This window comes from Cibotium barometz, chromosome 30 (assembly GCF_041138505.1).
Source record: "Cibotium barometz isolate CiBa-2024 chromosome 30, ASM4113850v1, whole genome shotgun sequence".
Classification (NCBI taxonomy): Eukaryota; Viridiplantae; Streptophyta; class Polypodiopsida; order Cyatheales; family Cibotiaceae; genus Cibotium; species Cibotium barometz.
The window spans coordinates 22,744,864-22,889,042 of NC_141075.1; the positions used below are offsets into that span (position 1 = coordinate 22,744,864).

Consider the following 144,179-nt stretch of genomic DNA (forward strand, 5'->3'; position numbering starts at 1 on the left):
GGTACGTTAATGCAGGTTCTTCGAACCACATGACAAGTCATGGGGAGTGGTTCAAGGAGATGAAAAACCTTGAAAGACCAGGTTTTGTGGAAACATGGAATAACACTGCTCATCCAATTGCCCATGTTAGAGATGTGCCATTGTCTATGCAAGATGGCAAAGTGAAGTACCTTGCAGATGTACTTCATGTTCCGAACATAACAAAGAATTTGGTTTCAGTTGGCCAGATGATTGAGCAGGGTTTGCAGGTTTGGTTTAACCCTGATGGTTGTTATGTTGAAGACTTTAAGACAAGTGCAAGTTGGTTGCAAAAGGCAACAGAGTGAGCAGAATGTTCATATTGAATGTAAACATGCCGGAATTGAGTGCTGCGATGTTTGCAAATGGTTTAGGAATTGTTGCAGACACAGACATTTGGCATAAAAGAATTGGACATGTGAATGTGCAGAGAATGAAGTCTATGCAGACTAAAGGAATTGTGATGACAGGCCTGCCAAAGTTTAAAGTTGAAGGTATGGAGAAAATATGTGAAGCATGCCAATTTGGAAAGCAAACAAAGCATGTACTTCCACGTGACAGAAATGTGAGCAGAAATGCACTAGATGTTGTGCATGGGGTCCTACGAAGACCATGTCTATGGGAGGCTGCAGGTATTATGTGACATTTATTGATGACCACACAAGCAAATTGTGGGTATACTTCATGAAGGAGAAGAGTGAGGTGTTCACTCATTTTCAGAATTTCAGAGTTATGGTTGAAAAGCAAACAAGGAAACATGTAAAGTGCCAAAGGTCAGATGGAGGGGGAGAGTACTTCTCCAATGAGTTTTCTAAAATTTTAAAGAAGAATGGTATTCACACCAACAGTTTACATGCAGATACTCTCCGCAACAAAATGGAGTTGCTGAGCGAAAAAACAGGCACATTGCTGAGATTGCGCGAGCATTGATGGGAGAGAAGAATATGCCGCATAGCTATTGGACTGAGGCTATTTCTACAGCATTGATGGGAGAGAAGAATATGCCGCATAGCTATTGGGCTGAGGCTGTTTCTACAACAGTTTACATCATGAACAGAACTCCAACTGCAACCATACATGATGTAACTCGAGAGGAGAGGTTTACTAGGCAGAAAACCTGATTCGTCTCATCTGAAAGTCTTTGGATGCATTACATATGTGCATGTGCCAGATGAGCTGAGGACTAAGCTGGATCCAAAAGCTGAAAAATGTGTGTTTATTGGGTATTGTTTAGTTGGATAGACCATGGAGTGGTAGGCTGCGTCATAATACCAATCCTGCAAATGTGATTAGTACATTACATAAAGGCAAAGAGAAAGTGGTTGAGCCCCTTAGTATGCCTGACATTTCTGCAGGGCATTCTCCTGTTGATGGAGAGTCTAGTGGCTCAGAGATGAGCCTTGATGAGGATCTTTGGATACCAGCTATGAGAACACCTGGTGTAAAGAAGGCTATGCAAGCCATGAATGCAAAGCTGCGAAGATCTAGGAGAGTGAAGAATCCTGTGCAGAGGTTTACCTATGATGGTTATGTGGCACATCACTATGCATACATGGCAAAAGTTGTACAGGTTGTAGAGCCCACATGCATTGATGAGGCTGTTAAAAATGTGTGTTGGGAGAAAGCTATGGATGAGGAGATGGATGCACTATATGGAAATGAGACTTGGGATTTAGTGCAATTGCCTGAAGGCAAGAAAGCCATTGGATGCAAGTGGGTGTACAAAGTAAAACATAACAGTGATGGAAGCATAAGCAGGTACAAGGCTAGATTGGTAGCCAAAGGATATGCGCAGACATATGGCATTGATTATGAGGAAACTTTGAGCCCAGTTGCCAAGATGGCAACAGTGAGAGTTGTGATAACAGTGGGTGCGCCAAAGCAATGGTCTTTACATCATCAGATGGATGTAAAGAATGCATTCTTGCATGGGGATTTGCAAGAAGAGGTGTATATGTTGCAGCCACCTAGTAATGAGGATGTGAGTCACCCCGAGCATGTTTGTAGGTTGAAGAAAACATTGTATGGCTTAAAACAAGCACCAAGAGCATGGTCTGACAAGATTTCTGAATATCTTGTCACTATTGGCTTTCATGTAGCCAATGCAAATTTCTCACTGTATGTGAGACATAGTGATAGAGGGGTTATGCTTATGGTCATCTATGTAGATGACCTGATCATTACGGGGGGACCATGATGCAAAGATCTTTGATGTAAAGATCTTGCTTAGATAGAAGTTCGAGATGAAGGATATGGGGGAGCTTAGATATTTCTTGGGCATTGAGGTGATTAGGTCACCACATGGTATTGGATTACTACAGAGACAGTATGGCTTGGACATGTTGTCCAAGTATGGTATGACAGGCTGTAAGCCTATCTCAGTGCCATTGGATCAGAATGGTAAGTTGAGGGCAGATTCAGGAGAGATTTTGGAGGATCCTACTATGTATAGGCGCATAGTAGGAAGCTTGATCTACATGACGATCACCATGCCAGATTTGAGCTATGCTGTTAGGTTGGTGAGTCAGTTTATGCAGGTTCCTCGAAAGTCGCATTTGGATGCATTGAGACGCATACTGAGGTATGTGAGGTCTACTTTGCATTGTGGACTATTTTATGAAACTGGGACAGAGATATGTGTACATGGGTACACAAATGCTGATTGGGCTGGTAGTATCTGAGATAGAAGATCTACTAGTGGCTTCATGTTTTCTTTGGGGAGTGCTGCTAAGATTTGGAGCAGCAAGAAGCAGCCTACGGTTGCTCTATCCAGTATAGAGGCCGAGTACAAAGGTGCTGCTATGGCAGCATGTGAGGTAGCTTGGTTGAGAAAGCTACTTGCAAATTTGGGTCTATCAGTGGTAGACAAGTTGTCATTTTCTGTGACAACATTAGCAGTATACCAGGAACCCAGTTTTTCATGCTCGCACAAAGCATATAGAGGTCCACTACCATTTTGTCTGAGAGAGGGTTTTGGCAGGAGACGTTAATCACACAGGATCAGGTCGCTGACATCTTCACCAAAGCATTGGGTACAGAGAAGCTTCGCACATTCAAGGCTTCGCTTTGTGTACATGAGATGGAGTTGAGCTCGAGGGGGAGTGAGGCGGTGGACACTGATGACCCGCCTGGGAGATAGGCCCCACACTTACACCACTGGCATGGTTGTTGAGATCATGGGTGATATGCGGCCAGTGGGATGACAGGCTATGTGTGACAGCCATTCTAGAGACTAGCATAGTTATAGCACCAGCTCATTTAGTTGGGCTCACACTATAGAGAACCCTAGTATGTATTTGGTTGAGTACCTTTTCATATGGTGTGTACTCTTATCTTTGTATATGGTGTGTTGAGTGTTGTGTAAAGAAGAAGATTTTTAGCCTCTCATTGTGTGTTCTCTTTTAGGATTTTGTGAGTGTGTGTGTGCTTGCAAGAGCTCGAGCTCTCTTCTCCCCTACATCTTTTCAGAAAGTACGTGGGTTAGTCATTTCTCAAGTTTTTGGAGCTCTTAAAAGAAAATGTACAAATAGAGTATTCTTGGGTCATTGCAACTCTCTCATGATCTCTTATTCAAGAAAATGTACAAATAGAGTATTCTTGGGTCATTGCAACTCTCTCATGATCTCTTTATATACAATGGATTCTCATTTAGTATAAGCTCCTCATAGCTTACCAAATCTTGGAACTCCTGATGATTCAAAGGAAGAGGGATAAGGAGTTATTATCTTGGTGTGTCTATGCCCTTATCTTATTATTTCCGCCCTTTGGAGATACCAATGGTTTTAGCGATAGTGAGCATGTGGAAAGCTTTGGGAGAACCATGGGTAAACCTTTGGTTATCCACTTAGAAATATTAACCCTTAGTTTGGATCATCAACGAGATGAAGGGCAAGAGGTATTGTTAAATTTAAAGTCTCATACAAAGAGGGATGAGTGCAATTTTAGCAATTCAACCCCCTACTTTGAATTGGTAATTTGGGTACAAGTGTTTATATAGCCAAGAAGCTCTTTGAATTCTTTTTCCATTCATGTTATTAAGTTTTCAATCCCAAGTCTCAAGGCATTTTTTATAATTTTATATCCCTGTGGTAAAATGCTCATAACTTTTTCCTCAATTATTCATTTTGAAAAGTTTTTAAATAGACACGAAGCTCCCTTCTAGATCTTCGTATCTATATAGTTAATTTTTAGTGCAACCATGTATATAAATAATAGTTTTGCTCTCTTTACCTCCATTTTTCTACAGCTTTGATCGGCTTTAAGATACTCTTAATATTTTGCTCGATTATCCATTTTACAAAGTTTTTACATAGGTGTGAAGCTCTCTTCAAGCTATAAACACCTATATAGTTTAATTTTAGTACATGAATATGTATAATAAATTATCATACTCTATGTTATCTATATTTTCAGCCATTATTTCCTTTAATGATTATTTTCTCTTAATCTCTTTATAAAATTGCAAGCCCCATGCATCTTATCTATTTGTGAGTCCATTTTACCTTGGTTTATTTTAAAATATTTTGTCCAATAGCCCAATTTGCACTGGATGGGCCATACCAACACTCCACATATATTTTCGTTTAAATAATCTTGAGTCGGAATATTTTCTTCCAACAAAGGATCTCCCTCTTCTTTGGAGTGATGAGAATAGCATAAAATCATTGCTTCTCTTGAGTCTTTGGTCTTTCCTTCCATGAACTATGGCCTCACATTTGATGTTTATAACTTTACTTTAATTTAGGGAGAGGAGGAGAGGTGAGGAGATTGTTAGGTTTCATGTAAGTGTGTTTTTTATTCCAAGAAGTTACCAAAGTGAAACTCCAAACTTTGCGTCACATCTTTTGGTGGAGTTGACAGGCATGTTTTTCTCATAATCATTCTATCATAACTTCAAGGTCTTATGCCATTAAATAAAGGAGGGTTATTCTTGAAAGAGAAATTTCTCTTGTTTCTAATTATCTTTTGGTACAAGATGTTTAACATTTTGAAGTTCCATGGATTGGAAGGAGAAGGTCCAGGGAGTTCACGGCTCGTCTATGAAGGAGCGAGCTAAAATACTTATAGATTTCTTGGAGGGTTTGGTCTTAACTTGGCATGAGGCTTTGCAAGAGAGGAAGCCAAGAATGATTAGAAAAAGTTGATCGGCAATGATGGAGAGGTTTGGGATAGTGGAGTCACTAAATTCTTTACTATTGCAATTAAATCAGATTTTTTGGTCTTAACTTGGCATGAGGCTTTGCCAGAGAGGAAGCCAAGAATGATTAGAAAAAGTTGATCGGCAATGAAGGAGAGGTTTGGGATAGTGGAGTCGCTAAATTCTTTACTATTGCAATTAAATCAGATTTTCCAAAAGGAAGGAGATTAATTTTGTACTTCAAATCATTAAATTCTTCCATACAAATTTTCCAAAAGAAAGGAGATTAATTTTCTACTTCAAATCATTAAATTCTTCCATAAGCTGTGCAATATTGTGATTAAATCAATGCAAGGACACCTAGGGTTCCATGGGTTGAGGATAAACCTAGGGTAGGGGACATAAGCATGTCACATGCTATGAATGTCAAGAAAAGGGACACTATCACATCAAGTGTCCAAAATTGACAAAAAGAGAAGATATAAGTGTATCACTTGTAGAAAAAATATATTCATAATAAGAAGAGGAAAACTTGATGCCATTGATGGAAAAAAGAGGGTCATAGAACTACGAGTCAGGGAGAAGAAGAAGAAGAAGCAGAAGACAAATAAGGAAGAAATGTTTGAAAATATGGAGACACCACCAACTGCTTCCATCCTTCATTTTTATAGAGCCTTTAGCCCCTCTAAGCGATGGAACTGGTAGAATGGTTTTGTTTGATGCACAAAGAAATGAGGCATGGACCAAGGGTAAGGAGTTTCCATCAACTAATGTGGCTGAGTATAATGCATTGGTTTGTGGATTAGAGGATCGTTTAACAATTAAATGAAAGATAGAGATGAGAGGGGATTCCCAACTCGTCATTAACACAAGAAAGGGGAATACAAGGCAAGGAGTCCCAACTTGCAAGAACTTCTCGCAGGGGCAATGGAGTTAAAAGGGCAAGAACTTCATTCGCAGGGCAATGGAGTTAAAAGAATCTTTGATCTTTTGATAATTTGTCCATGTTAGTAGGAAAAATAATCGAAGGCTTATGAATTAGCAACTCTAACTTTGGCTTCTTTCAAAGTAGCTCCGCTTGTCTAGATCGACACGAGACGACTAGAGCTCCACAATTTTTAGTGTTACATTGATGAAGGATACTTTTCCCATAGATTGAATGCTCAACAAAAGAAAAGGCTTGCAAAGATTCCGTACACAATTCTAGGTGGCATTCTCTACATACAAGGTAAGGATACAGTTCTTAGGAGGGTGGGAGGGTGGTGAGCCTGGAAGAATCTAAAAGGTTATGGAATTATGTTGAGGGAGGATTCTAGACGGGTGGCCTCTAACACTCTCCTAGATCCCCAACTCACAAAACACGAGGAGGAGGCAGGCAAGGTGATGGAAAAGGCTCCATAGGGGAAAACTCTCTTGAACCTCACACCAAAACACTCAAGGCCCTAGACCGCACTCTTAGGGGAGCTCCTCCTCAACCCTCTTAGTGACACACCAAGCCTAGTGGAGAAGAGAGTAGGGGTAAGCCCACACCTTTCCTTGCTCCTCCTTACTTCACATGCACGGGGCACATTAAGACTCTACCCAAGAGAAACTTCAAGCATAGATATTGAAATGAGAGAGAGAGAGAGAGAGAGAGAGAGAGAGAGAGAGAGAGAGAGAGAGAGAGAGAGAGAGAGAGAGAGAGAGAGAGAGAATATGCACTTGATGATAGGAAAATCCCACAATACAATCTTATTGATATGACAAGTAGGGATACAAGCATAAGGATTACAAGGCTTGAGGATGGAGAGGATGACTAGAGTGATAGCCGAAGGATGATGGATAGAGATGAAGGGTAATGGCTCCTATGGATAGATCTCTATTCTCTCTTATGTTGGTGCCAAGACTATGACCCTTTTTATAGGCCTCCAAGAGTACAAAGATATTTCATATCATGAGATATTACAAGGTTTGGTGTCCTCTTAGCCTGCCATGTGGTGGCGGGATATTTGGATACATGAGGATATTTTGATAGATGGAGATACTTTGGATATCCAAGGTGAGTTGGGGTTACATGAGCTAAGATATCTCCAAGTAATTCTCCAAAATGAGCCTCTCCAAGGATATGTAGATGGTGTGTAAAGGCTTAGTGAATCCTGATGGATGTTTCTAGAAGTGGTGGGTTTCTCCACAAAAGAAAATCTTGAGATAATACCAAGCTTTGATATTTTGTTTCTTTATTACAAAAAAGGGAAGGTAGACTTTGCATGCCTTATTCCATAAATGAAAGGTTGGAAATTGTTGGATGAACTGGAGACCACCTTTGAATATCTCTTTTAGAGCCTTATATCCTTGTAGCAAAGTGCGCATCCTCATTTATTTCTTTTTTTTTTTGAGTTGGAGAACTTTATTGGCTTACATATTCTTTTTCAAAAGGTAGGCCTAATGTGAGCCTAAGACTAGTGAGGCTACTTTTAAGAATATATATATATATATATATATATATATATATATATATATATATATATATATGTATGTATATATATATATATATATATATACAATCCAAAGATGGTTTTGACTTTTGTAGGTTGATGATAAATTCTCCAAAAAAGGAAAGGAATTAACAATTACATGGAGAGTGGCATGTGTGGGGTTGTTCATGTGGGAGAGAAGCTTGATGGGGGTTTGGGCGAGCATGTGTGTGCGGGATGGCTCGGGGTGGCCCACGTGGGCCCGGGTGGAGAGGCTATGCATGAGGGTGTGAAGAGGGAGCTTCCAGCATGCGTGTGGGACAAGTGGGACCCATGTAAACACATGGGCGTGGGTGGGCCCATGTGGACCCCACAAGGTGGTGTCGGGGAAAAAGAGGGTGGGAGAGTAGAGATTGATAAAACGAGGAAGAAAAAATGATATTATATAGCATATATATGTATATATATATATATATATATAGTGTAGCATGGCTTTTGTATCTATTAGGTGTGTGAACTCTAATAAATACAATATGGTGGTGTAAATAATATATATAGTAGTATCATAGCATAGCTAGGATAGAGGATAGTAGGTTGGATGCAAAAGGAGACTTTTAGGAAAAAGATATCTTAGGCATAAATATATATGAGGAAATAGACTTAGGATTTATTTACTTGTTCAAGTGTGTGTGTGTGTGTATATATATATATATATATATATATATATATATATATATATATATATAAAGATAAGAGAAAAATATGGCAAATAGTAGGTGGTAGAAAATGCATACTTATAGTGTAGTTATAGATATAGTACCTAAGGGATTTTGAAAAAGTAGAAGGGAGATGGGGGGCAGGATTTTGTGCATGTTTTCCCAAGCCCTATGAGAAAAAATTAATGCATGGGAAATTTCAATTTACCATGTCTCAATGTCATGAATGTCCAAGTCACTTTACCTCAACTAGCACAACTCGTAGAATCCTTAACATATGATATTACTAGCCTAACCTGGCAAATATGTGTATGAACAGTGCTAAAGCTGCTATAAAGTGTGCCAAGCATATGGATGCAAGCATATCCTATCCTAGCATATGGTCCAGGTGGGTATTAGATTTTGTGGTCCACTTCCCCGCTACTCACATGGGAAGTATTACATATCTTAGTGGCCATAGATTATGCAACAAGGTGGGTAGAAGCAAAGGCGACAATCAATAAAAGGTAGTGACTATGGCATCCTTTCTCAAGGAGTACATATATGCGTGATTTTGGTGTCCAGTAGAGATCCTTACAGATAGAGGGAGGCCTTTTAGAAATGAATTGATTGAATCTTTGGTACAAAGATTAAAAATAAATCATGCCATTTCAACTCCCTATTATCCTGAATGCAATGGTTTAGTGGAAAAGACTAATGGTTTGCTTTGTGGATCTTTATCTAAGCTAGTGAATGTTATGAAGAAATAAAGTGTGATGTGCATTTCCCGAAGTTCCTATTCGCTTATAGGACCACTCACAAGCTCTCTCTTGGTTTCACACCTTTTCATCTATTTTATGGAATAGAGGCCATTTTGCCAATAGAATTGAAAATCACAAGCCTTTGTACATCTTTTGCATGCTTGAGTAATTAAGAAGAAACTCTTGTCCAATGCCTAGTACAACTTGAGACCTTGGGTGAGAGGGTAAAGCACTTCAAAATTTGAAGGTGGTATAACAAGGGCCACAAGGCAAGGCATGACACTCTCTTAAGAAGAAGACATAACTCAAGCAAGCAAGCTTGGTCATGAGGTTTGATTGCCGTGTGGAGAAGCACCTAGAAAGAAGCTTCTTTGACGCTGAAAAGGCCTCTTCTTTAGGATAAAGCAAAAGTTCAAAAATGACATCTATCTTTTTTGGAAGATGCAAATTTCCATGAGATTCTTGGACGTGCAAATGAATATAGACTAAAGATGTTTTATCTTCAGACATCATGGGTGACACACCCCCAAGATAGAAATAGAGATCTACTAGACGAAGAAAATATGTGATAACAAAATTTAATATCTTTAATTTTTAACTTTTGTATATATTTTGGTGGTTTTGCAATGACAATAAAGTGGAAGCTTGTTCAAGAAGAATACGACACCTGCAACAATGGAATGATGGCACGATGGATTTTAGCGGCTACACCAACAATGAATCTTAATAGTTTAATTTCTTAAGGTTTTATTTCATGTATTGATGTGCACATTGTTGTAAATACCACAAGTATGATCTATAAATACTTTCTTTGGAGATACCAATGGTTTTAACGGTATGAACATGTGGAAAGACTTTGGAAACCATGCATAAAAACCGTTCATTATCTCTAGTTTGGATCATCAACGAGATGAAGGACAAGAGACACTATTAAAATTGAAGTCTTGGCAAAGAGTGAGGAGTGCAATTTTGAAAATTTAACGCCCTACTTTCAACCATTAATTACTCTTTACTTGAGTATTCTTTTATTAAAGTGTTTATGTAGCCAATAAGCTCTTTTAATTCTCTTTTTGTTTATGTCATTAAGTTTTTAATATCCTCTCATTAATAGCAAAAGATTCTTCCAAAATGCAGGCTTTTAAGCGTTTTTTGACAATTTTAAACCTTGTAGTAAAATGCTCATAACTTATCGCTCAATTTTGCCCATTTTGAAAAGTTTTTATATAAGGGTTTTTGCTCTCTTTAAGCTCTACATATCTATAAGGGTTTTTGCTCTCTTTAAGCTCTACATATCTATATCATTCATTTTCAATGTAGCCATCTATATAAAGAACAATTATGCACTATTTATCTATGGTTTTCTATAATTTTGACTAGTTTACAATCTTGTAATAAAACGCTCATAACTTTTTACCTCATTGTCCTTTTTATATGAGAGCGAAGCTATCTTCAAGCTCTATGCGCTTATATAGTTCAATTCTAGTACATTCATATATATAATAAATTATCATGCTCTATTTTTCATATTTTTAACTATTTTTTAAAAATAATTATTCTCTTAAATATCTTTTTAAAATCGTAAACCTCATGTATCTTATCCATCTATGAGTCATTACTACGTTGTTTTTCTCTAAATTGTTCCGTCCCAATTGTCCAATTCGCATACCAACACACTCATAGATTTTCATTCATATAATCTTGAGTCAAAGTATTTTCTTCTAACAAGGGATCGCTATTATTTAGAGCAACAAGATTAGCAAAATAATTGCTACTCTTGAGCCTTTCATTTTTTCTTCCCTGAAATGTGACCTCACATTTGATGTGTATATCTTTATTTTAACGTAGCAAAGAGAGATGAGGAGGCTGTGAGATTTCATGTAAGATTGTCGTTATTCCAAGAAGCCATCAAAAGTGAAATCCCTAACTTTACATCACAATGACAATCGCCTTATGAGGAGACACATTTCCTCATGATAAGCATGTAAGTCACAGACCTTTGGATGTGGTGCATTTTGATGTTTGGGAAGGACTACATCTTTTTTATCTCCACTAGTATGTCATGTATCGAAAGAAATTAAAAAATAATGAGGAATTTTCAAGACTTGCCTTTAATTTTAAAGTTGTTAACTAAACAAAAATCATAAATCATAAATAAACAATAATCAATAATTTTACCAATGAAATTACAAGTATTAAAAGCTAAGAAATAAAAATCTATTTTGTAATTGCATATATATATATATAGAGTTATTAGCTTCTTCTTTTTTGCTCACATAGATCTATTTATATGACACTATCTAAAATTTTAATATGGATTTTTTTCTTTCATATTATGCAAGAGAACTCATTTCCATCAAGATTCATTAATAAACATAACATTTAAATTATTAAAAATTTAATAAGATTATTTTTATACTTGTGTGTGAGAGAGGGAAAGAAAGAAATAAAGAAAGTTATATTAAACGTCTACAAAAGGTCAAATTTGCCTATGAGACCTAAGTGTTACAATGTTTCGATGACATAGATAGTACAAAAATGAAATGAACTAAATGTAAAAGGGTAACAACTAGGTGTACCTCACCCTAATAGTGGTCCATGTAGAACATCAACCATGGGGAAACCAAGGGAAACCGCCTAGTTCCACCAAGCCGGATGGTTGAGTGGAAGTAGCTTGGTGCCTTTGTAGAATGTCCTGGATTTCGATCCAGACCAGATGTCTGCCATGGAGGTGGGGAGCGCTTGGCTCACTATAGTGCTAGTGCTCGCTCTCTTGTGATTCCTTTGGTCTATCTCAACAAGATGGTCAGGTGCATTAGTGTTGCTCATACCCTCCATCTGAGAGAGAGAGAGAGAGAGAGAGAGAGAGAGAGAGAGAGAGAGGACACGAAAAGATTTACATCTAGCTTTCAACAAGGGTCTCCTAAAAAGAGCCATTATAAAATTATTAGAAAGGGTGAATCCACTTAATAGAGAGGCTTTACACATGCACATAGAAGAAGGGGGGAAAAAACTTTATTTCAACATGAAAAGGTTTCTCAATAGACCTACCTTTCAATGAATAATACACCTTTATAAGGCTTGGCTTTAATTTGTATCGTGAAGCAAAAAAGTAGAGAGAGAGAGGTATTAACGTCAGTAGAATGCAACACGAGGGCATATACGACCAACGGTGGGACTTGAACTCGGGTGGATCATGGCCTTTATAAGGGCCCTCGCACTACCTTTTTACCAAGGTGATGGTGTTTAACACCACAGCACAGTGGGTTAGGAGGTCAGCACCCACCTTTACATATGGTCAGGAGGAGACAGTGGAGTATACAGATGCATATACTTACCTTGGTGTGGTTTTTAGTGGCCCACTATTTTCCTTGAGGAGAGCAACGGAGACCAGATTGACCAGAGCTTATGCAGCATTCGGGAGACTAGAGAGGATGTGTTCGCAAGTTCAGTTTCAGGAACCTCGAACAAAGCTCTGGCTCTTTGACACTTTGGTCACTTCAGCCATGCTCTATGGAGTAGAGATATGGGGACCCACCATAGCCGAGCTGGTAGCACTGATGGATGGAGATGTACGGAGAGGCCCTTGGTTTCTATGATTTCCCAGATGATTAGGGCCAAGGCCTCCGTACCACATGATATTATCCGTGCAGAGATGGCTGCCGCCCCATTGGTAGTAGAGGCACTCACTGGATCAGTCTCCTTTTATACATAGCACTTGGGCTCTCCCTAGAGACAAATATGCTCGCTTAGCCCTAGAGTCTTCATGACAGTTGGCATCACAGGGAGCCGAATCATGTTGGTATGCACAGATGACAGCTTGGTTCCAACTACATGGCTTTAGTATGGACAGGCTACCTCGATTTCAGTACTCCCTAGATGCACCCTCCCTCTCTCTCTCACACAGGCAAAGATTACCAGACTTATCAGGCAGGACTTGACTCAGCTGGACACTAGGACATGGATACAACCGACACACGAGCTTGGTACGAAGATGGCTTTCTATAGAGATCATCTTCTCCAGCTCACGGAGGATGGGTTTGTGATTAGACCCAACTACATGGATACTCATCTTTCTCATGGGGTACGATGTGCTATTGGTCGGATGCGCACATCCTCACACCAGCTAGAGATTGAGACTGGCAGATTCAGAGGAGTACCAGCTGAGGCCAGGATTTGTCAGTTGTGCCAGATGGAGCCAGAGACAGAGTTACATTACATATGTCATTGACCAGTATATTATGAGATACGAGGCCGTTTTCACTGCCTGTTCAGAGGGGCTTTCGGACCACTTTCTAAAGTCATGAGATACCAGGATCAGAGAGGCCTCGTATTATATCTGCTGGAGCTGCGTAGACATAGAGAGGGTCTCTTGAGAGTGAGGGGATCAAAGAGGGAGAGACACCTACAGAGACAAATTACAGACTTCTTTCGACCAGAGATTGAGCAGTCAAGCCAGTAGGCATTGCAACTAGCCCCATAGTATAGCCGCACCAGAGGTACACTGATTGATCGAGCTATAGACCTGCGACAGTCCAGGCACCCCCAAGATGAGAGGCCCATCTCGACACCGCAAAGACTACAACAGAGGATCAGGTCCATAGTAGCACGGCATGGGAGACGTCCAATCAAAGTACTCACCATGGAGGACATTGAGAATATCCGCCATCGACTGATGAGAGACATCTTTGGATAGTGATGTATATGATGCTTACCTTTGTTGCTGGAGCCTTCCTTCCCAGATGTTATCCATTAGGAGCTCCTAGTACCTTACTTTTCCTCATAGTTGTTGTTTCAGTTTCAGTTAGTTGTTTAGTTGTTTTAGATTTTCTTACACAGACATTGAATCAGATCCACCAATTGTTGTAACCTTTTTGGTCTCATAGGTCATTTTGGCCTTTTGAAGACGTTAATATATCATTTCATTTAATTTCTCCCAGGGTGTGTGTAATAAGAGAGAGAGAGAGAGAGAGAGAGAGAGAGAGAGAGAGCTTAATGTCTTCAAAAGGTCCAATTGGTCTATGAGAACAAGAAGTAAACAACGAATCCATGAGAATACTAAATCATAATCACTAAAAAGAAAATGAAACAAAACTAGCTATCTATGTCCTAATAACATGTGGATACAAGGTACATATACATGATGGGCTGATGAGCACAATAGTAGGTAGACATCAACATCATCCATTAAACAGCTCCTCAAAGAGACTCCCGATATCCACTACCCATGGGTGGAAATCTCTGTCACTCTAGAAACTTCTTGATCTGAACTATTGTATGGAAACCCCGTCAAGCACGGGGGGCGGGGAGGGGGGGGGGGTTTGTGGTGATTGTGGTGAGTTCAATAAGTAAACAATTCATAATAGAGAAGTGTTATTGTTACCAATTACCCCTTTCATAGGATTTGCTTACTTTAAAAAAATATCGTTATCCCTGCTTAACCATCAAGGCCCAACATTAGAGCAGTTTCAATATCCCTGCTTAACTATCAAGGTCCAACATTAGAGCTGTTGAAACTATCAAAACAAATTACCAAATTACGAGGCCTATGTCAACAAGGACCCATGTAGAAATATGTAATGAATTCCCTCATTAGTGCTAACAAACCCTTAAGGTTGGTTGAACCAAATTACAAGGCCCATGTCAACAAGGACCCGTGTAAAAATATGTAATGCAGCCTGTCATTACGGTGCTAGCATAGCCTTGGGTGGGTTGAACCATCCTTTGAAAATGATCTCTATTACCCTTTGCTTTGAAGTTGTTGGCATGGGTTTGTAATCCTAAACCGATGTTCTGAAAATGAGGTGAAGGTAATTGGACCCCTGAACACCCTTGGAAGCCAGGTCACCTAAAATGTTTCCTTGATTATTTTAGAACAATTCCCATGAGAATGATAAGAAATAGTTCCACCTTGTGTTGCTCGTAAATAGGCTCTAACAATCTCTTGGTCAAGATGATAGTAGTGTGGCATCTTGTTCAAGGGCTTCAAGTCCAAATCTACAAAGTGAATCTGCTCAAACAACAATACAAAAAAAATCAACCACATAAAAACTATTTGGTATACATTGCCACAATACTACTTGATCAGATGCTTCTACAAAGCTCCCATGTTCTGCAAAATGCAGCACAACTGTAGTTGGTTGAATTCTTTGAAGCATGCGGCCTTGTATAAAGCCTGTGTCAAAAAAAAAAAAGCCTAAACCAAGAGTGAAGCAATGCCCTGTCCAACAGCGCCTTGAGTCTACATTCCAAGTCACAATAGCTCATCAAGGATTTCCCCAATCAGTAGATGCCAAAGCCCTATGTGCCTTTGATATACCTGAGCACCCACATCACTGCCTTATGATTCTTCTCCCAGCGCTGAAGTGAGAACCTGCTTGAGGACACCAATGACAAAGATAATGTCGTTGGCTTTCCATGGTACTGTATACCCATGGTATCATTGTACTAGTCGAAATGGGATTAGAGAGGAGCAACAAAGATGAAGGGGGTGTAAAAGCCTATGGTAGGCACTTCTTCGAGCTAGGGGGGATGCATGAACTGGTTATATAAAATGGGATGACCAGATGGCCACAGTCAGACAGCCTTTCATCCTTCCCACATGCAAGGGGGACTAGCACAATGGACTACATAATGGGGTCTCCTGCTCTCATACCACAGATCCGGAATTTCACCATCCCACCCCCACCCATTTCGGCCGACCATGCATATCTCTTGTTTACAGTCTCTTGCCCCGTTTTGTCTTCACACACCGCCACCACCTACACCCACATCCTCTTTTGCCATGAGCTTGATCATGTATATGAGGGCCACTTATCCCATCGAATCCCCACTCTAGATCTATCACTATCTCTCTCTGACATCACAGCCCAACTCTTCTCTATCATCCATGACTCCGCCCATGCCAGCTTCCCCAACACCATACACTCTAGACTCGACGGCCAGCCTACCAATGGATTCCCAACCCCAGAAAGAGTGGTATGATGATGAGTGCCGGACCACCAAATTGCACCTCTTACGTGAAAGGGAACTCGGACAGATCACAATACGTAAGATGCAGCATAGCTTTTGCAGACTCACCGGCACAAGGAGAGGGCTTTCCTTGCCAGATGGGAACAAAAATAGTATTAGCTCTTCCTGTGTGAAGACAATTTGACTCTTTAAACCGCTCAGACATCCATCGAACGATCAATTTTGCAAAGTCCATGAGGCAGTGCCGCTAAGTATGCAGCCAGACCGATAAGTATGCAGTTGGGACCGGCCCGAACCGCACCCCGATAAGCAGTTGGTTACGAAATTCGACTGGTTCGGTCCTTCAGAAACATTCGATAGATTCTTTCGATCTCGAAGCAAGCAGTCACTGACTGGTATTTGGGCAATCTTTCAAGGCTTGGCACAATTTGGATGAGAAGAAAACCCCCACCCCCATCACATGGGAGGCAGCTATATGAAGTGCAAGATCAGCCTATATCATGGATGGCACACATCCCCATGCCCACATCATCCTATCTTTTCAACACTACGAATGTCAACAAAGCCCTAAAGAAGCTGCATAATGGGAAGGCAAGACATCATGAGGAGTTACAAGCAGAGCACTTTGTACATGGACACCATGTTTTAGCCCCCATTCTTGCAAGCTTATTTAACAGAGCAATATGTGAAGGTTTCCTCCCTTCCTACATCATCCACCATCATTCCCATTCATAAATCAGGGACCTACAGATCCCAGTAACTACAAACCTATAATACTTTGGGTATAGTATTGAAGGAGCAGTAGGGTTAAGGGTTTGACAGTGACTACTAAGGTGGATGGAACTCCATGGTGGAGAGAGAGAGAGAGAGAATGTAGTAATGCTCAAGATAGAGAATGTGCTGCACGACTCAATGATATGTGACTAGTGTATTGCTTCAATCAAGTACATGCTTTTTGTAGGCAAGTAGCCTTATTTTTGACACTCACATATACTCATATATAAGCACATGAGACACTCACATATACTCATATATAAGCACATGAGACATGGCCAGTTATAAAGGGTGTTCACACCTAAGCAGGTGTTCACATGCATATACATGAATAAGGTCTTACACACACACTAGGTGGACACACATATACTTGGCCCTTGTGGGGGAGTTCACACATGGACACAAATGGGTACATAGGTGGATACATAAACAGGAGTACACACGTGAAGGATACACGCACATGAGGCTCCAAATACCCCCCCTTCGGAGCAGAGGTGGAAATGACCTGAGAAGACTTTCAACATACTCTATGATGGCCTCAGGACTGCACCATACCCCAACAAAGACATGTTCTGCAATGCCAACTCCAAAGCTTAAGTCTGAGCATGGCTCAAAGACTCAACCAAGCACTATAGGCTTGCGTATGAGCATGGCTCAGGCTCTCCACGTCTAAGCATGGTTGCACGCAGACTCACTGGCCTAGGGGACTATGGCACCCACATCTTGGAACTCTCATGCCAGGCCTGATTTGTGGGAGCTCCACCCACGACAACATAATGTATGAGTCCTCGGAAGAACCCCCCCTCCCCCCCCCCCCCCCCCCCCCCCCCCCCCCCCCCCCCGCCCCAAACCCCCTTCACTATAACATGGGAAATGAAGCCTTTTTATAAACCAAGGAACATAAAACACATAAAAAACCAACACATATAACAAACATTTATTACATATCTTTTTCAGGGGATGACCCGAGCAGAGGACACTTGACACTCACACAAAACATGTAAATTTGGAAGTTTTAATGACTTCCGGAATCGGTGAAGTGTGGATCAGCATACCTTGTGTTGTACTTTTGGATGAGCCGGACATGCCTCAAGATTTTCAGAATGTTGAAAGGGAAGCAATTAAGGAGGCTAGTAGTCTGGAGATGGCTTCTCAAGACACTCCAGGACAGCCATATGCAACCTCCTTTGAAAGGGAGAACAATAGCTGCAACAAGGGCTAGGTAGAGTGCAAACTTTGCTTTTATGTGGAAGAACCATGTACTAATGTCATATGAGCAAGCCAAAGCCATTTTACATCGGGAAAAAGCAATGCAAGAGGAATGTCTCTAGCTTGGAAAACCAAAAATAAGATCTTGTAGATTTGCAACTCGCAAGAATGTGATTGGTTTTAAGTGGTTTATAAAGTCGAGCGTAAATCGAAGGCTCAATAGCTAGGTACAAGGCTAGACTTGGGACGAGATTCAATTAACCATAAATAAGATTCTGAACACAAATGACAACACAACAATAAATAAAATACCTGCATAGTACACCACACTAGGGGCCAAAGATGAGGCGACCGGTAGTTTAAGGGTTTCACTTTTTTAGGGTTTTTGAACAGTCACTACAGGCTGTCCGTTCAGCTCTGTACTCTATCTGTAGAGCTCCATATTCTGTCCGTACACATGATGACATCAATACCCTTCTATCCGTACAGCTGATCTAGCCGTACAATGGATGATGATGATGATGTCATGTCCATACAGCCTTGCCATAGAGGGGGAGAGAGATAGAGTCGCTTCCTTGATACATAGAAGAGAACCACCTTGTACACACTTTTTTTAGTGAAACCACTGTCTAATTAAGGATAACAAATATACATTCATAGCTGTCCCAAAGTGGGGCAGCTACTACACAGTTCAGAAACAGTGGGAAAACACTTCTAGTTGTTGGAAGGAAAGGCCTCGGATTTCATAGGGATTGTAAAAGGGCTCTCCATAAGTAAGCAAAGAGCCAAACAGAAACTCCAGAGAAGAGCAGCTGATTCCGAGCATGGTAGATAGTCCACAATGCCCAAAATCTAGTCTAGTCAAGGAAGTTTGTATAATGTATGAGTCTTGGGCCTTGGTTGCAGACAAATGGGCAAAAGGCACAAGAGTATATCCTAGAACTTGCCTATCAAAACACCAATCTTGAAGTCTCTCTATCTCCTCAAGCATTGGGATTGACTTGAACGGCTACATCATTTCTGAAATGACTCTCCAAATTGGCCTGTGATGCATCCCCAAATTATGGTGTCTAACTGCACGTGGAAAAGTGAAAACATAACCATTTTCATCCACAATGTTGTGTATGTGACAAATCCCCAATGCCAGATTGTATGCCTTTCTTGGTTGAGACAAAGCAAGGAGTCGCGATCAAATACCCTACTCCAATGAATACTCTGCAACAATGAGTTACCCCGATTTGGAGGCCCACCAAACCATTGTAAATAACATAATATAGCTTGGCAATCTCGAATGAGAGCAATCGAATATGGAGAGCCTAGAATATGACCATGGAAATGTCCAAAGACTGTATCATCATAATTGATAATCCAATGTCCATATGCATTTGTTTGCATGTTAGTGCACATAGCTCCTAGCATGCGTGCCCATGGCTTGACTTGCTCTATAAATACAAGAAGAAGAGTGGCCTTCCTTGCCAATATATGATAATGAATATTAAGGACATTGAGCCCACCATGAATTTTAGGTGAACATGTAAGCTCTTGCCTTACAAACGTAAATCCCGGCAACAAAAGCTGAGACCAATCATAATTTTTCAAAGGAAGTAACTTTGATTTTTGAAAATTTACATGTAATCCTGTAACTACTTTCATGAGTGTCTTTACATTAGCCTCTGTATTCTTGGGATCATCAGCATATGCCTACGCCACAAATTGTGTTCCATCCACCATGGAGAGACCATGTAGCTGCCCATCTTGTGTCAGTTTGTCCATGTAAAGGAGCATTGGGTGAGTCGCGATGGCGTACAATAGTACACCAAGCGGACCTTTGTACACACACACGTGTGTGTGTGTGTGTGTGTGTGTGTGTGTACAAAGGTCCACTTAGTGCACTATTGTAAAGCTTTTATAGCTTAATGAACATAAGACAAATGCTGCAGCAGGAAAAGACTGAGTGATTGCATTGAGACAAGGACCTTTCATAAATAGAGGTCGAAAAGGTACAATTGAAGGAGGCACATCCCTGTGAAGGGGTGTGGCTCTTGAATCAATGGTTATGTCCTTAGGACTTAGGGGTGTGTCGTTAATGAATAGGCATGTTCTTTGATAGTGACCCTTCACAGGTGTCGTTAATGAATAGGCATGTTCTTTGATAGTGACACTTCACAGGTGTCTTTACAGTTAATGAGAGATTAAGGAGTAATAAGGAAGAGATTAAGAGAGAGTTAGTCACAATCATGACATTCCCTCCCACTTAAAATAAGACTCCGGCTAAAAGAAGAGATGGTTGTCTTTGAAAGAATTCCCAAAGAAGTTCTGGATATTCCTGTAAGTCTTCATCAGTTTGCCAAGTAAGAGTATGTGTTCATCTTCGATTTCTGGAACATAATCCAAAACATCTAAAACTGAAAAATCACCGTCCACAATCTTCTTGAGCCAAGAAATATGGAAAGTTGGATGAATTCTACCCCAAGAAGGCGGTAATTCCAACTTATAACTGAGAGATGAGTTCTTCTTAATAATACGAAAGGGTCCATAATATCTTGGGCGAAGCTTTGGAGAGACTGATTTCACTATCTTGTATCGATGAGGGGCAATATATAATAATACCAAGTCTCCTTGAAATTCAATGTGACAACGATGCTTATTAGCTATGCGTTGATATTGCTCTTGTACGCTGACCATCTTATCCTTAATCTGTAACAGAATATCTTGCATCTCTTGAATGAGTTGGTCTGCTAAAGCCACTTTATGTTGAAGAACAAAGTTGGCAGGAAGAAGGAGAGTATTCCACCAAAGGTAAATATTCTTCCCATGAAGCTAATCGAGACTGAACATAATGACACAGCATTTCTTCCAGAATCTGATTAACTCGTTCCTTTTGTCCATCTGTCTGTGGATGATAAGCAGAGCTAAAGAGTAAATTTGTACCAAGAGACTTGAATATCCAAGTCCAAAAATGTCGTGTTAATTTTGGATTTCGATCAGAAACTATAGATTTCGGCAACCCAGGAAGTTTAAAGATATATTGTATGAACAGTATTGCAATATCCGAAGCCTGGGCTGCTTTCTTGCACGAAATGAAATGTGCCATCTTAGAAAATCTATCAACCACCACAAGAATCTGTGTATTGCCTTTAGAAGAACGTGGCAATGAAGTGATAAAATCCAGACTAATACTTTCCCAGCGTTCATTGGAAACTGGAAGTCGTTGAAGAAGACCAGCTAGAACTTGTCTACTAGCTTTCATACGTTGCCACAAAAGACATGATGTGACAAACTTAATAACATCTTGCTTCATTTGAGGCCAATAGTATGTAACCGTCAAAAGACGATATGTCTTGTTGATGACTGGGTGTGCAACATAAGTGACCTTGTGATGTTCTTTCACCAAGACTCTTCGAACATGAGTATCCTGAGGTACACAAATACGGTCCTGATAATATAGTAAACCATTCACTAATGCTCCATAAATCTTCAATTCAGAAGGAGTTGCATTCTGAGAATTAAGAATTCGAAATGCATTTCCAAAATCACGATCCTTTAAATAACGATCCTTGAAACTTTGAGGTATATCCATTTCAATTGTAGAAATAGCTAAGACCAAAGCTGGCGGCATACGATTGAGAGCATTCGCAACCACATTGGTAAGACCAAGAACATACTCAATTGTCATATAAAAAATGGCTAAGGATTCGACCCAACGCGCTTGCCTAGCATTCATAACTTGTTGCGTGAAGATATATTTCAAAGAATGATGATCTGTTTTCACCATTGAATCCGCACCAAGGGAATAATGTTTCCATGAACGATAGGCATGAACAATAGCCAAAAATTCCTTGTCATATACTGGGTATCTTACTTGAATCGCAAAGTGCTTATGACTGTCAAATGCAATAGCACGTCCTTGTTGCATCAACACGGCACCAGTAGCAATATCGGAAGCATCCATATAAACATCAAAAGTGAGAGTAGGGTCAAGAATAGCCATGACAGGAGTTGTGGTCAAAGCTGTCTTTAAACTTTCAAAAGCTTGTGTTGCGGCTTCAGTCCACTTGAATGCATGAGCGGACTTTAAAAGTTATGTGAGAGGAGCACCTGTTTTTGAAAATCGTTGATCCTTTGTGTGATAGAAGTTGGCAAGTCCCAAGAAAGATCGAACATCATGGATGTTTGTGGGAGTTGACCAATTGACAAAAACCTATATTTTCTTCGGATCCACAGAAATACCGTCTGCTGAAACAACATGTCCAAGGTACTCCAAGGATGTTTTGAAGAATTCACTTTTGCCTGGATTAATGTAAAGAGCATTGTCACGAAACACCTGGAAAACGATCTTAAGATGTGCCTTGTGTTCTTCCATATTACGATTGAACACTAGGATGTCGTCAAGATAGATAATAACGAACTTGTCCAGAAAAGGACGAAAAATATCATTCATCGGACTCATAAATGTTGCAGGGGCATTGGTTAACCTGAATGGCATGACCAAGTACTCATAATGACCATATTTTGTGCAAAAAGCTGTCTTATATTCATCACCTTCGCGAATGCGAATCTGATGATATCCAGACTTAAGATCAATTTTGGAGAAGACCTTTGCATGGAGCAATTGATCAAACAATTCATCAATGCGCGGAAGAGGATACTTATTCTTGATAAATTAAGAGCACGATAGTCGATGCAAAGGCGCATAGACTTATCCTTCTTTTTCACCAAAAGTACTGGAGCTCCAAAAGGGCTTTTGCTTGGTCGCATGTGTCCTTTCTCCAAAAGTTCAGTAAGTTGTCGTTGTATCTCCCGAGATTCCATAAAAGAAACTCGAGATAAAGCATGAGTAGGTGGAGCATTGCCAGGAAGGAGATCAATAGCATGGTCGACTGATCGCCGAGGTGGGAGAACCGCAAGAAGCTCCTGAGGAAAAAGATCCAAGTATGGAGCAAAGAAAGGTTGCTTGAGGTACATCATCTTCATATCCATGTCCTCGGGAGGATCTTTGGCTGAATAGACCATTAAAAGTGCTGAGGAACAACCACTCTTGCGGACCCACCGTTTTGCTTGAAGAGCTGAAAGGGTTGGTGTAGAGGGTTGGTCTCTGATGCCTTTGAGTACCACAAGCGTATCATTTTGAGTAAATTGTATGGAATGGTTCCGGAAATTGATCAGGGGATCATATTGATACAACCATTCTTGACCAAGAATCATATCATAATGTGCCAAAGACATGACTTGGAAATCCAATTTGTCACGATAGTGCTGAATTCGAAAGGAGAGGTGTTTAGCAACCGTGTTACACAAGGATGTGGAACCATTGACAAGCTCTACTTCATAAATAACAGCACTTTGAGAAGTCTGAATCTTCAATCTCTCGGTCAAGGTGGTTCCCACAAAGTTATGAAAACACCCACTGTCAATGAACACATGAATAGGGTGATTGGAAATAGAACCTTTAAGAACCAAAACCAAAGTAGACCGCTAGGGTAACAGTGGAGAGGCAGATTGAGCTGTGGCAGTAGTGGTGATTAGCGAAGCATGTGCAATAGCATGGTGATTAACCACACGCTTTCCTTTGTCAGCAACTGGGGGTTTCTCCTCGGAAGTGAAGGGTTCAACATTAGAATTCTGTCAATGGGTTGGTCTTTTGGGGCACCCAAACCAACGATAAGGTCCATTGCAAATTGTGCACAATCCTGTCTTTTGTTGATCCCGTCCAGAAGGAATAGTGGAAGGACAAGGATTGCGAGATTGGTTACATCCTTGGTCCCGTCCACGATCCGAACTCCGTGGTTGGACGGACTGAGGACGTCGCGACTGAAAAGAGGACAATCCTTCTGATCGGCGAGGGTGTTGAGAATTATTCCATAGGGGATTAGGCCGGGAGGTAGAAGTGCCAGAAGATTTTCTTCGACTATCTCGGTATTGGCTTTCTGAAAGGCATTAGCTCGATCGAAAGAGACCGAATTTCGAGAATTAATCTCTGCAACACGCTCCGCGTAACGTATGGCATCGGCAAGATCGACAGGATTATATTTCTGAACATCGACACGCAGTGTGGGGTTAAGACCTTCAACGAAGGCATAGAGTTCGTCCGCAGGGGACAAGGAGTCAATCTCCAATATCAAGTTGGTGAACTGGGAGATATAAGAGGCCAAGGAACCATTTTGGTCCAAATGGCGTAAGCAAGTACGGGCTTGGAAATCCGCATTGGCAGGTATGAACTGCTTACGGAGGACCCGCTCGAATTTTTCCCACGTTGTAACCGATTTTTCAGTGTGCTGTCGTCGTTGCCACCACAATAAAGCACTGTCTTTGAGAAGGGATATTGCAAAAATCACCTTTTTGGAATCAAAAAGGGTCATGGTTTCAAAGTATAACCGTAGTTTGTAGAGCCATTGGTCTAAGATGTGCTTATTGCGCTGACCACCATAAGATTCACGGGGTTTAATTTCCAATTTCTTCGTTTTACTGGCTTGTAAAAGACGATACAGAGTTTTAAGGTCGTCGCCCTCTACCTCGAAAGGAATGACATCTTCGTCTGCTAGTACTGTTTGAAAAGATGCAGGGGAAAAGAGAGCTTTAGCTCTTGCAAGCACACACACACACACTCACAAAACCCTAATAGAGAACACACAAGGTGAGAGGCTGAAAATCTTCTTCTTCTCTACTCAACACTCAACACACCATATACAAGATAAGAGTACACACAATATGAAAGGTACTCAACCAAATACATACACGGGTTCTCTATAGTGTGAACCCGACTAAATGAGTTGGCGCTATAACTATGCCAGTCTCTAGAATGGCTGTCACACAGCCTGTCATCCCACTGGCCGCATATCACCCAAGATCTCACCAACCATGCCAGTGGTGTAAGAGTGGGGCCTATCCCCCAGGCGGGTCATCAGTGGCCACCGCCTCACTAGACGAGCTCGATATCTCAACACTCCCCCTCGAGCTCAACTCCATCTCCTGTACACCAAGCGAAGCCCTGAATCTGCGAAGCTTCTCTGTACCCAATGCTTTGGTGAAGATGTCAGCTACCTGATCCTCTGTGCTGACATAAACAAGGTCAAGGTCTCCTGCCAAGACCTTCTCTCTGACGAAATGGTAGTGAACCTCTATGTGCTTCGTACAAGCATGAAAGACTGGGTTCCTGGCCAACTGTATACTGCTAATGTTGTCACAGAAAATGACAACTTGTCTATCCACTGATAGACCCAAATCTGCAAGTAGCTTTCTCAACCAAGCTACCTCACATGCTGCCATAGCAGCTCCTCTGTACTCGGCCTCTGTACTGGATAGAGCAACCGTAGGCTGCTTCTTGCTGCTCCAAGTCAGAGCAGCACTCCCCAAAGAAAACATGAATCCACTAGTAGATCTTCTATCTGAGATACTACCAGCCCAATCAGCATCTGTGTACCCTTGTACACATATCTCTGTCCCAATCTCATAGAATAGTCCACAATGCAAAGTAGACTTCACATAGCTCAGTATGCGTCTCACTGCATCCAAATGCGGTTTCCGTGGAACCTGCATAAACTGACTCACCAACCCAACAACATAGCTCAAATCTGGTCTGGTGATCGTCATGTAGATCAAACCTCCTACTATGCGCCTATACATAGTAGGATCCTCCAAGATCTCTCCTGAATCTGCACTCAACTTGCCATTCTGATCCAATGGCACAGAAATAGGCTTACAGCCTGTCATACCATACTTGGACAACATGTCCAAGCCATATTGTCTCTGCAGTAATCCAATACCATGTGGTGACCTAATCACCTCAATGCCCAAGAAATATCTGAGCTCCCCCAGATCCTTCATCTCAAACTTCTGTCTTAGCAAGATCTTTACATCAAAGATCTCTGCATCATGGTCCCCCGTAATGAGCAAGTCATCTACATAGATGACAACAAGCACAACCTCTCTATCACCATGTCTCACATACAGCGAGAAATCTGCATTGGCTACATGAAAGCCAATAGTGACAAGATATTCAGAAATCTTGTCAGACCATGCTCTTGGTGCTTGCTTTAAGCCATACAAGGCTTTCTTCAACCTGCAAACATGCTCGGGGTGACCCACATCCTCATAACCAAGTGGCTGCAACATATACACCTCTTCTTGCAAATCCCCATGCAAGAATGCATTCTTTACATCCATCTGATGTAAAGACCATTGCTTTGACGCAGCCACTCCTATCACAACTCTCACCGTTGCCATCTTGGCAACTGGGCTGAAAGTTTCCTCATAATCAATCCCATATGTCTGCGCATATCCTTTGGCTACCAATCTAGCCTTGTACCTGTTTATGCTTCCATCACTGTTATGTTTAACTTTGTACACCCACTTGCATCCAATGGCTTTCTTGCCTTCACGCAATTAAGTTTCATTTCCATATAGTGCATCCATCTCCTCATCCATAGCTTTCTCTCAACACACATTTCCAACAGCCTCATCAATGCATGTGGGCTCTACAACCTGCACAACCTTTGCCATATATGCATAGTGATGTGCCACATAACCATCATATGTAAATCTCTGCACAGGGTTCTTCACTCTCCCTGATCTTCGCAGCTTTTCATTCATGGCTTCCATAGCCTTCTTTACACCAGGTGTTCTCATAGCTGGGATCCCAAGCTCCTCATCAAGGCTCATATCTGAGCCACTAGATTCTCCATCAACATGAGAATGCCCTGCAGAAATGTCAGGCATACCAAGGGGCTCAACCACTTTCTCTTTTCCTTTACGTGATGTACTAATCACATTTGCAGGACTGGTATTATGACGCAGCGTGCCACTCCATGGTCTATCAATAGACCCACTAGACGAGGACTCTCCTGGTCCACTCAAAGACTGTGATTGTTGACCTGCATTCTGTGCAACCACACTTCCACTCACATCAGCCCCAACAGCTTCTTTTTCAGCAGCATACCAACTGCTCATCTCATCAAAGACAACATCCCTGCTTACCCTCAACTCACGTGTAGCAGGGTTATAACACCTGTATCCCTTTTGCTCAAGGGAGTATCCAATAAACACACATTTTTCAGCTTTTGGATCCAGCTTAGTTCTCAGCTCATCTGGCACATGCACATATGCAATGCATCCAAAGACTTTCAGATGAGACAAATCTGGTTTTCTACCAGTAAACCTCTCCTCTGGAGTTACATCATGTATGGCTGCAGTTGGAGTCCTGTTCATGATGTCTACTGCTGTAGAAACAGCCTCAGCCCAATAGCTATGCGGCATATTTTTCTCTTCCATCAATGCTCACGCAATCTCAGCAATGTGCCTGTTTTTCCGCTCAGCAACTCCATTTTGCTGCGGAGTGTATCTACATGTGAACTGTCTCCGAATACCATTCTTCTTCAAAATTTCAGAGAACTCATTGGAGAAGTACTCTCCCCCTCCATCTGACCTTAGGCACTTTACATATTTCCCTGTTTACTTTTCAACCAAAACTCTGAAATTCTGAAAGTGAGTGAACACCTCACTCTTCTCCTTCATGAAATATACCCACACTTTCCTTGTGTGGTCATCAATAAACGTCACATAAAACATGCAGCCTCCCATAGATATGGTCTTTGTAGGACCCCATACATCTGAATGCACAATATCTAGTGCATTTCTGCTCACATATCTGTTACGTGGAAACACATGCTTTGTTTGCTTCCCAAATTGGCATGCTTCACATATTTTCTGCATACCTTCCACTTTAAATTTTGGCAGCCCTGTCACAATTCCTTTAGTCTGCATAGACTTCAATCTCTGCACATTCACATGTCCAATCCTTTTATGCCAAATGTCTGTGTCTGCAACAATTCCTGAACCATTTGCAAACATCGCAGCACTCATTTCAGACATGTCTACATTTAATGTAAACATTCTGCCCACTCTGTTGCCTTTTGCAACCAACCTGCACTTGTCTTTAAAATCTTCAACATAACATCCATCAGGGTTAAACCGAACCTGCAAACCCTGCTCAATCATCTGGCCAACTGAAACCAGATTCTTTGTTATGTTCGGAACGTGGAGTACATCTGCAAGGTACTTCACTTTGCCATCCTGCATAGACAATGGCACATCTCCAACATGGGCAATTGGATGAGCAGTGTTATCCCCTGTTTCCACAAAACCTGGTCTTTCCGGGTTTTTCATCTCCTTGAACCACTCCCCATGACTCGTCATGTGGTTCGAAGCGCCTGAATCCACATACCATACATTATCTTTTTGTGCTGCATCAACATTTTCAAACATGGCATTCACGACATGCTGCATAACAAACAACCTTTCATTATCCTCATTATTTCTGCTTGAGGATGCATAGTTGTTTTGCTGCACTTTCCCATTTTGCATGTCAGCCTGCTTCTTATAACATTCTGCCTGCACATGTCCAGGCTTACCACAATAATAGCATTCACGTGCATCATTATATTGCCTTTGCCAATTTCCACGGCCTCTTTGACTCCCCCTACCTCTGAATTTGCCTCTTCCACCTGCGTGTTGTTGTTGTTGTTATTGATTCTGGGACTGTTGTTGTTGCTGCTGCTGTGCTGACCATAATTCTGATTACCTGTTCGGCCACCTCCTTGACCGCGTCCACGGCCTCCTCTACCTCGTCCTCTTCCTGAACTCGTGTAGAAGGCCTGTTGCTCTGAACTGTTTTTGCTTTGTGAAGACTGTTGGTCTTCACCCAAGCTCTTCTCTTCGATAATCAGCATAGACACCAAATCTATAAAGTTGGGAATGTTTCGCGAGTCTGAATGGACGTCTTGAATGCCTTGTATTGTGGCCCGAGACCACGTAGACAGACTTCCACCTTATCATCATCATCTACTGACACACCAATAGATGCAAGGGATTCCACAATACCCTTTATCTTCAGCGCATAGTCATTCACAGACATGCTCTTTTTCTCCACAGTATGAAGTTCATTCTTCAACTGTATCTTACGTGCCTTGGTATTTGTTTCATAGAGCTTTACCAAGGTGTCCCACGCCTCCTTGGGGGACTTGGCATCCTGAATGTGCCCAATCATGGTGTCCTGTATACTAATGGAGAGCCAATACATAACCTTCCTGGCTCCTTGGTTCCAGTCTTTAAACTCTTTCACATCTGCAGCAGTCGGATTTATATCCGGTATCTCCAGTGCCTCTTCATGCTCACCTTCTATGTAGTCCCAATAGCCTTTTTCCATCAAGAAATTCGTCAACCTGAACCTCCAAGCATGGAAGTTATTCTTATCCAGCTTCTCAACCACAATCTGTGTTATGCCATCATTAGACATCTTGCCAAACACACAATTTTACCAGAAACTGCACTCTGGCTTTTTTCTGCACAACTGCTGTATTTTCTGCAGCGGTACTGTAGTACTCTCAAATGTCACAACCAGTGACTTCAATGTGCATACATACACCCAATGGCAACTGTAGACCTCTTTGCAGCACCCACAGTGTCTGCACAGTCAATCTGTCTTCCTGCAGTTCTTAATACAGAGTTCTGCAGAGAATCGATGACTTACCCGTAGTGCTCGAAATTGCCTGCTTTCTGAAAAACGGAGGTCCAGATGCGCCCGAAACGCGTTTTTGGCCCAAAAACTTTGTCCGATTTTGCTTCTCAATGGACAGCCGGCTGGGGAAAATCCACGAAGGGATGCGGCTATTCAATGGAGAGGTGCCTGTCCATGAAAGGGTGCCGGCTGAAGAGGTAAGCTTCCGTTGCATGCTGTCTTGCCTCTGTTCAAGAGTGTTCTGCATATGGCTAGCCCAACATTAATCAGCAAAAATTGGGAGTTTGGGGCTGAATTTGATGGGGCATTCTCTCCTGCTCTTCCATTCAATACTTGCTACACCCAATTTTAGGGTTTGGGCTGACTGATTTTAGGGTTAGGGTTAGGACTGGTTTTAGGGTTTGGGCATGTCACAGGGCGGAAAAAGTTTGCTCTGATACCACTGTAAAGCTTTTATAGCTTAATGAACATAAGACAAATGCTACAGGAAAAGACTGAGAGATTGCATTGAGACAGGGGCCTTTCTTAAATAGAGGTCGAAAAAATACAATTGAAGAGGCACATCCCTATGAAGGGGTGTGGCTCTTGAATCAATGGTTATGTCCTTAGGACTTAGGGGTGTGTCTTTAATGAATAGGCATGTCCTTTGATAGTGACCCTTCACAGGTGTCTTTACAGTTAATGAGGGATTAAGGAGTAATTAGGGAGAGATTAAGAGAGAGTTAGTCACAATCGTGACAACTATTGTATGCCATCGCGACTCACACGCGTGTGTGTGTATACAATATTACCAAAAAAAAAGTGTGTGTGTGTACAAAGGTCCGCTTAGTGCACTATTGTATGCCATCGCGACTCACTCAATGCTCCTTTACATGGCCAAAAAGACAATATGTGTGTGTGTGTGTGTTGGTAAGCCCGTTTTTCCAAAGCTTTTATAAGCTTTTGATACTTTGCTTTTCGTCACTAATGGAAGTCTACACTTCTGCCAAGCTGCCCAAACCATTACTTATGATGATCCTTTGGTTTGTCATAGGTGCCCACACTTATTTGTGTGAAAGCCTTTACTCATACGCCTTTTTATAATATGTCCAGCCTCCCTTTTAATGAAGCATGGACCTGCACAAACATTATAAGTGAACGTAAAACATAATGCTATAAATTAAGTTAGGGCTGCACTTACCACATGCAACACCAACAAGACCACTACTTTGGGCCTAAACATGTGTGCACACCTGCGTCCACAAGGATGCCCATGCATCAACGACCCCATGGACTATCACATACAAAATACCAAGCATTTTCCAAGCAAAAAAAACCAAGGTCACACATAAAAATAAAATTTAATCAAGCATATTAATGATGCATACGCACACATAAACTTGGATAGCCACCCATCACATCTCTTGTATTCTGTAAACCCCTCTTTGCAATGGATTTAGTACCCCGTATGTACATGGCCACAGTCAAATCTTAACTTGCCATGGAGTACATGCTATGTACAAGGTGAGAGCGTACAAATCCCACGGATCCCACCCAAAAAGTTCAAAGGCAATCTCCATGGGCCATCTTAAAGATCTCGTGGTAATCCCACCATGTTCTGGATATCCATCATGGGCCTGCCCAGAGTCTAGACATGATGAATCAAGATCATCATGTCCCACATGATCCAAGAAATTAGGGGTTTGTGACACCCCCCGGTTGCCAAAGGATATTCTCAAGAGGAGGGAATTGACTATGACAAACCTATGCACTCTTCCCAAGGGCATGAGGAAGGGCTGCACACCTGAGGCTCAAAGAAGAAGAAGGTGGACTGTTCTACACTATGTTAGAATGCTGAAAACACATATGAATGCTGTGTTACCTTCACCAGATGACTGCTGCACGTGTGGATGATGCACAGAAGGCTGGACACTGATGCAAACAACAGTTTCAGGCTGGAAACTGCTGTAGACTGTTGCTTCAGGGCTGGAATCTGCTGTGGACAGAAACGCTGAGGTGTGGAGGATGCTGTGGACTGAAACGCATGTGAATCAGGGACTGCAGGAGCTGCTGCTGTACGGCTGGGACAGAAACACAGCCTACTGTACTGCTGGATCAGAAAACGCAGGTGTATGCAGGCTGCAAACTGGCGTTGAACTGAAGGTGAAGGGTATGCTGAATCTGGGCCTGAACTGAGTGCTGAATTCAGGGCTGAATGCAAGCACCTAGGGCTGAATGAAGCTAGGGTTTCTCAAGGGCTGGAGAAGCAAGCTTATGGGCTCTAGGGTTGCATTAGTCTTGGGCTGAAAGCAAGAGAGAGGAGAGCTCAAAGCACAATGAAGACTGAATGAGGAAAAGAGGCTCTAGGCAAGCCTATTTATACTAACTGGAGGTTGGTCATTTAATAAAGTTAATATTTATAAATGCCCAATAATGCAAATAATGATAAATAAATACTAATAAATATGGAAAAAATACCAGATAAATCCCAGTAAATTCCCTAAGGCTTTGGGGATGTTCTAAATGATGCACAGGCATATGTATGCATATTATGCAAGATGCAGAGTGCTTTCTGATGCAAACCCTAAGGCTTCTACTGACTCTACATGCATGAATGATTCTCTCCAAGTGGGTTAAGGGACTTGACTGACTGACTGACCCACTAAGGCTGAGGAATGACCTACGTAGCTCGTGCCTGACTTATCCTGGACTGAGGATGTACAATGGGGTCACGGCGTACGACAAATATCATCCTATTGGGTTCTAAAACTGTACAACTGCTGCACTTCTGATGATGAGCCACCTTGTCACCATGCACTGAGTGCAGAGTGCATGTGACATTCCCTCCTGATTAGCTTGGCAGCAGGTTCATGGCTTCCAAGTAGTCCGCCAATAACTGGGGGTACTCCTGGAAGAACTCCTCGTCGAGCCATACGGCTTCGTGGGTGCCTCGATCTCGGAACTTCGTATAGAACTGACGAATCCGTCGACCGGAACCATGCTTCCATCGATGAAGAAGTATCTGCTCAGGCTCAATCACTTCTGCCTCGTCTACCACGTCTGGCTGCTGTTCATCTGAAACATCAAACACTTCTGGACCAACATATGGTTTTAGCCAAGAAACATGGAAAACATCATGCATTGTCCAACTGGCAGGCAACTTTAACTTCATGGAGACATCACTTAACTTCTTAACTATTGGAAAAGGGCCAAAACTACGGAATGAAAGCTTGGGACAACGTTTGCCCACTTGTTTCAATCTCTGCTTCATGATACGCAAATAGACCCAATCCCCTTCCTTGAAGTGGACATCTCGTCTAGATTTATTTGCCTGTCTGCTATATGCTTCCTGAGCTTTGGTCAAGCGGTCTTTGACTGACTCAATGATCTCGGAAAATGCTTCCGTGGTTTTATTAGCCTCTAAAGATGGAGACACCATTCTCGTCAAAAGAGAAGAAAAACGGCGACCAAAGGCTGCTTCATATGGAGTCCGTCCGACACTGGATGAATGCGTGTCGTTCAAGATAGCTTGGACCAACGGAAGATAGTGCTCCCATTTGGACTGCTAGTCATGACAGTATGACTTGAGGACATCAAAGGCCAACTGATTATAAATTTCTGTCTGGCCATCTGTCTGGGGATGGAATGCACTAGACAACTACAACTTAGTTCCAAAGTTTTCAAATAATGTCCTCCAGAAATGCGAGGTAAACTTGGAATCTCTGTCTGATGTTATGGTGCTAGGCAAACCACAAATTGGATACCAATGCTTGAGAAACAGACGTGCTACGTCCTCGGCTGTGGCTGTATGCTTGCATGGGATGAGCATGCAGAACTTACTAAAGCGATCCACAATGGTAAAACACTGAGTGTTACGGGATCCAGTGGATGCTGGTAGAGGCCCTACAAAGTCCATAGATATGTCGATGAAAGGTCCGTCGGGGATAGGCAAAGGTTGAAGTAAACCTGCCTTCTTTGTATGGGGAACCTTGACTTTTTGACAAATCTTACAGGCTTGTACATGTGCATAGACATCACGCCTCATCTTTGGCCAATAAAAGGACCGTTCTAATTTCTCGAGAGTATTGTTGACACCCCTATGTCCTCCAACTAAGGAGTCATGGGCATCGTGGAGAAGAGCGGAACGCTTTTCTCGAGTAACACAGAGACGGTTCTTGTAGAACAACCAACCGTTCTGTACTGAATAGTGGCCAGGCTCAGAAGTGAGGGCCAAACTATACTGAGTACCAAACTCAGGGGAGTCGACATATTGGTCTTTCATACTATCCAAGTCCTTCCCCGTGATTTCAAGAATGGTAGCTTCTTGGACTGCCTGGATGCTGAACTTTCGACTGAGAGCATCTGCTACTGGGTTATGCTTACCAGGGATGTATTCAATCATACCTCCAAACTGTTGGAAGATTTGACTCCACCTGGCCTGTCGATCACTCCACTGGGCACTTGGCATAGTCTGAAGCCACTTAAGTGCTTGGTGGTCTGTTTTCACTATGAAAGCCTGTCCATAAAGAAAAGGCTTCCAATGTTTGAGCGCTGTGATCACACCCAAAAGCTCTTTGTCATATACCAAATAATTCTTTTCGGCGACATCCAACTTTCTGCTGTAATAGGCCATGGGTCTATTGTCCTGCTGGAGGACTGCACCTATGGCTACATTGCTGGCATCGGTGATGACCTCGAAAGGTTCGTCCCATGATGCTAACTTTAATACAGGTGCTTCTGAGGCAGCTTTCTGGAGTGCACGGAATGCATCAAGTGCCTTACCTGTAACTGAGACTTTCTGCTTGCGAGTCTTCACCCCCTTGAGCAAGTCGGTTAGAGGTGCTGCAAGGTTGGAAAACTGATGGACATGTGTGCTATAGGCCTGACAAAGACCTACGAATGAACGGATTTCTTGGGCGGTCTTAGGAATGTCCCAATCTAAGATCTCCTGAACCTTTGATGGGTCCAGTCTAGTCCCATCGGAACCAATGATGTAGCCCAAATACTGAACTTCCTTAACACCAAAGATAGACTTTTTGGCGTTTATGTAAAGCTGATTATCTCGCAACAGTTGCAAGACTTTCTCCACATCTTTCTCATGCTGCTCCGCAGTGGCTGAGAAGACTAGTATGTCATCTAGGAATATGAAAACACACTTCCCAATATGGACTGCGAAAATCCTAGACATCATCTTATTGAACGTTGCGGGTGCATTTGTAAGCCCAAAAGGCATGACTACGAACTCGTAGTGACCACGCTCTGTCCTGAAAGCTGTTTTTGGAATGTCAGCTTCAAAAATGCGGACCTGATGGTAACCACTCTTGAGATCGATCTTAGTGAAAAACTTAGCACCGTCTAAACGCTCCAAAATGTACTCTATCCTGGGCATAGGAAACTTATTCTTGATAGTGAGTTTGTTTAATGCCCTGTAGTCTACACAAAGGCGTGCAGACTTGTCCTTCTTTTGGATAAATAGGATAGGTGCAGCAAATGGGGAGGAAGAAGGCCGAATGAATCCGGCTCGGAGAAGCTCAGATAACTGCTTTTCCAACTCGCCCTCTAAAGTCTTGGAAAGACGATAGGGAAACCTGCTAGGAGGATCTGACCAAATCAATGTGATGGTCCTCAAGGCGAGAGGGAGGGAGACTGGGTGGGAGATCGTCCCTAAGCATAATGTCCTGGTGTCTGGATAGGAGGTCTGCTAACTGAGGGACTGAAGATGTAAGGGATGCTACTAATGAGGGAGGGGCTGTTTGAGCACGAACATAAAGGAGTGCTTCTTCTGCTCCCTTGCGGATAGCTCGTCTTGCCTGGAGATGTGAAATCAATGGGATGCCAAGAATGCTTCTATCCCCCCGAATCATGACAGGCTCAGGAAAACCTTTACAAATAGTAAAAGTGTCCTGCCCCCAATTGGGAATAGGCTCATACTGACGGAACCACTGAATTCCTAAGATCATGTCACACCCTAACAGAGGGGAGACGATGAAATCTCGTTGAAATGAGGCCTTCTGAACTTCAAAGGCAAACTGCTGTGCCTTCTGGGAAATGTGGGTGCGAAGACCAGGTGTAAGCCCGTCCACATCCAGATGATATGGGACTAATGTGCAGTTCAATTTATTAGCCAACTGGGGAGAGATGGCGTCTTCAGAACTACCCATATCGAAAAGGACTACAAACTGTCGGCCCTGGGCAGAGCCATAAGCTCGGATAAGGCTCTTCTGAGCAGCATCGCTCTCACCCTCCTGCTTAGCATCAAATACCACGGATGGCATAGGATGCATGGAAGATAAAAGTTGAACTGCATTTGAGGTAGTAGGCGGGGCTGGAGGAGCTGGGAAGGCTGTGGTGCAACTGTGGCAGAAGGAGCTTTGGCAGCTTGTGCCACTTGCCATTTGTGGCAATCCTTCTTACCATGCCCTATAATATGACAGAAAAAACATCTATTTTCTAACTGGTACTTCTTTTGCTCCTCTGGAGGAAGATAACCTCCAGTAATGCCTGCTTTAGCCTTTTCATCAGGGGTTTTCTTAGGTTCCTTATCCTTCTTACCCCCTGAGCTGGAGCTATTACTGTTGTCCTTCTTAGCATCTTTAGAAGATGCGTTACCTTTCCCTGACTGTGCAGCTGATTGCTGCTACTGGGGTTTGATACTGGACTGAGATGTCTGCTTGGGCTTGCCCCCATTGAGCTTCATTTCTTCATTCTGAGCGAGTCAGAGCCCGGTCATATGTACTTGGTTCAAAGTTACGAACTGTGAACCGAATGTTGGAGTCCAATCCACGAATGAATTGCTCCATCTTGGCCTGCTCAGATAACCCTAACTGCTCTGCTAAAGTAATAACCTTACCGGAAAACTGAAGCACTGGGAAACCGTTCTGTCCGAGTCCATAGAACTCGTCTTTCAGACCAATCATGTACTGGGGCGGGAGAAATCTGGTCTTCAGGTCATGGACAAAGATGTCCCAGTCAAAGACTGTGACACCTGTGGCCTGGTCAGTATGAATACTAGACCAATGCTGCCACCAAGTGACTGCCTCACCAGTGAGATGGGGACCCGCTAAGTGGACTTTGTCTTGTGGGTCTGTGATCCTAGCTAATGGAAAATGAGCATTAAACTGATGAATAAATTGATTAACTAAAGAATGATCACACTTACCATCATACTTGCTGAAATTCGGTTGACTGCGAATGATGGTGGTTGATGCTGCTGCGGGATGTTGGCTCGTGACACCTATGACTGGGGAGACTGAGGAGAGCTGCTGATACCTCAAGTGTATGGCCTCCTTTTCCCGTTGGTGTTCGAGTAACATAAGTTCTCGATCAAGCTCACGTTGGTGTTCCCGAGCGGCGAGTTCAGCCTGACGCCGGTCTTCGTCGATCCTGCGTTGGGCTTCCTCATAGTCCCGTCTTTCTTCTTTTTCTCTCCATGAGTAGCTGGTTCTGAGCTCTAAGAAGAGCTATGGTGTCTGCTGTAGGCGGAAGAACAAGGTCTCCTTCGGGGGAGACGTCTTCCGGCTGATGAGTACTCTCTCCTGTAGACATGATGCTGAAGTCGGTGGTCGTGCCGGAACGCAATCTAACCATCCGAGGATGCCCCCACACTAGGATACGGTGTGTGTGGACTATCTGAATCTGATACCAATGTGATATGCAGCGGAAGTCTTTGTATTGGTTGATCCTGTCACACAATATGCTAACACCGTCTTCTGTATCCTGAGTTTCGTGAGTTTAGCAATCCATTTCATTTACCTCAAACTTTAAAGAGATGAGAGAGAGATATGAGAACTGTACACCAGATTGGGTCCCGAATTACCCACTGAAGGGCCCCCTATCCCGATAACGAGATAGTATTTGCTTTATTACTTTAGAGAGAATGACTTTGGACTGTAGATAAGCCAAACGCAAGATCTCGGAGGATCGGAGAGCGGCTGATCTGTACATTGCTGTAGAAACACCTTGATGACCTGATCTCGAGCCTATGCACTCTTCCCAAGGGCATGAGGAAGGGTTGCACACCTGAGGCTCAAAGAAGAAGAAGGTGGACTGTTCTACACTATGTTAGAATGCTGAAAACACATATGAATGCTGTGTTACCTTCACCAGATGACTGCTGCACGTGTGGATGATGCACAGAAGGCTGGACACTGATGCAAACAACAGTTTCAGGGCTGGAAACTGCTGTAGACTGTTGCTTCAGGGCTGGAATCTGCTGTGGACAGAAACGCTGAGGTGTGGAGGATGCTGTGGACTGAAACGCATGTGAATCAGGGACTGCAGGAGCTGCTGCTGTACGGCTGGGACAGAAACGCAGCCTACTGTACTGCTGGATCAGAAAACGCAAGTGTATGCAGGCTGCAAACTGGTGTTGAACTAAAGGTGAAGGGTATGCTGAATCTGGGCCTGAATTGAGTGCTGAATTCAGGGCTGAATGCAAGCACCTAGGGCTGAATGAAGCTAGGGTTTCTCAAGGGCTGGAGAAGCAAGCTTATGGGCTCTAGGGTTGCATTAGTCTTGGGCTGAAAGCAAGAGAGAGGAGAGCTCAAAGCACAATGAAGACTGAATGAGGAAAAGAGGCTCTAGGCAAGCCTATTTATACTAACTGGAGGTTGGTCATTTAATAAAGTTAATATTTATAAATGCCCAATAATGCAAATAATGATAAATAAATACTAATAAATATGGAAAAAATACCAGATAAATCCCAGTAAATTCCCTAAGGCTTTGGGGATGTTCTAAATGATGCACAGGCATATGTATGCATATTATGCAAGATGCAGAGTGCTTTCTGATGCAAACCCTAAGGCTTCTACTGACTCTACATGCATGAATGATTCTCTCCAAGTGGGTTAAGGGACTTGACTGACTGACTGACCCACTAAGGCTGAGGAATGACCTACGTAGCTCGTGCCTGACTTATCCTGGACTGAGGATGTACAATGGGGTCACGGCGTACGACAAATATCATCCTATTGGGTTCTAAAACTGTACAACTGCTGCACTTCTGATGATGAGCCACCTTGTCACCATGCACTGAGTGCAGAGTGCATGTGACACTTGTGATGTAACACACGGAAGCTCTGGGGTCTTCTTTCAGCCCTAAACACTACTGGAAACATGCTTATGCAAAACGCAGACATGAAGAGAGTAGAGAGAGAGAGAGAGAGAAACATGCTGGAAATTCAGTATATTTCATATAGTACAAAAAGGTACTCCTAATCTACAGCCCTTGGCTGCCTTCATAAAAAGGTGAACATCACCAAAATCTATCCCTAACTGGGGACCCTAAGGACCCAACTCCTAAAGAGTTGAATGGTATAACACAATGAGCACCTTGGCCTTTTATAGTCTCTTGGACTTCTTGGAGTGCTGGCCGACCAGCAGTCGGCCAGCCTACTGGACAAAATAATCATAAACTCCATAAATATAGATGCGCCTGGAGCTGCCTCAGTCGCCGAGACAGCTCCTGGATCCTTATCTGGCCCAGGTTCTATCTGGTTCTCATTCTCTTTATCTGGCTGCCTCTTCTGGACCAACATCTGAGAATGTCCATGGCATCTTTCATGCACATGACATCTCCCTCTGCTAAACTTGATGACGGGATTCCAACCTGTTCTTGGATGACTGTCATCATCCCACTTTATTCCCAGAGTCCCTCTGTCATCCATCCAACTCTGGCAACGCTTTTCACCGAAAAGCTAGCCCGGTCTCCAAAACCACTATGACTCTGAATAAAATCTATGCATCTGTTCCCTCCAGTCCCCAATCCATTCTTGCCCTGACTCTGAACACTGTCTTGGTCTTCATTCCTGAGAAATGAGTCTGGCATTCTCACATCACCCCTTGGAGGATAATCCTCCCTTGTACAGACAAGAGATGACTGCTGACATAGATAACATGATCTTGACAGGGAATAATGCAAAGAACAAGTCACGTGCATCCCACACTTGGATGCCACATGGCCATATCTATACAACAAGTGCAGGACAAAGAGTTGTAACTGGACCTTGTGCGCCCGAGTTTGGGACGAGTCGGCCGAGATCCACTCTAGAGTCCATGGTCAAGTATACAAGTCTCGTACATGGTCATGGTCAAGTGTGCATGCCCCACACATGAATGTAGTACATGTCTCGCACTAAGGTGTCACCCTCTGGAATGATGTAGAGGTGTATCAAGCTTTACCTGCTTCCATAAGATTTTTCTTCGGGACAATCTCCCTTCCAAGCTCCCCTAGTCGAGACTGGAGGATCACAAGATTGATCTCCTCCCACGCTTGGATCCTCTGAGTAAGTTTCCGTATCGCCTAAGCAAGGCTATGGAATCAGAGTTGGACTGCCAACTCCACAAATTGTTGCAATCAAGATTCATATGCTCTAGTGTCTCTCCATTTGTAGCACCAATCCTTTTTGTCAAGAAAAAGGATGGATCTTCTAGACTATCTTGCTCTCAACAAGCTAATAGTTAAGAGCAAGTTCTCGATGCCTCGGATTGACTATCCACCCTGAACGGGCCCACTACGAGTTTGTGGTCATGCCCTTCAAACTGACGAACGCCCTAGCAACAGCTAACTGCATGATGATGCGAGTGTTCAGGGACTTGATCGAAAAGTGTGTCTTCATTTTCTTAGATGACATACTAGTTTTTTCAACTACAGTCGAGCAACACGACGTTGACGTCCTGGTTGTTTCCCCCCCCTCCCCCTGTATGAGATAGCCTTCTCCTCTTAGAGCGGCCAACCGGAGGAGAAGCATCTCTTTCCCTTATGATCACTTGTTTCCCACCCTTATATGAGGCGAGTTTGTATTTAGCCCTTCGTGGTTGTACTTAGCCCTTTGTGGCTGTTTTTTCTTTAAAGAACTGAAGGATCTTTTTCCTAGGGGGGGGGGAAAAAAACGACATTGACGTCGAGAAAGTGATGAAGTTGTTGGAAAAGCAACGAAGTTTATATCAATGAAAAGAAATCGGAGTTTTATTTGTTCGATCAATACATAATTAGAACCAAAGGCATCCAATTCGATCCCACCAAAGTGGCAAAAATTATGAACAGCGTACGATATACGGTTGTTTGTGGGGATTCGCCAAGCATATTCCACACACATCAACAAGTTCTCTGACCTCTCGACAACTCTTATACACGTGAAGCTCGGAATAGACTGTCTCATCTTACGTCTACCTTGGAGTGGTCTTTGAGAGAGAGAGTTTCCAGGACCAATCCCTCGCACCAAGTGTTGGTTGTTGACACTTTGGTACGCCCCACAACCATGTATGGTGCCCCTTTTTGGGGACCAGATCTTGGAGTGGATGATTGGCAGAGTACAGAGACTGCAGGTGATGATGTTCTCACGTATGATCCCGAGTAAGCCATCAGTGCCACGTGAGATCATCTTAGCTGAGTTTGGAGCATTCCCTCTCATCATAGATGCACTCTTTCAGACCATCACTTACATGCAGCATGTATATACAATGGCTGCAGATCGTCTCCCTTACTTGCCTCTTGAGTCCTTGCTTACCTGAGGGGCAGAGAAAGCAGGTTTGACAGACATGACCTTCAGATGGAACCTACCCACCCCAACAATCTCCCCCCCTTTTCCTACTCCTCTTGAGTACAGCCTTGATTCACCATTTCTCTCGGCAGAAGATCAACCACCTTATGCGCTTGATGTGTCACATCTGCACACAAGCCGCACATGGGTGTCTCCCCTAGAGAGCTCTACAAAACTCCAGTTCTACAAAGAGCATTTTTTATGAGTTTCAGAGGATGGATTTATTGTGAGCAATGGCTATCTTCCGAGGCACGTTACATGCCATGTGGATCGCCATTGGCCAGTTGCGGGTATCATCCCACCGTCTACCGAATGAGTCCGGTAGAGCAGATCGCACCCCTCAGGAAGCATGGATACCCAGGGTATGCATGGCAGGGAAGGTCGAGACAGAGGAGCATTACATGTTCAGATGCCCATCTTACTAAGAGATTCGGGGGAGATTTCAATGTCTCTTCCAAGACTATCTCACAAGTTATGCATTATGAGGACCAAAAATGCCTCTTCCAAGACTATCTCACAAGTTATGCATTATGAGGACCAAAAATGCCTGGGTTTGCACCTACTAGAGCTTCGCCGCCACCCGGAGACCAAGTTCAGACAGCATCTAGGGAGTGCCTCTCAGACATCTATTACAAACTTCTTCAGATTGCATTCACCCATACGAGAGAGTACCAGGCTTTCCAGGGTTGCAGGATCCTTTGGCCCACACACCTGTGGCGTCACAAGCAACAGAGCCCAATCCTCCCGAGAACCAAACGTCCCCGCATCCCTATTGTCCAAATGCCAACTTCTGGTATGCTCCACTTGGCATCTCTTATCTTGTTTAAATATGTGTCTGTCATGAGCTGCTAGCCTACTTGTTTTCTCCATCAAATCAAGGCTCCCATTCCCTAGGCCTAACTGAAACATTTTATGCTGAAACTTGTAATACTAGACAGTCAAGTTACTGCATGTATACAGGAATTGGATGCAGTCACACATTTAAGAGAAATCAACCACTTTGGGATTGTTGATATATTTCAACAATGCTGTTTGATTTTGATGGAGAATTTTCAAGGAAATAGAAGAAAGTTCGATTGTTTACAACAACTCTCATAGACAGAACTCACCTTCAAATGGAAGCATTTTCCAGTCTTTGAACAGCAAAGCAATTTGTAGCGTTCTGTGTTGGCATTCCTTGTTACCATATTAGGTACCTGTTGAAATGTAAGCATGAGACTGCAATCCTTTGCTGTGGCAGCTATCAAGTAGTCTCTTACAATTCTTTTACTCTCTGCCAAGCTAAGACCATTTAAGAAATCAATGCTTTTCTCAACTGTTTCATGGTCTAAGCTCTCATCCATTTTATCAGTAGTGCTTCCGCTTAGCCACTCATCAGAATGGCTTTGACATATCTTATTGTATGCACGTATTGCTCCTTCAGTGTCATAAACGTCCAGTTTTTGCACTGCTAACAAATTATTCAATGCATCTGTTTCATACAAACTTTGTGACACGAGGCCTTTTAAGACCTCTACTGCATCTCTTTGTTTCTCACAGGAGATGCAACCCCTCAACGCTTCATTCAATGGCTGCCAATTTGGAGACTTGGCATCAAAGTCGGATGCCGTGTTACCAAAGACTTTGCCTCCAACAAAAACACGCAAATTATTTTGAGGATTCTCAAACAGATCATGGACAGCTCGATTTATTCTCTCCAAGCTTCCAGAGAACAAGTCCAGTGGAGAGTAATGGCTAACCTCCTTCACCTACACAGCCAGAGAGAATTCTATGCATGCGTGAAAATATTTTTTTGGAAAAATAATACACTTGAAAAAGATGAATAGCTAATAAAGTGAATAGAATATTGCTTAAGAAAGAAAAAAGACCTGCCCCTCTGAAAGCTTTAAGCACTGATGCATGGTAAAACGTGACACCTTCTTCTTGATAGAGTTCTCAGATGCTATGAGGGCTGAACTGGGAAGGAAACCACACTTTGGCTGCTTTTGCATGCAATTGCAGAATGTTCAAAAGTTGCTTATACAATGGCCAATGTACCACCTTATTACTACTATATCATATTGAGATCTGAATTTTTGCTAACCTTAATCTCTACTGAAATGCTCGATAGAACATTTTCCTCAGTGTCTGAACCTGATTGAATAAACATGTCAACTATTTGTGAAGCAGACAAAGCAGACCATCAAAACATTCATAAAATCACCTTAAATTTACTATGTGTCACTGCAATACGATGGCTCAGCCCTAGCCAACTGCAGTCTGGACTGGCCGACTGCAGTTGGCTAGGGCCTTGGCAGACTGCTGCCCAAGCCCTCAAGGGCTGCCGATTGGGCATGGAGGGTGGCTAGGGGTACTTAATACCCTTGCAAGGCTGCCCCTCCTTGGGACTCTAACCTTAGGGCTGGCCCCTGCTACATGAGTGCAACTACCATGCTTTTAATGACTCCTACTCCTAAGGCTGACATCTACATGCACCTACATGATGCATTCATGACTACTTGCTGAATTCTCCAAAGTGGGTTAAGACGACTGACCTCACGCTGACAGACCTTTGTGGCTGGGAGACTGGCCTACATAGCTCGTGCCTGACATGGCCCGACTCCCGAACTAGGCTCACAAAGGGGTCACGGCATACGCCAAAATATCCTAAAGAGGTACTACTTCTATACATGTTCTTGCATTGTTGATGAGCCAGTTTGTCACCGTGTACCACAATGCATGGGTACACGTGACATTCCCTCCTGCTTAGCTCAGCGTTTATGGCTTCGAGGTAGTCCACCAATAAATGTGGATACTCGAGGAAGAATTCTTCATCTATCCAAACGGCTTCATGGGTCCCTCGTTCTTTGAACTTGGTATAAAATTGGTGAAGTCATCGTCCGGAACCGTGCTTCCAATGATGTAGAAGCATCTATTCGAGCTTTATCACTTCTGCTTCATCAACCATTTCTAGCTGCTGCTCTTTTGGAACATTCTGCAATGAAGGTCCAATATAACGCTTTAAGCAAGAGACATGGAGACATTGTGCATCGTCCAACTATGTAGCAATTTGAGTTGCATGGCGACATCACTTATCTTCTTTATGATGGGAAAAGGACCAAAACTCCTGAACGACAAACTTTGGACAGCGCTTGCCCAATTGCTTTAGTCTTTGCTTCATGATCCTTAAGTATACCCATTCACCTTCTTTGAAGTTGACATCTCTCCTTGACTTATTTGCCTGTTTGGTGTAAGCCTCCTGAGCTTTGGTAAGATGCTCTTTGATTGACTCAATGATGGCTGAAAAAGTTTTTGATGTCTTGTTGGCCTCCAAGAAAGGAGATATCATCCGCATGAAAAGGGATGAAAATCTTCGAACAAAGGCTGTCTCATAAGGAGTTCTGCCAACACTGGATGAGTATGTCATTGAGAATCACCTGTACCAATGGGAGATGAGGCTCCCACTTCGACTGCTGATCATGGCAGTACGCTTTAAGCACATCAAAAGCCAACTGATTGTAAATCTCGGTTTGTTGGCCATCGGTCTAGAGATGGAATGAGCTGGACAATTGCAATTTGGTACCAAAGTTGTCGAACGGAGCTTGCCAAAGTGAGATGAAAACTTCGGATCCCAATCTAAAGTAATGGTCCATGGCAAACCACATACTGGATACCAATGTTGAAGAAAGAGCCAGGCTATATCTTATGCTATGGCTGTTTGTTTGCATGGTATAAGTATACAAAATTTACTGAATCTATCAACTATCACCATACACTGAGTATTCCAAGATCTAGTAGATGCGGGAAGTGGTCCAACGAAATCCATCGAAATGTCGTGAAACGGACCCTCAAGAACGGGCAATGGCTGTAGCAACCCTGCATGTTTGGTGTGATGTACTTTCACTTTCTGACATATGGAACATGCAGAAACATAGTTGTATACATCCCTGCGTATCTTCGGCCAATAAAACAGTCTTTCTAACTTCTCCAAAGTACTATTGATTCCACGATGACCACCAATGAGTGAATCATGGGCATCATGGAGGAGTGTCGGGCTCTCCTCCCTAAGAACACATAGTCGCCCCTTGTAATAGAACCAACCGTCTTGAATGGTATAATGAACCGGTTCTGAATAAAGGGCCATACTGTAAGAAGTTCCAAATTCTGGACAATCTGCATACTGTGTCTTCATACTCTCTAAATCTTTTCCTTGTATCTCCAACACAATGGACTCCTATATTGTCTAAATACTACCTTTGCGACTAAGAGCACCTGCTACAAGGTTGTGCTTACCTGGTACATACTCAATCATTCCGCCGAATTGTTGGAACAACTGACTCCACCGGTGCTCTCTATCACTCCACTGGGCACTTGACATAGTCTGTAACCACTTCAAGGCCTAGCGGTCTCTCTTCACAGTACATTCTCTTCCATAAAGAAAAGGTTTCCACTGTTTCAAGGCTGTGATAACCCCTAGCAACTCTTTGTCATAGACTGAATAGTTCTTTTCTACATCACTTAACTTCCCGTTGTAATACGCCACAGGTCTTCCTTCTTGTTGCAATACTGCTCCAATGGCAAGATTACTAGCATCAGTGATCACCTCTAAGGGATCATCCCATGATGCGAGTTTAAGGATTGGTGCTTCTGAAGCCGCCTTTTGCAGAGCAAAGAACGCCTCTGAAGTCTTTCCTATGATGACTGAAACTTTTTGTCTTCTTGTTTTCACTCCCTTGAGAAAATCTATCAATGGGGCTGCAAGGTTAAAGAACCGATCCATATGCGAGCCATACGCTTGGCTCATTCAGTCTTCAAAAGCTAGGCGCCTTCATCCTCAGCCTTAGGAGCATCCCCGCCTTCAGCCCTAGACTAATCCAACCTTCTTGGAGCTTCTGCGTTTGCTTCTCCAGCCTGGAGATCTTGCGTTTTTGCTTCCATCAGCCATAGCAGTTCACTGCAGCAGTCCAGTAGTCTGTACAGCCGCTCAGCACTACCTGCAGATCATAGGCGCCTGCATTCAGCACCGTTTCAGACCCCAATTCAGCAAGCATCTCTGCGTTTTCTGCATATAACATAGCCAGCAGGTGTTCAGTTCAGTCCAGCCCTGCGTTTACAGTTCTACAGCAGTCCTACCTGCGTTTTCAGTCCAGCATCAGTTCTACAACAATATTCTGCCTTCTGTGCATCATCCATACATGCAACAGTCATCTGGTGAAGGTAACATATCATTCATAAGCATTTACAGCATAGCTACATAGCTTAGAACAGTCCACCGCAGTCCTTTCTCAGCCTCAGGTGTGCAGCCCTTCCTCATGCCCTTGGGAAGAGTGCATAGGCTCGAGATAAGTTCATTGAGGTGTTTCTACAGCCGTGTACAATTCAGCCAAACTTCCGATCCTCCGAGATCTTGCGTTTGGCTTATCTACAGTCCACAGTCATTCTCTCTGAAGTAATAAAGCAAATACTATCTCGTTAACGGGATAGGGGGCCCTTCAATGGGTAATTCGGGACCCAATCTGGTGTACAGTTCTCATATATCTCTCCCTCATCTCTTTAAAGTTTGAAGTATTAAAGTGGATTGCTAAACTCACGAAACTCAGGATACAAAAGACGGTGTGAGCATTTGTGTGACAGGATCATCCAATACAAAGACTGCCGCTGCATATTACAAAGGCCCTCCTTGATGTTGTTGGGTGCCCCCTGATAGAATGTGCGTGGGTAAAATATGAGTGACGGGTGACCAGCCCCTCTGACTAACATGGTCAGCCCTAGAGGCTAAAATAGGACACCAAATAGGAAGCCAGCAAGTAGGGGATGATGTCTAACACCCCCTCTCAGCACCGGATGCTGAGCAAACTCCAAGAAGCCAAAGAAGCCGTCCTCGATCAAAGATGAAAGACTGTAGAAACATGTACCAAGAAAGCTCCACAAGCAATCTCCTCAGCAACTCAGCTACAAAAGCAACAGAACAAGCTGCCAGGTACACCGTTCCTCTGGAAGAAAACAACCATATAGGTTGCGACGTGCTGCTCCAAATAATGGTTCCAAACCCCCAAGTGTAAGAACACTCCCCGAAGTCGAATGTCGTGTATCCAACCTGGAGAAGGTATGAAAAAACCTCAAAACCAACCAAGAACAGATCCTATATATAACCAATCCTGGGAGAAGCAAACTGCTCCTCACTGGAACCCTCAAAAGAAATAGAGTCAATCTGCTCCAACTCTGTACCAAGAGTAGCCAAATGCTGTATAAAAGCATCCTCTGAAAAGGTCGGCATCGCAAGATGTAAAGACTCTGTAGAAAATATGGGGTCCATCTGCTCAAACTCCATAACATGAGTTGCCCAATGCTGTACATAAGTACACGCCATTGAGGTGGGCATCGCAAGATGAAAGGACTCCACATCCCCCTCTGAAAAATGATATCGTCGGACTAGTACAAGCCCAACCTGATTCTGATCCAAATCCAAAAAACTCTGAAAGTACCACTGTGCCCCAGGCACGGTTAGCAACCACCACAGATCCAAAGCATCCCACCGGGTCCAAAAAACCATCCTCCAAAACAACAAACCAACAGAACTGGCAGGGGGAGGGGCATCCTCAGAAGCATCACAAAGAGAGGCAGAGGTAGACTCCTCACAATGAGGAAGGGAAGCAGGAATATAAACTGCAGTGGTAACAAAGTCCTCAAAAGCATCACGGATAGCAGAAGACTGTTCCAGAAGTAGAACCAGATCCCTAGAATCAGCAACAGATAAAAGATCCATGTGAAAGGATCAGACCGCAAAGGGCAAAACACCCTCCTTGTTCTGCAAATACTGCAAAGAACACAAGCTCGGACAAAATAAACTCTGCTCAGGATCTCTGAAAAGATCACTACTCTCCTCCAAATAACTGTAAACTCCTGTCAAAGAAGAATGTCTCCACAGATACAACACAGCTCCTGAAACTGATCCTCAAGTGAAGTAGCTGGAGAAAGGCCCCCTCTGAGTGTAGAAAACTCCTATGGGAAGCAAAACGCAACCAAAACACTGCTATCCAGCAAAAATAGCACTCCACCGCCAACAGAAGGCAAGGAACATGTAGAAACCGGGAAACCGTGTAGGCTAGGAACAAAACATAGGTATAGATGCTCCAAAATCAGCAAAACGCTGACTGAAATCAGAAATTCAGAAACCTCCTCAAGTACCAAACTGCCTCCAAAGCCACAATCCAATCAAGAAACCCCCTCTGCAAGTGATCTGTGTCCACTGGAGAAGAAAACGCAGCCAAACAAGGGCTACAAACCTGAAAATTCAGGCCAACCAGTGTCCACACCTCCTATGAGGAAAAACGCTGAAGAAAAGGTACCTTCGGGTCCAACAGATGAAGCCCAGTTGAAGGTAGAGCTACCAGCAAGATCGGTTCAGAAAAAAACACAGCAACCATGGCTGCAAATCTGAAAAACGCAGAGGTATAAGGGGCTGAATATGGAAACATTGAAGGAATAGGTACACCCAAGCCTCAGATCAGCAAATCAGCATCAGAAACCTGTAGAAGAAAAAACGCAGCAAATATGCTGCTACTGGCCTGTACAAAACATGCGACCAGCACTACAGGGGGGGTATGAACGCTGAGAATTGCTGAAAACTGCTGTAGAGAGCCACCTGAAGAAAAACGCAGCAATCTATGTGCTGCTGCCCTTGCTGAAAATGCAAAAACGCAGGTCTGTCCAGGGGTGGAAAAAACGCAGATATGAAGAGGTATAGGAGGGAGCATCCAACGCTGAAAATCACCGGCGCTCTGATACCATGATAGAATGTGCAGCGGAAGAAGGGAAAGTGGAAACACAGGAGGGAGAAAGAGAGAGAAAGATGGAGAGGAAACACAGGTGAGAACCTGCTCTCAATATCATCATCAAAAGGAATACATGACCCAAGCAAGAGGGGAGAACCTCGTAAGTGAGGGACTGCAGCTAGACAAGCTAGGCAAGCAATGCAAGCAGTGAAAATATGAGGGAGGCATGCCGGCTATATATACCTCTACATGAAGGCAGCCGACTAGGGATAAAAGACCTCCACGACTGGGAAAAATCCCAAGACCATAAAATGGGGAATAAATATGGGTAAAATATGAGTGAGGGGTGACCAGCCCCTCTGACTAACAAGGTCAGCCCTAGAGGCTAAAATAGGACACCAAATAGGAAGCCAGCAAGTAGGGGATGATGTCTAACACCCCCTTACCTAACTGTTGGTTAGACACCTCATTCTGCTAGGTGGTCTGTGTCCGCTGCGGCTAAGGTTTGGGGGTGACTGGAGCGGTAGGCTTGCCTACATTTCGTGGTTCTGCGCAAGAGTCAAAGCCCTGTCATAACTCTGGGGTTCAAAGTTGCGAATGGGAAAAGGAATGTTTGGATCCCATTCCCAAATGAACTCCAACTTCTCCTCCTCGGGACTTCCCCAACTATTGAGCTGATGTGATCACTTTGTTGGAGTAGGTGAGCACAGGGGAACCGTTTTGGGTGAGTTTGTAGAACTCGTCTTCAAGATTCATCATGTACTGCGGAGGTAGAACAAAACGGACACGAAGGTGTCCCAATCATAGTCCGATAAGCCAATGTAAGAATCTGTGTGCAAACGGGACCAATGTTGGTGAAAGTGAAACTAGTTTAAACAAGAACGACGACTGCTGTGAATCGCCTGCGAGCCCCGCTTCTCCCCCCCCCCGCTGCCTCTCGCCTTCGCGCCCCCCTCTCCCCCCCGCCAGTCCGCCTGCATTGCGACTTCTCTCCTCCGCCTTCTGCCTCACGTCCTCCCCCGCCTTCACTCCCCCGCCTCCCTCCTCGTTTCCGCCTTCTTTCCCCCCGCCTTCTCTTCCTTCGCCACCTTCCACGCTGCCGGCCCAGCCATCCCGCCGCTTGCTTGCTTCCTTCCCCCGTCTTCTTTTCCTCCGCTTCTCTAACCCCCTTCGCCTCCTTCTCCCCCCGCCTCTCTTCTCTCCCCCGCCTCCTCTCCCCCCTCCGCCTTCTCTCTCCTCCCTTTCGTCTCCCCCCTCCGCCTTCTCTCTCCCCCCTCCGCCTTCTCTCTCCCCCCTCCGCCTTCTCTCTCCTCCCTTTCGTCTCCCCCCTCCGCCTTCTCTCTCCTCCCTTCCTTCTCCCCCTCCTCTCGCCCCTCCGCCGTCTCTCTCCTCCCTTCCGTCTCTCTTCCCTCCCTGCCATAGCCCCCCCCCCCCCCCCCCCCCCCCCCCCCCCCCCCCCGCGCTCCCGCTATCCTGTAGCCCTCCGCCTCCCCTTTTTTCCTCGCAGGGCTGTGTCCCTCCCGTTGGTGACCCCGGTTTCTGGCTTTTTCCCTTTGGAGGACTCCATGGAAGCCGCTCCGACTAACCCTGCCGATTCCGGTCTCCGTCTGGAGTTCACAGCTGAAGATCTTCAGTTGTTTGTTTCCACAGTTTCCGCTCTTGAGGCCTCCTCCTTGGTCTGCAAGATAGTGGGTAGCCGTCCGATGCGGAGAGAGCTTCGCGACCTTCTGCAAGGCAGCCTTGTTGGCGTGCCCGCCAAGATCGTCAGCGTAGATTTTTTGGGACGTGGCTACTACCAGGTGGATTTCGAGTCCCCACAGGCAGCTCAGATGGTGCTGGCTCGGAGCCCCATTGCCCTCCGCTCATCCCGGGCGTTCCTGGCGCGATGGACTCATGGTTTCGACCCCGCTTCTGACCCGCTAGCAGGCGCGACAGGTTTCCCCGTCACTATCTGCTTTCCTGGACTCCGTAGGGAGTACTTGCCCCTCTTGTCATCCATTGGCAAGGCGTTCGGGCAGGTGGTGGAGACGCCTCAGACAGCGGCTTCAGTGATTGCTCGGGCAGCAGGACTCCCGGCCATTCGGGTTATGGTTCCGTCGCCGGAGTCACTCCCGAAGACGATCCTTCTCCCTTGTCTTTCTGGAGGTCATATGATACAGCGCGTGGAGTATTCGGGCCTCCCCGGCCAGTGTTACACATGTCGGGAGATGGGCCATCTCGCACGCGCCTGTCCCCGCAAGGGGACTCATCCTTCACGCTATGCCGCCTCTGGACCCCCTGCAGGAGTCCCGAGGGGTGGCCATCCACTTCAGAGACCGGATATCCCTGGCTCGCCACAGCAGGCGCCATCATCTGACGAGCAGGCCCCGGCGGAGGATGCCGCGCAGTCCCAGGAGGCTGGCGGATGGCAGGAGGTTCGCCGGCGGAAACGCCCGGCCCGCAGGGACCGTCGCAGACGCCAGCAGGCAGCACAGGCTGGCGGACAGGCGACTCCGGGTGGCGTACAGGCACCTACCCGCACTTATGCTCCTGTCAGGGTTAGGCGGCCAGCAGGTCCCACCCCGATGGACGAGGATTCAGACACAGTGCCCGTTGAGGCCGCTGGTGGAGCCTCCCACGTGGAGACCCCGCTCCCGCCTCCCCCCGCGGGGGGCCCCGCCCCCTCCTTGGAGCAGATTCCTGAGGATCCCGGGCCGCACTCTTCGCCCCCCGGCTCCCCTTCCCCCCACCCGGAGAGCACTCCTTCCACCCTCCCCTCTCCTTCCACCCTCCCCTCTCCCCCCCCAGCCCCCCCCCTCCCTCCTCCCCCGGCGGCCCCCCCTGACACCTATCCTCTGGCAGATGCCTCTCCATCCTCTCCTCGCTCTCCCCCCTCCTCGCCGCGAGCCCCCATCCCTCCCTCGGCCTCTCCAGGATACTTCACCAGACCACCCACTGCCCCGGGGCAGCGCAGCTGGGTAGGCCAGAGCTCAGTCCAGCGGCTGTTCCACCGCCACTCCGGGCCGGTGGAGATGGCGATCCTTGCTTCGCCCGCCACAGAGTTCTCTCCAGCCTCCCCTGGGGGGCCCCGCGAGTGATGGGGCTACCAGTGGATTACGGTTTTTTCAGGTGCCTCTAGTTGGATGCTGGCCCTTTCGAGACACTGGTCGCGCCCTTGCGAGTTTGCGTGGTGTGCCATCCCTCTCGTTCTCCCTCTGTGGTGAGCAGCATGGTGGCTTTCTCCTTTCCTCTCAGTGTTGCCCCAGACACAGCTTGGGATTGCAACTCTGTAGAGGAAGTTTTGCGTGATCAGATACTGGAGTTTTCCCACCACTTCAGTGACTTGGGGCTCACGGACCTATTGCAGACCCGATTACACTCAGCCCGCATGAGCTTGTTTGGTATAGGAGACTGGCGGGCGGATCCGGTCCACACCTCAGTTGAGGCGGTGCTTCTGATTCTCTTGCATGCCGCCCCGAGGGTGCAGCCTACCTTTAGATACATATATGCTGAGGATTGGTCTCACGCCTATGCCCTGGACAGGGCGAAGGCGGAGTGGGGCTGGACACAGAGACAGGTCACCCTCTTTTTGGAGAGACTCCGCACCCGGACAGACAGTGATTATTCTCCCTCCAAGCCGGCGCCCAAGACTCACAGAGTGGAGGGCAGATCATCCGGGCCGGCTGAGAGGGGTGAGCCAGTGGAGGCTGCTTCACTTGCCATAGCTCATCCATGAGGATCCTCTCATGGAACATCCAGGGTCTCGGTGGACATCGCTGCTACATTGGTCGGGGCAGACTTCGTCAGGAGATCCAGAGGGCTCTCGTTGGAGGACCTATAGATATCCTTTTCATCCAGGAGCACCACCTTTCTGCCGGGCGTACCCGCACCTGCGGGAAGATCTTGCCAGGCAAGAGTCACACTTTTTGGTCATCGGCATATGGCTCCCAGGGGAACCAGGGTGGAGTATGCATCTCAGTCAGCGAGCAGCTTCTATCCGAGGTTGTGGACTCTGGCATTCTGGTCCAGGGTCGTGCGCAGTGGATCATCCTTCGGGTTGGGGAAGACCGCATTGGCTTCCTCAACTTCTACGCCCCTAATGGGGCGACCGGGAGAGCCGAGTTCTGGAGCACCATTAGGCAGTCCCTCCCCTTGGCAGACCACTGGTGCCTCGGAGGGGATTGCAACATGCTGGAGGATGCAGACGACAGGATGGGGGGCAGCCAGGAGACCATTCATGGGCCGGAGCTCGCTGCCTGGGAGGAACTAGTGCTACAGGTGAGAGGCCAGGATCCGTGGACTCTCCCGGAGTTTGGCAGGTTGCAGGGGAGTCTATCTTTCTCGCGCTCGGATAGACGGGCCACAGGAGTTAACCTTTCCCGCATCGACAGGTTTTACATTGATGAGTGGGCCTGTGATAGAGGTGGCACAGTGGGCATACTTGCAGGCTCCTCGTTTTCAGACCACTTTCCAGTGCTTCTCCAGATCGAGGACCCCACGAGAGGAGAGCAGGGCCAGAGCGTCCGGATTCCAGATTGTCTCATAGAGGAGCCCGAGATTGCGATCAGAGTTGAGCAGGTCTGGCAGGAGCTACAGTTCAGGAGAGGATCGGCAGCCAGCGATCTTGCCAGTGGCTTGCAGGAGATCAGCCAGATGCTCAGACAGGCTGCCTTGGACCGGCTGGAGGCCTTCAGAGAGCAGGAGCGGAGCCTACGGAGGAGTCTAGCGTCCCTCCAGAGACTCCAGGAGAGGGATCCTACGAGCCCTTGGATCTCAGAGCAGATGGAGTCAGCTCGCACTGAGATCAGATCCATCGAGGAGAGGAGGGTGGAGTTCCGATTCCATGCTCGGGCGTCCTTTTGGACACAGGCTGGAGACAGAGTGACTCGAGATTTCTTTGAGGCGACAGGGCCTCGCTTCAGACGAGAGGGTCTCAGGCGTCTTCGGCAGGCTGATGGCCAGGTTGTCGTGGATCCCCCCAGGGTTCGGGCTATAGCCACAGATTTTTACAGGGATCTTCTCTCTGCTGAGCCAGCAGATGACAGGGTGAGAGAGGCTCGAGAGGCAGTCTGGAGCTTCACGAGACCGGTTGTGCCGGCCCATTTGCAGCACTCCCTTCTCTCCCCCTTCTCGGATACGGAACTGGAGGAGGCTCTTCAGGCATTACCTCGGGGCAAATGCCCTGGAGAGGACGGTCTTTCGGTGGCTTTCTTCCAGAGGTACTGGGGCCTCTTACATAGGGGCTTCAGAGTGGCATTCCAGGAGATTATGGAGTCAGGAGTCATGCCGGACAGCATGGCAGAGGGGTTGATCCACTTGATCCCCAAGGAGGGAGGAGACAGACTGGAGATTAGACAGTGGCGACCGATCACCTTGCTAGGCACGGCCTACAAGGTCCTAGCTAAGGCGATCAGCAGGCGGCTTCAGCCTCCTTCCGGACATCATCCACTCCACGCAGACAGGCTTCATCCAGGATAGGAGCATTCTGGATAACATTTTCTCTTTCTGGGAGGCTACGGCTCTGGCTAGATTTCGACAGGAGGATCTGGCAGTGCTCCTTCTCGACTTCGAGAAGGCATATGATCGGGTGGACTGGGCCTTCTTGGAAGGCACTATGGAGAGGATGGGCTTCCCCCCTCAGTGGATCCGTGGGGTCTCTGCACTCTACACATCGGCTCATAGCCAGGTGCTGATACAGGGCGTGCGCGGAGAGAGGTTCCAGCTCTCGCGCTCGGTGCGGCAGGGGTGCCCCTTGGCGCCCTTTCTTTTTCTTTTTGTGGCGGAGGCCATGAGCACTTTTTTGACGGCACAGGATACAGGTTTGCGGGGCCTCCAGCTTCCCATCCGCACCTCGGAGGAGCTCCTAGACTCGGAGTTCGCGGATGACACTACTGTCTATCTTCAGGGGGGTGAGGAGAACCTCCGCCGCTTCGCCTTAGCCATGGACAGGTTTTGCAGAGCTTCGGGCGCTTTGATCAACTGGCACAAGTCGTGTGGGTTGTGGGTCAGCTCTATGCCCCCCCCGACTTGGAGGCCAGTTGACGGTTTTCAGTGGCTGCCCCCCGGCACTACAGTGCGTTATTTGGGATGTTATGTGGGCATTGACATATCTCCGGAGCAGCAGATAGCCCCCCTTCTTCTGAGCATTCGGAAGAAGCTTCTGTATTGGAGTACCGCTCGTTTATCTCTGGCTGGCCGAGTAGTTGTGGCCAACCAGGTTCTGCTCGCTACTATGTGGTACATCACTTCTTGCTGGGCCTTCTCTCGGGCGTGCATTGGCCAGGTGCAGAGGCTCATCAGGAACTTTCTTTGGTCCGGTGGCGACGGGCGGCCCGCCAGGGCCAAGGTGGCATGGGCGGTGATCACTCAGCCGAGGGAGAGAGGCGGCCTGGGCATTATTGATCCTATTTGCCAAAGCCGAGCATTGCTTGGCAAGCTGGTAGTTCGTGGCCTCCTGCCAGGCGCTGAGCCGTGGAAGGAGTTTCTTGTTTCCAGGATGCTCAGCCGCACCCCTTCTCTTAGCGGCCCTTGGACCCCCAGCATCAAGTGGATCTTTACAGAGCAGCGATCCAGAGGAGTGGGCCTAGGCTTCGAGGAGCGTTTTGCAGCTAGCCTTCTGAGGGCCTGGTCGCATCTGAGGCCGTCACTCTTCCAGACTCCCCCGGGCACCGATGAGGAGCGCCTGAGGCAGCCTTTGATCTGGAACCCCTTGATTCGTCTCCCCAGTGGCCATATGGTTGGATCGCGGTCTCACGTGTCGTGGGGCCCGCTGAGCTCTGGCGCGAGAAAGATGGAGAGGAAACACAGGTGAGAACCTGCTCTCAATATCATCATCAAAAGGAATACATGACCCAAGCAAGAGGGGAGAACCTCGTAAGTGAGGGACTGCAGCTAGACAAGCTAGGCAAGCAATGCAAGCAGTGAAAATATGAGGGAGGCATGCCGGCTATATATACCTCTACATGAAGGCAGCCGACTAGGGATAAAAGACCTCCACGACTGGGAAAAATCCCAAGACCATAAAATGGGGAATAAATATGGGTAAAATATGAGTGAGGGGTGACCAGCCCCTCTGACTAACAAGGTCAGCCCTAGAGGCTAAAATAGGACACCAAATAGGAAGCCAGCAAGTAGGGGATGATGTCTAACACCCCCTTACCTAACTGTTGGTTAGACACCTCATTCTGCTAGGTGGTCTGTGTCCGCTGCGGCTAAGGTTTGGGGGTGACTGGAGCGGTAGGCTTGCCTACATTTCGTGGTTCTGCGCAAGAGTCAAAGCCCTGTCATAACTCTGGGGTTCAAAGTTGCGAATGGGAAAAGGAATGTTTGGATCCCATTCCCAAATGAACTCCAACTTCTCCTCCTCGGGACTTCCCCAACTATTGAGCTGATGTGATCACTTTGTTGGAGTAGGTGAGCACAGGGGAACCGTTTTGGGTGAGTTTGTAGAACTCGTCTTCAAGATTCATCATGTACTGCGGAGGTAGAACAAAACGGACACGAAGGTGTCCCAATCATAGTCCGATAAGCCAATGTAAGAATCTGTGTGCAAACGGGACCAATGTTGCCACCAAGTGATTGCATCACCTGTGAGGTGTGAAGCCACCAAATGGACTGTCTTGGGTATCTGTGATCTTGGAGAGTGGAAAATGGGCAACAAACTGGTGGATGAATTGGGTTACAACCGAACGGTCGCCCTTGCCATCGTACTTGGTGAACTTCCATGAGGCACAGATGACGGTTGTAGAGGCTAAGACTGGGGTTGTGGAGGACTGAGCAGTGTGGAAAGAAGTTACCAGAGTTCACAGTATCTGTTGGAACAGGTCCCTCAAGTCTTCTCGGGCCTGTCACTCAGACTGAGCAGTGTGGAAAGAAGTTACCAGAGTTCACAGTATCTGTTGGAACAGGTCCCTCAAGCCTTCTCGGGCCTGTCACTCATGGTTCACCTTCACTTCCAACTCTACCCACAGTCACTCCTCTTTGGCCTTGCGTTTGGCTTTCCCTGCCAGCTGTTCGGCCAGTCTTGCTTCATGGTCTCGCTCTTCTTTTTTTGTCATCCATCGACACCACTGTTCCATTGAGGAACTTTGTTCTTTGGGTGTCTCTTGCTGGGCCAAGGTCGCCTGTACTTCTGCCACTTTTTTTTTCCATTTGAACTCTTTCGAGTTGAATCTGGAGTTGCCTTATCTGCTCCTTTAACTTATGGTTGTCTTCGTCCTCTTTTTGCAAAAGCGTTTCTTCGAATGGTTCTTCTTCTTTAGTAATGTCTCTGGAGCTTGATGCCATGGTGAATGGGCAAGTATTTTGTCTCGATCTCAGCTTTACCATCCACAGGATGCTCTCACCCTAGGTTGCCGGGTTGAATCACGTCCCAAGCTCTAATACCAATGTAGCATACGCCAAGCTAGGACCATGTGAAACGAGGCCTTCTTTAAACCTCAGTTTAGTGAGTCTTTAGCAATCCTTTAAACAGCATACATGAATCTAAAACATGTAGTCGAGACGACACTAGATGGGGTCCCAAATTACCCACTGAAGGACACCCCTGCAAGCAAGAGTGTTTGCTTTATTTCTTCTGGAGAAATGAATACAAGCTAAACTGTGTCCACAAGACTGAGTGGACAAAGTCGCTGTGATTGACCGCCAAACGCAAGGACAAAGTGACCAAACGCTGGGCAGAACTATGCTTAAGTTGTAGGTGACTGTGAAGCTATCTTCGAAGAGGATACACCGGCCCGAGACTGAGGGTTGGTGTGCTGAAAACTCCTGAAGAGACTGAGCTTCGATTTGCCTCAGGCTGGAAGAACAAGAATGTTGTAAGTATGCAAAGGCTGAGGGCCTAAGCACACATGCTTGAATGTTTTGCTTGAGACTTGATTTGATTTTTGATGATTTAATCATTTATGGACTGAGGGCTGAGGTGCCTTTTATATGTCCATGGGGATGCTGGTCGGCTGTCAAAAGGTGTTGTTGGCCTGTATTTAATCTGCCATGACTGCAATAAATAGCATAAAATGCTAGTCATTGGTTGTGGACTGTTCTGTTGGCTGGTTGACTGCATCAACCCTGGCCCAACTGTAGTCTGGACTGGCCGACTGCTGCCCAAGCCCTCAAGGACTGCCAACTGGGCATGGAGGGTGGCTACGGGTACTTAATACCCCTTGCAAGGCTGCCCCTCCTCGGGACTGCTTTGGGGCTGGCCCCTACTACATGAGTGCAACTACCATGCTTTTCTTCTACTCCTAAAGCTGATATCTACATGCACCTACATGATGATTACTTACAGAATTCTCCAAAGTATGTTAAGAGGACTGACCTGATGCTGACAGACCTCTATGGCTCGGAGACTGACCTACGTAACTTGTGCCCTTACATGTCCCGGACTAGGGTCACAAAGGGGTCACAACATACGACAACATATCCTAAACGGTTACTACTTCTGTACGCGTTCTTGCACTGTTGCTGAGCCAATTTGTCACCGTGTACCATAGTGCATGGGTACACGTGACACCTAGCTTGAGAGTGTTGCATATTGCAGTATGCTACTTTCCACCAAAAAAATTAGAATTTGCATGCAAGGTGATAGAGAAAGGGGAGACCCCATATGCCCCATTATTTGCAAATATTGCAGAGTTCTCCCAACAAGGAGATGGCCTCTTGTGGGGGAGTTAAATGCATGGAGAGCGGGGGAACAAGTATGGCCATTCGACTTCCAAGGAGATGCCATTATGTTCTCAAAGATTAACTTGGTTAAGATGTACCTCTAGAGGGCCAACTAGGAAGGCCAACCAAGAAATGCAGAATGCAATAGCATACGGTAGACACTTCTTGGAGATAGGGGATATGCATTAGTTAAATATAATGGGGCATCCACACAGTTAGACAGCCTTACACGTTTCCTACATAGTGGAGGTACTAGTACCATGGATTACCTCATGGGGTCTCTCCTACTCTCCTACCACACAGTCACACAGGCTTCAAGAGAAACTTCTTCACATTAGAGCATATCTTTACTTTACAGGCTATCGTAGAAAAGGAGGTCATGGAAGAGACGTGTGTATTGCTGCTTTGTCGATTTCCGCAAAACCTTTGACTATGTTTGCCAATCCCCTTTATAGGACGCCTGCAAGAGCTCCAATTCTCACATGAAATGATATATGGGGTGTAATGACAGTATATGAGCAGTACTCGGCCGAGTATGTGCTACACCCAGTGGACTCTCGAGTCTCGGGAGATATATGCAGCACTATTGGGGTTAAGCAGGGCTGCCCACTCTCACCTACACTATTCGGTCTATACATTAATGAGATTGCAATATTTGTGGAAATGTTCGAAGGTAGAGGCTCACCATTGGCCCAGACAGTAGTGCCCATATTACTATATGTGCTAATGACATTGTGATCTCATATTCAGCTCAAGGTTTGCACAAACACTTGGATGCATTGGATAGATTTTGCAGAGAGAGAGAGAGAGAGAGAGAGAGAGAGAGAGAGAGACTTTATGATCAATTTGGGCAAAATCAAGGTTATGGTCTTCAACATATCTGATGTGGTCACCACACGATTATCTTTCTTATCCAGAGAGGCCCGAATGGAGATTTTGTAAAAGTAAATATACCTTGGAGTCACTTTTACAAGCCCCCCCTTTTGCATGACCGTGGCTACCACTAACCAACTCAGCAAGGGGGTGTTTCTAGGCACATTTCTCAGAGCCCCGTACTAACTGTTGGCTCTTTGACACTTTAGTACGACCAACAGCTATGTAGTGTGAAGCCTTCTGAGGCGGCCTAGGGAAGGATGAGTGGAGGAGCATAGAGTGGCTACACGTGATGATGTTGTCATGCATCATCAAGTGTAAGCCATTTGTACCACACGACATCATACGTGAATAGTTTGGGGAGGCCCCATTGGTTATAGATGCCCTCTTTCAGACACTCACTTACATTCAGCATGTATACACTCTTGACAAAGATCGCCTCCTCCTACGGTTAGCGCTAGAATCCTCTATGCACTTCGCAAAAGGAGGGGGAGCAGGTGAGACGAGTTGGATTGCCCTCCTCCTTGTCCACATGACCGCCACCATTACCAATACATGCATAGTATTTGGAGGTAGTTGAGTGGTTGCATGCACATGGCATACAGATGGAACGTCTCCCCCCATTTCCCAATACAACCAAGATTCCCCCTACCTCGACCTCTCACAACATGATATCAACCAGATCAACCGATTAGATCTACTCGGAATACACATACATCAGGCATGTGTGTCACCATCATAGATTACAAAGATCACTTCTTGAGACTCTTAGGATGGATTCATGGAAATCCTGAGGTACATACAAATACACATGTCACATGCTATGTGTATCACGATTGGCCAGCTCACAGTATCCTCCCACCGCCTGAGAGGAGAGACTGGTGAAGTCAAGAATGTCCCACAAGAGATGATATGTAGAGTATGCACCGTGGGAGCCGTAGAGGATGAGGCCCATTATATGTTTAGATGTCCGGCTTACTACGAGATGCAGGAGATATTCCATTGCAAGCCGCATGCCCCCAACCCCGAGCATTAAGGCCCTCCACTACACACAGACAGATCCAGGAGGTTCTGTCACGACCCTATGTTTTTCTCGACAGTATGCAGGTGTGCACGGGGACATGGTGGATAGTGTGAATGGCATCAGTTTGGGAGTTTAAAAGGACTCAAGGTTTTAACAAGGTTTATGGAGTGTCTCAAGTCATTGATTGCCTATACTAACGATGCCTAGGACTCTACCTAATTCAGTTGTGCCACCACAAAGATCCGCTATGCAGAGAGGGATAGAGACAGACCCCAAATACTTCACGACCCATCATCATGGGTTTCTTTCATCCGACCCATGATGGAAGCCCTTTCTGAGATGACCACGATATAGCCCTGATCCAGATGCCCCTACTCACTAGAAGAGGCACCCGTCTCCCTAGACAGAGCGATCCAAGTGCAGCAAGCTAGACACATGAGACCCACTAGTCCAAGGAGATGCTCCACCCAACAACTTCAAATCCAAGAGATCCTCTAGAGATACGGGAGTGCGCTAGTGCTCATGGTGCTGCTACCAACGATTTGCGTTGACTTGGAGAGGCTCGCGACGAGCAACAGGGGGGTACGGTAACAGGCAGAAGCAAGTGATGCGCTAGCAAGAGCAGAAGTGGCTATGTTACATATTGGCGACGTGTTTAAGAGATGCGGCAATGGGAAGATCATGATTGCAAAAGACAGTTGGGCGGCAAGAAGATGTACGGACGGATGAGAGAGATGGGGGGTTCTACACCAACCAGTATATAGGTGGGCAGGGAGAATGTCGCGTGCTTCCTATTCTTCACGGGTCCAGATGTGCTCTAATACCGTGTTGGTTTACATGGTACTAGGGTGATGGCTAGATGGGCAAGAGAGAAAGAAAAACAAAGAAAGAAAGAAAGTTATATTGATGTCTTCAAAAGGCCAAAATGACCTATGAGACCAAAATGTTACATCATGTCCGAGAGAGAGAGAGAGAGAGAGAGAGAGATGAAAAAGCTGTAGAGTGGTGCACTCCCGAGTGTGTGTGTGTGTGTGTGTGTGTGTGAGAGAGAGAGAGAGAGAGAGAGAGAGAGAGAGAGAGTGTGTGTGTGTGTGTGTGTGTGTGTGTGTGTGAGAGAGAGAGAGAGAGAGAGAGAGAGAGACCAAAACGCGGATCGATCTATGAAGGTGCTGATTTAGGGTTTGCAGCTACTGATTTAGGGTTTGCAGCTGCTGAATTAGGGTTTGCAGGTGCTGAATTAGGGTTTTTAGGTGCTGAATTAGGGTTTGAGAGAACGGGCTTTCTTTGCTTTTGTACATGGATTTGGATGACCCGGCTGCTGTTGGTGGCATGGCTGCCAATAGCCTTAACATGGATCTTATTGAGGAGATGATCAAGAAGGATGTGGGTTATGCTTCAGATGCCTCGGAGCAACAAAAACGTCAAAGGCTTGATGTTGATGCAAGCTACACTCCGGTGAATGTTGGAGAGAATGTAGAGGAAAGTTCTCAGGTACCTTCTCCGAAGTTTGCACGTTTGCTGCAGATCACTGGTGAGCTTCTGCAAGAATATGTGAAGGCAAATAGCGTGCAAATGGCTGCAGTAGATAATGGTGGTGTGGCTGATGTATGCATGGAGACTCCTTTGTTGCTACAACAACTAGCAGATTTTCATGATCGTGCTGCTATCTTCTTCTTTACTGGGTGTATTCCGTTCTTGCCTCGTCTTAGAGCATGGTTGGGCCGCTTAGTGTCACCTGAGGCACTTGAGGAGATTTATGATGGTCCGAGAGGCTTTTATGAAATACTTTTTCGCACTTCGGAAGCCCGTAGGGCAGTCTTGGAGCAGGTGCCACTCTTTTTGGATGGGCAGTTGGTTCATGTGGTTCCGTGGAAGCCTATGGCAGAGTACCAAGATATGTTATGCCAGGCTTGCCCAGTTTGGGTTGAAGTGAAACAATTCCCACCAATGTTTTGGCGTGTTTTACCAGGTCTCATGCGAGGTATCGGTGATGTCTTGGTGGTGCCTCGAATGACATCTAGAAACCGAAATCGTCTATGCATGTTGTGGGATACTCGGAGACCTAGGCCGACACATTTGCGTGTCAATATGGCTGGGCTGCAACCTTTAATGTATGAATTGAGGTGGGATACATTTGCTGGCCACTGTTTCAAATGTGGTGAGATGGGCCACTTTGTCTCCGAATGTCCTAAGAAAGAACAAGTTGTTGCTACCAAGGATATCGTTGATGAGTAGTTGCCCGTGGAAGATGAGCATGATGCTCCTTTACATGATGCCCAGCACATGGATGTACATGTGGATGTTCAGAATGAGGTTGAGCAGCCATGGGTGGAAGTACGTGGTAAAAAGACACGATTTGTTGCCCCGCGGGGGGGACTTCTCAAATGCTGTTTGGCGGGGGCCTTTGCGCACTCATCAGGGGCCCTTACATACATATGCTCGTCGCCCTTTGGGTTCAGGTGCCCAGCAAACAAACCAGGATTGAGAGGCCGGGAGGCCAACTTTCTCAAGGTACAGGGGCTCTTGGGGTGGATAGAGTAGAACGCTATAACAAAAGAAGCACAACAACAATTGCCTCTTGTCTTTGGTTCGAAGGGTGAGGTCATCTCGCCATGGGATGGTCATTACCCTTCGGCACGTGCTCCGGAACTCCAAGGGCAGTCTAAGATCACAAATACCATGTCTAAAAGAGCAATGCTTCAAAAGGTTCGTGATTTGGCAGATTGTCCTGGGCCTAGTACACGGCCTTGTTGATTCCTTTTCTGGGAAGGCTTATGAAAATTGTAGAATGGAATGTAAAGGGTATTTCTTCGCGCCAAAAGCAGTTCAGGCTTTGGCGTACAACTTTTTGTCATGGTTGGGATGTTTTGTGTGCAGTTGAACATAAGCAGCATAAGTTGGCTGGCAAAGCCTATGTATATAAGGGGTTTCATGTTTTCTACAGCAGACATCCTGCTTCACATCGCAGTCAGGTGTTATGTTTGCTATTCGTTCGCAGTTTCAGCCTTCTCTTGTGATTCAAGATGTTCATGGAAGATTTCTAGTGATACAGATTGTTTGGGATGAGACGCCTTTATGGTTGTTAGGGGTGTATGCTCCAAATAATGCTCGTGCACGCCATTTGCTGTGAAATGACTTGTGTGCTCTTTCAATCTCTCATCCTAGCTTTGTGATGGGAGACTTTAATATGTGTCTCTCCAGGGAGAAAGCCACGTCGCCTCATTCTGTAATGGATGGCCCAGAGAGAATGGCGTGAGAAGCTTTTGCAGCAAGGTCGCTAAAACAAGACATGTGGTCTTGGTTGCCATCCAGATGAAAGGGATTACACTTATGCCTCACAACAGTTTCGGGGCACTTATGCTAGATTGGATAGGATGTATATTTTACATCAAGATCTCTTTTTGCCACAGGTTCTTACTATGATGGTTGATCAGCAACAACAGGTTTTCTCGGATCATTGGCCGCTTGTGTTTGAAATGGTCTATCATCCTGTGGATGCATATAAAGGCTTGTTTTGGGACGCTTGCCTTTGCGCTTAAATCACACTTTTTTGGAGCATGAAGTTTTTGATGTTTATATGCATCAGTTGATACGACATTTCTCCACAAGAGTGTCCATGGCTCATTATCATGCTTGGCCAGTGTTCCTTACCAACACTCGGAAATTAGCGCGGCATTATGGTCTTGCTAATGCCTCTATACAAAAACAACATGTGGCTCTTCTTGAGTCGCTTTTAAAGGGCTTGCAGGTGCTCATGTTTACTGACTCTATGGATGCCTCTATACAAAAACAGCATGTGGCTCTTCTTGAGTCGCTTTTAAAGGGCTTGCAGGTGCTCATGTTTACTGACTCTATGGATGCTAAAGTTGTGGATGCCATAGAATGGCTGAAAAAGGAGCTATCTAGGGTGCAAGAAGCACAATATGTTTGCTTTAAACTACTTGCACGTCTTGATGTTTTGCCGGATGCTAACTGTCAATCTCATCGCTTCTATGATAAGTTGCATCAAAAACATATGCGTGAGAATATTGTTAGGCTGATGGATAGCCAAGGCAACCTTGTTACTCAACCTTCTAAGGTTATTCAGCATTGCATCAGGTTTTATGAAGATTTGCTTACCCCTCGAGAGGATGTCTCGCCGGCTGTCTTGGCTGCAAGGGAGTCATTGTTTACTGAAGTACGATATCAAGTTGACCTTGATGTGGCGGTTCAGCTTGATGCTCTTGATACTCAAGGGGAAGTGGAAGCTGTTCTCTCCAAACTTCCCATGGGAAAGAGCCCTGGTTGGGATGGTTTGACAAATGAGTTTTTCCGAAAATATGCTGATCAGCTTGCAGAGCCTTTGACGCTTATTTGTCAAAGGGTTTGGGATGAGGGATATATGCCTGCCGATTGGAAGTTGGGCATACTTCGTTTGTTGCCCAAAGTCCCTTCGCCTACTTCTTTGGCTCAATGGCGCCTGATCTCACTTATGGGTATTATGTATAATATCTTTACAAAGATTTTTGCCAATCGCTTGCAGAAGGTGCTTCCTACTCTTATTCATCCATATCAATATGGATTTGTGCATGGCAGGAATATTTTGCATAATATTCTTAATGTTCAAATTGGAGTGGATTATGCCAAGGCAAAGAAGCAAGAGTTTGTGATGGTGCAGCTGGATCTTGAAAAAGCTTTTGATCATGTCAGCTGGTCTTTCCTTTCTCAGTTAATGACAGCCATGGGCTTTGGTCCCAAAATGGCTAATTTGGTGCATTTACTTGGCTCTGGCTCTATCACGTGGATTATGCTCAATGGAGGACTTTCGGATGGTATTTCTCTCACCCGTTCTCTCCGACAGGACTGTCCTCTTAGCCCTCTTTTCTTTGCCATTGCCACTCATCCTATGTTATCTCGCCTAGATGCTATGGCATCGCATGGTAAAGTGGTTGGTTTGCATTTCCCTCATGGCAAGCAATTGGTTGCTCAAGCCCTTGCGGATGACACTTTTATGTTTCTCAGGGCCGAAAAAGCCAATATAGATCGAGCAATGGAAGCTTGGAATAATTTTGCATTGGCTTCTGGGCTGAAAATAAATTCAACAAAATCAGCCCTCATTGTATGCACGGAATTTGATCTTGAGGCATTAGGGTGGCAAGACCGTGTGGTGCATACAAGAGACATTGTTCGTCATCTTGGATATCCGGTGGGTGTGGATGTGGACCCCCAAGCGCTTCTTGCTTGGATTTCTGCTCGGATCTTGGATAAATTTGTGTATTGGAAAGCTCAAGGGTGGCCTATGCACGTGAGGGTTAAGGTAGCTCAGGTTATTATGCTTAGCATGATTTCCTATTTTTTGCCTTTGCTACCTTGGACGCAAAATCTCTTCTCCGTTTGGTTGCTCCCATTCGGTTTATGTTGTGGAAGAGGCAAGGAAATATTATGGGTCAAACATGGATAGCTTGGAATCACATTACGACGCCCAAAAGAATGGGTGGGGCTGCTTTACTGGATGTCCGCTTGCATATGGTGGGGCGTAGGTGGGCGCTTTTTCAGGATATGTGTTTGCAGGAGCAGCCTTGGGTATTCATGGCTCGTGACTTGATTGAGTTGGAGGGATTGTCACATGGACGGACACGTGTGCAGGCTTCATGGTGGGACATTTAAGCATCTTCCTTCACTCCACTGCCGGTATTTCTAGATTAAGGTTGCCTCTTCGTAGTCAGGAGGAGCTGGTTGACTCTGAGTTAGCTGATGACACAGCCATGCTCTTGGAGGCCTCATTCATATGTTGATGGTGGCACTGCAAGAGTTTTGTTTGGCAACAGGGGCTCTCGTTATTTTTCACAAATCTGTTGGTTTTGGATTATTGATTGGCCAAGAGTTGCTTGGGTTACATAGCTTGATTTTACTTGGATAAACAGAGGATGCAGTGTTGCTTACTTGGGATGCAAAGTTGGGGTTGATATTTCTCTTACACAACAGTTTTCTCCACTTATGAGTATTCAGAAGAAGTTTCTTCATTGGAGCTCTAGGAGATTCGATTTAGCCTCCAGAGCATTGGTGACTAATCAGGTATTGCTTGCCTCGGCTTGGTTTATTGCCTCTTGTTGGTGCTTCTCTCGTGTGTGCATTCGTCAGTTGCGGAGGTTGATCCACAATTTTCTTTGGTCGGGTTTGGATGGCACCATAGACACACGTGCTAGGGTAGCTTGGCTTACAGTTACTCAGCCGAGACGAGAGGGGGTGAATGCGGCTCATCCTGTCTGTATTCGCTCATCTCACATTTTATCGCATATTCTCCTTCCTTGGCATGAAGTTCTACTATTGACTCGGTGGGATCCTGGTCATGAAAGACTACTTTTGAACTCTTTGCAGTTCGAAACATTTTTGGAGTCGCGTGTCATTGTTTGGCCAGACAGAGATGCTTCACGCATACGACTCAACCGCATGCTCAGGTTAGGCTTGGTTAGAATCCGAGATGCTGTGATACCTGGTCGTGACAGGCCATATTCGTTTCGTCGTACTCGGCAGTACTTTAAGGTTCCTCGGACATTTCAGCCACTATGGGTTGACATCATGCATGCAGTTGAGCCTTTTACTCCATTGCCTCGGCCATCTACAGATCAGCCTTGGCTTGATTGGGCACTATGTAAATCTGGTGACTTGATATCACTTTCAGCTAACCATGTCTATCATAAGCTCGTATCAGAGAAAGATTGGGTTTCAGCCAAGGCCAATAAGGTGTGGGGATTGTACAAGTCTAAATCATGGTGGCAGAAAACTCTTATGCGTGGTTGGCAATCTAAACTCCCTTACCAAGGTAAGGTTTTCATTTGGAGGATGTTGGTGGGAGGGTTACCTACACGGGATCAGCTCAGCCGTCGTAAAATTACATTGGCCTCTTGCTTCTTCTGCACGACATGCACTGATACAGTTATGCATCTGTTCATGAGTTGTCCAGTGGCCCGTCAGATTTGGTCTTTTGTCTCTCGCGTTTGGGAGGCAGTAGAAAGGTCTACTGTTTCGGCTCATCAGTGGATATTTGGGATTTGTTCTCAAGTCATTACTTCGGACAGTCACCTTGTGATATTCCATTTTCTTAGATGGACAGGACTTTGGCATATTTGGACTACACGGAATGGGTTCATCTTTGATTCCTTGTCTGGAATACATGGGCACATTCTACGTATCCGCGGTTTGCTGTTTTGGCAGTTTTCTTCTCTTCTCTCAGCTCAGCTATACTGATGCAGATGTTATTTCGTTATGGTCTACGACGGCTCGGCTGGCTCATCTTTAATGCTTTTATCTGGGATGCTTATTTGGCTAGGAGGCTTTCTTATTAGTGTACAGGTTTGCATGGTCATGATCCTTTAGAGGATCTTTTGTGGGGGGGGGGGGGGTTGGCCATAGGTTCTGTGTGAGCCATGTGGCTGATGTACATTTTTACATATAATATAAAACACCATTTCACGAAAAAAAAAGAAAAAGTTGTAGAGTGAGAGCCAAATTGCATGACTCAATAATGATTTCATTAATGTGTTGAATCTTCACCAAGTACATGCTTTTGTAGGCTTGAAACCTTGCCTTTTGACCCATAGAGATCACACACACAATGAATTGATGACACATAAGGGGTACGTGTACGGTACGAGTACGTAAAGTACGCATCAAGATAAGTTCTTTAAGTACGTTCACGTTTTTTAATATGTATGTATATAATGTATGTATATAAAATAAGAAATATCTAGCATCCATACAAAAATAGCATGAAAGACAATGGTAATATTGAAATGAAAACTAATCTATTAACTACTGAGCAATGAACACTAACTAAAATAATTAAAAAACGGGCCAAATAAATGTTGTACATTGAACCTCATATTTGGTACGAAGACCTTATCCATACGAGGTACGGTACATATGGAGTGGTACGGAAAGTACTGAAGGTACGGGTACGGAATGCAACTATGACAAGGAGTGTAGGCTAGCTCACCTCCAAACCGTAGATTCCATCCTGAATCACCCCCGAGCCAGAGGTTAAGGCTCCAATTCCACAAACCATGCCAATCAGCATTGGTATACCACCAATGCCTGCCTGCTAAGGCCTTCGACGTGACCGTCCGTGATCCGTCGAATCCAATCATGTTCACGACAGTAATCCTGCTCCATCACTCACCACGGAGTGAATAACTCATTGTTCACAACCCAAGTCTCACTTATATAGTGGCTACTACTACAATAAATAATTGTACGGTCATAAATAGCTAGTATACTTTGTATTATTAACCATGACCTTAGCCGCATGTATCAAGCTGCTTTCCTACTCCCAGGCTCCCCTAACCCTGCTAGTTTAGGCCACTATTCCCAAGGATTAGCATTAGGTACATAACAATCCGATAGAGGCAGGGATTCTCCACTGATATGACATGCTCCCAGTACAGGGGCCCAACATTCCCTCCACCATCAGATCAGTCCTAGCCGAGATGGATAATGTCCTTAGTTGATCATGGCATATCTCGCTCAATGTGATCATCTGCTGACTACATGTACACAAACTAGTGGCTCGGTATATCCATGTATTCATTGTAGCACTTTTGGTCTCATAGACCCTTGGGGTCCTTTGTAGACGTTGATATTACACTCTTAGTGTGTGTGTGTGTGTGTGTGTGTGTGTGTGTGAGAGAGAGAGAGAGAAAATCATAAAACAAAGCATTACACCTGCCGCGGGCCAGAACACTGAATGATCTGAGATCAACAGTGCATTGCTGCTGTGAATGTCAACTCGACTGATGGCTGCCCTCCAACAAGGGCGTTTATCATGTAAGTTATGAGCTAAAGTTTCCAGAAACTCAGAAGATACACAAACAAGAACCTGCAATGCCATCCCCAAATCAACACAAAAAGTTGAGATATATCGCACCTCCACAATGATGTTACCATGCAATACTGCCCTCGAGGGTTCAAAAAAATATGTTACATAAACCAGCATCAGAAAATGAGGCAGGTAAGCGCATGATAATAATATAATTCACATACCCCAGGATCCACAAGCTCATGTCCCAAAAGAGGGCTCATGACATCTCTTGCATAAGTCTGAATCAGACTTTCTACACTTGTTGCAGCAGCAACCAATGGCCAGTCTGCCCAGACAGTCTGTTCCTGCTCAGACAAAACTGGCTTTCCAAGTTCACAAACTGGTGTCTTCTTCTTCAAATCCTTCGAATCAGAAGATATCTTCCTCAGCCGTAACACTTTTCCCACCTTCCCCCAACATGCCAAGGTGTTAGTAAGCTTCAATTTATTCATGAAGCTTCAATACAACTACAAAATGAAAATAAAGAAAGTAATTACAATTAATGCAATAAGCCCATAAACTTGCCAGCCTTGATCTTACAAAGCTCAAACCATTAATACCAGAGTTGACTATCTTTCTCAGGACTATGCCATGCAAAACTGTATGATCAATGGCTACATGTCATGCACATGACATGTACATGCTAATCCTTGAAGGGGCAACACATAAAGATCAGATTTAGAACCAGATTCAGGAGCTTGTGCAGCTAGTATTGGCAGGGAAGACTTGTGGATAGACCAAGAGGCTGTCGGCCAGCAAATAAAGGGGTTGTTCCTATGTCGGCTGCAGCAAAGGGATTTTATGGGTGGGACCTGGCCGACAGCAGGTCGGCCAGTCCACACATGCTTCCAAGGCCTATATAAAGCAAGCGCATAGCTCATTGTGGGCATCTCTCACCTAGTTGGGGTGTTAGATCATAGACTAGGCTTAGATTAGGTGTTTCAACCTTTTATGGGGCAGCCTAGGGCTTGCCATGAATGTACCCTTTTTGTACTATATGAATATATTGAAACTCAGCTACCTCTCTCCCTTCTCTCCATCTTCTGTTTGCATTTTTGCATCAAGTTGTTCCAGGAAAGGTGTTTAGGGCTGAAAGAAGACTCCCAGAGCTTCCACATGTGACATTGGTATTAGAGCTTCAAGCTAGTTCTGAGATATTGTTGCTACCCATTGACCACCCACCCTTACTACATCGTGCATGGATGAAGCCATCGCACATGTCTTGATCTTTTGGTGGTGTGGTAACATTGTATCAGTATCAAGTTCAGCAATGCTAAACATTGATGGTGTCCCAAATGAAGGTGCACAGTCCAAGGAGAGTAACACAAGACATGGAAGAAGTTCCCAAGAGATTGGTTGGTGGTGTTCCACAAGACCCAAGGGGAATGGCAATTCTATAAGTCAAATGCCACTTGGGACATACCAAGAAAGGCTTTCAAGCAACGGTTCCAGGGAGGATGATCCTCCAAGGGGTGGAGTGAAAGTGCTAGACTCAATACTCACGAAAAGTAGACCAAAGAAAGTGTTTAGGGACAAGAAGGCAAGGGGACAAAGCGGAGCAATGCACAGAGTAGAATTGGAGAATAAGCAAGTTTTTTCAGTGAAAAGGTTGGCTGGAAGGTAAGGATGACAAGTTGAGGACAAAAATGGCTATTTCAGCAGGCCAGCAAATAAAGGGGTTGTTCCTATGTCGGCTGCAGCAAAGGGATTTTATGGGTGGGACCTGGCCGACAGCAGGTCGGCCAGTCCACACATGCTTCCAAGGCCTATATAAAGCAAGCGCATAGCTCATTGTGGGCATCTCTCACCTAGTTGGGGTGTTAGATCATAGACTAGGCTTAGATTAGGTGTTTCAACCTTTTATGGGGCAGCCTAGGGCTTGCCATGAATGTACCCTTTTTGTACTATATGAATATATTGAAACTCAGCTACCTCTCTCCCTTCTCTCCATCTTCTGTTTGCATTTTTGCATCAAGTTGTTCCAGGAAAGGTGTTTAGGGCTAAAGAAGACTCCCAGAGCTTCCACATGTGACATTGGTATTAGAGCTTCAAGCTAGTTCTGAGATATTGTTGCTACCCATTGACCACCCACCCTTACTACATCGTGCATGGATGAAGCCATCGCACATGTCTTGATCTTTTGGTGGTGTGGTAACATTGTATCAGTATCAAGTTCAGCAATGCTAAACATTGATGGTGTCCCAAATGAAGGTGCACAGTCCAAGGAGAGTAACACAAGACATGGAAGAAGTTCCCAAGAGATTGGTTGGTGGTGTTCCACAAGACCCAAGGGGAATGGCAATTCTATAAGTCAAATGCCACTTGGGACATACCAAGAAAGGCTTTCAAGCAACGGTTCCAGGGAGGATGATCCTCCAAGGGGTGGAGTGAAAGTGCTAGACTCAATACTCACGAAAAGTAGACCAAAGAAAGTGTTTAGGGACAAGAAGGCAAGGGGACAAAGCGGAGCAATGCACAGAGTAGAATTGGAGAATAAGCAAGTTTTTTCAGTGAAAAGGTTGGCTGGAAGGTAAGGATGACAAGTTGAGGACAAAAATGGCTATTTCAGCAGCTTTCTTTAAGAATTTGTAAGAAATCAACCTGAAATTCTCGTGCTTGGGGTAGCATAAATAATGAAAAGCACCTCTAGACTCTAGAGTTTTAGTAAACATTTCCAAGATAAATTTAGTATTAAGATTGCGATGTTCTACATACTACTTAGGGGCAAGCTTCAGTAACACATCATCCTTGAAGAGTTCTAAGTATCACCCCTTTGGGTTGATGCGGTCTTTCTGGAAAATCACCTATCTTCTAAGGAATTGGTCCCTAAAATTGACCATCTACCTAGAATTGTACTTGCCCCATATACAAGTTAGACTGACATGGAACCACATAAAGTGTCACATGCACGCCCGTGCCATGGCTAACCCTGTGCAGGAACAGTCTTAATCCCTGATTAGTGTAGCACTGTCAGTAGTAGAAGCATCAGGAACGTCACCCTCAGCATCATCGTGGTCTATAGCACCATCAGCGTAGGCAGCATGTCATTGGTCAACATCATCATCAAAGTCACCATCAGTGTCAGCACAGCATTAGCAGCACTATCCAGCAGTGGGGAGGTCACAAGGACCTGTCGGCTGGCAGGAAAACAGCCCGTCACCTGGCTGTTTGCCTTGTGCAGCAGGCAGCCATGGGCTACAGGTAGGGACAGCCGCTGTGGGCAGCGTCTGAAGATAAGCGCAGCAAAGAGGAAAATTATTTCCAGCATTTGTCCAACCCAAGCTGGCCGACAGCAGGCTTACTGGCCGACTGCACTCTCAGCAAGATATATAAGCAAAGTACATCATATTCAGCATTAAGCAAGTCATAAAATCAGTAGTTCATCATAAGACATCTAGTATTCAGTAAGAAGCATGTAGAAAGGGGCCAGGTCAACCCCTATGGGGCTGACCACAGGCCTACATCATGTACAAGCAGTAAGCAAATTTTTTGTACCATAGTAATACAAGAAAACGTGAACACTAATCTCTCTCCTCTGTGTTTTAATCTGAGTTAATTAGCATCAATGTTCTTAAGTATGCTTAGGGCTGTGGATCAGTACAGCAAGGCTTCCGCACATGCAACACAGAGAACCCAAAGAAGCAGAGGCAGAAGAAGAAGGAGATGCATCCATGATCACCTCAAATATGGAAAGGCATGGACTCGTTAAGGTGATCACCTCAACTATGGAAAGGGCAAGGAGAACGCAAGTTTGTCCACACAGCTGGCTTGACGACACTAGTAGTGCCTCAAGCGTTATTGCCTCGGGCGTTTACTGCTCTTCATTTAACCTACTAGTGTCATCACTAGCGATGTGGCCTTAGCCACTATTATGTGAGACAAAGAGAAGAAATTAAATTAGTATCAAATCTTACAGTCGTTGGAGGACAACCACTTGGCTTTTGGGGTTTTTCTAGCCATTGTGCCGTTAAACTGGAGTCTTTGGCTTAGGTGGATGTTTTCACGGCCATCCTTGGTTGTTTGATCATAAGGGAAAAGTCTATTACAATGAACACAATGCTTTCAACCATTAGGCTGTAAGGGAGCCTTTGTCTTCTTCACTCACGAGACTCATTGCTTGTGTTTTCGCTCTTCAGATGAAGTGGGCAATATGCAAGGGTGGCCATGTTTGCATGATGTATTCAAGCTATGGTGTTTGATGAGTTGGATGGACTTGCGGAGGTTTGAAAGCGGATTTTGGATCAATATGGTCACCTTTTTATCTCGAATATACTTGCCCCGATTACATGCGCGGAAACTCTCTGTCTTCTTTCAGCCCTAAGCACCTTTCCTAAGAACACATATATGCAGCCATGTAGAATCCTAGGAACACATAGATGCAGCCATGTAGAATTGATGGAGAGAAGAGAGAGAAAAACACGGAGTTTTCACCTAATCTACAGTATATTTATATTACCAAAAGTGTATGTAGGACTATACAAATCCTGGTGGCCTGAAGCACACTCAAAAGTCGATCTTTGACTACCAAAGTGCTAGTTCTAGACCTATCTCCAAGAGGACCTCGAGGAGCTGGTCGGCCAGTTTTCATGCTGTCAGCCAATGAAATCTGTCCTCTAATGAGAATTCCCTAGCAATAAATGCCAAAAAAATCACATAAAATACTATAAATGCTGCCAACTGGAAAAAATACTATAAATGCTGCCAACTGGAAAAAATACTATAAATGCCAGGTATTGTTCTCAGTCCTAAATAACTTGTTTATTAGCTGCCAAATCCCATGTTAGCTTTAGATTAGCCATGTCCATGTGGTATGCACATGACATCCCCTCTTGTAAGCCCAGCGGGGCGTGCCATGACAGATTCAACCACGTATCCAAGAGATAGAGATATAGAGAGAGAGAAGGTAAAGAGAGGGAGAGGGAGAAGGGAACTTGCACAGTACACACACACACACACACACACACACACACTGAGCAGGGAACAGGCCTTTCACGAATTTATTCAGGAACAATCCACGAGCTTGCAAGCCAGGATCAATACATCAATGAATACAAAAGCAAACCTTCATCGGCATCGAGGGGAGAATCTTCCTCAATTTTTAGTCTCTAGTTATGTTTGAGTCTAGAGTTCTCTGCCTGGGTTGTCCCCCAAAATCTGAGTTTTTTTGGAAGTCTTTTTGGAGTTGTTGTAATGCCTTGATGCTATAAAAGGCAAAGATGTATCATTATCCCAATTAGGAATCTGGAAGGGTGACTAAGCAATAATCTCAGCTTCGATCATAAGCTGATTGAGGGAATAGTTATCACATGGGACGTGATGTGACGGAGTTGGAAGTTGGTTGCTTCTTTTGTGTTCAGGTCTCACCACCTTCGCTCCAATCCAAGGGGGTGTCGGAATTATCAGAGTCTCAGTGGTGTGGAAGGGTTGTTCAGGTCTTGTCCGGTGTGAACACCCTCTTAGGTGTGAACGCCCCTTATTAAGGGTTAGGTCAACAGATAAGGCCCATTGCCTATAAAAGCATGTACGTAAGTCCTTCATTTTAACATCTAATGAGTACCATTCAAGTTGTGCAATCTCTCTCTCATACTTGAGCTCTCTCCCTCTAACCTTTGTGCTTCATGGCTATGGCTTGAGCTCCATATCTCTTCTCCCTCAAGCCTACATCCACACATCCACATCATGAAGCTGTTCCAACCTCCATAGCCTGGACCTCTGTGTTTTCTACAATGTGGACATGCTTCTAACCATCGGCCAGCTCAGAAATGATGTGGCTGGATTCATGTGTACGTAAATGCATTTGTGCCAAGTCACTGTATTCTTGTCCAGGTGCCCAATGAGCACAACGTTATTAGTATTATTATGGTGTGAACACCCTAGATTAGAGTTGGCCAGCCAACTAGCCCAAAAGTCACTATACATAGAGGGCTATGGCTGAGGGTCATATCATTCATTCATTCATCATTGAGTCATTGAGACCTCAAGTGCTAGAGGTAATTGAGGTAATTGAGCTTGCAAACCCACCCATGAGGACCAGTCATCATACCGCACCAATCTACAACCCCACTCGACCACCGGGAATCACCTTGGACCACACTCACCAACTACAGCATGCTCAACGTCCACAAGAGCGGCAGCCCTCCACACGGTAGCTCCAAATGAGGATATTCTCCAAATGACATAGAGACACTCCCCCACTCGTGGTGGACATGACAAGCCTCGACAATCATAGATCCCCTCTACTGAATATTCTAGATGGCTGAGGATGATACCACACGCGTGCACTCTCCTTTGTACTAATACACAGAGGCAACTGTATCGACCGTGTAACTGTATCGACCGTGTATTTTGTTTATAGAGGTCTTTTTGTGAGAAAGTCTCTTGTAAGAGAATAGTGGGAGCATGTGCATTGTCCTGAAAATCCATTTTGATATATAGTCTCTTGTAAGAAAACAATTAATACATCTTTTTTGCTTCCTTGTATTTGCTGTTATATGTGTTCATACACTATATGGTTAATCAGTCTGAACATGGATCCATGGCTCAATGACACATGAAACCCTTATACCCCTTTTGGTCTCAGACCAATTGGGTCTTTTGAAGACAATAATATAACTTTCTTTCTTTCTCCTCTTTTTTTAAAGACCACGGAGGCCATCAAGTGGCAGGGACAGGAGAAATATACTTTGCTCCTTCCACTCTAGATTGTAGAGTTTTCCCCAAGGTTTCCAAAGTCACATCCTTTGGAGGCCTTCTTCGCTGTAGCAGCTCAGCCACCTTATGTGGTCAGATTGAGAGACTAACATATAACAGCTGCGATTTGGAGAAGCATGCTACTGCACTTGACCTTGTGTACCAGATACAGAGACACATGAATGAGTAGCGGATCGATTGCTCCATGCAAACACAGTATCACTTCCAAAGGCGCCTAAAGCATATCTATAAGCTACATGCTTAGCCTCTCTGCATCTGTAGGTCTTTTCTTTTGATTGAGCTTTGATGAATGCCATTGTGCATGTGTGAGGTCTCATAGATCCTTAGGGTATTTTGTAAGAAGTCGGTGAAGAGGCGTGCACTCTCTCTCTCTCTCACACCGTGATCGAACAAATAGAGCTTTTCAAGGGGGTTGAGAGACTTACTAGAAGAGGATTGGAGCCTTGATAGGCGAGCACAATGTTGCCTGCACCCTCTCCTCTATAACACCAGTCCAAGGCATCGGCACCACTTAATCGTAGCATGCTACCCTCCTCCATATGCTGTGTGATGACAGCTCGTTGCTCCTAGTGGTAATGGGCTCAGACTGCCCGAGTTCTAATGGGTTGTGTCCGGGCAGTGGGACCTTTAAAAATTCTCGCATTTAATATAAATTATTTCTTTGTGTTGCAAAGGTGGAATAATCCATCGTCTCGTGTAAGAGTTCCAACACCTGGCACCTTTAAAAATTCTCGCATTTAATAAATTATTTCTTGCAAAGGTGGAATAATCCATCGGCTCGCACAAGCAGCCCCTACCGTGTAGCTCAGAGGCATCGAACTCACTCACGCCCCCATTATGAGAGATATAAGCATATTTTTTTAACATATAAGCATTTTTTTAAGCTAAGGGTTCATGGGATGGGTAGTTTGCCCCCAAGTGCCTGATTTCTCAAACATGCACTTTCAGGCAACCAATGAGTACGTGCTTGTGGCCTCCTTATGTGGAATGATATTTAACAAAGCCGAGCTATTGTTTAAAAAGACAACCATTGTTTCCACCCTCCATTTATTCCATCTTTCTACTCTTCCGTGTAAAAAGGCAACAATTGTTGTTGCCACCCTTCATTTATTCCACAATTGCTCATGTAATGTGGATGGAATATATACCAAGATTTAGCATATTTTGAACCCTCTAGGCAAGAATATGTATTTTTGCTAGAAATTTGATGGTCACCACTCATAAACCATCGTTTCAATAAAAAATAATCATTATTATTATTACAGCATTTAGTAGGTAGAAAGTCCTTTATTACATAGCATAAAAATGATGACACACTTCTATAATGGGTCCAAAATCTTCTAATGAATGTCATGTTATTAAAGCTCAATGGAACATTTTTTGTTATCAAAGGTCCACATCATAGATTGTTTGATCAAAGAAAATGATTAAGGTGCATAGGAGTAATTATGTGTTTGAAAAAGGTGAGATTTTGAGTCAAACATTGAGATTTATGAGGTATATATAATAAAGATACCTTTTAAAATGCCTTAATGCACTTTTTGGAAATAATTTCAAATTTCAAATTTTTGGCACATGCAAATGGCAACCCGAATGATGAGATTAGAGATAGCCATGTCGAAAAAGTAACTTATGGTAACATCTAAAAAGTGCATGGGTTAACCATGGTTACTTACAATGAAAAAGTAGATGTGGAGCCCAAGCAAGGGTGAATCTTATGTTGGTCCACATAGCTACAACTTTTAATGAAGGGGACCCTAATTGGTAAATTCCCATAGTGTTTTCTTTGCATTGGAGTTCTTCACATGTCAATTCACCTCATGTGACTTCACTCTCATGGCTTCACCTTTTGTGTAATGCACCTTAACTTCAAACTCCCATTGCAACATCCCCTTGCTCTTTAAACTATAAGATTGCAACCATCCCAATGTCGCCTATCACCATCTTTCTTACGCTTTCTTGCTTGTACAATCTCGAACCATAACCTACTTACCTTTGGTCCAAATTAACCCTATAGACCTTCGTATGTCCACACCACCCCTCATATGCATACAACTCCAGATATAAACATTCATAACCTGCATCGTGGACGACTTCCAAACATATGACAAGTAAAGACAAGGTATAAAGAAAGTAGGATAGCAAAAGTTAGGGGACTATATGAGAGAGAGAGAGAGAGAGAGGGGGGGGGGGAGAGGGGGGAGTAAGCAAAAAAGTCGAATATAAAGGTAGCTAATTAAGCTTTTTTTTCTAAAACCAAGATCAAATCTCACTCATTAGTGGAAATAAAAACCCAACTTTTCAAAACCTTTATAATTAGCCATACCCCTTCTTTCTCACAATTTTCCTTACAAGCCATGGCATCTCTTTAGCTCAACATGCACAAAAAAATAGAGTGCCTCAAAATCTCGTCATATAAAGCTACATGGTCATGCCCTTTGTCAAGATATCTTAGTGGCTACCAAAGCATCATGAAGTCCCCCCACTGATATGAACCTTTGGAAAGAGCTTTCTTTTGCATTAGAAACCATTCCAGCCATGTTCACATATCATCTTGCTAAGTGGTTGCTTCAGTGTGACCATCGCCTTAACGTGCACGTTAATAGCCTCATTTTTTAAGTTTCCAATTGTACTAGGAAATGAGTAGGTCAAGAATAAACATTTCTCGAACCTAGTCATTTTTTTAAAGGAACTTCTAGTCTTCTTAACGTTAGCAACTTCTAGTCTTTTTTACCTTTGTAATTTCTAGTCTTTTTTACTTTAGCAAAATTAGGCATGTTTAACTTCTCGTCTTTTTTTCCTTAGGAACTTCTAGTCTTCTTAACATTAGGAACTTATTTTTTACCTTTGTAACTTCTAGTCTTTTTACTTTAGCAAAATCAGGCATATTTTTAAACCAATATGGTCAAAACATGTAGGATACAAACACCTAGCAGCTAGCAACTTCTAATCTTTTTCACCTTAGCAACTTCTAGCCTTTTTTACCTTAGCAAAATCAGGCATGTTTAAAACATGCATGATATAAACACCTAGTGCTAGTACCTAGCAGTAGTCTTTTTTACCTTAGCATCTTTTTGAGCTTAGCAAAATATGGCATGGTTTAAACCAATATGATCGAAACATAGAAGATACGAACACCTAGCACCATCTCATTGTTGAGGCTATGTCATCATCTCATAATTGAGTGAAGGCACATCTCTAGCAGTGTGTCTAGTAGAAAAAGGAGGTGGTAAATATATCTCAATTGTTGTTGATAACAAGGGTGAGTCCATTGAGGTGGAGACCATTGTTCATAAGCATACGACAACAACTTCAGTCTTGCTTTATCATCTCACCAATTAAGTAAAGACACATCTCTAGTAGTGTGTCCAATAGAAAAGAAGAAAGTTGCAAATATATCTCAGTTATGCTGATAAAGAACAAGGATGAGTGCATTGAGGTGTACATTGAGGTGGAGACCATTGTTCATAAGCATACGACAATAGCTTCAATCTTGCTTTTGACATGGGTCCAATTCTAGGAAAATAGAAAAAATAGGAACTTGACCACAAATTCAACATATTCAATATTTGAGTGGATAACAAATAAAAACACTTAGCTTAGATCATGACTCAAACATTGGGTACAATCATCCCCCCTCATGTGTGTGGCCTCTCCCCACACATGAATTTTATTCCAAAATAGGCCATAGCCTCCAAAAATATAAAAAGGTACTTTTACTTGCATGACACTCTCTTATGCTCAAAATAGAGTGTCCATAAATTGAGGCTAGGTTTAAAGCATATCACGCTTAACAAAATATTAAAGTTTCAAGTCTAAGCTTGATAAACCAAGGCTTTCCAAAATAAATCAAAATGTGCACAAGCTAGCACATGTATATACAAAGCTTGTTTACAAAATGGTGTGCATAATAATAATGTGTGAATTCTTCTCAATCTTTTGAATCCTCCTCACCTATAAAATAACCAATAATAAATTGGTAAACAAATATTTCATAAGTATACAAACCATAACCACACACATGTTTGCCAGGTGTAAGTAACCTAGGAATCACCCTTCCATATAAACCAAACTGTAACAAACATTGGAGGCCCTAACCATACGTCAATGTATACCAAACCTATTAATATTTAGAATGGCATTACCCATGATATTAACATAATTTGGCTTGAAGCAAAGATAATCCAAGCGTTCCCAATTTATCTAAGAGAGTAGAATAATATTTCTAAGAGAGCTTAAAATATATTCCCATAACATTCCCTCTTGCTTGAGTTTGCAATTGCCCTCAATTGTGGGTTTGTTGAAATGAACAAAGGATCTTAGGGAAGACACGAAAGTATTTCTCAAGTACCCATCTTGCATCTTCACGAGGATGATTTTGGAAAGTCACCAAGTATTTGATATATTGATTTCCAGTACGAGTTAATGTAATCTGATAATCAATGATAGTATCTTGAAGCAAAACTTCTTGCTTACCCTCAATAAGAGGTGGTTCCCCTCATACACAGGATGAGTGGGAAGTGATCCCTTGAAAGGTGTTAATAAACTCACATGAAATGAGTTATGAATCTACTAACGAGAAGGTAGTTCAAGTCTATAAGCAACATCATTAATTTTGTGAATCACCTTCAAAGGTCCATAAAATCTTGGGGCAAGCTTAACAGTTGAAAATTTTTCAACACTCTTAAGTCGACGCTTCTCAATTCTTAACATATTGTTCTTAAGCATGAGCAATATAATGTTTTACATAATTCAAAATGCTACTAAAATCAATAGTGAATTGATCAGAAGCTTTGATTTTGTGGAAAAGTCTAGTTGCCGGAATAGGCAAAGGTTTTCCATACACAATTCGAAAGGTGCTCGACCAATAGCTGAATAAGGAGTATTATTGTAAGCAAACTAGAGAAGATGAATGTACTTATCCCATGAATTAGATTGTTGGACAACATAGGCTCTGAGTAGATCCAAGATAGTACTATTAGTAACCTCAGTTTGTTCATTTGTTTTTGGATGGAAAGTTGTGGAAAAATCTACCTTAGTGTCTAAGTTGGACAAAAGAGTGATCCAAAAGTTACTATAGAATCTTGGGTCTCTATCAGAAACAATGGCTTTTGGTAATCTGTGATGTACAAAGATTTGTTTGATAAACATAATTGCGGCTTGTTGAGAAGTCAAAGTTTCCTTGCAAGGTAAGAAATATGCTTTGAGAAGTCAAATTTTTCTTACAAGGTAAGAAATATGCTTGCTTACTTAAGCAGTCAACTATAGTCCAAATTATATCAGTATGACTCGATGTAGTAGGCAAACTTGTAATGTAATCCATAGATATTTATTCCCAAATATCATTAGGGATTAGTAGAGGAGTACGAAGTCCTTGGGTCTTACCTTTGTAGCTTTTAATTTTTTGACAAGTAGAACATTCAGCCACCCACAAATTTTACTACATCTTGTTTAAGATAAGGCTAAAAGAATTCTCTAGAAACTAATTGTAAAGTAGTTGAAACACCTTGATGACCCATGTATGGTAATTGATGCATTTCCTCCGATATGAATTGTCTGAAAGGTTATGTAATACATCTTGTTTAAGATAAGGCTAAAAGAATTCTCTAGAAACTAATTGTAGAGTAGCTGAAACACCTCAATGACCCATGTATGGTGATTGATGCATTTCCTCCGATATGAATTGTCTGAAAGGTTATGTAATACACAATCTCTTCTGGAAGAAAAGATAACCATTATGGTATGAATAATCACCAATAGGGTTCCAATTATTGTCTCTAAGTTTAGTCCAGACCTTAAAAAAATTTGGGTACGTATCATAGAATTCTCTCACAGGACTCAATGGTTCACTTTGAATAACACAAATGTTGTGAACACTAAGACGTCTATTTAAAGCATCTACCATAACATTTTCTTTGCCTGGTTGATATTGAATCATGGGTTTAAAACTTTGGATAAATGAAGCCCATTTGATATGTTGATCAGAGATCAATGGTGGCTGGGTCAACAAATGACGAATGCTTTGCTGGTCTGTCTTAATTAAGAATTCAGATCCCATTAAATAATGTTTCCAAAGTCTTAAAGCATGAACAACACAACTAATTCCTTGTCATATGTACTACAATTTCTTTCTACTGGTTTAAGCTTACGACTTTCATCATAAGCAATGGGATGTCCATCTTACATAAGAACAGCACCAAAGCCTTGTCCACTTGCATCAGTAAACAAAAAACGATCATTGAAAATCTGGTAGTGTAAGAACTAGTGGATGTGTCAATTCTTTCTCAAGCTTGGAGAAGGAATGATCATGTCTACTAGTCCAATCAAAATGTCTAGCTTTCGTAATAAGGAGTTTGGTTAAAGAATGTGTGATATATGCAAAATTTGTAACGAGCTTCTTATAATAGCTACATAATCCAAGAAAAGATCAAAGTTCATGAATATCATGCGATCTAGGCCAACTAGCAATGCTTTCAATCTTTTTGGGGTCTACTCGAATACCATCAACAAAAATAATGTGCCCTAGGTATTCAATTTCCTCTTGAAAGACTTTACTCTTTTCAAAATTGACATAAAGCTGATTCTCTTAAAGAAGGGAGACCACTTTTTCTAAATGCTATTCATGCTCTTGATGACGATTCTTACTGAAAACTAATATATTATAAAAAAACACAACAACAAAATTTTGATATTTCAAGAATATTCTATTCATCATTCTATTGAAAGTAGCCGGAGCATTAGTCAAACCGAATGACATAACTAAAAACTCATATGACCAGTTTGGGTTCTAAAGGCAGTCTTGAAGATATCACCTTTATCCATTCGAATTTGAATGATAACTGGACTTTAGGTCAATCTTGCTAAAGACTTAAGCTCCCTTGAGCTTATCTAGCAAGTCATCCACTCGAGGTATTAGATATCGATTCTTGACAGTAATCTTATTTAGTGCATGACAATCGATACACATTCAATATGTTCCATTCTTCTTTTTAACGAGAAGAACTAGAGCACCAAATGGAGAATTGCTGGGTCTAATTAAATTTTTCTCTAATAGTTCTTCAGCTTTCCTCTGGATCTCTTTTTGTTTAAGCATGTTGACTCGATAAGGAGCTTTACATGGCGGTGAGATACCAAGAATTATTTCAATTCTATGGTCTTCTCTACAAGGTTTGGGTAAGCCAGGAGGTAAGTGGTCCATGAAGCAATTAGAGAACTTAGAGATGAAAGGGTCATGAGACACATTTGATTTGGAGTCATCTTGAGCACTAAGCTGGTTTGTGACAAGAATAAAAAATGTCTTCTCCTTTTTCGTACAACTCTTTTTTCTTGGGTATGAGATAAAGTGGACCTAAGTCACCCTTGGTCTGAAATCGGAGACAAATTTCTTTATCTCTTTCCATTAACCACATTGTATGAGTTTCATAGTCAATCTGAGGATTATGCTCATGTCTCCATGGCATACCTAAGATAACATCCACACCTTGCAAAGGACCCACTAGGAATGTTCTGTTTTCTTTTGATGAATCCCTTTCCAATTCTAAATCCTTAACCTCTTTTGTGTAGTTATACTTAGTACCTTGAAATGTAGCTTTTACTTTGTAACTAGAGTACCATGCATCTAGGTTAAGTGCTTTCAATGCTTTTTTAGAAATCATGCAAGCTACCGTCCATGCAATATAGAAATTAATTTTTCTTTTATTTTCCCTTGAATTCTCAATAAAGCATGAATTGAAGCTTACCTTCATTTGAATAATCAAGATCAGAGTTATCTTCTTACTTGAAAAAATCATCGTCATTTTCTTCAATAACATTGAGTCGAGCCACAGATGGGGAGTTCTTCTTCTTCTCAGGATAGTATTGCACAAGGTGTCCTTCCTCATGACATCTGAAATGATTCGATTCTTTGGCTTACCATTATAGGATTTGTTGTTGTTATCTTTTCGAGTGTCTCCTTTAATCACATCTTTACCCTTGTGCATCTTGGATTTATAAAAAGTACTTCAAGGAAAATATGGTTTAGAAGACTTTGTAAAAGACTTTTCCTGCATCCTAGAATCTCTAGTAAAATGTTTTACGTTCAGAATTTAAAGCGAGATCTATAGCAAAACTAAGACCATGAGGATGAAACATATTGATGTCAGCCCTAATAGTAGGCTTAAGTCCAGCAATGAGTTTCCTTCGTTGCTCTTTTTCCTTGACTTTTTCAATCACTTAAATCTTTAATAGAATGTCCCAGAATTTGTCAATGTAGGCTTGGACATTCTCTTTTTCGACCTAGCATAAAGTGTCCCATCGTTGACATGCTTTAGCCTTGTACTGAGAAGGTAAAAAATGCTTCTTTAAGAGTTTCTAGAAGTCTTTCCATGTTGAAGATCGACATTTACCCTGCTCCATAAAGTAGCACTTTCAATCAAGTAATTATAAGCACACTTAATCTTGTCCTTTTTCAAGAACTCTTCGTCTGAAAAATAATCATCCAATTGGCTAAGCCATGAAATAAGTACTCGTGCATCTTTCTTGCCATCATAGTTCTAGAAAGTGAATGCCTTTCGGCTAATCCATGAATCTTTCCGGGAACTTTGAGAACGCAAGGTAGCTTTGACAGTGCACCTAACATGATCACTTTTCTCCTCATCAGAGTCGGAAGTGTTACCATATTATAGTAGTGATGTGTGTGAACACACTTAGGACCGCCGGGGCACTTTTTCCCTCACTAGGAGGTTTTTTCCCCCGTGCATTGTATATACGCCCATTATCTTCTAGGGCTTGTCATCTTTCATTTTTGGCACTCATAATACACTACTGTGTTGTGCTCAAGCTTCCTCATCTTCTTGAAGTTGTGTGTGCATTCCTGCAACCCTAATTCCAACAATTGGTATCAGAGCAGGCTTCCTCCTCCCGGGCAGCATCACCGGCACCTGCCGCTTCATCTCCTCCGATTGCGACGAGGTTTCACGAGCGTCTGCAGGTTAGAATTTTGATCTGAGGTCATTTCGCCCTCCGTTTTTGCATTCCAAGTACTGCGCAGGCAAAATCGTCCTACTGTGCAGATTTTCTGTCAAGATTAAGATCTGCAGGACAGGTGCCCATTTGTCTGTTTTGGGCTGTGCTACATAGCACAGGTCGATTTTATACAGGTTTACCTCTTACAGACAGCATTTACATCTAATAGTACAGTCATTGGCCATGGCTGACAACAATGATGTATTCCGCATGTTGGCTGCTGAGGATAAGTTGGATGGCACCAACTATCCATTGTGGGCATATATGATGCGACATGTATTGGTAGCAAAGGGGTTATGGAACATTGTGCAGGGTATTGATGCACGTCCTATTGTGGCTGGGAATGCTGCAAACACATCAGAAACAGGTACTGTTGATGATGGTGCAGGCACAAGTGCTGTAGCAGCTATTCGAGAACCACCACTTTCAGCAGAGCAGATTCGTTGGGATGGTAGAGATGCACAGGCTCATGCCTTGATTGCGCTGTCAGTCAAACGTACCATTATCCCACATATTCGCTCCTGCAGGACTTCTAAGGATGCTTGGGATGTACTTGCCACATTGTATCAGGCAAGAAATGAGGCTCGTGTTGCTTATCTCCGAAAACAGTTGGAGAGTGAGCATATGAATGAAGGTGATTCTATGGATAGCTTTTTGACAAAGATCAAGGATTTCAAAGAGCAGCTCATTTCTGCAGATGAAATCCTGTCAGACAGTTCACTTGTGCAGACTGTTTTGAATGGTCTACCAGATTCTTATCAGGGTTTTGCTTCCACTCTTCGCTTGATGATGAAAGGCAATCCCAATGCCTTATCATTTGAGGAGTTAGTTTCTGTTTTGCTGCAAGAAGACCAGTCAAGGCAAAACAGGAATATTATGCGTGTCGCAGATCAAGCTTTCGTTGCTGGTCAGAGAAGCGGGAAAGGTAAAGCTGGCTTTTCTTCTAGTAAGCAGAAATCTGCAAATGCTGCGCAACCAAAGAAGGAAGACAAAGATGAGAAGAAGGGTGACAAACAGAAAACATTTTGCAAGTACTGTAAGGGAAATGATCATGTCATCAAAGCGTGTCCTAAGCTGGCTGCGAAAGAGGCTAAGAAGAAAGAGGCTGGTATGGCTGTTGCAGATGCCTCTCCTTCTAACAATGAATCTGCTAATGTTGTGCTAGATACAGAATGGGCATTCAATGCGCAGTGCAGTTATGACCCATCTTTGCATGACACATGTATGTCTGCAGTAGATTCAGATGTATGGTACTTTGACAGTGGTGCCACTAAGCATATCACCTCGCAGCGCAGTTTATTCACTTTCCTTGAGTCTGCTCCCACAGGGAATACTGTCACTTGTGCCAATAACTCCTCTTATCCCGTTAAAGGAGTTGGACAGATTGTGCTGAATGTTGCAAATGGCAACACCTTTACACTTTTTGATGCATTGTATGTGCCAGGGATCAAAAAGAATCTGCTGTCAGTTTCCGCATTTGCCAAAACAGGTTTGGTTGTAAAATTTGTGGATGACAGATGTACTGTTCATGATCTCTCTTGTGGTGACATCATTGTAGCATCTGGTTCACTATGTCGAGGGCTGTATAAGCTCAATATGAATGGCCAATTTGTAGAGGATTCAGCATGTGCTATTATGGATACGCAGGCTATTTCAAATGCAAAACTGTGGCATGCACGTTTTGGTCATCTGAATTTTGCAAGTTTGCTGCGCCTGCAGAAATCTGAAATGGTGTCTTCTTTGCCTAAGCTTGAGGCACCTGTCAAGCATGTTTGTGAGGGCTGCATATTGGGTAAAATGCAGCGTGCTTCCTTTCCCAAAGATGGATCAGTGAGAGCTGAACGCAGATTACAGCTTGTTCACAGTGATGTTTGTGGTCCCATGCAAACTCCATCATTTGGAAACTACCTTTACTTCGTGACTTTCATTGATGATTTTACCAGGCATGCATGGGTATATCCTTTGAAGGCAAAGTCCGAAGTGTTTTTGTGCTTCAAACAGTTTTTGGTTATGGCTGAAAATGTGTCAGAAAGTAAGATGGGCACCCTCCGTTCAGATCGAGGGGGGGAGTATATGTCTTCAGAATTTAATGCATTTCTGGTTGAGCGTGGGATAAAACACCAATGTACAGTGCCGTATACACCACAGCAAAATGGTGTGGCTGAGAGAAAAAACAGGTCTCTCATGGAAATGGCAAGATGTATGGTTAAGAGTCAAAGTCTACCACATGGTTTTTGGCTTGAGGCTGTCATGTGTGCCACTTATGTACTAAACAGGTGTCCCACCAAAGCATTACAGGTTGTCACTCCATATGAGGCTTGGCATGGCCGCAAGCCATCTGTTGGCCATTTACGTGTTTTTGGTTGCCTGGCATATGCATTAGTGCCTGTGCAACATCGCAGAAAATTGGATGACAAAGCTGTCAAATGTATTTTTGTTGGATATAGTGCTGAGAGCAAAGGCTATCGTTTGTATCATCCACAGACAAAGCGTATTTTGGTTAGCCGTGATGTTGTATTTGTGGAAGATGCAGTTCAGCCCTTGGTTTCATGTACTAAGGAGACAGATATCAGCTCACGTGATGTCTATGATACATTGTTGCCTCTTTTCAGTGGTGCACAGTCAAGTGCAATACCTCATGAGGCAGTTTTTCAGCCTATGCAGGTTTTAAATGATGGCACAGATCAGCCTATATCTGATGCAGATGTGCATGATGCACTTGAGGATGAGAGACAAGAGATTGAGGGCTCTAGGAATATGCCTAGATGGCTGGTGCAGACTTTGCGTGACAGCAAGTTGGATGCCCCTTTGTCTAGTCGCACTCGTTCTGGCTCTCATGGTGCCTCTTATGCGTCAGATTGTTATGCATTGGCTGTTTCTAGTATGTGCGATGAAAGTGAGCCTGTTTCATTTGATGAGGCACAAAGTTCAGAAAATTGGATGGCTGCTATGCAAGCAGAATACGATGCTATTATGAAGAATGGTACATGGTCTTTATGTGACTTGCCCCCTGGCAAGAAGGCCATTGGCACTAAGTGGGTATATAAATTGAAGCGTAAGCCTGATGGCACAGTGGATCGCCATAAGGCTAGGCTTGTTGCAAAAGGTTATGCTCAAGAGAAGGGCATTGATTTTGATGAGACTTTTGCTCCCACATGTCGTATGACCACTGTTCGTAGCATCTGTGCATTAGCAGCTCATAATGGTTGGAATGTACATCAGCTGGACATAAAGACTGCGTTCTTAAATGGAGATTTGCATGAGGAGGTGTATGTATCGCAGCCTCGTGGTTTTGTTCAAAGAGGGCAGGAAAACAAAGTGTGCAGGTTAAAAAAGGCTTTATATGGTTTAAAGCAAGCTCCACGAGCTTGGTATGAAAAAATACATGCATATTTGACTGCACATGGGTTTCAGAATAGTCCAACAGAAAGCACTTTGTATGCTAAACGTGTGGATGGTGTACATCTAATCATTGCTCTCTATGTCGATGACATGCTGCTCACAGGACCAAATGAGAGTCATATTGCTGATTTTAAGGCTGATTTGAATGCCTCTTTTGAGATGTCAGATTTGGGGCATTTGCATCATTATTTGGGGATACAATTTAAGCAGTGTGATGGAGGTATTGCTTTGTGTCAGACAAAGTATATTGAAACATTGTTGCGGAGATTTGGCCTTGAAGACTGCAAGCCTATTGCTACTCCAATGGAGACAGGTTTGAAGTTGAGTCTTCATAATGCTGGAGATCACTTTGATGTCACACTCTATCAGACAGCTGTTGGTTGCCTCATTTATGTATGCATTACGAGGCCAGACATTCAGTTTGCAGTCTCACAGGTGAGCAGATTTATGCATAGCCCAGGCATTAAGCATTGGCAGGCAGTGAAGCGTATCTTTCGCTATTTGAGTGGTACTCGGCATCTTGGGTTGTTTTATCCCAAGGGGGGATCATTGCCGCCAGATTTACATGCTTTTTCAGATTCTGACTGGGCTGGTTGTTATGACACACGCGTGTCCACGAGTGGTTTTTGCTTCATGCTTGGAAGCTCATGCATATCATGGTTGAGCAAGAAGCAGCCTACTGTGGCCACTTCTAGTTGTGAAGCTGAGTACAGGGCAGCTTTCACAGCTACGGTTGAGTGTGTGTGGCTCAGACGCCTTATGGCTGATTTGGGTGTTGGGCAGCCATCTGCCACCACCATCTTCACTGACAGTCAGAGCGCATTGGCAGTTGCGCGGAACCCAGTGTTCCATGCTCGTACGAAGCACATTGAGGTGCACTACCATTATGTCAGGGAGAGACTCTCTGCAGGAGAGATCAGTTTGGCTTATGTGCCAACACAGGATAACCTTGCAGACCTTTTCACAAAGGCTCTGCCTCGTGAGAAGTTCGAAGCTTTTCGCAAAGCTTTGGGCTTACTCCCTTTTGTGGATTCGTCCACATAGCTAGACACTTCCCTATACATGAGTGCTAGCTCTTGTTCACCGCATCACTCCAGGGGGGATTTGTTACCATATTATAGTAGTGATGTGTGTGAACACACTTAGGACCGCCGGGGCACTTTTTCCCTCACTAGGAGGTTTTTTCCCCCGTGCATTGTATATACGCCCATTATCTTCTAGGGCTTGTCATCTTTCATTTTTGGCACTCATAATACACTACTGTGTTGTGCTCAAGCTTCCTCATCTTCTTGAAGTTGTGTGTGCATTCCTGCAACCCTAATTCCAACAGGAAGAGTCACGCTTGCACTTAGAACGCTTCACTTGACGCTCTAGCTTACGATGGAGTTCACACTCACTTGCAATTTACTCTTGAAGTACTAAAATTTGCTCTTGCATAGTGTGTTATGCAGGTAGAGTGGCCGTTGCGAATAAAAAATTTAAGAACCTTTTAAAGCTTAAAATATATAAGCTTAAGTGGGCTTATATCACTTATAAGCTTTTAATAAGCTTATGATATATTAAGCTTTGTTTTAAAGCTTTTAAAGCTTAAAATATATAAGCTTAAGTGGGCTTATATCACTTATAAGCTTTTAATAAGCTTATGATATATTAAGCTTAAAATATATAAGCTTAAGTGGGCTTATATCACTTATAAGCTTTTAATAAGCTTATGATATATTAAGCTTTGTTTTAAAGCTTACAAAACGTTTTGAAGAAACGACTAGCTCTCTGTGAAGAAACCCACGCAGCGCGACTGTATGGTAAGAAGAATTTCAAGCCAATTCTGTTGTCGCCAATGGGAAGGAGAGAAAAGAAATATGTAATTTTGTGCTGCCCGTCGTCGCCGTGGAGACGAAAGAAGAAGCAAAATTTAAAATCTCTTTATTTAAAAAAATCCAAGAGAAATTATCCCTGCAAGCAAGGCTTTTCAAAAGAATTTGATTTGAAGAAGACTATGATCCTCCATTATGGATTTCCTCCTGCTCAGCAATTTACCAATTTGATTATTAGGCTCAAACCTCCTTCAAAATCTCATTACATTCATACACTTAGATTTATGAGAGGCTATGAATTTGGGGAAATCATTTTTCAAGAGAGATGGTTTGGTGGTTTCTACATAGTGGTTTGCCACCCCCCTTTATCTCTCGGTCTTTTTCTTTCGGTTAATAGTCTGCAACTCTTCAAACCTTTGAATTAATCCTTCAAGCTTTCAAATCTTGCCTCCATCTTTCAAGACCCATAGCTCTGATACCACTGATATGGATCCAATTCTAGGAAAATAGTAAAAATAGGAACTCGCAAAAGAAATAGATTTATCTAAACCAAATAACTCATCAAAAGAACACAAACTCAACATATTTAAGATTTGAGTGAATAACAAATAAAAATACTTAGCTCAGATCATGACTCAAACATTGGGTGTAATCATTCCCCCTCATGTGTGTGGCCTCTCCCCACACATAAGTATTTAAGTAATACTTATGTGTGGCCTCTCCTCACACATAAGTATTTAAGTAATACTTTATTCCAAAATGGTCATAGCCTCCAAAAATACAAAAAGGTGGTTTTACTTGCAGGAAACTCTCTTATGCTCAAAATAAAGTGTCCATAAATTGAGGCTAGGGTTAAAGCATATCACACTTTACAAAATATTAAAGTTCAAGTCTAAGCTTGATAAATCGAGGCTTTCCAAAATAAATCAAAATGTGCACAAGCTAGCACATGTATATACAAAGCTTGTTTATAACAATGTGTGCCAAGTATTAAATAATGTGCGAATTCTCCTCAATCTTACGAATCCTCTTCACCTATAAAATAACCAACAATAAATTGGTAAGGAAATATTTCATAAGTATACAAACCATAACCACACATATGCTGTTTATTGTGTGTAAGCACTCTTATAAGCAAGGCATCTCCCGTTTAAAGTGTGTCACCATCAAAGCTCCTTACCCGAGCACATAGGGGGCTCTCAGCTTCTTTTTACAATTCAGTGCTTTGTATTGTATTTTCTTATAAAAAGAGGTTCATCAAGTATTTTAATTAAAAAAATCAAGTACTTTAATAGCTCCTTGAAGATGAACAAGCCATGATTCAGGAAGTCCAAGTCATTCTCAAGGGAGAAACACATAGCAAGGAGTGATTTTAAATAAAACATGACAAGCAAATAATTCACAAGCATAAGAAAGAACTATACTAGATGACAAAGGTGCAAAAATAATGCTATGAGGAAGTCACTAACATCCACAACTTTGGATAAGTTTTAGATATGTGAGCATATTATTTTGTCCACATGAAAAGATCTAAAGAATGTCCTCCCTTTTGGTGTGCTCTAATCTATTCCATGCTTATAATATCCCAAAAAAGGTACACCAAAATATAGTAGGCATGTTCATGAGGTTGGTTGCTTGCTTGCTAAAGCCCAACCAAAACCACAATCAAGTTCACACATGGCCGATTTTGTCTACCAACATAGGAGGCAAAAAAATACAAAAATGGTGTTTGTAGCTCATTAATGCATAAAATGACATGTTCATCTAAGTTAAAGGAAGTCGTGCTAGGCCATCAAAACTATTGGTGGTCAAAAAAACCTGCCTCACTTGAACATTAGTTAAGATTAGTAAAAAAAACAACCCCAATTGAACATTATTTAAGACATTCAATTATTATGAGCCAAGGGAACCCATTGTGCTATGTGAATAGTTCTAGCTTTAGCCTAGACCTCCATGCCAAGCACATACTTCATGTACAACTTGTGTTAGAATAGCTGTTTGAACTTACTAGCCATGTGAATAGTTCATAGTATGGACTGGGTACTGATCCATGTGCGGGACTTGCACACCTGACTAAGACCATGTACGGGACTTGTACACCTACCCCTGGACGCTTAGAGTAGAACCTTGGCTAACTCATCCTAGACTGGGGCTCACAAGGGACTAGTTAAGTCCTACATCTACTGTACATATATGTCCACGTTGCATCCAAGTGTGGGATGCAACGTGACATCCCCTTCTGCTTAACTTGACGGAAGCTGTAAAGCCTCCATGTAGTTTGTCAATAATGCCAGACAATCTTCAAAGAAATGATTGTCAAGCCACACCGCTTTATGTGTCCCTTGGTCTTGAAACTTCATGAGGAACATAACTTCACCTTTGTCTCCATGCCAAGCACATACTTCATGTATGACTTGTGTTAGAAGAGATGTTTGAACTTACTAGCTTGTTTTAATCGTATAAGAAGAATTAGACACGCTTGTAACTTAAGCATCTAAGAACTTTCCATACGGTTGGAAATTTCCATGATGGAGAAACTTAAGCATCTAAGAACTTTCCACACGGTTGGAAATTTCCATGATGGAGAAACTTCCTTTGGAGAAATGATTTAGTGAGGAGGATGATCCTATTCTTGGTAAGTCCTTAGGAAGACCTTTAGACAATAAAGAAATTTGAAGTGCCATGGAACTTTTGAAGTCTGAAGAGGTTTTGATCCATAAGGACCTTGTCTAGAGTTTAATTGACTAATCTTTTCAGTTTATTGACAAGCTAAAGACTTGCTACATGGATACAAGGTGTGATTCCCTTACATCGATGTAAGGCATGATTACCTTATTAAATGACCAAGAAGTGAAGAAGCTTGTAGAGGTGTAAGGCCTATCATACATATGTCATAGGTTCTCATGTAACATTATCCCAACTAAGAAGCCGTTTGTCTTTACACAAATGGGCTTCCAATCATGCCAACTCTAATCTCAAAACATGTAGAACACTTGGCGCATAACTGAAACTCAATCAACCCTATTTAACCTCAATTGAGATTTATTTATAAGTTTCATGAAAATTTAATAGATTTAAATGAGTTTATTTTACCTCATTTGATTACATTTTAATGAGTTACTTTTACCTCATTTAAGGTAAGGTAAATGAATGAAATAAAGATCAATTGATGCCAATTTGAGCTCAATATGAGCTAATCTTTTTAAATTTAGGTAAATTAACATCATTTTAGTTATTTCTTTCTTAATTAGTTGATATGACATAATCTTTTTAAATTGAGATCAATGAACATTATTTTAGTTATTTCTTTCTCACTTAAGGTTGATTTGAGCTCCATTGAACTCATAACTCCAATTTAACTCAGTAAATAAGATCAATCAATTGTTTAGATCTACATGATTTAGATGAAGCAATGGTAAGATGCCTAAACAAGGATGAAGATGGTTTGGTAAAAAAGAAAACCATGAAAGAAGGGGAGCAAAGTGCTCAAAGACAATGTTCCACACAAAGAAAATTGCATAAGATGTTAAGGATTCAAGGGTTAAATTGGTCCTAGATCATTAGTTGTTGGGCATGAGAGGTGATGATGCACAATGATACATCAAGTAAGGGAAAGACCTCTTTTTTTTAGTAGGCATAGATAGGAATTAATGAGAAGAACTCCTAACTGGAGTATAGAGAGGATATACAAAACCATGGAGGCCATGCCTACAAACCAGAAACCAGTATAGAGCAAGGAAGATCTTATTAACATATGTATTTACAATGCATCCCTAAAGCTGAAGATGTTAGAGAGATGGGAATTAATAGCGTGGTCTTTTCCCTATAGATGTTAACATATGTATTTACAATGCATCCCTAAAGCTGAAGATGTTAGAGAGATGGGAATTAATAGCCTGGTCTTTTCCCTATAGATGAACAACCTCTTTCTCCTTATCATCTACAACTTCTCTGTCCTCTGCTATCTTCTATTCCTTTAGTTCCCTTCTAGCCTGTTGTCTAAAACAAAGATAAACTTAGGCCAATGATAGAGGTAGGTTTTGTGTTATGGTATACCCATTCATTCCTTTGTAACTAGATATGCCATAGCAGCTCAGCTTTGATCATATTTCATTTAAGTGATGAGCACCCAACAAAATCACCCAAAATAACTTGCTTTCAAGACAAAACATTTTTAAGAACATGTTATAAACTTTTTTGAATTAATTCAATATCTTTTGAATTGAAAGGGCAGGAGAAAAAGAGATGGGGGATGTCTTCAAATCTTATTAAGCATCTAGGACAAGACCCATTTCCAATCCCCAACGATTGAGCCTTGGCATTGGTCCAGACTGCCTTGTGCAAGATAAGCCAAAGTAGGAAGGACTTCTTAGATTCAATTTTAACATGCCAGAGGTTTGTAAACTTAAAGTACCATTGTTTCTTGTCCAGGAGCACATTCCATCTAGAATTTTAACATGCCAGAGGTTTGTAAACTTAAAGTACCATTGTTTCCTATCCAGTAGCACATTCCATCTAGAATTAAGCTTTACATGCATGAAGGGATTGTACTTTCTAGGGGGGAATAGGCATTCAAGATTGGTTAGAGTTTTAGATGATTGATAATATAACATGGAAAGAAGTAGGAACATGGAGAAGATGAGTTGAGACATCACTCCAACACTAAAGCCTGGACACTCAGTATAGTAAGAGACCATTCCCTGTTTGTTGATTCTCATTAGGGCCTATAGTTCCTCCAAGCATAACCGCCCACTATGATGTTTATTCCATAGATCACTCCAGGTGTATAGGCCTTTCTTGGACAAAGCACATCTTACCTCTTCATGAGAAATTTCTTTGAAGGACAGAAATGGCCACCAGATTAAGTCTTGGTAGCAAAGACCAACAGAGCGAACAACAGCCTATAATTGGGGTTAGGTGTTGGAGGGAGCCTTTAAGATTGTTCCAAGCCTTCGATAGGCATTTGATCAAGGGGGATCCAATAGTTTTGATTGGGAATTTGCTGAAAAAGATGGTAAATCTTGATAGATTCCTCCATCTAGGGCAATGTTGAAGAGAGAAGAGGTGAGTGTCCCTGTGAAGGAGGATGGCCCAATCTTCCTTGGGATGGAGCCAGCTTCTAAGTATCCATTTAGAGGCCAATCTATTAACTAATTCTTTAATATTAATTAAAGCAAGGTCCCCTTTATTTTTGGGGAGAGTGCGATGTCCCATTCAACTTTAGGGATTTTGAACTTGAGGCAGTCTCCTGCCCACAAAAGGTTCCTGCATAAGGAGTGTAGATCCTAGATGGCTTTCTGAGAAGGTCTCGAGCATAAGAGAAAGTAAATGGTGGGCAAGGATCAGGAAATGATTGAGGACCATACTTTTTCTTACCATAGACAGTTGGGAACCTCTCCATTTGTTTTATTTAACAACCAATTTCTCCTTGATCTGTGTCCACCTTTGGTGGATTGTAACACCAAAACCCATAGGGTCACCTAGGAACTTGAAGATGGTGTTTGATTGAATAAGCTTTCACCCCTAGTTGAGTAGCCAATTAGGGGGGATGTTATAGTTTTAATGCTTGTTTTAGTATGGTTAATTTTGGAACTAGAGATGAACAAAAAAAATTTAAGACATTCTGAGAAGGTCTTGATGCTTAATTCATCATTCCTGACGATGAGATCATTAGTATCATCTGCAAACTGCTCTGCAGGTAAACATGGCCTTGATTATTCATTATTCCTTGATGCTCAATTCATCATTCTTGAGATGAGACATTCCGAGAAGGTCTTGATGCTTAATTCATCATTCCCGAACGATGAGATCATTAGTATCATCTGCAAACTGCTCTGTAGGCAAACATGGCCTTGATTATTCATTATTCCTTGATGCTCAATTCATCATTCTTGATGAGACCATTAGTATTGTCAAACTGCTGGCAGGCCCTGATTATTGGGCAAAGGGAACCCCCGAAGTTCACCTTTAGACATTTTGTCTTGAATCAGGCATTCCAAGCCATCAACAGCTATATCAAATAACAAATGGGCTAAAGGGCACCCTTGCCTTATTGACCTGATTAAGGGAAAGGGTTCTGAGAGAAGGCCATTTACACAAACCTGGCCCTTGCATTTCTAAATAGGGTAGAGATAAAGCCAATAAATTTCTCACCTAGACTCACGCTAGCCAGAGATTGTAAGATAAAATCCCATTCCAACCTAGACCCACGCTAGCCAGAGATTGTAAGATAAATTTCTCACCTAGACCCACGCTAGCCAGAGATTGTAAGATAAAATCCCATTCCAACCTATCATAATCTTTATCAAAACCTATTTTAAATAATAAAAAGTTTTTCTTTGCTTTTTTTGAGCACATTCTATTCCTTCCCACAGAGAGATAATAGCATAAAGAATAAACCTACCCTTCACTCACAAAACCCTTTTTCTCTTTCCTGATCCAATTGTTTAAATGATTTAAAAGCCTCAAAGCTAGAACCTTAGCAAAATTCTTGTATGCAGAGGTCAACATTGTGATAGGTCTCGAGTTAGCAATTAGGTCCTTATCTCCTCTTTTGTTGATGACCCCTTCATTAATGTTTTTTGTAAGGGAACCAAAGTGACATGCTTTGGTCCAAACCTGCAGGGGAATGATGAGAATTTGTTTAAAATGTTGAAAAAATTCAAAGGGAAGCCTAAAGGTTTCTACCTTTCCACACTCTACACACCCTTACTTTTTTGTTTGGAACCACCCATACTCCTTGGGCCATTGCTTGGAGGCATTTTTGGACTTTTTTTAAAAAGTGTTGCACGAGAGTGGCTCACACACCTTATGTTTTCTTGGGGATTTTTGAGCTACACCTTATGTTTTATCGAGGATGTTCACACGTGATGTGAGATCTTGGTGCATTGTGAGCTTTGTTCACATGCCTTGAGGGTTGGGGTGGTGTTCACACATAACCATGGGTTAGTGTTGTGAGTGGTTCACACACCTTATATTTTCTTGGGGATGTTCACACATAGTGTGAGATCTTGGTGCATTGTGAGCTTTGTTCACATGCCTTGAGTGTTGGGGTGGTGTTCACACACAACCATGAGTTATGTGTATTATTTATACCCTTCATTTTATCACCATGGTACGAGCTCTTGTCGTCATCGATATCACTTTGATACCATCTCAGATTTTGATCGTAGGAGATCTGCTCATGCATTACCATTGTGACTATGTGCTCACTACATTGACTTGCCATTTCATGTCATGGTTCACATTTTATTTGCCAAGTTTACACATACCTTTGGCACTTCGAGGGAGGCTTAGACCTTTAGATCCTCATTTGCTGACTTCATATTATGATGAGGCAACATACTCATGCCATGGTTGGATGTTTGAGCTTGCCTAGTCACTTGAGGTATTCTGTTGATGAGGTGGATATATGTGCCAAGTGGTCTATACACAGTAACTTTGTTTGATACATTGCTTGGCTACCTTGACACAGATGGTTTGGCATTGTTTGCATGGATTCTTCTTTTGGTGACTTGATTAAGTGTCCTACACTCTTGAGTCATCATGATTATGTTCCTGAGGATGTGGACCCCATCGACATAGATTCAAGTAATGATGATGATGTATCACACACACACATGATGATATTAATACACATGCACATGTGATAATATTGATACACGTGCACATGATGATATTTATACACGTGATGATGACATTGACATATATGCACATGATGATGTTGTATGTGGTATTAATTTGTGTAAGCTAGATCATGTGAACATGATCTTGGGGCATGTATAGCATCGAGTATTGTGGGTACATCTATGTCTACATACCTTCCTAGGGATCATGGAGATGCATTAGAAGTTGATGAGGATCTACTAGAGTATCATGAGCATTTGATTAGTGATGCATCCATTATTACACACGAGGTTACCCTCCCTCTCACTCACTCTCTCTCCCTCGTCTTTCTATGGCATACTCCGAATGACGTGATGAGTTGTCATCCTCAAGGTTTATAGTTATTGGTTTTTGATGCCGAGTAACTGTAATGTTATCACCAATATAGTTTGACTGCACATGCATTGGTGTGCCAGTCATTGCTTCTCCCACCAATTTGCTAGTTGTTGATGGGCTTGGAGCTTTTGATGATCTAGCCTCTCCATTAACTTTGTTATTGTAGAGCCCATTCCATGATATTTGCCTTACATGAAGGCATGCTTCTTTGTCGATTTTGCAAGAGGGCATTAGCGATATCTGAAACAATAGCATCATATAAACTGATGATCCCCTTGAAACCCTCTCCTACCAACCAAATTATATGTTTTGTTTCATCTAGATTGGTGGCTGGCATGTGTGTGACAAAGTGGCATCATTAAATAGCATATGAGGATCCAAAGTGTAAGCTCCATCCACATCTTATAAAACGAAAGATTAAGAAAACATAAAAAGTAATACTTACCCCTACAAGTTGCTTCCTCCAATGGGGGTATCTTATATGCCACCAACTAAGCCAGCAATCCATGGTTAGTAAGTTTCCATCCGCGACTTTGCCGTCAGTGGCGTTTTGCATTGAGTGAAGAAGAGGCACTTTTAAATCTTAACTACATATTGAATTGTATGGATATTTAAGCATTGTTCTCAATGAAAAAGACATGACTGCTCATGACCTTCCAATTTATTTTTTGGTCTGTTGTTGTAGATTTTCCTTCCTGCCCTTTAATTAGCTCTAGCCTCATCGGCCATAAAGCCATAAAAATCTAGTTTGGGAAAGCCTTTGTGCACCACAACATCATTGATCATCTCCCATAATAAAACTTGTGCATCTGTGTCTTTGTCTTTCATTTTGTAAGAAGTAACTGTCATCAAAAGCTCTTGCAAGCTGCATGCCATCATATAACTGTTGTGAATAAGTTAACAAATTTTAGGGGTTCTATAAGACCATAGTGTACCTTGGATCATACACATGCATAGCCATTGTTTTCCAGCCTTGCACATGCCTAAAGTGATTAAAGCAAACCCAAGTCTTTTTTAAATCATCGTCTCTTGTTCGACACATATGATTCACTAAGTCTAAACCTAATGCGGGCCCTATGGTGGTTGACATTTTAAATATGTAGTACCTCTCTGACTCATCCAAAGCTTGGCCTGAAAAACAACTACTATGAAAGAACTCAAAAGCACAATATCTCTTCAAATTTATAATGCTAGACTCTAGACCTTGCACTATACCGTTGATTCTAGAAGCACGTACCATTCTTCTAAATCTACAAGATAATGGGACAACTTAACAATTCATTTACAATCATGTTGAGCATCACAATCATGCAATGAAATTGTATATGGAGTTAAGCTTACCTTTGACATTGAAGTAGGGGATGCATGTGCTCCAATAATTATGACAACTCCTTGTTGTTAATATTTGATCTATCCCTCATATACTTCCTAACAACTACTGCCTATCATAGTGTTTGTCACACTAACTAAAAGCCAATACATAACTTTCTTTGCACCCTAATTCCAGTGTTTGAGCATATTTATCTCTGTGCTAGAGTAGCATTCTCTTCACGCAATTCTGAAGGCTCCTCATTGTCTCCTTCAATATAGTCCCAAAATCCTTAAATGGAGGTCAAAATACACATCTGGCTACAACATTATAGTACAAAATACTATAATGTTGTAGTACAAAGTATTGGGTACCAAACAAATACCTTAAAGATAGATCTTCAATCAGAGATGTGTAGCTCCCAAAGCTACCCAAGGGATGTCATACCAAAATAAGAAGGGGAAGCGGTGGTGATTCTCTTACCTGTGTACCACTTTCTTTGCCTGTAGCTTCCTTTTCTTGCTGCTTAGCTCCTTAGCATGACCCAGGATCCGATACCATGAAAAGATTGGAGAGGAGAGAGAGCTTGAGCTCTTGCCAAGCACACACACACTCACACAACAATGAATAAGACACACAAAGATGGAAGGCTAAATTCTCCTTTTTGCTCTCAAAAAAGGTCTACAAAGATAAGTGAAAACCAACACAAGCACTAGAGTACATACAAGCGGTCCATAATGTGAACACGCTAAGTAGGTGAGTTAGCAAGATAAGTATGCCATAACTCGATTGGACTAGGGAGTGTAGTCCAGTTGTAGAATCACTGGCAAAGATCCGTCATGCCAGCTACCAAATGCACTAGTTGTGTAAAGGTGAAATGATCACCCAAGTATGCCATGAGTGTCAGTTCATGTTAAGCTTGACATCTCAACATGCAAATATATGCAGAGAAAAGGAGAGAAAAAATATCATAGATTTATGCTCTCCCCGTAAACTTTATAGATAAGGTCATAAGATGAGCTAGTAAAGCTCCTATTGCCCTCAACCAATAATCCCTTGCACCTGCGAGAGTGTGTGGCTTTGATTCCCAGTCAATGACACCTTGCAAAGGTGACAAGCTCAGCTATATCTAGAGTTGGGAGTTTTTTAACTTTAAGAGGGACTATTAAGTATAGTAATCTTAGTTAATGTTTGGTTATGTGCATAATTAAGTGCTTTTGGTTTCTTTTTAATTGATTTTACATGCTTCTAAGCTACCAATTTCAACAATTTATGAAAACATAAACAAAAATTAACTATCCAACTCTAATCCACACCTAATGGAGCTTAATGCTTATGTTTTTATCCAAGTGGATTCCACTCCTAATCACAGTTATAAGCTATTCCTTAATTCAATGCAATAAAATCTATCTAAGCCTTTTGGGCTCCAAGATCATACAAATCACTAAGAAACTAGGGTTTTCCCCTTCCAAGATATGAACACAGAAAGCAAAAAATAAAAAATAAAAAGCAATAAACTAAACACTTCCAAGGCTCCAAAAACTGTCTATTTTTAGAATGTGACCTTCTAATCAAGATCGAATAGTATTGGGTGATCCTGATAGCCTGGAATGGACAATATTGGGTGATCCCAATATCTTGGAATGGACAGAATAATGGAGCTAAGCCCTCAGCTAGTCCTCTCTTGATGGTGTAAAATATGTTTAAGATCTTACCTTAGTATTTGCCAAATCATGTGTTATTGGGCCTTGCCTTTAGAGCCCAATTGCAACTTCCTAATACGGGTGTGCTAGCTTGTTCATCTTGCATCCTCACTCCGTTATCACACAAAAATGCTCCTTTACTAATGAGGTGAAGAAAGAGCTCTTTTTGCCTAGATGGAGGCAAATTGAGATTTGTCTTAGCAGTGGTTCTCTCTCACAAAAGGGAGGGGAAGAACAAGAAGCTAATGCAAGAGGGAAACCAACCTATCTAGCATGCATCTATCAAGCAAGCAAGATTCAATAGCATACATGCAAGCAAGAATAGATAAGAAGGAGTGTTCACAAGTACTCTATTATTTACAAGGGAATGATTGTGCATTGCTTAGTATAAAAAATGACTTATATATAAGTGATAATTTTTCACATTAGGCCGGTGTGACTTAAAAATGGTCCGGTTTCCTATTGCTAGTCTTAAGAAAGTATGTTCATAAAGTCCTTAGACTTTCCTTTTTTGACATTAATCTTAAGGTAAGGCCACTGTATATGTTCTAGTGCTGTCAAGTGCCCATACGAAAGCTGGTAAAGATGGCAAAGGGCATTATGGTAGGTCCAGCAAGTGAAACCATGTTAACCTACAAAGTGATTAACAATGTGCCAATAAAGGCCTTGGCTATAGGCCATCCTACGAGATCATAGAAAGAGCCTATTTTAGAGCCTTTACATTTGAAAAATAATTTAACTAAACCCCACATTGTTAGATGTAGTGAAAGAGGTGGGAGGTGGAAGTTGGCCTTCCAGGGGTCATCACAATCGTGATTGGAAAATGATTTTATTTCATCCCCTCCTAAGGCACCACCTTAGGAGGAAAGACTCAATGCATATTCCCTAGATGATGGTACGTCCAAGCCCACCTCCTAGTGAGTGAAAATTCACCCACACGGGACATAGCAAACCTCCTAAGGGATAGCCTCCCAGGGAAGACTCAATGCACATTTCCTACATGATGGTAGGTCTAAGCCCACCTCCAAGTGAGTGTAAATATTACTCATGGAACATAGCAAACCTTATAGCCTTCTTGTCCTTATAAGTTCAAGTCTTGATAAGGTCTCTTTTTTACAAGGAAATTCTCACCTTTGGAGAGACACTATACTATTTCAAACTTTTAATTTTGATTTTGAGTTGGATCCTGAGTTGGGTAAAGCTGATCATGGCCAAGCAACCTAACAACCATAGTTATAGCAATCAAGGCATATCTCTTTTGCAATAACATCAATGGCAGAGGCAATCCACAAACCAATCAGTTAAGCACACATAATGCATGAGCCCACCTCCTAAGGAGCTCAATATGGAAGCTTCTTCACCATGGAATCAAGTTTAAGTTCCTCTCCATTTGGATGAGGAATAATATGATCCATATGCCTCCTTACTTGAAGCTATGGTGCAACAAAGAGAAAGAGACCTCAACAATATGGTACATAGTCCATGCTTAATGTAAAGCTCACACTATATTGCAGAGTGTCCTCACAACAACTTTGGAGTACTCCAATCACTTTGAATCTTTTGCCGAATGCCAATGACATTCTTTATGATGGTACATATGTTATAAGTGTGGATTTGACCATGCTTACAAGGATTGCCCCAATAATGTGGCAATCACCTTAATGGGCGCAGCAACATCAAAGGACACCCACCATCGACAAACTTGACCACAATGGGATTCCCTAAGCCTCCCAGTAATCCTTGGTGATTATGCCGACACCAGCACACCATCATTCAGATTGTAGAGATTCTTGTTCGCCCCTATAAATAACTAGAAACATGGCATACATTTTATTGCTTTCAAAGTAGTGTCCTAGCTTATTCATTTAGGAACTTTAGGTTTTTGTTTGGTTTTGGGTAAGGAAGGAGAGTGCTTAATGGGGCATGGCTCATCCTCCTCCTCTTCAAGTTCAACTATATAGGATTTTAAATTCTCATTCATCCAGTCACCGTAATCACATTTACATACATAAGGGTAACCAGTCCTTGAAGATAGACTAGAAGGAAGACTCATCCCATGGGTTCAGGAATTCTCACCAATAACTCATATCTAAACCACTTTGGCTAACATTTTACAAATTTTGTTGGTGGATAGTGAAGATGAGAATCTATACTATAAGCCTCTTCCAAGGCATGACAGGATTAGATTTATATCTTGGCACCATGGACACTCTTCCACAAAATCTTGAAACAAGGTTTGCAAGATTGGATGGGATGGAAATAAACTCCCTATTCATGCTTAGTGTATCATCCCTTTTGGGAGTGAATAATGAATTTAACCTAGGGGAAAGTAGTGACTCATCTAGCGCGATGAAACCACCTGGCCAAGAAGGAGAAAACCACATAGGAGGCTTAAGAAGTATGATCTTCCTATGGAGATGGACTTTTACTATGTTGAGGCTGTGGATTCATATGAGACCTACTCTAAATAGTGGGAAACTAACCTAAAGATGACCTAAGTCTAGTATTCATTGCCAAAGGCCTCACCCCTAGAAGGACAATCGGTAGCCTTGTGCAAAGAATTTCAGGATGTTTTCACTTGGAAGTACACATACATGGAATTCCTCCGAAAGTGGTGAAACACCCCATCCCTTTCACTGAAGGCAGGCAAAACCATCAAAACAGGAGCTTAACACATCCCGTGACTATATAAAAGGTCAAAAAAGAGCTATAGACAAGCTCATCAATGCAAGATTTATGTATGAGATTGAGCACAGTGAGTAATAGTGTGATTGTTCTCAAGAAGAACAAAAAGCTTAGAGTGTGCATCCTCAAAAAAGTTAATGCCATCACAATTCGTGATCACTATCCCCTGCCATACACATAGCACATGTTGAGAGAGTCACAGTAAATGTTTATAGCATCTTGGATGGCTTCTCAGGCTACAACCAAGTGAAAATCGATCCAACAAAAGACATCATTTGCTATCACACCATGTTAACCAATGCCCCCGTCTCAGGCTACAATCAAGTAAAAATCGATCCAACAAAAGACATCATTTGCTATCACACCATGTTAACCAATGCCCCCGTCATCTTTCAATGATTGATACGTATAGCCTTCAAGGATCTCCTTTGGAATATCTTGGAGATATTCATTGATGGCATTTGTGTGCAGACATTTATATGCATTCAAAGTGGAAGGAGTATCTTGGTGGAGGTATTCATTAATGACATTTGTAACCTCTATGGTGATGCTCATTATTTTATTTTTGGGATATTTATTTTGAATGCGCTTTTTATTTCATCTACCATGATCAATGCGTTTAATCAAGTCGTGTGCACTGGTATGATGTCCACCCAGGAGTAATGTGTTTAATAAGCTATGTGTGCTGGTATGATATGGTCAGGATGAATGTGTTTAATTAGTTATGTGCATTGACTAATATTCCTTTGGGTGAAGGCAATGAGTGGCGGATTATGTGTTAATCCTCAAGGGGTGGAACATGTGATGGACCACTATGAGATATTTTGGAAGACATGTGAACAACTTTTATGGTTTCATATTGAGGCATCAATATTTTTGTAAGGCTAAGACCTCATACCTTTTTACATATCAAATAGTATTTTATACTTTTGGTAGGCCCAAGACTTTATATTGTAGAGCTTGCATGCTCATAAACTCAAAAGCACTTGTGCTTTGTTTTTGGAATTATCTTTTTGGCAATCACTTTTTTTAATACATATAAATATGGATGAGTGGTATAAGGTGGTTTCATATGTCTTTCTGAAAGATCTCATAGTGGTCCAACACATGTTCCACCCATGCAATTAACACATAATCCACCACTCAATCACCGCCTTCATCCAAAATAATATTAGTCAGTGCACATAGCTGATTAAACACATTAATCATGGTGGACATCATACCAGCGTACACAGCTTGATTAAACACATTAATAATGGTAGATGAAATAAAAAGCACATCCAAAATAAAATGTCTCGAAATAAAATAATGGGCGTCCCCATAGAGGTTACAACATTTGTATACATTCAAAGTGGAAAGAGTATCTTGGAGACATTGATGACATTTATGTGCATTCAAAGTGAAAAGAGTATCTTGCTCATCTTAGGCTTGTTTTTAAGAGATGCAGGCTCTATTATTGCATCTCATTGAACCCATTCAAATGTTAGTTCTAGGTTAAACACAGTGTCATCCTTGTTGGGAGATCCTTGGACACATCATTTCCAAGAATGACATCTTTACATATGAGAATAAGATTTGCATGATATTAGAATTTCTACAAAATTGCCACCACCTACTATCAATTACAAGGGGATGTAATTGTGGGAAACATATGATATTATAAAAGATTCATCTTCTTGTGTATAAGTTGCTAATTGTCTTCAAATGGGGATAAACGAATACCAATTTGGTATCTAAAAAGCTGAAGAAGGCATGTGATCTAAATTTTCATATGCATATCTATGCTTCAACATTTACTTTGGATTAATTCCATCAACATTGGAATTATTCATTTTTTTAAAATTCAATCAAAGTAATGCAACCTAGCTAAATAGCCCCCAAAAATATGTACACTACAATAAGAATAATCATATTTTGTTTCAATGTTTCTGTGGTCACTATGTAGTTGAACGTGCAGTTCAACTTATAGGATCTGACAAGAGATAATGTGCTAACTTTGATGTCTTATCTCTTACATTATGCCATGCCCACACTACTGACCCATTGCTTTGTTTCGAAAATAGGCTTAACACTGAAAGTGACAGTCGAATAACTTTTAAGGGAAAACATAGGGTAACTCTAAAAGTAAAAGGGACCCACCAATGTCATATTTGTGTGCAAATGGCATCTTCCTTAGCCCTTAAATTTTTTCGCACCCAACTAAAAAGATTAAACCTTCCTCCATATTGAGCCAAATTTGGCCCTAATGTTCCCTTTCCTTTTGAAGGTTATGAATCTCCATCTCTATAACATTTTCTCATGTGTGTCCTTGTTGGTAGAGATACAAATTCTTCTGTGTAAGCTTTGCTTGCATAAGTTCTAGGTGGCCCTTTTCTAGTGAAAGATGTTTGTCATGAACCATTTGGTTCCCCTATAGTTGGTGGGCTTCCTCGCTCTTTAGTTGCTTTTGTAACTCTTGTATTTGTTCCTTTTGGACATATGCAATACTTAAAGTATGCACAATACTATGATTTACAACATGAATGGCACAACAAAATGTTAAGTTATCAAAACAACAATCCTTCCTTCATGTATCTTCCTTTGGAGGTCCCACACAAGGGCATTCATTGCCAAGTCAAGGAACCAAGGTGATAAGGGTTTTGGTCCTAGGCTACCACTCCAAAGGAGTGTGAGGAAAGGTTCCTTGAATCATCCCTTGATGATTAACTTTAGTATCGATGGCCATTTGTTGCTACAATTTACGCTTCAATTTTGCTCTTGGAAAATGTTATATTGTGAGTGTTGTTGTGTGTGTACCCCAGTTTGTAGTGTTGTTATGTGTACATCTTGTATTTCTAAGCACACATCTAGTTTTCTAGCCTTGAAACAATATCCCTCTTGGTACATAGGGATAAATGTTGTCTAGCACACATTAGATTTGGTATCCTCAACCCCCTCCGAACAATATTCCTTTTAGAACATAGGGATAAACGTTGTCTAACATACATTTAGTTTGCTAGCCTCACCCCCTCCGAGCAATATTCCTCTTGGCACATAGGGATAAATTTTGTCTTGCACACATTGAGTTTGCTAGCCTCATCCCCTCCGAACAATATTCCTTTTAGTACATAGGGATAAATGTTGTCTATACGGCATTGCCCCAAGTTTTAGAATGCACTCACATCCATAAAGCTCTCAAAATCATGGACGAGTTCCTCCATCAATTTTCTAAATGATTTTAGAATGAGACCATAAATAGTTCTATAAGCTAGCTCACTACTAAACTATATAGCATCTTAAGCGCGTGAAGACAACAATGGCAGATCCCATTTCTTGTTCATTTAATTCTTTGAAAGGAAAAGCCTTGAATTTTAACCTGTAGGATATGTGAACCCCCCCCCCCCAAAAAAAAAACCACCAAATATGTAACACATGACTTAAGGACTCAACTTAAGGTCCCGTTACCCTAATTAAATCAAAATGTATGAGAGGAAGTACACCCACCCTCACCTACTATAACAAAGTGTGGTCTCATATGAATAATGGGCCCAAGGCCAATAGACCATGCCCATGGGTAATATTAATGATAGTGTGAAAAGGGTGGTCATGTATACATACCAAAATAAGCCATAATTGGGACTAATCACTTAAATATGAGAAATTACTCTTTCTTCTCTCTAAACCTAGGCTAATCTCCCTAATCTAAGCTAATGTTTATCCAAACTAATTATAGGATAATATAGTTGTTGCTTTCTTTGGTACTAAAGCTTAGTTTTGATTCATCTTCATCTTTGTTTTCAATAAATTCTTGGATTTCTTGATTTTCTTGATCTTTCTTGAGTTTCTTGATTTTCCAAGATTTTATTGAAGAATTTGGTGCAACATGGAAAAATCATTCAAGTTGATGATAAAAATTAGGGCAATTGTGATCTTGAGTGTTGGCTATGGCATTAGTACATGATTTGTTCCCAAATTTGAGCCATTTGGACTAATTTTTGACAAGCGGACAAGTTTTGGCAAAAGTGAGTGTGCAATCGACAAGATTGTGTGGTGTGAACCTGCACATCCCCTTCTCCATCTTCCCTCTTCACGTTCTTGGTTCTAAGGAAGATTTTGAGCAACTTTGTTCATCTTGGGAGCTTAAGATGGAACTAGGGAAGCTATTGGCAAGTGTTTGAACCTTCAATGGGGCAAAATGACGACCTATTGCTATAGCATCCTCACAATGCATCTGTGAAGTTCAATGCCTGTAGTTGGTGCTTCTCTTCATACCCTAGCTACCATAGCCACTAAAGTTGCTTCCTTATGTTTTCTCTCATGATTGAAATTCATGCTTAATGGAGTTCTTATCACCACATTGATCTTGATTGATTGCTTCATAGAGTGATTTCATCAATTTTGGCTTGAATCACCATTCTTGCATCAACATTAGGGGTTTTTCCATGAAGGTTGAATTTCTTCATTCTCTAATGAGCCATTAAGCCAAATGATCTTGGCCATTGTGTTTACATACTCTCTTTTGAAGTAGATACATTTCTTGAGGCATTTCAAGCATTGAATCATGTTTTGGGAGATCCTCATGGTCATTAATCTTGTTTCTTCATCATAATCTTTGCTCAATAACAATTAATGTTCCATTAAGCCAAGATTTTGAATCCTTTGATCTCATGCATTCATTCTTGCATATTTGGGGCATTTCTTAAAAAATTGGGGGTTTACCTTCATCCTTTTTATCAATTTCAGCCCTAATCAAGCAAGTTTAATGAACATCAATGCATGACTTTCTCTCATTCATTTGATCAAAGAAATGAGTTCTTCATCATATTGAGCATGCATTTGATCTTTACATAATTGGTTTTGAGGGATTGGCCATAGCATTTGGGGATTATGTAAGGCAATGCTTGAAGTTGTATATTGGGAGACATCCATTTGGAGCTCACCTTTGCAAGCCTCACCAAATCAGCATTAAAATCTTGTATTGATAAGGATTGTGTTGGCATGAAATTATAAGTGCCTACCTTGTAAGTGGACTCTCACATACTTGATTGCAAGCTCATAGTCGTATACAAATTTTAGTTCATAGGCTTGTAGAATCTAGTATGTTGAGAGGGTACCTTTGGCATAGGTGAAGAGGCCAAAGGGGAGCATGGCTTAAATCTGTTTATCCGTGAGTGCCTTGGAAAAGTGGATAGATGGAGGATTAGGTCATGCCCCGGTCCTTGCCATTAGATCATAAGGTTTGGTAAGGAGGCGGGAAGACTTGGTCGGGAGATCGGCAAGTAGCGCGTTATCGACATCCATCATTGGTATTGGCTTAGTTTGCAATTTGGCAATGAATTGGCAAAGCAATATAATGATATTCTCATAGTTTCCATGTTGAGGTTTTGATGCAAATACAAAGGAGACTCTGGAAAAATTTATCAAAATTCTATGGCTACACTTGATGGGCAAGGTTTAATGTATTATTGAGCAGTGGATTGATCCCTTCTTGATCAAGGAAATCTTATGCACAAGTACCATGGACAATGGATTCCTTCTTGATCTCAAGGAAAGCTTATGCACAAGAGTCATGGACAATGGATGCCTTGAGTGTATTGAATTGGGGTTTTTCAAAATTTTGACTAGGTTTTGTAGGACCACAAAACCCTAATTCAATAAAAATAGGGTGGGGTTGTTTTGTGAGTGGTTGCATAGACTCTTGTTACTCCCTAAGGGCTACGTCTAGAGATGTCAAGCTCCCAATTCCGATATCATTTGCTATCCCAACCGGCTTGGTCAACCGTAAGCAGAAACCCTAATTCAGTTTTAGCCTATTTTTCAAAAGTTTACATATTTCGAGAGTACTCCCTTATTGCTTCTTCGAGAAGAGCCATTGAACTCCCCAATCCATTACTTTTGGGTGGTCAACAGACATAGTTGGCTTTTTAATCAAAGTCAAACATAGAGTACTTGTCCTTTGACTGAATTCAAACCTTTCATATAGTTGTTAGTACTCCTCAAGAGCTTTCCATCAAGCTATAGATCATTCGAGTTGTATGATGGACTCACCCGTTTGAGGCAAGATGCAGATAAAGGCAAAGAAGCTTACGGTGGACCTATGTTACATCCATATGTACCAAACACCTTTCAACCAATGGGGCCACAAGCTTATGGGTCTTTTATGGGAGCTTCACATGCAAATGCATTCATGCTCCTCAAGCTAGTATGCACCATGGTGACAAAAGTCATGGATCTATTCTTGGAAAGGAGAACTTGCCTCCATCATTGAAACAAATATGCGGGAATGCCTATGCATGGTGTCTCTTCAATGCGAGAGAATTTTGGACAAAGGCAAAGGCATATTTTTGGAAGAACCAAGGGTGGATGGAAATTGGAATCCTTCACACATGAGTGGTTCTCACTTCAATAAGATGGGAGGTCCTCACTTCAATGAGATGGGAGGTAATCACTTCAATGAGATGGGTCATCATTCCAATGGGACGGAATCTAGTCATGGTAGATCACATCATTTCAATGATTTTGGGGGCAATCATGTTAGACCATTTGAGCATAGACTACATGATCATCATTGAGGTAGTGAGATGAAGATGAGTTTAAGATAGTGAAGGACAAGATCACATTCACCAAGCTCAAAGGTGAAGGCTCAATCAATGAGGAATTTGAAGAATGGATTGATAAAATGGAGCTTTACTTTGAGCTTAGCCCTTATAGGGATATTGCCAAGGTGTTGTTTGCTACTTTGCATCTAGAAGGATATGCCAATGTGTGGTAGTGGCACTTGAATGCTCATGGCTATTTAACACTACTTGGGCGGACTTCACGAATGAGATGAGGAGAACTTTTGTTTCAGCCCTTAATAGATCAAGGATTGTGGAGAAATGGGATGATCTCACTCAAATGGGAGCAATGTCAAGGATTATGTGCACAAGTTTATGAAGTTGGTTTGTAACAAAGTGTGGTCTCATATGAATAATGGGCCCAATGCCAATAGACCATGCCCATGGACAATATTAATGATAGTGTGAAAAGGGTGGTCACACACACACACACACACACACACCAAAATAAGCCATAATTGGGACTAATCACTTGAATATGAGAAATTACTTTTTTCTTCTCTCTACACCTAGGATAAACTCCCTAATCTAGGCTAATCCAAGCTAATTCTAGGATAATCTAGTTTGTACACTCATGTGTGGGTTTTCCTCCCCTTAACATATACATACATTCATACAAACAACTTGGATACATGGCACATGGCTTAAAATAAATGTCATATAAGGGTAGGGCCTACATGAGCTTCTATAATTATTCATGTCATATCTGCACCATAGGCTTCTATCTCAAGTGCTTGAATCATGTTTATATGTGTGAGTTTGAGGGGAAAAAAACCTATGAGAGTTTATGGGGATCCTAAAAAGGGCTTGATCTCATATTCTATAATAATCACACTAGCCCCCTCACTCTCTATTTCACTATAAAAGGTGAAGTGGGTTGAGGTTCTCCTTAGCTAAGCACACTAGCCCCCTCACTCTCTATTTCACTCTAAAAGGTGAAGTGTGGCTGAGGTTCTCCTTAGCTAATAGAGATGGGCAAGTGGGCTTTAGCATTTAGGTACTTTTTATGCTCACACACATAAGGCACAAACACAGCACATGACACAATACGTTAAAGGTGCTAGTTTTCAATCTTTTCAGTATTTGTGCCATCTCTCATCATCATCATTTGCGTGTTTTTTCTTATAGATAGTTAACACATGACACAAAAGATATATGATATACATGACACAGAAGAGAATGTCCCAATGCTAAATTTTACGATTCTTTGAGATGAAGTACTCCAACTCTCATGCGTAGTTTTTTTTTTGACACACATGAATGACAGCTTTGTCACAAGACATGTCTATTTTTCTCTAAACTAACACAAATGCCACGAATATATCACTTAAGGAGATGGTAGAAGAAGAGACTTGATACATGCTTAGATACATGACACATCACCCACTTTAGGTTACATGTTAATCTACATGATGTGGTTCTATAATATAACAAGAGTAAATCACAATATGCACAAATATAAGACTAATTTTTTAAAAATGTTTCTTTGTGCAGGTTTAGAAAGAGTATGAGGTCCACCAAGTCCATAATGGGGGATGACCTAGTAATCATTAATGTGACCAACTTGCAAAGTCACTTAAAGCTTTCCCTTTCTATCACATGATTAGGGATCGAAAAAACCTTTTTTTTATGAATGGTGGAATCCACTCAATAAAAAAAAGCCAAGATAGAGAGTAAAACTAAAATTTCTCAAACCTTTGGTTTTAAAATATTTTGAAGGTTTTTCTAAAAAAATAGTGAGTGAAATTACACTAAATTTTCGTATTTTTGAGCATTGGGTCACATGATATGACAAACAAGTGCTTCATTATGAAGCTCTCAAGTTACTAAGGGTGGATTTAGACAGGGGTGACGGAAAAGGTTACAACTGGGACTACACATGGCACCAACAACCTCAAAAATTTTCTGACACCTATCACCATCAATAAATGGGCATAGTCGAAGTTGGTTAGAGCTCTTGGTCCTTTCAAGTGGGTTTTGGGTTCAAACTCCATGAATAGCAGCTTGGTGGTCTTCTTATGAGATGGCCCCTGCTCGTTGATCAACCCCTTGAGGATGGAAGTTATTTTTGTGTGCACGCATCTCTGAAGTGCTTCATTATGAAGCTCTCAGGCTACTTAGGGTGGATTCAGACCGGTGCGACGGAAAAGGTTACAACTGGGACTACAAATGGCACCAACAACCTCAAAAATTTTCTGACACCTATCACCATCAATAAATGGGCATAGTCGAATTTTGTTAGAGCTCTTGGTCCTTTCAAGTGGGTTTTGGGTTCAAACTCCACGACTAGCAGCTTGGTGGTCTTCTTATGAGATGGCCCCTGCTCGTCGATCGACCCCTTGAGTGCATGCATCTCTGAAGTGACATGGACTTTCATCCAACCGCAAGTTGCCACCTCGGGTGTAGAGCTTTTCTGCCACTGTCATTGTGAACCTAGCCTTACACACCTGTATACATACACTCCCATCAGGGTTGATTTTTGACGAGTGTCGTGCACGTGTCAAATTTGACGGACGAGGATGCCCGTCAAGAGGCAACCCTGGAGTGTGCACCCCATCATGGAGGAATTATTCATGGAGTGTGGAGAAGTGCTAAAAAAAACCGTCCTTTGCGTTGGTTAAAATTCAAAAAAATAGATTGAATTTACTCTTGGCTTTACAAAAACCGATAAAATTCAAAAAAACCGATTGAATTTACTCTTGGCTTTACAAAAACCGATAAAATTTATAGAGATTTTTGCTTTTCGAGAGTGCGAGTAAATGCATCATTGCATGGCTAATTAACTTGAAAATGGCTAATTAACTTGAAAATGGCTCCTAGGGGACCGTTATGTGTACAAAAGTGTTTTCTTAACTATTTGAATTTCAAAATTCAAAATCAAGGAGAGGGTTGTCTTCTTGTAAACAGTGGCAAATTTCTCTCCAAACACGGCTCACACAGACACTACCCTCTTCTGCAGCCATGAAAACCTCCGTCTCCATCGCCTCTCCTTCACAAGAATGTATGGCTGCTTCTCCGAAGCTCAGTAGCCTTCTCAGTTAAGCAGACCTGAAGGCAGACGAAGAAGAAAGTACCTATGGAGCATCGCCTCTTCCTCAAAGAAACAATGGAAACCTGCAGCCCTACTTTAGAAGAGAAAATTGCTTCCAACGTCTTGGCTTTCTGGAGCACATCAGATCTTCAGCCTGCAAGATTTCCCGTGCGAGAAAGCAAGGGTTTCGTCTTCAACAACTACAAAAAAATTTGCAGCAGAGGAAGCTCTGCTTCCAGGTCGGACTACAACAACAGCATCAGCAGCAATTTCTGTGCCCACCCTGAAGCTAGAAACCAAGCCTGCACGAGCTCCGATCTGGATGAAGATGGAGTGCCCGGTGGCCGCGCGAAGCCTCTCTCCAGCCTCGACAGCAACAGTGAAACCGGTTGGAGATGCTCTACTACACCTCATTTCTCCAGAAAAAAGGGCCCACATTCTCCTGCAAACCCTACCCCTTCCAATGTAATGCTTATATTCTGTATCTCGGTGTATTTTTTGCTGCTAGGGTGTAGGGTTATGGTTTTGCAGAGTCAGAGTTTAGACAAAAGACACGGTGATTTTGCATTCTATGTGACTAGCATCATTCTGCTCCATTTTCTTTCAGAATTTGTAGAGTATTTGATAATCCTGTACCCCAGGTCTGGCAGAGTTAGGGTCTCTACAGAAGACAAGCATCACTGTGTTCAATTTTCTTCAAGCATTCAATAATTAGAACTATCACTGCATGTGTTGGAGTTAAAAAGAATTAGGGTTTGCAGAGAACACATGGTGATGGTATCTTTTAGATGTTTGGCATCATTTCTGCCATCACTGCTTCAACCTCTTCTGCAAGCTCAACCATTCAAAAGAAATCCCTGACATATTGCTGAAGTGATATGGCTCTGATTTGCATGCTAGAGTTGAATTGTTGGCTGCAACACCTGTTTGCTGATGGATAAACCTTAATAATATTTCCCACCATGATGCATTTAACATGCATGTTGGATGTCTGTACAGGTTCTGGCTGCAGCAAGAGTAGGCCGTAGGGCAAGGCGCATGACAATTTCTCATATTGATGGCAAGGAGAACAGCATCATGGCTCACATTCGGGAGATCCAAGCCACATGCAAGCCACATTCGGGTGTCAAGCGCAAGAGTTTAGGGCATGAAGGTAACCTCTAATTTATGCTGTTAAGCTTTGCTCTATGTTTCTGCAAGAAAATACTGTCCAGAACTTTGACTTTTTGTAAGTCCAAAACCCTCAGGGAGTGCATGGTTTTCGGCACACAAGCAGAAAAAATCTGCTCTCTCAACATGGGAAACGGGGACATTAAACCCTAAAACTACATCCACTCACTCAGAAGTAACAGAGGTTAGAGACAGGGACTATGCTTCCAACTCAGCATGTAAAGACTTGCAAGTCTCTACCAAATCACCTGACAGAGTGAACTCAAGCTCCGAAGATGCAACCATTCCTCTCCTTAGACCACAGAATCATCTTAATACTGTAGAAGAAAAGGCCAACATCTCACAAGGGTCCCCACTCCAAGGATTGAGCCTTCTTGGTGCAGCTACATGCTGGACTTCCACATCAGATCAAGGGTTCAGTCTGCCCGAAACTGGATCTGGGAAAGGGAGAAGCTGTTGCTTTAATGCAGACCACAATGGCAAAGGAATGCCTGAGAGCGTCTTTCTCACAAATGGAGAAATTATCATTGGCCTTCCATGTACAAAACCCCCCACTTACCCTAAAACTAAGCTTACCGCCGTGACAAGCATTGTTAAGCTAAAAGACAAGGGCCTCCCTGTGGTTGATGCAAGCCATTGTAATGTAACAGATGTTGCAGGGAGAGATTGTTACTCAGTATCCATGAATAATACTCAACCATCATCTTCCAAGTTATCGGATATGCCATGTGGTAATGTCAAGATTGAAGAATATTCTGAGCAAGCAGGACCATTTTCCCAGGCTGCTGGGAAGTACCAACATGTTGCCAGAACAAATCTCAGTCATACTGAGGGCTCTGGCTCTCATATAACGGATTCTTCAGGGTTTGCTGAAGACATCAAGTCACAAGAGGAGGCATTTGAGAAGGTTTTCTCCTCACAATCTGACCTGACACAAAAACTTCCAGGCTTGTCCAGAGACTCAAGACGCTTGAAACCAAGCAGCAGCAAAGCCTGTAGTCCATGTCGATCAGAAAAAGCAGTAATACTTAGACAGTCTCCATGCTTAGTGAATTCATCAACAGTAAGCAAATGTCAGACTGTGCCCAATGGGGCAGAAGGCAAGCTCGAGAGAAACTGTCAGGGTTCAGCTGAGACACACGTCAAGGGTGGGAATGTTGACTTGAATTATAATTCCAGTCACTTGTGTTCCATAATGCCAAGATCAAAGGGAAACTTTTCTTGTCCAACCAGAGAGGGTATCAGAGAACCACAAAGACATAATCCAGATGCACAGAATGTGTTGAGATTGCCAAGCGAATTTGGAACTTATGATCACAATACACTTCCAAATTTTCAGCATCGTACGAATGTGGTTCAATCTTGTGACAAATCAATTATTTCTGCTACTGAAGTGCCAGAAAATTGTTTTGCTTATGGTGCACAGGCTGCAACTGGCAGCACTCTTTGCCATCAGAACATTGCTTATGGTCAGCATTTCAGTCTATGCCTGCCCAAATTACGACGAGGAAGGCAACCCAAGAAGAAGACAAATGTGTGTCCATGCCCACAGAGAAAAGAATTTGTTAACAAGTTTGCTCGGATTTGTGCACCAAGTGGCATATTGGGGGAGCTTAATCCTGGTATAATCACCAGATTGAGAGATAAAAATCAAGTTCATGCAGCGCTGGGAGCTGTCATTGGGGCTGCAATAATGAATGCTTCTTCTTATGGGAAAGGGGACCTGTTTCAATCACAAGAAGCTAAGAAAGGTATGGGTGCTGATGCATATCAAGGGCTTCATGGTGAACATAAGGAAAGGTCAGCTAAAAGGAGAAAGAGTACAGACATGAAAGAAAGGGAAGCTCATTTGGCTCTTGCTGCAACTCAAGACTCTGCTACTGTGATAGGGTTGACGACACATGTGACAAACGATGAAAGGGTAAGACCAGGGGAACTTCTCAATGGCACTGAATGTGTGGTTAAAGATTCAGTGAAAAATAATACTGCAAGATTGGCCACTATGGAAGCCAGAAAACATGAAAATACTTCACATGAATATGCTGCTAGAGATGCCAATGTACACCTGACCTATTCTCTACAAGCTTCAGAAAAGGATTTCAAAGATGTGAGTATGGATAGACCAGATAGTGGACTTCAGTTTTCTGAAGCTGAACAGAAAAAACAGGTTTCTGCTGAAAGGTTATGTGATCAGAAAATGCTTTGTCAGGGAGGATCACAGCCTTCAAATGATTCTTCAAATGTGGTGAGTCAGAGTGCTAAAAACACCACTGCTGCCGGTACTGCAGGTTGGTCTGATTCTATGACTGATGCTTGATTTGTGCTACCTTTTGAATCTAACATAAAAGATAACCTCAGACACTAACTTTGACTTCAAAAACTTTGCAGAAAATGTGGCATCTTGCTGGTTGGAGTTGCTGCGTCTAGATATCAAGGGTCGTTTATCTGGTAAGCAATCATCGACTACCAGCTTCACACACGTGAGCCCATGCACACACATGGGGGAAGAGAGAGAGAGAGAGAGAGAGAGAGAGAGAGAGAGAGAGAACTGATTTGATTTTTGAAAACAAAGTTTTTTTTCACATCCTGTGTGTCTGGATTAGTCTCCTGTTGAGTGAACTTCCCTAACGCTCCAGAATACCTCAAGGCATCATATCATTTTAATACTTGCAAAGCTACACTGACCGTCAAACAAAACAGGGGAAGATATAACCATGTCAGAGTGCTGTTGTAAAGTCCCTATCTGACAACCCTTGTAGGATAATGGTAGATCATCATAGTAGAAGAGTATACAAGTTTCTGTGTTTGCCATGCATAGAAGCTCTTTACCCAGTTCTGCCCGAATCTAACATAAGCAAGAGGGGATGCCATATGCATTCATTATTCCCTTTGGACATGATTGGGCATTGGGCTATGAGTGGAACAATTGGGACTTGACAGCCCATACATGAGCTTTTACAAAAGTGGATAGATGGCGAGGAGTGAACAATGCCTTGGCAACACACTCTTAATACCACGTCTACAAATGGGCATGCACCATATCAATGTACTACAGACATTTTGCCATGTTTGGCTTAAAAACCTTCATCTGCAGCAGAGGCCAAGATGCTCCAAGTTTTGCTCATGTATCCATCATGTCGATAACCCCATTGTGTATGTCCTCCCAAAGTTGAGGTGGCAGAGCCAAATGACGTTCCCTGGATGTGTGTCCACGAGTTATTGGCTCTCAGAATGCGTTGCTGACCTCCTCTTAATGATGTTCTTTGTATGGAGTAATGTAGGTAGTTCTTCATTCATGTGAGCATGCTAAAGAGTACTGTGCATTTTTTTGCAGCTTTGAAACGAAGCAGAAGGAGAGTACGTAGTGTCTTAGTCTCTGGCCAACTGGATGATAAGATGTCTTCTGGAAACAATCCACTCAAGAAGCCTATAAGGTGGGATGTGGTGGGTGCTGGCGGGAAAGACAGTCAGATGGATGAGATGCACAAATGGAGGGCTTTTTTCTTGCATATGGATGGTGTGCTATCCTCAGAAGGTGCCAGGCTTGTAAGTTTGCAACACTCTGTAGGTTCCTTCTGTGCAAATAAGATCAATCAAGCTGAGGCTTCTAAGCTGGGAACACTTTTTCTAAGGATTTCTTCTTGTCATTCGAAGTATGATTGTAAGTTTTCCTGCTTCTAATGCAGGAAAATTGGTTAAGCCAGATTGCTGGAATGCAGTCGCACTGCCAAAAGATGAGCGCTCAAAGCTGCATGCCACCTATATGCGAGATGGGTTTCTTGAATGTAGAGATGGATGGGGCAAGCAGGTGAGAAGTTTGAGGTTGCATGCTTATAGTCTCATGCTTTCTGCTTATCCCTTTCAAGCTAACCAACTGTGTGTAATGGTGAAACAGATTAAGGGAAGCAATGGAAAGTGATCTAGCCCTGGCTCCCTCGGCTGCATCTATGTTCACTACTGCCAATTTGGCAAAAACAATGGAGATAAGATAACAAGCTGAAGCTCGGATTAAAGCAATTATTTTATGGTTTCCTCAAGTTTGTGGAGTGTATGCACCCATTTTTCACTCCCACTTTACAAAGAGTTTGATTCAGACATTATTTATACCGACACTATACTGACCATGCAAAGGTTTCCAAGCTCTTACAGAGCAAAGCCTTGGGCAACTAACATATAGTGAGAAGCAATGCTGATCTGGTAAGGGTGTTTGGTAAATTATTTGGTTTATACCATGGAAGAAGGCTCAATTTTTCAATAAGGATGGGATATCTTGTTGTGCCAACATACAAGGCCAAGCACCCCTTGCATCTATCAATAAGGAGAAATGATTCTGGACCTTCTAAGGGAGAATGAATTTTGAGCTTTACTAGCCTTCCCTATGGGTGCCTTATCCATGGGGAAGATTGAACTATATCTATGCTGTGGATACTCTCTTGTCATTAGCCTTCTTGTATGGGGAAGATTGAACTATATCTATGCTGTGGATACTCTCTTGTCATTAGCCTTCTTGCATGGGGAAGATTGAACTATATCTATGCTGTGTGGATACTCTCTTTCTGAAGATGTGAAGTGGTACTAGAAACCTACAGAAAAGGGGCTTAACACAGATCTTATACAGTCTACTCTCACGTATCCACTTCACACACTTCTGAATTTTTCTTCTGTTGGCTTATGATTTAGTATTTTTTTCAAGTAAGGCCTTTTGGTAGGCTTGGTTCTGGACTGGGCAAGCAAATTTTTTTATAAAATAAAAATTGAGCTTCCAAACTTGCAGGTTTGACAATCAACTGTTCTCCACATCATCTCTATGTAGACGTCGGCCTTCACATGAGGATGAAACCCTTCCTGCTCTCTGTTGGGAGTAGACTCGTCGAGTGCTCTCTCTTTCTCTCTTGACAGATGCAAGGAAAGCGGCCTTCTCTCCCTCTCTCATCTGACCGAATTGACTACATTCCATAGTCACAAGGGAATGAGAACGTTTTGGGGAACGGATGACTGTTTGGAACGGGAACGAAAAGCTTGAATAAAAGGGAACGGAATCGGGAACGCCACATCATTGCATAAATGTGTTTATAAATTTACTTTATATATCTGTAAATGCTTTGGAAAGAGGCATAGTAAAGAAAGAACCTCAAACCATCTCAGTAGTGGCCATGATAATGCATAGATGTGTTCTACATGATACATAGTTCACTATATTTCTTACATGGTCTGCGGTGCCATTTTGGAACGGGAACGGGAACGGCTATCTCTATGGAACGCGTTCCCTCGTTCCAAGAGCTTGGAACGACGTTCCCTTGTGACTATGCTGCATTCTCTCTCGTCTTTCCTTGTAGATTGTCCAAGCCCTGCTTTCTCCCTCTCTGTCTGCTTTCTCTCGATCTCCCTTGTTCGCTGCCCAATACAGAGTCTCACAGAACCCTGCTTCGTTCTCCCTTGTTCCTTGTTCACCGAACCCTGAAGGGCCACGAGCATAAACCAAGAAAAGACCATGGACTGACCTTGTGAACATGAAAGGGCAAAAGGGCTTGTGGATGGGTTGAAACCAGGAAGTGGTGCTCAGACAGGGAGCACACCTACTTTACCCTCTTCAATATGCTACCAACTCTTCAGGACTTGATAGAGTATACTTTTGAAACAAGGCCCTCAGACACTCAGGGTGTCGGTGGACAAGAGCTCTTTACTTTCTTCTGAGCTGGAGCTGGGATGAGGTTGGGGCAATGGCTCTGTCAGGCTTCCCAAAAAGGAAACTAATGGTTAACAATCACTACTCGAGGACCCTCAAAGCTATTGCAGATCTGGAAAGTAGGGGCATTGACCCTCATAATTGGTCCACATTTGTTGAGGAAATGCAGGGTGTGATCAGGAAGATAGGAGAGGTGAGGATTGTTGAGAAAAAGGATTATCAGAAGAAGGTGGAGGACTTATATGGGACATGCTGGTGAAGAAAAAGTAGATAGTTTCACTAAGCAATCAGGAATGCCATATGTACAGTTGGTGCCAAGCTCAATTGGGGAGTCCACCTCAAGGTTTTCCTTGAAATCCCTTAAGGACTAGCAAATCAAGGACGCCATCAGACATGTTATTGATGAAAGTGGCAGGTTCATTAGAGATCCTTACTGTATGGTTGAGAATTGGGTGGAATTCTTAGGTAAAACTTTGAGTCAGAAGGGGGATCATTCTAGTGAGAGGTTTCATTGCTGAAGATTGGCTACTTAGCTTTGTGCAAAGGAAGATTTCACCTTATAGTTTTGAAGAAGTTGGGGAGAGAGAAATTCCAAAGGTGGGATGGTCTGAACATTCCAAAAGCATGTCACATTGATTGTAAACACGGCTTTCAAGTCTCAGCTTCCTAGAAAGTAGCATCAAAGAAGGCATGATTAAGCTCCTTTCTAAATAATCTGATTGTGAGCATTGCTTGTGAGCAGTTATCTCATTGTTGGAGACTGTCACTGGAGACCTATAACCTTGTTGTCTGTCATTTACCAAAATCATAGCAGTATTCTACTGCAAACTTGCATTTTAAGATTTTAAGAAGACCATTTAATGAAGGTCTATGTATGATTAATTTAACTTGCGTTATGGATGAAGGGGCCTATTTACATAAATATTCATAAAAATATGGGGCTTCCATCCCTGAAAATCTAAATGATTGGATTTTTACGCCCACAAGAATCTCAAAATTTTTTGACTAAGAAAAGAGTTGTGTTATTAATAATCATCTCAAAGGATAATATTTTGTATTAAAAGTAGTCTCAAAACTAATTTTCAAATGAACTTAGTTTTTAATGTCGTGAAAAACCAAGTAGCTGTTAATGCTATGGAAAACTCAAGATCCTATCAATTATTTATTAGGCTATTGGAGTATTATGTGAATAGCAAACAGTTATAAAACATCAATTGAAAGGTGGATCACTGTGAAAAACTTCGGACTTTCATGACGTGAAAAACCAATTAGTTTTTCGGGTCATGAAAAACTCGACTGTGTGGAAATACGAATATTAAAAAATCATTGATGCATAAGTGTTGTGAGTGAGATTTGTCATGGTTTAGACCCATTTTCATAAACTTAAAATATGGAAGAGTGATTGATGATGATCTTACTCTAGAAGATAGTGTATCTAATCAACGAGAGGATCCTTCTATTTAGTTAAGTATGGGATCTCATCACTTGACTACTAGTACCCAATTGAGTGTGTTTTCCTCCAGATGATTGGAATTTGTTGTGAAACAGAGGAATCCATGGAGAGAACACTTCAGAAATTGGGGAACAAATTGACAATGGAGGATTGTATCCTATCCTCTCTCCCAACCGTGTCTCCAAGACACAGGTGAGGCGTTTTTGTAATTGCAGGCGCTTCTATCCGGCTGCGTTGTATCAATACGGATTCAATAATCCATTTGGTATAAATTCTAGCCTTTTAGACTATGCTAAGTGACCATTCGGATTGCAACCTATAACTAAACAAGAAGGCCAATCAGCTACCTATGGTTAAGCAAAGAGCATAGAATTAATGAACATTGTGGGCGGAACATCTACTCAAATTGTACTTCAAATAATGATTAAGGACAAACTCTTGTGAATGTTTTGAAACAACCCTAGATCATTTCTTGGATTAGGAGAGATGTTGCTATTGCTCTTATGATTGGAGAAACATTCTTTTCTACGATTGACGAAATGGAAGTAGAAGAGGAAATTAGACATGCATAACTACGAATACACATGCTCAATTGTAAAAAATAAGACTTGGATGTACAAAGAGCTAATGAATGGATAAATAATTAGATAACAAACTCTAGACTCAACTAGATTCCAGTTTAATTTTTGAGACGATGTGGTTGCATAAGCCCAAGTTTTTACTCAAGTCCTTAATGAAGATATGTCACCTTTAGGGCCAATTTTAGAAGATACAAAAGATGATTGGAAGACAACTATTCAGTTGATGTTGTAGAGCCTAATCTTGATAAGGTGGAAGTGTTGAAATATGCAATATAAAATTGCTACGAGTTTTAACGTGTGAGTTTATGTTTGTGTGGGAACACATCTTATGGATGAGATATTATGTAGCATTTGATTTATGAGAGTCACACAAGAAGATGTGGGATAGAGATTGTCACCATGACATGATGATGTGTAAAAGAGATTGGGTCAATGGCTATCTATATTAAAAGCGTTTATTTATATTGTTAATACATCATATGCAATAGAGTATTGTTGAGTGTGTCACTCTCTCTCTCTAGTCATTCAGTTCTTTGTGTGGTTTAACTCACTGTAGTTTATACTTAATCTATGTTGTACAACACCATGATCAATCCCATATTAGAATTTTTAACATAGTATCAAAGCTATTGATCATAGTGTTGTGCAACATAGACCAAGCATAAACTATGGTTGCTAAAACCACATCAAGAACTCCATGAGTAGAGAGAGAGAGAGAGAGTAGCATACTCAACAATACTTTGGCATATGATGTATGAACCGTACAAATAAAGGCTTCTAATATAGACAACCATTGACCCAATCTCCTTTACACATCATCATGCCATGTGGCAATCTCTACCCACATCTTCTTGTATAACTCATAAATCACATCCCACATAATATCTCATTTCACTCATAAGGTGCATTTCCACACAAACATAAAACTCGCACATCAAATCCCGTTGCAATTTTACATTGCACATTTCAACACGATTGTGAGACCTAATGATCTTTCCAACCAATTTGACCAACTCATATCTTATCCCTAACAATTGCCAATCTCAACATGGTGTCACTCACTTTCAAGATTATGCTTGCAAGGATAAAAGCATGCATAAATGGAGCTCAAGGTAGCCATGTAAATGGCAGTGAAAACCACAGGAGGAGGTTTGTTCATGTAAAAAGAGGAGGCAAGGATGCAGAGAAAGAGTGTCATGAAGGAAAGGTTGGCATAACCACAGTGGTATCACAGGCACCACCAGTGAGTTGGAAGCAACCATATTTGGAAGTTTCTTAAGCCAATAGGCTTTATATACTCAAGAACAAAGGCTAGCTTATGGTAGCAATTTGTTCTAGCTTATGGTAGCAATCAAAGCTTGGCAATATAGATTCTTCGAGGGAGTTATCAAAGTTGTAAGAGATGAAGGTGGCCCAAAGCAGAAAACTAGTATAGATAGTTCTGTGGGCAAGCCAGAATGATAAGATTTGGCGGCAATTGCAACAGCACCAACAAACAGTTTCTGGAAAGCCAAGCTGAAGAACTGGAAAGGAGGAAAAAGCAGGTTGCTCCTCTTGGAAGAGGAAGACATGCTGAGAGTCGTGAATTCAGTAAAAAGCCACCTGTGAAAATAGGAACGAAAGGGTGGTGGTCCTGAGAGAAGTAAAGGGACAAGTGCCCAGAGCTCTCAAAGCAGCTCACAGGCGGACTTCACCAAGAAAGAGATAGAATAGGAGGCCTAGCATTACCACTGAGTACAGGGTCTCTTTGTATATGAAAGTCTTTAGGGAAGCTACCCTCTCGAAATTTCACCTTACTACACAAGTTTTTTTGTACATGATTAAAATTTCGTCCATGTTCACACTGGCATGATTTTTTTTTTGGGGGACCAATAATATTTATTTATATTAACTGTTCAAAATCTGGCATACATCACCCCCCAAAGACTCAACTCTCCTAACATACCCCCATGCTTTGACCAAACCTTGACAGTAGGTCTAGTGCCAACCGGGTTCTCAATAAAGACAACAAATGTGTTATCCGTCTGTTTTTCCTTGTGGTACCATCTCTGAGTTTTAGGACCAAATCTTGGAAGCCTTTTCTTCTCAATCCAACACCTCACTTGCAGCCAACACTCCATTATTAGGGAGAGAACCCTAGTATCCATGAAGCTCAGCCAAAATCAAGGAAACAATCAAGGCATATTCCTCTGCAGGTTCTGAATCAATAAATCCAATTCCAGAGATCTAATTTTATTTACATTACATACAGACCAACACATGCATATACATTTATACATCAGCTCAGTATCCTACAATCCTGTACATGTAGCCCTAAAAATTCACACGGGCATGAATTTTTAACCATATATGGCTGGGTCCCTTGCTTGTATGCATAAATGGATGTAAAATTATCTCACTTGAAATTATGAGGGTACCTTGTCCGAGCATGGGGAGCTCAAAAACGGATGTATTTGTGGTGTGTGTTAAGTCGTGCATGCATGGGTGATGCACTTTATGGGTTGGTTTCGTTTCCCAAGCACATGGGTGTCCAAGAAGCACTTGAGTGGTTCCACCTGAGCAAGATAGTGGGCTTGAAACAAACTTATGGTGTCTAGGTTGGCTAGACATATGCACACACACTTGTTGAACACTCCAATTTGCATTGAGGAAGAGTGTTGAGATTGGCAATGCCAAATTGTTAGAGGTAAGAGGTGAGTTGGTCGAATTGGTTGGAGAGATGATTAGTTCATACACCTAAGTTTACATTGAGGAAGGTGTTTGAATGTGCAATGTAAAATTGCAATAGGTTTTGATGTGTGAGTTTATGTTTGTATGGGAACACACCTTATGGGTGAGATGAGATATTATGTTGGATGCAATTTATGAGTCACACAAGAAGATGTGGGATAGAGATTGCCACATGACATGATGATGTGTAAAGGAGATTGGGTTAATGGCTATCTATATTAGAAGCCTTTATTTGTATGGTTTATATATCATGCAATAAAGTATTGTTGAGTGTGCTACTCTCTCTCTCTCTCTCTCTCTCTCTCTCTCTCTCTCTCTCTCTCTCGCGTCATGGAGTTCTTGGTGTGGTTTAACCCACCATAGTTTATGCTTAATCTATGTTGCACAACACCATGATCAATCCCATATTAGGATTTTTAATAAAAAGGACCTATCGTGTTACAAATTATTCATCCATGAGTTTATTAAGGACACTATATTTTTAGTTCTTGGTAGGGAGGCCTGTGTGAAATGCAATGGGACATGTATATTATTTTGATACCGGCTAAATGATCAATGGACTTCCATGTGTTTATGCTAATTTTGGTTATTTGGTATTGTATTTTTATTGTGTTGTTCCTTTTTTTATTGTATTGTGTTATGGAAGGATTTCCACGCTTGGGTGGACTTCCATCACGTGTTTATGCTAATTTTGGATATTTGGTATTGTATTTTTATTATGTTGTGCCTATTTCTCATCATGATCTCGTTGGGATTGATTAATGTGACTTCAATTGATTGTTTAATTGACGTGAGTTATATTTGTGAGTTTTAGGATATGAGTTGTGGGAGGGTACCGACACTGAGCGATGGTGTGAAGGCTGAGATTTAAATATCAAATATAATATTTTGTGACCATGCGATGATATTAGGGATGACGTTAGAGTATTTAATTGATATGCTAGTATTTGCATAGCTTGACATTATTGTAATATGCGTGTGTGCATAAGTTGAATTATTTTAGCTATAAGTTTGCCTAAACCTTAGAAGGTTTGAGAAAAATGGTTATTTATATGAGAAAAGGTCCAAATATGGATGTGTACTCTATTGTTGGCTCATGAGAATATTTTGGAAATACATTAAAAATGCTCACATCGAGAAGAGAGCCACTCACATTTTGGGGGGAGGGGAAGATTGCACCCAATGCTTTTGCCTTTGTTTTGATGACTATTTCCTACCTTGTTTATGGTTTTAAGAGTTAATCTATGCTCGTTTATTACATGCCTTCTCTATGGTTTTAAGCATTAATCTATGCTTGTTTATTACATGCTCCTTGCCAATATTTAATTTGAGTTTACTTGGAGTAAAAAATCTTGTTTCATATCAAGTAATTGTATACCAAATCTGTACATAAAAGCTAATATTAACAATTTGCTGATAAAATGTTGATAATCTTGAGTTCCTCGCACACATGCAAGCATTAATGTCACAAAATCATGACGGGATGCCATCCGAGAAATGGATGATTACACTCCTATGATGCCCAATTTAGGGCCTATACTTAAACATGTGCTTGAACCAAGAGGGGGAGTATACGAGGAATATTAACCCTGGTAAGATTTTTTGAATATAAAATGAACTAGGTGTTCTCTTTCAAGATCAACCCCACATCTTGCCACAACAAGCAATCTATTTAACAATTGATATCTATTGACAATGAGTGTTGAAATATGAAGGGGGATAACTAGAGAATTGGGAACATCTCATGCACTAAGACAATCAGAATGAAGTCACATCACATTGCTAAATTGATGCAAAGATTCATGTGGTTAATGGGATCCGACCGAAATGTTTGTGTAGACATCATGTGAAAAATGTGGGCAATAGTGGCTTGATAAAAATTCATTCTTTTTCCCTAGCCTTAGATGGGAAGGGTCGCCAATGGTATAGCCTAAGGACAAAATCAATTTCACTCGACTAAAAAATGTATTCATTCCAAGTTTTGCATAGTGGCACAACTCTAAAATATTAAGCAACATGAGCATGAGGTGATGAGAGATTATGTCTCACGATTAAAACATATGAACTCTCGATGTAAACTCTGAAAGAGGTTGATCACTGTGATCAATATTACAGTATAAAAGAGTACGAGAACCAAAGATGCATGATTATCTGCTCTTATCTAAACCAGCCTCATTGGATACTTATCAAAAAACGAAGATGTTGGAATTACCCTAACCAGATGAAACAAAGACTTCATCATTAACTAGAAGAACTCGGGTCTCGAGTTATATGAGTTTGGAGTTCAAGAAAAGTAATTAAATAACATGACCACCAACAAGCTAATCACAACCAAATTAGAAAAATTATAACTAAAATCAATAAAAGAAATACCAGTAACACACACATCTCTACCCACCACGAAGAGAGCTAATCTGGTGTTCAATATATAGATAAAATCACTCAAGCACTGAGTGCCCTAAATGCATTTAGGGAATCACAATACTAGCATGCATTTAGGGAATCACGATAGTAACATGCATTTACTATTTTCATTGCATGCATTTAGGGAACCTTTATGCTAGCATGTGTAGGTTTCCTTGACTTCAACCATTAACTTGATTTCCTACACCAAGGCTACCTTTAGCTATACTAGCACCACCAAATGATACCAATAATGCCACACGTCATGTACATGAAAATGTGTATAGGCTAGATACACCCATACCACCACCAATCTTACCATCTTAACCACCTCCGTGTCAATATATATATGTGGTGATTATCCATGTGGAACCTGACATTTTGTATACCAATAATGCTCACCAAGAAGGGGCTTGTATATATAAGAAGCTAATGCTTATGTGAATACTTTCTCATGAGGCTAATGGTAGCTTGGGAAGTTTTTATAAGAAATTGGCAGCTTATCTTCACTATGATAAATCTTCTCCAAATATCTTGTTTCACATGAAGTATTTCAGGATTTCTATGTAATATTATATATTGTGTGTGAGAATGAGAGGGGTGTGTTCATTGTAAATACCATGTGTATGATTTATATATACATTGGTATGGGTTATAATACTCAATGCATATAGAATTGGTGATGAGTCATAAAATAGAAGTGGGCCTTATGTTTACATAGTATGGTGATTCTAGTAGAATAAAATGCATAACATACCAAGCTTGTGGAGGCATGTGGAGAGTATATGGAGGAGTGTGGAAGTATGCATACTAGAGAAGAATCCTTCTAGAAGTCCTATGTGGATTAAGGAGATTTTTGACATATGTAGTTGAGGAGCCTTTGGGACCAAGGTGGGTTTGATCCTATCTTATAAGCCAATAAATCTTTGAATTAAGAAATCAAGAAAACACATATCAAAACTAGCCAGTAAGGATAGGTGATAGTGGAATCTATGCTTAGGAAACCCAAAGTTAAATGCTTCTTCTATCTCTTAATGCAATTCTTGAGAAGAGGGTGAGAAATATCCTATAAGAACCCCTCTTGCTCATTTGTAAGGCATATTAGCATGTTGAGCTATAGAGTTTCTTAGATAATAGAGCTACCCTTACTCTTGTAGTTTACTTATTTCCTACTTGATGTGTGATTCAATTATTAGCAATGGAATTATAGTTTCCTTGGGTCTTGATGGTGATGTTGTAACTTAGTAAGCTTGTCTCGATCATATGTTGATCGCTTCTAACATGTGTCTAATTAAGTCTTTTCCCTCACTTCTTATTGTAGTTAAACAATCGTGCACCCAAAAAGGTCACAAATGAGGAGCCTTTGCATTTAGATTGGTGAGAGTGTACACATTTTGGTTTTGTTACCGGGAACTCATCAATTCAAGGGAGAAGTAGAGGAGCTTTACCTCAAAGTCATTGATTTTAGGTTCTTCACCGTTATAGCAGACTTCTGCCATATTGGTGTGGGGGATTCATAAACACTATAAATTATAAATCACATCAACCAAAATTGTTCTTAATAAGGGGGGTATGGCATGAGCGATTTTCTTCACATGTGGAAGGGAAAACTTGCTATTCAACTTCTTGTTTTTCTTGGTACACCTAGTTCACTGTTTTGATCATATCTTTCAAACTATGAAGAATCTTAAGAAGTTAAAAAAGTAACATTTATAGTAATTTTTAAGAGCTTTTTTCGATGAGCCTATGGATGCCACTTTTTGAATCAAACTATGTGGAGAGGGTCGAAAATGTCACAAAATGTAACTTTTTTTTTGAGCCACAAAAGGAGGTACTTTCTAATTGATAGATGCAATTGTAAGTGTTAATAAATGTCTTTTTTTAGTAACTAAGATCGTTGATAAGCTCAAGTTAGAGAACTAGAAGTGAGGATTCATGATTGATAAGAAAAGGCTTCCCAAAATTGTTGTTTTTGGGCACTATTTTAGTTATAACTTTTACAAATCAAGGAATTTTGAGTGCTTCAAAAAGAAATAATATAATACTCTTATATATCTTTGTAATGAGCTATTTAGAATCATTTTTTAATTCATATTTAAAGGTGGAGCTATGAGGCATTTTGTATTGAGCAAGGCCTAGTTGTATGCATAAACAACTTCATAATAAGCAAGATATTGTTCTTGTATTTTGTGAGTTCTTTTCCTCCACACACTTGATCTAGCATGAGCACCACGTTTTCTTAACATGGTATCTAGAGCCTAGGTTGATTAGGACTCTTGTGGTGTAGATTAGGTCATTTTTCCTCATTTTTCCCTTATCTTCTATTTGTGGAGCTCAACCCCCTGGCAGTGGAGGAGCTCTACCAGCTTGTAGAGGCCTCATCTTGAGGAGATTTCAACTAAGGAAGTGAAGTAGACTCGTGGGCGAATCTGGTCGTACAACCAATTACAAGTTTTGGTGCTTCATCGTGGCGGCATTCCCTCTGGTTCACCCCGGCGCGTGTTTTTCTGCTGCAGTTGTGGCCGTACAGGAATTCGCCATGCAGCACAGGCGATTAGAGCCAACATTAGTTAAGGGCTTTGGTAGCCCACTCTCTGAGGACTCCACAGCTCAAGTTTGAGCTTCAACCATGCTCTGACGCGTCAGCTAGAACAAAAAAACCAGTCGCCTCTTCTCCTTCTCCATGAAGCTTTCCATTAAAGCTTCATAAGTGATTTTCTCTAATCACCTTCTCCCTTGCTCTTATCATCCAAGTGATGATGTGAATGATTATTGCTGATTCTTCTCTTGAGTTTGAAGTGGTGCCAACCACATGAGGTTCCCATCAAGTTCCATCATCAACATTAACTTTCAAGCTTTCAAAGCTTTCAAAATGTGCTTATGAGCACTAATAGTGTTGTTTAACACTAATGAAACTGTTAATCAAGCAAAGGAAAGTTATTATAAAGTGTTTTTAAACACTAAGAGTGTTATTAAACACTAATGGTGAACTAATCACCAAAATAAGTGTCATTAGATACTAAAAATGTGCTTTTAAGCACTAATTATATTTTCTACACACTAATGGTGATCTTAATCACCAACCAAAGTGTTCTTTAACACTAATGCAGCTAATCCCCATCAAAATTAGTAATTAAGCACAAACCCTAAGTACTAAACCATAAAAATTACTATTTTAATCTCCTATTTATGCAACATTCTCAACTTGATTAGGGTTCTTGCACTCTCATAAGCCTCTCTCTTTCTAATTAAGCCTAAATATCATAAATTTTTGATTTTTTCTTCTTCATAATCAGCCCATTACTCACTCATAATATCTTTCAATACCCAATGTCAAAGGACAACACACAAATCAAGAAGTTCTTGGGAGAGGGCTTCCACACTTGGCAAGTCCTTGAAGATGATGTCCAAAGGCTTTTGGCCATTCATCTCCGGCACTAAGGTCATTGATCGAACAAAGGCTGAAGATATTGAAGATGATGAGAGGGCAAAAGCCATCATCATGCTTCATCTTGATGAGGCACTCATCCACCATGTGGACCAGCTTTCGACTGCAAAAAAGGAGAAATGGGATGAGCTTGATAAGCTCTATGGAGCTCGTGGTAAGAATTCCAAGATCTCACTCAAAATTGAATTTTTTAGCTTGGAACTCAAAGAGGGAGATGGCATTGGAGCCTTCATCTCTCACTTGAAGGGCCTTATGGCAAGGGACTTATGGCTCAACTTGCATTAGTGAATGCGAGAATGGATGAAGATGATGCAGTGGCTGTTTTGCTCAAAGTAGTCAAGAAGGTATACCCCACCTTGGTCACCACCCTGAAGAACATACCTAATGCCACCCTCGAAGGAGTCATTCAATCTTGTCTTGATGAAGAAAAGAGGGCAAAGGGAGCAGCTGAATCTTCAAATGCAACCACTTCATCAAATATCGAACAAGCTTTGTCACATCAACAAGTGGTAAAATTAAAATGTGCCCATTGCAAAAAGGTGGGTCATTTGGCAAATAATTGTTGGATCAAATATCCCAACAAAATGAAATGTAACAAGTGTAAACAAATGGGACATATCACTTCAAAATGTCCTAACAAAGAGTCAGAGGCTAACTTTGTATCAACCTCTAACTCCTCTGAGCATTTGTTTTAAATCTCAATGTAATCACACCTATATTCCAAACCTTGTACGCCTAATGTTATAAAGGCGTCCTATGTCCAATACCACCTATTCCATTCTTTCATAGTTGGTATTGAGGGGGGGTATTAAGAGACTAAGGTTATGTAGAAGGGGAAGAGAAGGGTGTGAGTGTGAATGGACTTAAGGTCCACTAGCTCATCTATTTAAAGGTGGAGCTATGAGGCATTTTGTATTGAGCAAGGCCTAGTTGTATGCATAAACAACTTAATAAGCAAGATATTGTTCTTGTATTTTGTGAGTTCTTTTCCTCCACACACTTGATCTAGCATGAGCACCACGTTTTCTCAACACTGTCATCCCACTGGCCGCATACCACCCATGATCTTACCAACCATGCCAGTGGTGTAAGTGTGGGCCCTATCCCCCTAGGCGGGTCATCAGTGTCCACCGCCTCACTAGATGAGCTCAATATCTCAACACTCCCCCTTGAGCTCAACTCCATCTCATGTACACCAAGCGAAGCCCTGAATCTGTGGAGCTTCTCTGTACCCAATGCTTTGGTGAAGATGTCAGTGACTTGATCTTGTGTGTTGACATAAACAAGGTCAATGTCTGCTGCCAAAACTTTCTCTCTGACAAAATGGTAGTGGACCTCTATATGCTTCGTGCGAGCATGAAAAACTGGGTTCCTGGCCAACTGTATACTGCTAATGTTGTCACAGAAAATGACAACTTATCTATCCACTCATAGACCCAAATCTGCAAGTAGCTTTCTCAACCAAGCTACCTCACATGCTGCCATAGCAGCACCTCTGTACTCGGCCTCTGTACTAGATAGAGCAACCGTTGGCTGCTTCTTGCTGCTCCAAGTCACAGCAGCACTCCAACTAATAATTCAAGTAAAGGTTTTGGGAGCACATCAATGTGTCAAGGGAGTTTGCCTCTATAGCTCATCCAAACACACCACTGTATAGGGAGGGCTCTATAAACTAGCACCATAACACCAGCACAACATAAATTTAGAGCACCAATCAACTTAGTTGATATCCTTAGTCCCTCAGCTGACATAGAAAAGCTCTCAAAACCCCTCAAATCGATTCAGCTGACTCCACCAGCTATCCTCCCATAGTTCTGGTCTTCACTCCTAATCCCTCAAATGACCTCATCTGACCACCTAGCTAACCAACAACTTGAAATAGCTAACCCAGTTGATTCAATTGATTCAAATCTGACTCAAAACTCCCCAACTCTTTGTCCTCTAACACCACTACACTCTCAAAAAACCTTGCAAAACACTAAGAACAAACACAACGAGCCCAAGACTGAAAACAGTTGATTACCTGATGACCCTGAGACACCTTCAACCCACAACTCAAAACTAACTTCGTGCCTGCTGATTGGTCTCTGATAGTTAGACCAATCAGCAAAATCACCTCCCTTAAACCCAAAGAAACTATATCTACCCTTTTACACCCTAGCTAATTCCTACTGATACCCAACTAACCCTATCTGACACCCTTCTAACCTGAATCAGCCCTTAGCTGACACCTAGAACACCATCTAGTCCACAACTTAGCTGATATCCTTAGTCCCTTAGCTGACATAGAAAAGCTCTCAAAACCCCTCAAATCGATTCAGCTGACTCCACCAGCTATCCTCCCACAGTTCTGGTCTTCACTCCTAATCCCTCAACTGACCACCTAGCTAACCAACAACCTGAAATAGCTAACCCAGCTGATTCAATTGATTCAAATCTGACTCAAAACTCCCCAACTCTTTGTCCTCTAACACCACTACACTCTCAAAAACCTTGTAAAACACTAAGAACCAACACAACGAGCCCAAGACTGAAAACAGTTGATTACCTGATGACCCTGAGACACCTTCAACCCACAACTCAAAACTAACTTCGTGCCTGCTGATTGGTCTCTGATAGTTAGACCAATCAGCAAAATCACCTCCCTTAAACCCAAAGAAACTATATCTACCCTTTTACACCCTAGCTAATTCCTACTGATACCCAACTAACCCTATCTGACACCCTTCTAACCTGAATCAGCCCTCAGCTATACTGACACCTAGAACACCATCTAGTCCACAACTTATTCGTTTGACTTCCAACAGTTCTCTTATTGTCAGACCAAACTTCAAAGGCTTCCAACAAGATAAGATTTACTCTTCTATAGCATCAACTGACTAATCAATACACATCTGACTCCTGTCAGGTCTTGTAGACTCAAAGTTTAATTGTCTGACACAGTTTTGATTCAACAAACTTTAGATCTTCACTCACAATTGATTGTTTTCAACAAGTTCCATAAAAAACAACACAAATTCATCAATCTAGCACACAATCAAGCCTTTTGTATATAAAAAGTTCACTTGAATCTCAACAACCCTGAGATGTGGGGTTCCAACAAAGAGAGAGCACCAGAAACCAAAGGGATTCTCCACAAACATATCCTAACAACAATGGTTCAACACCACAAGACCAAAAACAACTGCCACTTACAGTAGGTCACAATCTTCAATACGGAGGGTAATGATTGAGCAAAACTATGGAGTGTTCCAAGTTCTTACAGAGCTACATCCAAAAGATTTTAGGGCATCAACCACCTACAAGATCCTCTATCACCCCTATATCCTTTGCTCTAGACAAATCTAAGCTTCCTCACACCAATTCCAGACAATCACTGTCGTCTCGCAAAAATGACCTTCAATCCAAACAGACAAAAAATAGCAAAACAACTATCCAACAAGCTTCCACACAGCTTCTATACAATCCCAGCAATCCTCTCTCTATTGGCTAATTATCCCTCTTCTCTCCTCTCTTCTTTGCAGGAATCCTCTCTCTATTGGCTAATTATCCCTCTTCTCTCCTCTCTTCTCTGCAGCAATCCTCTCTCTATTGGCTAATTATCCCTCTTCTCTCCTCTCTTCTCTGCAGCAATCCTCTCTCTATTGGCTAATTAGCCCTCTTCTCTCCTCTCTTCTCTCCTCTCTTCTCTGCGGCTCCAATGCGCCTCTACTCCTATGCTCCTCTTGGCAATCTTCGTCAATTACTCTCAGAGCAACTACTTTCGATTCCCCTACACATGTAGAAGCTTCTCCTTCACTTAACTGAAACTAATAACAACTAGAACTATTTAGAAGGCAGCCATGCAAGAACCACTTATTTCCTAAGGTTCTACTCATACCCAATGGGCTTATTCTCTTTTTGGGGTTTTTGGGAGGTACATGTTTTGGGCATTACCATCTTGACACAAAAACCCATCAACTTGTTGTATGTGTCATACAGTATCCCACTACTAGTATCCCATTAACTGGTAGGCTAGTAGCTCTCCATTTGTGACTATGTATTCTCTTGGGTTCCCAATCTCCTTGAGCTGGTAATCTAGTCTCTAAGGGAGTGGTTACCCTTGTTCTTTCGAGAGGTGTTGTATCTCTCTGGACGGTACTATTTTCCCTCATCCTTTCTTCCATGATTGGGTCCATTGAGAAAGGAATATTAAAGTTGACTTCCTATTTGCGTAGCTATAGAATGAGAATTCTTGCCCCTCTCACTGGACTACCTCTTCTTGAAGTGATTTCCTCTTGAGAGGTTCACTTTCGTTCCTCTTGCTATTCTTTCAGGCTAGGGGTGGTGTAGCAACCCCCCTGCCTAGATCTTTTTGTATTCCTTGTCTCCTCAACAAGCCTTGGGGTATAGGTGTTACCTTCCTCATCCATTTGATTAGTGGCATGTTGGTAACACTTGCTCACTAGGGATATATCACGGAATCGAAATGATCCCTGAACATCCGTAGGAATATCAATGTTTATGTAGAGGTTGCATGAGGCATCCTTGTACATCACCATTCCTTCATCGTTGACTATACGCCTCCTCAAAAAGAATTTATCAATGACATTAGGACGCTAAGTCGTTATTGGCTTTGTTTGAGCTGTGGTAGCTTCTCACAATTTTCTGGGCCTTTCTATCATTTACAATGGCCAACAGCCTAACCTTCTCCGATGTCCCTTGTTGAGACATACATTGTTCCATCGGAATCTAGATAGAACTGTTGGTTTCCACTAGCTGACAATACCACTCACACAGGTTATCCATGAGATCTAGCTCAATTCCGTACATTGACGGCATTGGCCATCTCTCTAGGAGCATCTCATTTATATCAATGAAGATTGGGACTTAGATTAGTTGTGCACATTAGGAAAATATGGACTTTCCATTTTGCCCCTTAAGGAGTGAATAAAAAAAGATTGGCTTGACCAATGAGAGAGCTGGGATTCTAGATCCATGTAACATGGATCTTTTTGTCATATCTTTTCCCAAATCTCTTAAGACAATAAAATAATAGAGCCCATATCTTAAAAAAATAGAGAAATGTTAGATTCCATATCTTTCATGTCAAATTCCATATCTTTCATGTCAAATGTACCTTGTGGTTAGCACATGGAAGTTTGAAAACCGAATTTCATTTTTTCCCTTTTTTTATGTTTAACTTTTTACCTTCCCTCCTTTTGCATTTCACTACCATTTCATTTCCTCCCTTTTTTTAGGGCAATTTAATTTCGCCATATCTTCTACAACTCTAGTTCTTTCTTCACGAAATTTTACAGGTGTGTTGTTCTCCACCATAGCTCTCTCCTCATAAAATTTCATCTCATTTGGACAAAACCTCTAGTTCTTTCTTCACGAAATTTTACAAGTGTGTTGTTCTCCACCATAGCTCTCTCCTCATAAAATTTCATCTCATTTGGACAAAACCTCTATGAGTTATGTACGTTTTCTCACATGCACTTTTTCTTCTTTGTACCACTAAGAGAGATGATGAAGGTAATTGGATCCCTGATCAATACAGTAAGTTAAATTGGATTTTAATGAGACCAAGTACTTGTGGGAGTTTCAAGGTCAAGCTCAAAGATGTAACAGATCCCAACAACAATGGAAAGGTAGAATCATAGAGTTCAGGAGATGCACCAATGGTACAATAACAGAGGCTTTCATTCAGCATGTTCATATGCACAAAGAGATTCGAGTGTTTCATGACAACTTCAGTGCGAGACATAAGCCTAACAGTAAGTTTATATCTTTGTGCTTTGTGTTCTTGTGCTTTGAGTCCAAGCATGTTTTAATACAAGCATGTTTGTTGCTTGCAGCTTTATATCCATCAACTCTGCATGAATGGCAAAATGTAGAGTGCTTAAGTGGAAAGCTAAATGTTTTACATGCAGAGATAGGTGCCTTGATCTATGACAACAAGAGTGCAAGCAAATTGGCATCTCAGAATGTTTACTTTTATGATTCCACATATTTTGTGAAGAGACACAGTTTGGAGTATTTTCACTACCACCGTTGTCTAGCTAGGAATGGTATAATCCTAGCTTAGACATGTCAGAAGCATGTAGGGTAAAGATAAAAACTGATTTTCATGCTGCCATCATGAAACCCTCCACAGGCTCTAGAGATGTGCATCTAAGTTGGTTTGTTCTAGTTAGTTTGCTTGCACATTTGTTTGGATCCTATGAAGTAGTAAAGAAAACTAAGATTACATATCAATGCAAGTGCCCATCTGAGGATTGGAAGACTCGGTTACTAGGTGAGTCATGGAATTTCAAGAGAACTCACCATGATGATATCATTGAGTGTAAAATCACTATGTCAGATATTACCTTTAGGTAAGAATACAATGTTGTTGATTGTTTATAGTTTTTATTCATAAGTACTTCATTACAAGACATCGATCGTTGATTGTTGTTGTTTTTTTTATGTTTTTATGTTTGTTGTTGATTGTTGATTGTTGTTTTTATGTTTTTATGTTGGTTGTTTGTTTTTTATGAAAGGTACTTCATTGCAAGACAAACTTTGTGCATTCGCTCAAGTATAGGAGGTGGCATGAATATGTGTGTTTTGCTTATAAAATGTAGCCAGCTTCTGATGCCCACAAGAAATATGTAAAAAGGTGGAAGAAGTATTATTTAGATGGGTTTACATCGAGGCCAGGTAGAAATAAAGAAGGATGAAAAAAAGCCCAGAGCAAGCGGCAATGTACCATGCAAGCCTTGCTTTGGCAGCTCAAAAGCAAGGAAATTCCTCTTTACACCACGAAATGAAAATGGAGAACTACTAGTACAACAACCAAAGAAATATGAAGCATGAAAAAAGTTACATACGGCCATTTCTAATCGAAGCAATGTAGGAAAGACTAGAGTAGCAAAAGCAAATGTGTGGATTGCTCTTGACAAATTGGCAGTGCTTTTGCAGAAGATGACATTTGGACCAGATGATTCCAAGGAGTTTAAGGAGGTGATTGATATATTCTATGCATCAGTTGTTGAAGCCTGGACTTCAAGTAGTATTACATGGTAAGTGTGACATTACAATTAATTTATATGGTTTTAGAGACTAACTATGATTACATTGCTTATTGATGTAGCATATATTACATGCTCATGGTCCTTACTTTGCAAATGAAGAAAGTTTAGCGATATGGTCTACACAGGGCATGGAACGATCTCATTGGCAAGCACGATGTGCTTTCCAAAAGACAACTACTCATGGAGGTGGAATCTATGATGTCAATCCAATGAAACAATTACTTTTATGGTGGTATAGAAAGATAGTAATATTAGAGGAGAAAAAACCTATGTCCAGAGGTTAGAAAGACACGATTTGAGAATTCATCAGGTAGAGAGAAACATGCTGAATGGTTGAGAACTCAAGAAAGAGAGGGAAGCAAGTGGAAAACCCAAGAGTCAAGTGTTTCAAATGAGCAAATGCAAGTTGAAACTCTGTAATGTTTTGTAGATGCAAGTATAACTCTACTAAACCAAAATGGCTTTCACATAGAGCTTGTAAACCAATGTGATATATCACCCATAATCTCACTAACTATAACTATATTATTAAATGATTTTATGTATGAGAATATATGCATACTTGTGTGTGAACAGTTGTGTTATTTTTGAAGTTGACTAAACTATTACTTATTATAAGTGCTTATAAGTGGTGAGACATTTACATTTTATAGTCTTCTAGCTTTCAAGGCATGGCACGCACCAAGCAAAGTGCTAAGAGGAACCCTACTAAGACTTGCCCAACCTAGCCCCAGGTCAACATACCAACAGAGACTAATAGTGAGCGCACTCAATGTGACAATTCAGGAGGCACTACTACAGGTACAACACATCCACATCCGCCACATCACAAGAAGTGTAGATGGAGACTAGGCACTATTGCTCTTCGAGAAATAAGGAAGTATCAGAAAAGTACAAACTTAATCATACTGAGGGTGCCATTTGCAAGGCAGAGATATTACAAGATCTCTAGCGAATGTCTTGTAATAGGTTCTATGCAAGACTTAGTTCTACAGTCAACAATGTGTAGCGATGGTTAGCCCAAGCATTGCTAGCTCTTCAAGAAGAAGCTGAGGCAAATTCGGTGGGCGATGCCTTCAGTTTGAATATGGATAATATGATTTGAGTAAATCATATGATGCGTTGTAAACCTGTGTTTCAATGTACTTGTAATCTATGAGAAGTGTTTTTAATACAAGTACAATTTGATGTTTCTTTCTCAATATCTTGGGTGTTATTATCTTTTTCTCTCGTATAGTTTTTCAAGTTTATTGAAAGCATTATTTTTTTTGTTCACAGGCCTCATATGGATTTAGGATTTTTCACACAACATGTATGCATGAAAGACTATAAGTGTATAAAATTTCAATGAATTTAGAAATTTAGAAATTTTTATCTTTACTAAAAAATATAATAATAATTACTCTAAAAATTAGATTACTTTAAACATGGAATGAAGTTCTAGAAACCCTAGGAAATTAGTGAGATGTTGCATCAGAGGGGCTCTTATAAATAAGAAAATTTCTAAATATAATAAAAATTACTAAAATTTTTAAGTTATTTATTTTCATTCTATAAAAATATAAATATAAGTAATATTTTCAGTTTTTAAAGTTATAAATATAAGTTTAGAGTCTTTCATTTTCATTCTATTCTTGTTTTATCTTCTTCAAGAACATGGCTCGCCAACCAAGCAGAGACTGCCAAGAGGGTTGATCTCGTGAAGGTCAGGCCTCCACCACTGCCCACACATCGCAAACGTCGGTGGAGACCTGACACCGTCGCTCTTCGAGAAATAAAAAAGTATCAAAATATGGTAGACCTTCTGATCCCGAGGAGGCCTTTTCATCGCCTTGTTAGGGAGATTATGGATGATTTGAACGCGAGCCAGCTATTTTGATGGCATCGTCGGGTCAGGAAATAGTGAGGCTCCCACACGATGGACAGCACTAGCTTTGGAAGCTCTTCAAGAGGCTGCTGAAGCTTTTTTGGTGCATATATGGTGACATAGTGTACACAACAGTCCATGCCAAGAGAGTCACCATCACTAACAAAGATATGCGGCTAGTTCTACACATGCGGAAGTGGAGGAAAGATTATGGTGATGAGCCGCAGTTTAGGGTTTAGGATAATCTCATGTATATTTCACAATGTAATCTCATGTGATCATGAGATGTAAATGCTTTACTTAATGAAAATATATTTTTTTGATCCTTGCCAAGTATCTACTTGATTATATCTGGCAATCATAATTGTATTGTGATTTCAATTTCAAATTAACGATTAATATTATTTGTTGATCTCACGAATACAACAAAACTTTTAAAAAAATTATTATTATAGAAACTGTTACATCATGACATAGAAGCAAGTACAAAAACCCTAAACTCTATGCCTCTTAGTACTAGGCTTAGCAGAGTCAGTAGTTTCAGCGAAGGAATTACAACAATATTTCCTTCAAGCTCGAGCTAGATAGCATGAAGATCAATCTTCCCAGTAGCAAGGCCTAGGCCAACTAGTGAATGAAGCTTCCCTCGACGCTGAGCTTCGAACAAATATAGGAGCTTGCAGCGCTTCACAAGCACTACCTTCTCTAAGCTTGATTTCATAGGCATGGACTTGAATGCAGCACCCTTTGTTAAAGCCTTGATCTTTATGAGAGAGACTTGTCCATCAGGGGAGCATACTTTGTGAAAGACAATGATGTCTTGGAAGATTTTGCCAATGTACTCCTTTAAAGCTGCATCTTGGACTCTTTCTCTGCCACCCCTTGTTTCACCAGCTCTGTTGATCTGTAAACTCATCGACAACGACATAGACAATTTCCTGAAGAAAATATTTGCATGCAAAATAAAATATTAAAAATTATTCCAAAATACAATTGCATGAAAAAAAAATATTTTCAAATGAGATGAAATTGTATGTGTGGGGCATCAGGGGCCTTTGGACCCCACACATGTAATTTAGGATGCATTGGGGCCCTCCAGGCATGCCAACCGAAGGCTGGCGAGGATGGCCCTAAATCTGCAACCCCACACAAGTAATCTGGGATGCATCAGGGCCCTCTAGGCATGCCAGCCGAAGGCTAGCGAGGATGGCCCTTCGGCTGGCATGCCTAGAGGGTCCCGATGCATCCCAGATTACATGTGTGGGGTCCCCAGGCCCCTAAGGCCCTACACCAAAATTTTCAAGAAGATTTTTTTTTAAACGTACCTTCTTAGCCTCATCATTCTATTTCCCGTCCGGTGTATCTAGGTCTGCCCTAGGGATCACTCTATCACCATGTACAGGGTCCGAGAGGTCAATGCGTGGTCGAGGTCCAAAGATCTCCTCCTGCAACCTCTCAAATTTTGCATCTGAGATATCATACTCAAGAGCAGCTTGTACAGCACTTCTTTGGATGTGGATGATTGCAGAGACATCATCCATGCCAGTGTCAAAGTTAATGAGGGCTTCATTAATATCTCGGACAAGGTAGCAATAGAACTCTTCCTCCCTCAAATCCAAGACCTCAAGGACAAGGTGGATGATTGCAGAGACATCATCCATGCCAGTGTCAAAGTTAATGAGGGCTTCATCAACATCTCGGACAAGGTGGCAATAGAACTCTTCCTCCCTCAAATCCAAGACCTCAAGGACATCCTGCATGAGCAAGTACTCAACACCATCTATAGTGAGGGCACTCAATGATGCAAGTTTTGCATTCTCAGTAGGATGGGCTGCATCCTAGTGGATAGTCGACAAGTCCAAAGACAAGCTATATGCCTCCTCTTCTTGCTTGTCCCAGGGCTGTCTCCTTCTCTTCATAGGTGAGAAGAGGCACCACTCGCTCCTTCTCTTCATAGGTGAGAAGAGGCACCACTCGCTCCTCATCATTCTCCTCTTCAAAATTAGAGCATAATATATAAATAGCAAGGTAATATCCTGCTCTCGATGAGATCGATCGAGTTTGCCTCCTCAAAAGTGAGGGGCACAGAGCTAGATCGGACGGAGGGGAAACATGTGCAAGTGCTCTTTGCACAACCTTTCTATGGTTGTCACCACTCTTCATGGAGAAGAGAAACTCTAGGGGTATCCACCGAGCAGTGGAGTCAGGGATAAAAAATGTGATATCATCACATCCCACGTAAAAAATGCAAGCACTGTGCTATTGGGCTCTAGAGTCCTAAATATATTCTCTAGCTCAACACTATAACAAAACCTAGGGTAAATCTGGTCCCACATCTGACCGTATAACGGGTTTCACTTATCCACGCGAACGCATCATGATGGAGAAGCCATGGTGAAGGCATAAAGGGAGCAACAAGCAAGGTGGATAGAAAGTGAGAGATAGAGAATGCAATAGAAGTGAATGAAAATAACCCCTACTTATACTTATAAATATAAATTTATATATTATTTTATAATTAAAACTTTAATAAAGTAATATATATTTTATTAAAATTTTAATGTAGTAATATTTATTTCATTAAAACTCCAAGAGCTCCAACACATCCTGCATGAGGAGGTACTTCACCCCTTCAATGGTGATGGCACAATGAAGCTAGTGGTGGGTCATGACTTGGGGTTTCATGTGAGGATGGATGCAATTTATACTTAAAATATCTATAAACTTATATTTATTTTAATACCTTATGTTTATACTTTAGTAAATAAAGGACACTTCAATAAAATATAATAAATAATAAATCACACTTCTATTTCTTGTTACATATTACAAGTGTAGGACACCCTTCTCTGCTTGTTTCTTCCCATTCTTACCTTTATTTCTAGACCGCATACAATATATATGCAACGAAACTCTACATTTGCTACATTTGATACACTAAACATGCACTTCAAAGTTTTCAGATCTCCAGCAAGGTGCCTCTCCACTTGATACTCACATAACCTTCCACGTGCAAACTTTCACCATGATTTTGACGTTGCACTGTATTAGGTATCTCTGTCAAGTTAAAGAAAATCTTCAAAATCTCATGATCTTCCTTTGGTACTTCAAATGCAGCTTGCCACCAAATTTCATTCTCAGACTGTACACTAAAGTAATCAGGATGACCAGGCAAGATGTTAGAATCTAGTGCTCTATTCATGAGAGTTAGACTAACACGTTCTAACTTCTGACCTTTGATAACCTCACTTTTATCAAGCTTCAAAAAAAATTTTAGCTTACCTCCACATTCTGCGATCCAGCCACCACAAGTAGAAAGCTTTCTCTCCAATTACACTCTCTCTCTCTCTCTCTCTCTCTCTCTCTCTCTCTCTCTCTCTCTCTCTCTCTCTCTCTCTCTCTCTCTCCATAACTAGAATCACAAGACTTGAACCATGAAAGTTTCAAGCTATCAACATGCACTCACACACCTACACTCACCCAAGAATGCAAGCAAGCAAGCATGATTTATAGAGTGATAGACATGCAAGAAAAAGGAAGTAACCAAAGACATGAACTCACAAGATAATGCAACTAGAGTAGCTCTCTAAGCTTGAGCTCAAGGTAGCTTATATTACCCAGAATGTCTTTATAAACCTCCATAAGTCACTTATATACAATGGGGTTTGCCCAACCACCCACACTTATAGGGTGCCATTACTAGTTCTCTTCTATTTACAAGCATTATATGGTCGGCTTTCATTATAAGGTTGGACCCTTGGCAATATGTAGAGTGAGAATCCTAAGCCAGTGTCGAGACTGCATTATATGTATGGAAAAAGTAGTAACACACACACACACACACACACACACACAATTTGTGTGACAAGCTATCAGATATCTTTACCTGTAGTAATTTAGCAAATAGTGCTTACAAAATCTTATTCACTCACAATAGACCTACAATCTCTAACATAGTGGTACTATAAACATGTCACAATTTGACTATAGATGGAATTGTCACACAAACATACATCCACAAAACAACTTGCAAGCCACAAATTCTCTACATAGACTATCTTGTAACCAAATACAACTTTGCACCAAACCAAAAGTTGGCATATACACAATCAAAATTGGGCATACATAATTAAAATTGACACTTTCACAAAGTGCCCTATGAAAAACTTACAAAGCCAAAATAAGGCCTAAAATTGCCTTAAATTTTTAAATCACTGAGGTCCTATGGACCACATTTGTAGAATATAATGCCCCTTTGCTTCACCATGAAGGGTGTCTTAAGATGTGACAATGCACCCCTTACTGCTATGCCTGCCTGCTGCTACTTTTGCCTAGTATAGTTGCCTATA

At 42.1% G+C, this 144,179-nt stretch overlaps 2 protein-coding genes across 4 annotated transcripts; one reads left to right on the forward strand and one right to left on the reverse strand.

Annotated features, from left to right (window-relative positions):
* Positions 1-14,630: 14,630 nt before the first annotated feature.
* Positions 14,631-76,469, reverse strand: LOC147621282 (inositol-pentakisphosphate 2-kinase-like). Of its 2 annotated transcripts, none has more exons than XM_086823984.1 (7): positions 76,316-76,469; positions 69,362-69,586; positions 69,044-69,197; positions 43,134-43,183; positions 42,919-43,029; positions 42,160-42,798; positions 14,631-15,071 (listed from the first exon to the last, which is right to left on the reverse strand). In XM_086823984.1, the coding sequence occupies exons 1-7, from the start codon at positions 76,427-76,429 to the stop codon at positions 14,910-14,912; spliced, it is 1,455 nt and encodes a 484-aa protein (XP_086680110.1). In that variant the 5' UTR covers positions 76,430-76,469; the 3' UTR covers positions 14,631-14,909. The 2 variants fall into 2 exon arrangements, with proteins under 2 accessions (XP_086680110.1, XP_086680109.1); XM_086823983.1 differs by having other exon boundaries at positions 42,919-43,032.
* Positions 76,470-113,287: 36,818 nt separating this feature from the next.
* Positions 113,288-118,958, forward strand: LOC147621283 (uncharacterized). Of its 2 annotated transcripts, none has more exons than XM_086823985.1 (7): positions 113,288-113,899; positions 114,434-114,587; positions 114,682-116,892; positions 116,993-117,052; positions 117,939-118,150; positions 118,291-118,412; positions 118,500-118,958. In XM_086823985.1, exons 1-7 carry the CDS (start codon positions 113,480-113,482, stop codon positions 118,594-118,596), a joined length of 3,276 nt encoding a protein of 1,091 aa, XP_086680111.1. In that variant the 5' UTR covers positions 113,288-113,479; the 3' UTR covers positions 118,597-118,958. The 2 variants fall into 2 exon arrangements, with proteins under 2 accessions (XP_086680111.1, XP_086680112.1); XM_086823986.1 differs by having other exon boundaries at positions 113,330-113,899; positions 118,309-118,412; positions 118,500-118,740.
* Positions 118,959-144,179: the final 25,221 nt, after the last annotated feature.

Excerpts from the sequence above, each read along its gene's own strand:
- LOC147621282 (XM_086823983.1), bottom strand. The coding sequence starts at position 76,429 with ATGGAGGAGGGTAGCATGCTACGATTAAGTGGTGCCGATGCCTTGGAC. Across the intron at positions 43,184-69,043 it reads AGTGTTCTGGCCCGCGGCAG|GTTCAGACACTGAGGAAAAT; the intron begins GTGTAATGCTTT and ends TTATTCAATCAG. Across the intron at positions 15,072-42,159 it reads GAAAATGCTTCCATTTGAAG|ATTCACTTTGTAGATTTGGA; the intron begins GTGAGTTCTGTC and ends TTGTTTGAGCAG.
- LOC147621283 (XM_086823985.1), top strand. The coding sequence starts at position 113,480 with ATGGAGCATCGCCTCTTCCTCAAAGAAACAATGGAAACCTGCAGCCCT. Across the intron at positions 116,893-116,992 it reads CACTGCTGCCGGTACTGCAG|AAAATGTGGCATCTTGCTGG; the intron begins GTTGGTCTGATT and ends AAAACTTTGCAG. Across the intron at positions 117,053-117,938 it reads TATCAAGGGTCGTTTATCTG|CTTTGAAACGAAGCAGAAGG; the intron begins GTAAGCAATCAT and ends ATTTTTTTGCAG.